General features: G+C 42.6%; 2 protein-coding genes and 5 long non-coding RNA genes across 16 annotated transcripts; 3 read left to right on the forward strand and 4 right to left on the reverse strand.

Annotated features, from left to right (window-relative positions):
• The first annotated feature begins 3,497 nt into the window (after positions 1–3,497).
• On the forward strand, positions 3,498–38,226 carry LOC113010401 (uncharacterized). 3 transcript variants are annotated; one of them, XR_013906555.1, is made up of 4 exons: positions 3,498–3,875; positions 3,985–5,224; positions 16,690–16,799; positions 17,498–20,406. It is a non-coding gene; the product is annotated as an uncharacterized LOC113010401 (long non-coding RNA). The 3 variants fall into 3 exon arrangements; XR_013906556.1 differs by lacking the exons at positions 16,690–16,799; positions 17,498–20,406 and adding an exon at positions 37,717–38,226 and having other exon boundaries at positions 3,499–3,875; XR_013906557.1 differs by lacking the exons at positions 16,690–16,799; positions 17,498–20,406 and adding an exon at positions 24,993–25,924 and having other exon boundaries at positions 3,499–3,875.
• LOC145425814 (uncharacterized) lies at positions 38,224–40,048 on the reverse strand. 4 transcript variants are annotated; one of them, XR_013906567.1, is made up of 3 exons: positions 39,890–40,048; positions 38,699–38,816; positions 38,224–38,533 (listed from the first exon to the last, which is right to left on the reverse strand). It is a non-coding gene; the product is annotated as an uncharacterized LOC145425814 (long non-coding RNA). The 4 variants fall into 4 exon arrangements; XR_013906565.1 differs by having other exon boundaries at positions 38,699–38,819; XR_013906566.1 differs by having other exon boundaries at positions 38,224–38,816.
• A 424-nt stretch (positions 40,049–40,472) lies between these two features.
• Positions 40,473–82,114, forward strand: LOC145419392 (uncharacterized). 4 transcript variants are annotated; one of them, XM_080299143.1, is made up of 6 exons: positions 40,473–41,450; positions 71,897–71,935; positions 72,057–72,095; positions 72,927–73,094; positions 78,070–78,179; positions 78,877–82,114. In XM_080299143.1, exons 5-6 carry the CDS (start codon positions 78,162–78,164, stop codon positions 80,293–80,295), a joined length of 1,437 nt encoding a protein of 478 aa, XP_080155269.1. In that variant the 5' UTR covers positions 40,473–41,450; positions 71,897–71,935; positions 72,057–72,095; positions 72,927–73,094; positions 78,070–78,161; the 3' UTR covers positions 80,296–82,114. The 4 variants fall into 4 exon arrangements, with proteins under 4 accessions (XP_080155269.1, XP_080155270.1, XP_080155271.1 ...); XM_080299144.1 differs by having other exon boundaries at positions 72,934–73,094; XM_080299145.1 differs by lacking the exons at positions 71,897–71,935; positions 72,057–72,095 and having other exon boundaries at positions 72,934–73,094.
• On the reverse strand, positions 47,849–50,247 carry LOC145425787 (uncharacterized). The gene is made up of 2 exons (XM_080299162.1): positions 48,652–50,247; positions 47,849–48,192 (listed from the first exon to the last, which is right to left on the reverse strand). Exon 1 carries the CDS (start codon positions 50,147–50,149, stop codon positions 48,824–48,826), a length of 1,326 nt encoding a protein of 441 aa, XP_080155288.1. The 5' UTR covers positions 50,150–50,247; the 3' UTR covers positions 47,849–48,192; positions 48,652–48,823.
• Positions 55,275–57,590, reverse strand: LOC145425839 (uncharacterized). Its single transcript, XR_013906600.1, has 2 exons — positions 56,078–57,590; positions 55,275–55,618 (listed from the first exon to the last, which is right to left on the reverse strand). It is a non-coding gene; the product is annotated as an uncharacterized LOC145425839 (long non-coding RNA).
• Positions 82,115–103,656: 21,542 nt separating the features above from the next.
• On the forward strand, positions 103,657–107,399 carry LOC145425819 (uncharacterized). 2 transcript variants are annotated; one of them, XR_013906575.1, is made up of 3 exons: positions 103,657–103,926; positions 105,853–106,008; positions 106,423–107,399. It is a non-coding gene; the product is annotated as an uncharacterized LOC145425819 (long non-coding RNA). The 2 variants fall into 2 exon arrangements; XR_013906574.1 differs by lacking the exon at positions 103,657–103,926 and having other exon boundaries at positions 105,129–106,008.
• A 5,782-nt stretch (positions 107,400–113,181) lies between these two features.
• Positions 113,182–114,981, reverse strand: LOC113014979 (uncharacterized). Its single transcript, XR_013906598.1, has 2 exons — positions 113,677–114,981; positions 113,182–113,441 (listed from the first exon to the last, which is right to left on the reverse strand). It is a non-coding gene; the product is annotated as an uncharacterized LOC113014979 (long non-coding RNA).
• Positions 114,982–116,421: the final 1,440 nt, after the last annotated feature.

Consider the following 116,421-nt stretch of genomic DNA (forward strand, 5'->3'; position numbering starts at 1 on the left):
CACCGGAGAGCCGCCAGGGTTTGCCGCTGCCATCTTGGCGCTCCTAAATTCAAAACTGCCTCTGCAGACAGGCATGGGAGGCGTGGAAATTGTCATTGAGTTAGTCAAACGTTTTCCTTAGTTCGAGTAGATGATAAAATAAAATAAAAATAACTGGGATTTTAAATAGGACTAGGCGTTCTGTAATGATCTCTATTTAGGAGAAAAACTTAATCACTCGCCTTTAAACAGCTCTCTTTTAGGAAACACACTGCTGGCTAACGGTGTCATGTGATCAAACAGCGTAATTTAATTGGCTGAGAGCCACTCGACTCGATCTGGTGCTGATTGCTCTGGCTTGGGTCATTAAAGTTCATCACTTTTGCAGTTGAATTTTTGCAGGTGAATTTTTGCAGGTGAATATTTTTGCAGGGAAATTTGGAGGATAAAAAATCAGTGTCATAAATTCAATGTCTAAAAATACTTGAATTCTGATGATACTATATTTCTTCCATACATTTGCAGTTTGGACGCACAGGTGTGAACATCTCCCACAGCAGGGGGAGGACTATCCTCCGCCCGTAATGCTGTAAATAATGGTCGGCAAAGTTATGTGATATTAGTGATGTTTGTACTAACTTGGTTTAAAAGTCTTTACTTTAAAATATATGCTGTTCAGTAGTCGACCTTAATCTTACAGAGAATGTGATCATTTTATTGATAATTAAAGTCAGTCATATATCCACAAACACAACAAGATGAAAGTCAGTGATGCTGCTCGGTTTGCAGTCCTGAATATCACGGCACAAGCAGGATTCACTGCACTGTTAATGTTAGCTGTGTTATATTGCTGTCTCTGTTCGGTGGTGTCGAGCCAAACGGACTTTAACGTGTGTTTGAACGAGCTGACGGTTCACTCGCTAAGCTGAAAGAAAGATGCTTTAATCACAGCAGTCACACATGTGTCCACTGTATCATCTGGAAACTCTTCTTGTTTTGTAATAACACAAACTAAATCCTCCTTCTTTTGTGCTGTTTTGTAGCAGTGTATACACCTGAGACTGCCACCCGTCTGTCTGTCCTGCACTCTCTCTCTGTTTCTTTCTCTCTGATTGTGGAATAAAAGTATGAACATGTGTTTATAAGTTACACTTGTGTTTGAATCCTGCAGCTTATCACACATTTGATTTCCATGTGTGATGACTGCAAGTGTCCAGAGTGAGGACAGACTGAGGGACCCACTGCTGCACATCATCTGTGAGGCTTTGCACCCCTGATGATCCACCAGGACAAACTCGACAGTGTGAGGAAGAGGAGGAGGAGCAGCTGACAGATGGAGAGAATAGACAGACTGTTCCCTGTTTGTGAAGGACTGCTAGATAAGTTTAAAATAATTAATTGTCTGTCCTGAATCAGTCTTATTAGGTAATGTTCAAATAATTTGATCATTCCAGTGTTTTCAGTGTGGGAGAAAGTACTCAGGGCCTTCAGGTTACACACTATGAAAGGCAGCAACAAGTTTAATGTTCAGAAACCTAAAGTATGTATCAGCAGCAGAATGGAGCTAAAAATAAATGTTTGTTTCAGTTATATGAAGCTTTGAGTATTTTGGATCAGTAGCACTGCTGTGTTTGTTGTATCATATTGCTGTGATTGTTTATATGCTTTAAATATTCTGAGGTAAGTTGATCTATAATGTTACATCATATTCTATAAGGATGTTATGTGTTTGTAGACTTTCTGCACAGTTTGACCCATTTAGTAGAAGTCAGCCTGTTTAAGGCTCTGATATCTATTCTGTATGACTTGTAACTGTCCCTGAGACAGTTAAAATAAAGTTGGTTATTTCATGTTTCTGTGATAGATTCATGCTTAATTTAGTTCATTTATTTATAAGATAAGATGATAAAAGTTTAACATTAAATAAAAAAACATGTCTCAAATATGTGATTACAAAATATGGGTTTGTTAAATATGTAAAGTGCTGTAAAGTTTGTTTGAGGTGAAGTTTGTAATTGTCACATGACCAGAGTTTGGTTGAGAGCACAACCATGGCATTGTGGAGCTAGCATGGATACATGGCTACCGATGCATCTACAGCCTCAGCGTTAATGTTATTCTGCATGTGGTCCAAGAGGCGCAAACGGTATGGTTTCGTGTATATTGTTTGTATAATGTTGCATACGTGTTCTACAGTGGTAATGAGAGGACATTTTTGTGATATCCATTATTGTGCATTTTCTCTGTTCTGCTTGCACAAAACTGTTTATGGACACTGATATGAGAGACTGATAAGCTCAAAACATTTATGTTGTAAACTTTGTGTTTCTTCAGTTTTCACGGTGTCTGAAGACAATAAGAGTGAGAGAGAGAGAGAAATAAATTTCCGAAGACATCAGTATGATGCGTGGCCATTCTTTGTTGGACCCCTGTAGTTACATGACTTAAAGCAGTTATGACATGGTCTGATTTTCTCACCCAATAAAGGAATATTTAATATATCAGTCTACTCTTCATTCTATCAGAAACAGTTATCACAGCTCGTACATTTTCATTTTGCACATATATGTAAGCATTGAGCCAAATTTAGTAATGCCAACAAATTAAATGAACAATATTTGTCTCTTACATATGATACATCTATACGTATTTATACACTGTAAAAGATTCTTGTCTTTGAGTGAAGATTTATGGTGATGGGAAATATAAATAACTGAAACTTGAATCTTTACTGAAGCTCAGTGTTTGACACAGAGTTCACTCACATGTGCTGTACCAGTGTACCTGGGGTGGCTGTAGCTCAGGTGGCAGAGCAGGTCAGCCACTAATCAGAAGGTCGGTGGTTCGATCCCAGGCTGCACCCTGGCTGCATGCCAAATATCCTTGGGCAAGATACTAACCCCTACTGGTGGTGGTCAGAGGGCCCGGTGGCGCCTGTGTCCGGCAGCCTCGCCTCTGTCAGTGCGCCCCAGGGCAGCTGTGGCTACAATGTAGCTTGCTATCGCCAGTGTGTGAATGTGTGTGTGAATGGGTGAATGACTGAATGTAGTGTAAAGCGCTTTGGACTAGAAAAGCGCTATACAAATGCAGGCCATTTACCTGCACATGTGACAATAAAAGTGAATTGTTCAAGTTCACTGCTGTAATAACTAATAATGATTAATATAATAACTATAATATTGGCCATATTATATTTACACTGACTTTAGTCTCATGAACAACATAATTGTTATTTACTAGCTAATCTTAAAATGACTGTTCAGTACAGAAATGAAGCCCAACAATCATGTTTTACAGTCATGTGGTCTCAGCCTCAGATACTTATTAAATTTAAAGCTCGTGTAGAAACAAACGAACAAATGAACAAAATATGTTCTCCTTCATTTCTCTCAAACAAAGCTGTATGAAACGTTTCCAGCGGTTAGTATCATGGTTGCTAGGCAACCTGGGCAGCGCGACGGAGATCGACCGGTATTTCACAAGCCTCGCACTTCCGGCCTTAGCGGTCTTTGAGTACGCGGCCCTTGTGGACCGTTAAGGCTGCGTACTTTAGGGCTGCCGAACCTGAATAGCTAGGTTTCATTTGACGTAGACGTGACGTCGACGTAAAGCGCGAAATTTGACTGGCGGTCGGAAGTGAAAAAGATAAGTGCAAAATCACAGACAGACAGTACGCAAAATGCCTATGTCCTGTTGTGTTTACGGATGCTCCAGTAGGTCGACCAGAGAAACTGATAAACGGTATTTTAGGGTACCAAAAATAGCCCAACGAAGAGGAGAAAAATGGAAAATTCTAACCGAAAAACGTAGGAAAAAATGGATTTTAAATTTACGTTTACAGTCGGGAGGAGCAGAGTCTGCCAATGCCCGTGTCTGCAGCGACCACTTCGTCAGAGGTAATGTTATGTTTGCAAACGAACTTATTAGCATTAGGTTGTCGTTAAATTCTCGTTTACTTAGTGCTTTTAAGTTAGTAGTCTAATATTGACTTGATTGGGACTATAGGCTGCCCAAGTGCTTTGGATGACGAAGAGTCGGAGGACTGGGCTCCGACGGTCAATCTCGGCTACGAACGAAAACCCAGATCGGAATCAGTTCTCAAACGAGAGAAAAGAATGAAGCTTAAGGCAGAACAGCATCGATGTGCAGAGGCGATTTTGGATATGCAACAGACGGCTGAGAGCCCGAGACACCCTTCAGAGGTGTCTCGTTAGACCGCTGAGAATGGTTTACCTTGAAACAAACAACTGTCACTCTAACGAAGTCCTAAGGATGTGGCATGTTTGTTGACGTTAAAGCCGCTACCGCTAACTGTTAGCGTGTTTAAGATAAAGCAATATAAGAACAAACACTCACCCTTGCAAACACCAAACTGTATCCATCACGGAGACGTTTTGTTCCAAGGTTGTGGACCCACCCGCTGACAAAAAAATTGTACGCCTCCAGACTCTTGAAAGCTTTCATTTGCTGCCTAGTGTAGTAAGAAGTCTGGAGGACCAAGTAGTTGGTGATATCCACAGCCTCGATAGTAGGCAAATCCTTTACTTCTGTGGTGTATTCGGACATTTTCAAAGAATACGGATCACGTCCGATATATTTTTTTAACTATCTGTTTATATCTCTCCCGAGAAACGGGGTCTAAAGTTGCACAATAGCTGCTCTCCTGACTCTCCACAGTGTCCTCCATGTTTACTTCCGCCCTCCACTCAAAAATCGCGCTGCCTCCGCACGTCATCAGAACCACGTGACCGCAACCCAACAAGTGGGATACAGCCTAAAGCTGTTCCAATTCTCAGCACCGGTCCTCTCTTTCCCTGAGTCCTTAGCAAATCTCCTTCCCACGATGACGTTTCCATCGAGGGCAAGAAAAAGAGTTAAGGAAAAGGAGATAGGCGCTACTTTTGAAATAACACCCCACATGGCTACGTTGGTCTGCTTAGTCACGTGACCGCACAGCAACAAATCACAGCAGAGCCGGAAAAGGAGGCGGAGCAAAGTGTGTGTGCAGGAGAGGAGTCGAGCAGAGAGAGCTACTTTTTCATGAAACGGGAGTAAAGTAGTAAACTTACAGGAACATATACCACTACCAACGTTGGGATTAATTTCTGCATCGATCTGCACACCCTTGTGTCCTGGATCGTAGCCGAGATCAGCGTGAACCACGTGGGTCTCTGCTCCCTGATCTGTTTCTTAAGACTTCCAGCTTCATCACGGAGTTTCTCTCGGTTTGTGGGCTCATATAAAGGTAAGCACCGAGCCAACTTTAATGTGGGTTCAGTTTATGTTGTTGCTGTTAAGAATAATAGATTGCTTGGTATACACTGGAGTTAGACAGTCTGTAGAGCAGAGGCGGAGCCAGACATTTGAAACACCCGGGGCTTAGCCCTAAAGGGTAGTATGCATGTGGGATTTTTTTTATTTATTTATTTATTTATTTTTTTTGGGGGGGGGGTAGAAATGACTGAAAGATTAATAGGCTCTGTTTTGAGTTTTGTTCAGAAAAGAATGACTTCATATAGCGAAAAATATATATCTCATATGCAGAACACCTTAAACTAGTTTTTTAATTGAGCAGCAAGGCAGAACAAAGTCGGAGTTGTATCAAGACACGAGGACTAAACCCCAATTCAACCAGACCCAGAACTGATCCGGAATTAAAACTGGACTACAACAGTTCAAAATCAGGACTATATAGGATTTAACCAAGACAGAACAAGAATCAGAACTAGATGATAGTAGCACTAAAAAATCATCATAGACCTGCACTACACTTGTTTTTTTAATTCTACCAAAGTCCACTATTTAGATTGAGAAAAGTTTATATAATTATTTAGCCTTGTTGTGCAAACAAGCCTGCATAACTTAATAAATGTAGAATTTGAAAAATAGCAAACCTAAAAAGAAACACTAGGTACGAGATACATGAGTACCTATGATACGGTGATACTTTTGGTAAACAACCATTTGACTAACATGTGTGTCTCACCTGCTCTTGTTCATCTCTGTTCTGTCCTCATTCTCCTCTCTGTTCCTCTCTCTCTCTCTTTGTGCTGACAATCATCAAATATACAGTTGAAACCAGATATTTACAAACTCTTCAGATCAAAACAAACACTTTTTTAATTGTAACATCAAATCAGACTAAATGTTTATTTTTTTAGATTGATAAATAAAAAAACATATTTGTTAACTTTAAGAGGAAAGAGAGAAATTGTCTGTATTTCTTAATTGCAAATGGCACCAAATTGTATTCAAAATTGAGCCACACTTATGGAGCTCCACAGTTCTTTTTCTGGTTTGGTTGACATCTGTTGATTTTACCCATTTCCACCAATTTACTCACATGGACTCTACTAACCTATCAGAAGCTTCTTCAGCTCAGAATGGAATCGTCTGGAGTTTTCTTATTAATTAACAATAAACTTAGTGTATATGTACTCCTAAATTTGATCAAAGTGATAAAAAATAGACAGCTGTCTCTCTTTATTCTGACATTTAACTAATTCAAAATATATTTCAATATTTATCTAAAACAAAAGTTTAATCTAAATTGATGTTGTACAGTAAAAATGTTTTATGTTTTCTCCCTAAAGTGTATGTAAATATCTGGTTACAAATGTGAATATCCTGCTGTGTACTGAAATCCCTCTTGTTTTGCATAGAAATATACTGAACAACATACAAAACATAACATATAAAATAACATTTACCTGAGTTTTTTCTTTGAAAGATCCCTCTATTTTCCATTCTTATATTTCAGTACATAACTGAAACCGATTTAGTCGGGGAGGGTAAGAACTGAAAATATGAAATAAACACACATAAGCTAAGACTCTCTAAAAAAAATAGCATTTGTTCGACTTTTCATTTCGCCGTTTGTTGATTCACTTGAACAGCAAGTAACGTAATATTGGTCAAGTGATCAGTTTGATATCAATCTTTCGTGATGCACCGTCATATTTACATTATTTGGTCATATTTGGTTATCTTGGTTATCTTGGTCATATTACCCAGCAAAACCCAGTATGCAGGTTCATCTGTAACAGTCCTTGTGCCACAGATCAACACTGCTGCTTCTACATTAAACAGAAGAGCAGCGACATGGCTGCAGGTCTCTGCGACTCCGGCCATACAGGTGCAGTGGGCGACTTCAACCTTCCCTGTGATGCTCACAGTGACCCATGGCTGCGATGCTGGTTCATTCAGTCTTTGAGAGTGCAGTACCTGAAACACACACAGACAAAGTTCATTTAAAGACAAGAACTAATGAGCCAAGGCCGACGTAAATGTGTTTAATCTACTTTATCATAAATGTAACAAAGTGTTTAGAAAGTTAGCAAAAACATGTAATTTTTCATTTCTTTATGTGTCCATCTATAGAACGCTGCATGTTATAGTGTAAATCTGTTCTCTGTCAGAAACCTGCCTGCAGAAAATGAACCTAAAGTATGTAATGCAAGGATGTCATCACTTTAGAGATGGAGAAAGCATAAAGTGACAATTATGAATCACTTAATATGATAAGGAGATTCTGCAGGTCATTAATCAATGTATAAAACTAAAATAAAATGTATTTTTAGTGACACAGAATACAAACATGGAAGCAAGATGTGTAATTAGGATTATTTATAATAAATATGAATAGTGCAATTTCTTTAACCATAAAGAATAACAATCCTTCAGGACAATGTCACATCAATGCACTGAACTCGCTATGTTATCCATCTAACAGCCTCCACATGTTCTCACTGTAATTTCCTCTCATGAATGAATTTATGCTGCACTAATCTGAATGTTTGCAGGTAGGGCTGCTCAATTAATCGAATTTTAATCACGATTACGATCTGGGCTTTCAACGATCATTAAAAATGACTGAGCCGATTATTAGCCCCTCCCTCATTTATCCGCGACACCTTAAAGGCCGGTCCGTGAAAATATTGTCGGGCATAAACCGGTCCGTGGCGCAAAAAAGGTTGGAGACCGCTGATTAAGAGGTCCCGAGGGAAGCTCGGAAAGCTAAGCAGAAGTTATTTGGAGAGGAGAGTGACTGCCGTTGGTTGAAAAGAGAGGTAAAAAAAACTTCAGTGGTGTTGCACACTATTTTATATTATTTTTTAAAGTCATTATTCAATACATGGTTATTGTTAACCCTTTAAAGCCGGTCAGAGCAGCACACTCTGTTTTGTGTAACTATTTTTAAATCCCTGTAGAACCTGAACCGTGTAAGCTAGCGCAATAATTTGTTTTGCATATGAAACTTACATCTTATGCCATCAGCTTGTCCTCGGTCACGGTTTCCTTCCACATAAATTGCATAAAAAGCGCTTGCAGGAACAAAAACATAATATTCCAGAAACACGCTTTGCCGATCCGATCAGCTGTTCGTAACACTTGGCACATTGAAACAGACGTCACCGCTAACTATCACATGTCCGCCATTTCCTGCCCGAAACCGGAAGTGATGTCATTTTCGCGGAAAATGTAGTTTTTTTACTTGTAGGCCTTAAAAGCCTATACTGGTCATGTTTGACTTTTCTGAATAGTTTCTGGGATGCTTAGAACTCGAATTGCACTGCTGGAAATAGTTTATTTTGATGCACCTGCTGTTTTCTTTGCAAATTTGCATCATAGGATTGTTTTTGTTTTTCCTGCAGTATATAAAAATTGCTGTATCTCCAAAATAAAACTATGAAGACACATAGACGCGAACTAGACAAGGGGATGCAGGTGATAGGGGAGACAGAGCAACTAAAGAAGACAGAGACATAAGCCATAAGACAGAACTCAAAGAAACCAAAAACTAGAAAGTATAAATAATATCACAAACTCCAAAAACCCTGGGTCAACGACCCAGGCATCCTAACAGTACCCCCCCCCCCCCCCTTAAGGGCTGGCTTCCAGACAGCCCTAACCAAAACATCAAAAAACAAAAAAAAACAAAAACAACCCAACCAGGGTGGGCGGCGGGGGAAACAGGACGGAGGGCTCGAAACAAACCAAACAAGGAGCCAGAAACAACAAAACAAAACAAAAAAGTGCAAACACTGGAGCCCGGAAAGCAACAGAACAAAACACAGAAACAAAGTCCAAAACAACAGCACCAAGGCCCAGGCAAAGTCCAAAAGCAAACAAACAAAAGAGCCCACGAAAGGCGCAGAGGCCCAGGCAATAGTCTCAAAAAAGTTCAGGGGGGCCGGCCCGGAGGCTGAGAGCACGATAGTCCAATCCCGGGCAGTTCAGGGGGGCGGCCCGGAGGCTGATGGTCCAAGAGCCCAGAAAACAGTTCAGGAGGCCGGCCAGGCAGAAGGCACCGATGGCGACGGAGCAGATCAGGAGGCCGGCCGGGCGGGAAGCAGCGACGGCGACCGAGCAGGTCAGGAGGCCGGCCGGGCGGGAGGCACTGGTGGCGGAGTAGTTCAGGGGGCCGTCCATGATGGCGGCGTAGTTCAGAGGGCTGTCCATGACGGCAACGATGTCCAGTCATCGGCCGGACAGAACGTGCAGGATGTGCAGGCCGGACAGGATGTGCAGGCCGGACAGGACGTGCAGGCCGGACAGGACGTGCAGGCCGTGCAGGACGAGCAGGATGAGCAGGACGTGCAGGCCGTGCAGGATGTGCAGGCCGGACAGGATGTGCAGGCCGGGCAGGACGGGCAGGACGAGCAGGCCGGGCAGGACGAGCAGGCCGTGCGGGACGTGCAGGAACAGACAGATTGGAGACCTCAGGGGCAGACAAAGCTGAACCCTCGGAGACTGGACCAGGCGGAGCTGCAGAGGCCGAAGCCGGACCAGGCGAAGCACAGGCTGAGGCCGAAGCTGGACCAGGCGGAGGCGAAACAAGAACAGAGGCTGAGGCTGAAGCCGGACCAGGCGAAGCTGCAGAAGCTGGGGCCGGACCAGGCGGAGCTGCAGAGGCTGGGGCCGGACCAGGCGGAGCTGCAGAGGCTGGGGCCGGACCAGGCAGAGCTGCAGAGGCTGGGGCCGGACCAGGCGGAGCTGCAGAAGCTGAGGCCGAAGCTGGACCAGGCATAGCCGAGGCAGAGGCTAATGGCGGCTGGACGGGCTCCTCGGGCCCTCCAGCTGACGTGGCAGAAGGCTGAACGGGCTCCTCGGGCCCTCCAGCTGACGAGGCGTGAGGCTGAACGGACTCCTCGGGCCCTCCAGCAGGAAGAGACGGCTGAAGCGGCTCCTCGGGCCCTCCAGCAGGAAGAGACGGCTGAAGCGGCTCCTCGGGCCCTCCAGCAGGAAGAGACGGCTGAAGCGATTCCTCGGACCCTGCAGCGGAGACAGGTGGCTGAAGCGGTTCCTCGGACCCTCCAGCGGAGACAGGTGGCTGAAGGAGTTCCTCGGACCCTCCAGCGGAGACAGGTGGCTGAAGCGGTTCCTCAGACCCCCCAGCGGAGACAGGTGGCTGAAGCGGTTCCTCGGACCCTCCAGTAGAGACAGGTGGCTGAACGGACCCCTCGGACCCTCCAGCGGAGACAGGAAGCTGAACGGATGACCGAGGAGAGGAGCGACGGTGGCGTCGCTTCCTTTTAGACGAGGGAACAGGAACCGGTGGAGAAACGGAGACCTCCTCCTCATCCTCCGACCACACAGCCGCCAGGAAAAAGGCAGGCGAACGGACAGGCGAACAAGGTCCCAGCTGGCGTGAGGAAGGGGAGGAAACCTGCAGTGGCGATGAAGCAGAGTGTGCGTTGTCCTGCGGCAGCGGTGGGGAAGACGTAGTGAGGGAGAGAGCAAGCTCACTAGTCTGTGGTGGCCAGTGCGATCCTCTATGCTGTTGCATGCTGGGGGAGCAGGCTGAGGGTCGCAGATGCCAACAGACTTAATAAACTGATCCGTAAGGCCAGCAATGTTGTGGGGATGGAGTTGGACTCCCTCAAGGTGGTGTCAGAGAGGCGGATGCTGTCCAAGATAAAGACAATGTTGGATAACACCTCCCACCCACTCCATGACATGTTGGTCAGTCACAGGAGCTCGTTCAGTGAGAGACTGAGATTACCGAAAAGCACCACTGAACGACACAGGAAATCATTCCTGCCTGTGGCCATCTCCCTGTACAACGCATCCACTTAACACACTGTTTGCTGCTACAACTACACATGTTTCTTTTCCAAATATTTATTTATAAGTGACTTATGTATGTATGTATGTATATATATGTATATATTGTACTATTCTTAGTTAGCGTATTGTCTGTCTTGTCTTAATGTTGGTTTAAAATGGAGCACTGTAACAAAAAATAATTTCCCCCAGGGATCAATAAAGTATTCTGATTCTGATTCTGATAGCCCTGACCTGCTCTCTCCAGGCAGTTCTGGTGTTCCCCAACTCAGTGTCCTTAGCGAACTGGCTAAGCTGGGGATTATGCCGAATGATGGCCTCCACCGCGCTCAGCCCCACTGCCATGGTCCTTAAATCCGGGGACTGGGCGATGCGGTCGAGCAGCCTCACCATCCGCTCCATCTCACCGTAGAACTCAGAAGAAAAAGAGTCTGCAGGGTCCATGTTCTGGTCGCGATCTTCTGTTAGGTGAGGCTGTGTGCAGGCAGGAATAGGACCCAAGGTGCAGACTCCGGAGACAGAACTTAAACCAAAACAGCTTTAATGCTGAACGCAAACATAACATAACTGGAAAAACTCAAAAATAAACTAACACCGGCAGATTGACAAAACACACAGCAAAGTAAACGGTAGATCGCGACACAGACACAGAGAAACACTTGGCTAAAATACACAGAGGGAGCAATCAGGGAATGGGTAACAGGAGGGAAACACAGCTGGGACAAATCAGAACTGACGAGACCAAAGAAGCGTAAACTGAACACACTGAGAAAAGACAGAGACCTTCAAAGTAAAACAGGAAACACATAACACAGACACAGGCTCATAAGCAGGCACTACAAAGGGAACAGAGACGTGGGAACAGGGCACACACAAACACTGACTGAACACGGGGATATAGGAACTTAAGATACACATAGACGCGAACTAGACAAGGGGATGCAGGTGATAGGGGAGACAGAGCAACTAAAGAAGACAGTCTCTGTCTTCTTTAGTTGCTCTAAGCCATAAGACAGAACTCAAAGAAACCAAAAACTAGAAAGTATAAATAATATCATAAACTCCAAAAACTCCAAAAACCCTGGGTCGACGACCCAGGCATCCTAACAGTACCCCCCCCCCCCCCCCCCCCTTAGGGGCTGGCTTCCAGACAGCCCAAACCAAAACATCAAAAACAAAAAAACAACAAAAACAACCCAACCAGGGTGGGCGGCGGGGGAAACAGGACGGAGGGCTCGAAACAAACCAAACAAGGAGCCAGAAACAACAAAACAAAACAAAAAAGTGCAAACAGAACAAAACACAGAAACAAAGTCCAAAACAACAGTATAAATAATATCATAAACTCCAAAAACCCTGGGTCGACGACCCAGGCATCCTAACAAGTAAAGCTGTGGGTTGTGGGAATGAACCATAATGTTTTATCTAGGGGTCTAGATTTATGCCTGTAGTGCACTGCCATGTAAATAATTTGCATTTACTGAATATATACTGACTGAGTCCCACTGTTCAAAAGTTGAATAAAGAAACAAACTAATTTTTGCCTCTTTTTTTTAATTTTATTGAAACCACCTTATAGAACATCACATCAGTTACAATGTAGAATCCATGTCATTTATCAGAATCAGAATCAGAATACTTTATTCATCCCGAGGGAAATTAGGGGTTACAGCAGGCAGCACGCTAATGGCGCATGCGCACTCACAAAGGAACCTTCTGACCAACTTTACACAAACATCACATTGGGCAGACATGTCAGAAGGTAGGCTGATAGGAAAAAACAACGAAAATACACTACATGAGGTAAGAGGAGGAGAAAAAAAACTCCACTCAGACTGAGCTCCTAGTGGGAGAACAGTTTGAGAACAGAAAAAACACCTCAGCACAAAAGCACATGACTATCAATACACCATAGAAACACGAGACAAGCAACAGGGGCGGGTAAAGGGTAAGAGAGAGCCGGTGTAGACAGCGCATCCGGTCCTGCAGCATCTGTGCTGGTCCAGTTGACTGCTATCTTCCCCGGTAGGGCACAAGCATCGAAGGCGTTGGAAAGGGAGGGGGGATGAGTGAGTGCTTATCAGTGTAAGTGTGTGTGTGTGCGTGTCCATAGTTTAGCTGAGACAGTGTCCTTCGGCCTATCAGGCTAAGTAAATAGTCTTCCAGCCAATCCAGGTGTCCTTGCATGGGATGGGAAGAATAGCCGTAACACAGTCGTTATCAGGGAGTGATTGTTCGGCTCCAGTCTCTGGCCTGCAGCTGGTGCCGTTATGGGGGTCCGCAATCTCAATGTTGATTTTGTAAATTTCCATGCGAGCAGCCCAGGAGAATTTTTGGCTGCCCTAACACTCCGACACTGGCCTCTCGATCTCCCGTTGGAGAGCCACGATCCTCCCCATGATGATATCAAACTTCTGTTCCATGGTGTTGCCATTCTTTTGATTCTGAGACCTCAAAGCTGCAGTGATCTGTTCCGTGATGTCGTCCAACTGTCGCTCAAGGGTCTCATTTTGAGCAGGCCTCTCTCTGATGTTTCCCCCCATACGCTTGAGCCTTCACAGCAGCTGTAAGCATCTCCAAGGTGTTGACCATATTACGTTCGTTGTGAGAGGTCGCGCCTCATCTCATCTCTTCAATTCCAGCGGGCAGCCTTAGGGGGGTTTGAACAGCCGGTTCCGCTCTCTTATTTCTCCGATAAACCAGGGCCAAGCCAACTCCGATCAGCACGAACCCTGTTATCATGGTTCCGAATAGATAGATATCTTCAGCGTCCTCGATCGACAGTCCCGCCAGACACATGACTCTCCAGTTCTGCCACCCGTCCATCGTGTATCCGGCAGGGAAAGTCCCTCCAGGGCACTCGGGCTCTCCCGAGCCCAGACTTCTCGTTGAGAAAAGGGTGTCAATAGCATTCAGAGACCAGTTAATCAAATCCATAATTCTCTTTTAGGTTTTAGAGAATGACCGTGTGAGTCTATTCCAGGGAAAGTAATGCACACGAAACAGACAAGGACATAGAGGCTAAGCAGGGAAGATAAGGGTGAGGAGGAGAGGAGAAAAGGACGACCGCCTTCGCTGAGAGCCAAAGAAGAAAAATGATTTTATAGTTTACAAATGACAAAATGTTTACACAAAATCACGAGTGTTTACATGATATCACTCACTACTAACATTACTTTATTTACTGTATCTTTTGAAAAAATACAGCAATTTTAACAGCACAAGACTTAAGAGTATTTAACAGGAGCAGGTTTCATTTTTCCCTGGTTTTATTATCACACTGTTCACCAAAACGCAGCAAACCTTCACCATCTTATCCAGAAGGGTCACCTCTTCACCCTCACAAGGAAGAAGTAATCTGATTGGCATGGTGGTATGTTTGAAGCAGGTCCCTTGTGTAGCACTGGAACCCAGTCACGATGTGATTCATCCATTTAATAGGCTGGTTTGCTGCAATAATGCCAAATAATTAGCAACTCTATAAATAGAAGGTAGTTCTGCAAAATCACTCAGTAGAATGTTTGTTGTCATTTGCTATGAGCTCAGAGCGCATAGAAAATAAAACTAATAGGCTATAAAGAGTGATATGAACATATTTAGAACTTACCGGAATGAAAATGTCTGGAGCACCAACAGATATTTGGAGATGGAATAGAACTGCACGTCAGCTCGTCTCACAGCTGCTCTCCAGGCTAGACGCCTTTGTTTGGTAACATCGATACATGAGCTGCCTCGTGTTGCTTCCAGGTTGGGAAAGAATGAAAAGATAAACCATTTTCAAGCTTATTTTCTTGCTGGTCGTGCGATCGAACATTGCAGCCGACCACACAGCAAATACGAACCATGGCTGTTGTCTGTGCCTTCGCTCCCTTTTCACTTGCGCTAGACCCACAAAATGGCGGATCGGGCCAAAATCCTTTCCACGCCCACCCCCGTGACATCACGCTCCAAAGCCCTATTCCATTACAGAATACATGCCCCAAAATGTATTCTGTAACGTATTCCGTTACGTTACTCAATGACATTAACGTATTCTGAATACTTTGGATTACTTAATATATTATCATGCTTTTTACAACAACGTGAATGTACTATTGCTGGGTGATTCATTACTATTACTGAAGGTCCGCGACTCCGAACTGTAGTAAAGGGACCTCTGACTAATACGGCGGGGTCCCTGTCGGCTCGTAGCCGAAAAATAGCTTTACTTTGTTGTGTGGGTCAACTTTTCTTGCGAGAGACAGAGAGAGGCGTTGAAAGACTGCTCCAACAGAACTTATTGTTTTCGGAGGAAAACACGAACACGGTGTACAGTCGAGTCTTAATAGCTTACTTACAACTGGGCTCGTCAGGCACTCTTCTTGGCTGAAGTGGTTATTATTATATTTACATGCTTCCAGCTCCCATTTTTCCTCGATGACAGCTCGTACTTTTCCACTCCCCCTTTTCTCCCTCCTCGCGCTCACAGACCCATAATGTGTATGGCAGTCCATTCTCCCTGCAACACGGACTACACTGCCCATGATGCTACATTCTTTAGAGCTATGCTTGTAGCATTCTGCCTGTTAGCTTAGCACAACAACAACAACAACGAAAAGGCGCTCTCTCACCCAGGAAACACACAGTCGCAGAGAGCAAGAGAGCGTCGCCCTGTAACCATGGCAACCGTAATGCTGCCGCCTGGAACAACAGAACGTAGCTGTCAAACAAAACCCAAACAGTCCTGACCCGCGACAAAATGAAACAGGAAAGTACCGCAGTGTAATCCATTTATTTCAACAAAGTAACTGTATTCTGAATACCACCTTTATAAACGGTAACTGTAACGGAATACAGTTACTCATATTTTGTATTTTAAGTACGTAACGGCGGTACATGTATTCCGTTACTCCCCAACACTAAAGGAAGAGGAGCTCGTGAACTGGAACCACCACAGCAAAAGAGAGTGAAGCCATATGTGCAGAAGAATGCAGTGACATATGATGTTCCTTCTTCCTGATATTGCTGTCATTCGGAACCGCTACGTTGATCACTACGGCCGTCTTCTTCTGTTTGTCTACCACCACTATGTCCGGTTGGTTAGCCACCACCATTTTGTCCGTCTGTATCTGGAAGTCCCACAGGATCTTAGCTCGGTCATTCTCCACCACCCTTGGGGGCATCTCCCATTTTGACCTCGGGACTTCCAGGTTATACTCGGCACAGATGTTCCTGTACACTATGCCGGCCACCTGGTTATGGCGTTCCATGTATGCCTTGCCTGCTAGCATCTTGCACCCTGCTGTTATGTGCTGGATTGTCTCTGGGGCATCTTTACACAGCCTACACCTGGGGTCTTGCCTGGTGTGATAGACCCCAGCCTCTATGGATCTGCACATATATATATATATATATATATATATATATATATATATATATATATATGCTCCCAGGCCTCTGGTAGAGGACCCAAGCTTGAAGGATAAACCGCCCGCAGGGGCGTGCTGGGTGTTATTATTTATATATGTGTATATATATATATAGACATATATATGTATATGTATATAGACATGTATATATGTATATGTACATGACAGCATTGCTGTCCAGCATTGTGTTTATCAAAACTCTTTTTACAAATCCTGCTGCGTGTGTGTCCCCCAGGTGATTAACAGGAGGAGAAGAGTCTGGTGGTGCAACGGAGGAACAATTTCATCCATTTGGACTCAGCTCAGCCACTACAGAGGAAACAATCAATGACTTCAACACAAAAGGTGAGAAAAATATCACAGTTACAATTAGGGATGCACCGATACCGTTGCTGGTATCGGGTATTGGGGCCGATACTGTAAAATGTGTGTGTACTCATATTCGTAAAAGTTAAGCGATACCATGAACCGATAATAATGTAGCCCGGATGGGAATTTGGGAGTAGATACTCATAATTCCCATGGACTTAAACGCCACGGTAACATAAGGTGTTCACAGTTGATGTTTTGTGATGTAACTGTACCCAGAATGTACTTTGCCCTGTAATATGTCACAAGGTAAATACAGGTAATTAGAGCAATCAAACTGTTATGTTAATCATAAAGTATTATTTTATGGTATGTAACTCTGAATGGAGTTTAAATATTGTTCAGAGTTCTAATTTCTTGTAACAGAAGTTACAAGAAAATACAAAGATCATATTTTATAAGCACACATTGAAACAACAATATCATCAGTTGAACTTGAAATTTCTTATGCGTAAAAGATTTTCTCTGCTGATCAATATTTCTTCAATAATGTCATTTTCATTACAACTCTCATTGTAGCACATCATTGTAATGTGATACTGCCACCAGAAGGTGGTGGAAACACACCAACAATGTGTTTGTTGACATGTTTGATTCCACCAATGAAGGGAGTTTCAGTTTGTTCCACGACTGCATTTCACTCACTGCCTCTGTTTGTATCTCTGTCACTGCAGGACCAACATGGAGCGAGAAGTCAGCGCTCTCAGGAGGCCGAGAAACCTCACAGAAGAAAGGGAGAGAAAACCTACAGCTGTGATGAGTGTGGAAAGTCTTTTACCCTGGCTGGGAACTTGAAAAAACACCAACTCATCCACAGTGGAGTTAAACCTTACAGCTGTGACTTGTGTGGAAAGTCTTTTACCCAGGCTGGACACTTGAAAAAACACCAACTCATCCACAGTGGAGTTAAACCTTACAGCTGTGACTTGTGTGGAAAGTCTTTTACCGAGGCTGGAACCTTGAAAAAACACCAACTCATCCACAGTGGATTTAAACCTTACAGCTGTGACTTGTGTGGAAAGTCTTTTACCCAGGCTGGACACTTGAAAAAACACCAACTCATCCACAGTGGATTTAAACCTTACAGTTGTGACTTGTGTGGAAAGTCTTTTACCGAGGCTGGACACTTGAAAAAACACCAACTCATCCACAGTGGAGTTAAACCTTACAGCTGTGACTTGTGTGGAAAGTCTTTTACCCAGGCTGGACACTTGAAAAAACACCAACTCATCCACAGTGGAGTTAAACTTTACAGCTGTGACTTGTGTGGAAAGTCTTTTACCCAGGCTGGAACCTTAAAAAAACACCAACTCATCCACAGTGGACTTAAAGCACACAACTGTGAGTTGTGTGGTAAGGCTTTTGCTCTAAATAGCGACTTACACAGGCATCTAGTTACCCACTCTGGAATTAAGGCGTAGAGCTGCGACTTTTGTGGAAAAAGTTTCAGTGACAAACGGTACCGAAATATTCACCTACGAATTCAGACTGGAATTGATGTTTCCTGCTGTGATCAGTGTGGGAAACTGTTTACAACAGATGCACAGTTACAACAACACACTGAGGAGAGACCTTATAAATGTTACCTGTGTGAGAAGACTTTTAAAGCTCCAAATCAGCTGAAAAAACACCAACAGATCCACTCCAGAAAGTAACTCTAGAAGTGCAGTTACTGTGAGGATGTATTGATTTTTTATCTTGTAATTTTAACCTGATTGTTTGGAAAAAGTCTGATCAGTAAACTTATGGAGTTATACTGAATGAACTGTTTGGAAAAATGAAGAAGTAACCTGAGTTTTATAGTGTAAACAGTAAAATGTAATTGGACGTTGGCAGAGATGCTTTTTATTTCAGGCGACGTTCAGGATAAAAACGTTGAAGGAATTCCCTGACTTACAATGTCTTTGTTTAGGAGTGGAGCAAAGCACACTGATCCATTTCTCAACCCTGTCGTCACTGTGGTGGTGGGCAAGCGTTTCTCTTTAACCTTTGTGGAAAAACCTCCAATCACGAACGGGACCTAAAACCACATCAACGTAGCCACACTGGAGACAAAATGAACTACTGCAAAGAATGTGGGAGAGGCTTCCACACACCAAGTACATTAAAAAACATGAACTCTTCCACAGTGTGGTCAAAAAGCACATCTGTGACCAGTGTGGGTCATCCTTCACCACTGCAGGAGGGACACCATACAAGTGCAGACACTGTGACAAAAGCTTCTCACAATCAGGTCATCGTAACAAACATGAACGTACACACATGGAAGTGAACTTCAGCTGTGACCAGTGTGACAAGAGTTTCAGGAATCTCAGTTCATACTCCGAACACAAACGATCCCACGCTGTAAATAAACTGTTTCACTGTTACCAATGTGCAAAAACCTTCACTTCATTATCTGCTCTGTGCAAACATCAGCCTGATCATGCAGGACTGAAATCACTGGATCACAATGAATCTGAAGAGAGAGAAAGATCCTCTTCTGGTTTCAGGGTCAGACTTAAAAACCTTGAGATCAGGCTCCACAGAGTTCAGATGGAATCTCCTGTAAAGAGTGTCAGCTGATGCTACACTTGGATCTGATGAGGTAGCTCTGATTTCTGGAGCTGCAGTGAATAATTCTGAATGTTACATTTAGGAAGCTGCATGTATAGATATGCATAGATATGCATATCAAGTTTTTTTTTCCTTTGGGGGATTTTAATTCTCTAAAATTATCTCTGTTACATTTTAATCTTTGTTCCCTTAGGACACAGTAGTGTTTAGTAGTTGTACTTGTTACTGTATTATTAAAGTTTTAGGAATGTCTTTTTTACCAAACCAATAATGTATCAGAATTGCAGATATGGATATATATTTCAATTTCTTTTATTTGAACTTTCTTAGTGTTTCCAAAATTAACTTAATGTGGGGTAATGTATTCATTTAATGTGTTACCTCTGTTAAATTTCAATCCTTCATTCATATTTAACCTTTTGCTGTTGTAAAATCTTCTCTTAAATCCTTTTCTCCCAAAACTACAAATATTTTCACAGCAGTTGCTCTTAAAACCTCCAAAATGAACTAAATCTGTCCACCAGCTTTGAAACAACACCTGCTGTGACTTTATGTCCAGAAAAAAAGAAACTCAAGCTGAACTGGTTTTGGGCTGTACTTCCATGTAATGCCAGTTAGTACCAGAAGATGGAGCAGTGAGTCAGTGTAACCTTTATTCAATTAGGCAAAGAGCACAATCTTATTCACAGTGGCAGCAAAGAAATGTTGAAAGTTAAAAACAGCAGCACACATCAGAACCATTTTAAAGATCACAGGTGACTACTTTTACGTAATTCAAATTCTGTTAAACCTCTATTTTTTTGCTCCTCCTTTCACTTTAGTGTATTTAGTCATTGAAGTCCACATGTTGTTTTTTAATGAATTTTGATCCACATGTTCTGCAGCTGTTTTCTTGTTGATTTGAAGTTTGTATTATGAAATCCTGATAATGTTAAAGTGTTAGTTATATTTGATGAAGTCTGTGTAGAGTTTATCTTATTATCTTATTAAACAGTTTGGTGTGAAAAATAAAGAAATGGTCTCAGAACAAGTAGTTTGACCCATTATTTCTGATTCAAACTAATTTAACTGTTTTCAGTGGTACATGTGGAGGTTTATCACAGGAGGCGACTTGGCTGTTCTCCACTCACACTGAAGAAGGATCCTGCAGCTCATTAAAAACTCTAAAATGATCTTGAAAGAACATATGTTTGATTTTTCTTAAAAACATGCTGTTGGCATGAAGCTTTGAGACAGTGTTTTTAAGAGTCATTGTGGTTAACATCTCACACATTCCAATAAAGCAGATGTTCCTGCATTGCAACAGCGGTTTGCAGTTGCAATGCAGGATTGTGCTGCTGCTCGTCTACAGGACTCTCATGGAGCACCACTTTGAAACTTTGTAACTCTCTCTGCAAAATACAATATATAAAGACCAATGCTGGGCAATTAATTATATAGTTACTTCTTCAAAAAAGTTACTGAGTATTGCAAACAACAAAGATTTTTGCAGCTGTTTACCTAAAAATGCTGCTAAGGGATTTTTTTTAAACAAACATTTCAAACTATTTACAGAACAATCAGGTGTTCTGCATCAAATCTGATGCCACACAAATTATTTGTGCCTCTCCAAAAAATAATTTCTGTCCACTATGAGATAAAGGAGAACATCAAAAGCCTGATACCTGCAGGCCTGACAACAGGAGATGTATCACTCCTGTAACATTTAGCAGCCGCCTCATTGTTCTGACACACACAACAAAACTATTGACTACACTACACACTAACTATACAAGATTTGCGCTAAACGTTGCAAATCTCTCACATCTCAAAACACTGCCGTCACTCCTAAATTTTCCTCTTCTTAACAACTTCCGTTTCTTAACAACCAAATGCCATGTTTTGATTGGTCGGCATGGTACATTTTTTGACCAATGGGAAAGGGTGGGGTGTTTTGGTTTTGTCTTTGCTCACAGGCGGAGAGTGCTTTATAACGTTTTCTTTATAAAATGACGTTTTTACCATTTCTTCCCCCAGTAAATGTAAACAACAATATTCTGGAAGAAAACCAAACACTGGATTTTTTTTTAATCACAACTCTGTTTTTTATGTGGCCTATCAACACAATTTGAAACCTGGTATAATGTCCACTCTTTTTACGTCACTTGTTCCATCTGTCCTGCTCACATCTCCAATGGTTGTACACGTTGTCATTAACGTGGCTTCACTCCACATTAGCCACGCCACTTTGCTAGCTAAAACACCGGTTTCGGCACATAAGGACGCTGTCATAGCCTGTCAACGACGTTGATTAGCTGCGCATATACGAATTTGAATCACGTGATTGGCTGGACTATGGGATGAGGTGCCATTGTTCTAATCCCATACTGGAGCAGCCAGTCACTTACTGACTAACACTGCAAAACAGAATTGTTAACGTATTCACTTTAATTTCAATTCCGGTTAGAATTTTACTTTATGTGCAACACGGATTTTTTCTGCACAGAGACCGTGCCAGCAGTGCGCAATTGAGCACACGCGCAGTTTAGAGGGAACATTGGTGATGATTATCAGAAAGTGAACAAGGTCTCATGGTTTGATGCTTGTCCAATGCCTGAGTTGACCTGGACTGGTTAAGCACTGCTTGTCTTATTTTATGATGCTGGATTTAACCAACGCTTACTGGCAGATTCCCTTATCTGCAGAGTCCAAAGACAAAAACGGCCTTCTCCACTCTGTATGGTTCGTACCAATTCGTCACACTTCCGTTTGGCTTATTTGAAGCCTCGGCCATTTTTCAGCACCTCATGGAGCGGTACCTGCTTCCTCAAATTGCATATGCTGTTTTCTACCTGGATGATGTTGTTGTGGTACCCCTGTGAGGTACCACACAGTTAAACGGTTAAAGGAAACCTCAGAAGAACGGCAGCTAATTCCCTTTTTGCAGCATGCAGCCAACGAGGTATTTATTGATTTATCGTTGATGAGAGATTTTTTAGTTTTGTGATTATGCTTAGTTGTAGCTTCATTTAAAGGAAGAAGAGCTTGTGAATTGGAACCAACACAGGAAGAGAGATTGAAGCCATATGTGTAGAGGAATGCGGTGACATACGATACCATACCTCCTGTTTTAACAGACAAGCTGGCTCTCTCTCTCTCTCTCTCTCTCTCTCTCTCTCTCTCTCCTTTTATGGGAATGTCTGAATTTCTATACATACAAAGGTACCTCCTTTTTCAGCAGATAAGCGAAAGGTTTTCTCCTTCTAAGGAAAAATTATCAGTTCCATACATGCCACTCCTACTGCTGTGGAAACTTGATTTAAGTATACATGTAAATAAAGGATGTTCTGAATGCCCTGGGCGGTTTTTCTGTGTCACATCGGTTGAGCAGTGACCGCCCATGCGCATGTAAAAAATAGATATCTGAGTTGTAAGTTTCTTTGCCTTCCAACAACTTTCTCCTCACAATCGTGTTTGTTGTACAGTGTTATCTTTAGTGCTGTGTCTTACGCCGAGTTTTATTTTGTTAATGCTGTATAGTTTTCACGGTAGCTTTGGAGAGAAGTCTTCAAATAAACCAGTGACAGAAAACCACTTGCGTCTGCCTGTGCTTCCAGGGAATTATACTCATGTAGCTATGATGATGTTTGCTAGTTCACCTTACATGCATTAATGTAATAACATGGATAGCGTACTCAACGTGAATTACACATGAACAACATTAAGCTACTCACGCAGAGAAGAACGGCTGCTGCTGCCATCTTCGTCCGTCATCATTTCTGCTACACTGGCAGGGCTAGGGGCCAGGACTCTACTCTTCGTGTTTTGGGGGGATGTTGCTAATTCCGGGTCCGATAACAGGCACCACACCTGCAGTAGATGTACACGGTGTGAGGTCTCAGCAAGCTATCAAATACGGCGCATTTCTCGGCTTTTAAAAAAACGCTATGCGTCACCAGGCGTTTCATCAGATTTGAGGTGTTACCTCCTTTGACAGTATTGCAGTATCTGATTAAAGCACTTGTAGCAGGCTGCTGAGTTTGCATCTTTTGCTGTGAAGTACAGCCAGACTTTTGACCGCTTCGCCTTGGGCATTTTTAATCTGTAGCTCTGATCTAAAAGAAGGTACGTACCTGGACCCGCCTACTATCCTCGGAAACGTAAAATGATTGGCTAGAATCTAAAGTGAATCACAGCTCAGGAAAAAAAGCACTGAAATAAAGCACCGAAATGTGCGCTGCTTTTCTGTCTGGTTACTGTCAGAACCGGTGACGGTTTTGCTGTTTTTAATGGAGACCAGGGGTTCCATTATCTGGTTGGTATTGTTAGTGATTAATTGTTGGATTGGGAATTTAAAATAGTGTAATAAAGAAAAAACACTTTAGTTCTTATGGAGTCTTTTATTGGGTTTATGTGACATACAACTAAAATGACAGCTTGTAAAGGTGAAGAGACAGTGGGACTGGCCATCCTACCTGTGTCAGAGAAGAGCCAAGGTTAAAGCTGTTTACAGTTAATCATTTGTGAGTAACCTAAATAAGGTACTCACCTGTCCTGGTTGCTTCTTGCAGGATGTGGAGCATAAGAGTGAAAGCAGCTTAATCACCTGTTTAAGGGCTCTTGGAGTAGACCAGTGTGCCAGGTTAGGGAGTATGGATAAAGAGGGTTTTAATTTATATAGTAATGGGTGAAGCTCATGTTATTGGTTTGTTTATAGTACGTGTTGGAAATATGTATATGTTTGTGATGTGCTTTAATGTAATTGCATGTTTGTGTGTGTGGAGGGTTATGTTTTCATTTTGATTAGTTAACCCCCATACTTGGGCTATTCCGGAAGAGTATAAAAGTGGTAAATGGCCTGCATTTGTATAGCGCTTTTCTAGTCCATAGGACCCCAAAGCGCTTTACACTACATTCAGTCATTCACCCATTCACACACACATTGGCGATGGCAAGCTACATTGTAGCCACAGCTGCCCTGGGGCGCACTGACAGAGGCGAGGCTGCCAGACACAGGCACCACCGGGCCCTCTGACCACCACCAGTAGGCAAACATGGGGTTAGTATCTTGCCCAAGGATATTTGGCATGCAGCCTGGGATCGAACCACCAACCTTCTGATTACTGGCTGACCTCCTCTGCCACCTGAGCTACAGCCACCCCAAAAGGAAGCCATTTTGTTTAGTTATAGTTAGTGTTCTTGTGCTCCTATCATGTTCCTTCATTAATAAAGTGCCAATCCATGGATGTCTTTTACTCCAGTCTTGCGTCATATTATTGGACAGAACCTATGACCGCTGGCCAAAACTGACACTGTTATTGAACTGTTTAGCCAGTAAGACACTGTAGAAGACAATGTGATGTGTTTATTGATATGAGTAAGGAAAGTAACTGTTATGAAAGAAGATGTTAATTAGAGAAAATGAACCAGTAAAGAGAGTATATTTCACTGAGGATGTGAAATAAGTAAATGTAATTGATGTGAATGAGGAACCTGCTGAATTATATATTGAAAGCTCATGGTAGTGTTTATATAGCATTTGTTTGTGTGAAATAAATCAGACTCAGACACAATCTGGAGGAATACAGAGACACATGCTGTCTTCCTTACTCTGCTCTTCACCTGCTTTTACAGGTAACATATTTGTCATCATGGTCTTCATCCTTGGGACCCGTAACAAATCTTGGGGGCTCGTCCAGGATTGTCGACACCTTGCAGTTGAGACTGATCCAAAAATGACATCTGGGACCAGGACGGGAGCTGATGCGAGCTGAAAGTTGGAGCCGAGACTGATCCATGGTTGCTAAGACGGTGGGTCCAGCGGGCCTGGGTCAGCAAGAGGTCGACGCAGAGAAGGCTTCCCTGATGCAGAGATAGTTCGTGGAGTGCTCAGGATATTAAGGCCTGGAACTTTTAAAGATATGTTAATCAATAAAGACGATTTGACTGTACTTGAACTGAAGGGGTTTCTCCATGCCCACCTGAGAGAGAAAAATAGTACAGAACTCTTTCAAGAATTAATGTGTGCCAGAAAAGATGAAAGTGAGACACCACAGCAGTTTCTCTACCGGGTGACAGGGTTGAAGCAGTGGGTCCTCTTCATATGGGACCCAACCTAACCTTAACAGTAGCAAACCAAGTCTCCCCTCGCCAGTCACATCAGAAGTAGTTAACCAGCAGCAGGGTGAGGCACTCGCTACATCTGGTGTTATGGCACCCCACACTAAACGTGGGGCAGTTGCTAAGCTAATCAGTAAGAAAGCTCTCATACATTGCAATTTGAATGGCTTAGTAGTGAAAGCAGTACTTGACACATGAGCTCAAGTTTGCATCATAAGTAAACATTGGAAAGACTGATACTTGCCTGACTTAGTCATGCAACCTCTATCTGAAATCATCAAGGAAATTGATGAGTTGAAAGTTTGCGCAGTCAACGGGGAAACCATATCATTTGATGGCTGGGTACCCATCATGATCAACTTACCGGGGAGTGAAGACCCCAGCCTCTCCGTCAGTATTCCGGTCCTCGTCAGTACCTTGCCTGTGGACAAACCATTGATCGGTTTCAATGTCTTGGAACAGATCATTGAGGAGCAACTAGAGCAGTTGATACCTACTCTTGTTACCTTGCTGTGTAATGCCATCTGTCTTCCCCCTGAGAATGGTGAGGTGGTCTGAAGCTTCATTCAGACAGTAGAGCCAAACATTACACAAGGGTACTTGAGAACAGTTGAAAGGGATGTGATTATCCCTCCTGAACAGGTCACCTGGTTAAAGTGCCCCGTTCCATCAACCATGAATCCACTTGATTGTTTAGTGCTGTTTGAGGATGATTTGGGCAACCAGGCCCTAAAGCGGTTCTATGTCTTGACGGGGTTAGTTGAAATACAGAATCCAGCTAACCCATACATCACCATTGCTCTAAGTCAGGGTGCCCAATCCCGGTCCTCGAGAGCTACCGCCCTGCAGCTTTTAGATGCATCCTTGTTCCCACACACCTGAATCAAATGAATGGCTTGTTATCAGGCCTTTGCCAAACATGATGGCATGCTGAAGAGATCAAACCATTTGATTCAGGTGTGTGGGAACAAGGATGCATCTAAAAGCTGCAGGACGGTAGCTCTCGAGGACCGGGATTGGGCACCCCTGCTCTAAGTAATGACACCAAACATGATATGACCTTGACAAGCAAGATGGCCCTGGGCACCTTACAGCCAGTTGAACGTATTGTGGAGGTTGAGGCCTCAAACGAGTGCCCACCTGCAATAACAGTTCGCAAGATAATGGTGGAGTCAGCCGGACCTCTCCCAATGTCGTGGTATCCGCCAGTGAATCTTGATCATTTGGAAGAGGAACAAAAAGAGATTGTCCAGAGAATGTTGTTTGATGAGTGCAGGGTCTTTGAGTGGGATGGGACCAATATTGGTTGTAATCCTGATCTGAAAATGGTGATAAACCTAAAGGATGACATACCAGTGCAGAGAGCATATACCTCCTTTGTGCGGTCTTGTAGATGTGGATACAACTTCCTCCCATGGATTCCTATCGTATTCCTGTCTAAACGGCCCATCTGTGTCTCCTAAAGGATGACATACCAGTGCAGAGAGCATATACCTCCTTTGCGTGGTCTTGTAGATGGGGATACTACTTCCTCCCACAGATTCCTATTCTATTCCTGTCTAAACGGTCCATCTGTGTCTCTGTTCCTGTCCGTGATGTGGCCTCCCATGATTTACGCACCGTCTGTGTGGGCCTGGATCCTTGTGTCATCGATTCACAGAGAGTTGGGGAATGTCTTTCAACTCTCTGTGAATGGTACTCATGGCCATTGATCAGTGTGCTTTGGTCAGTGGTTGTTCTAAATGGTCATGAGAATTTGTATATTAATGATCAAGGAACTGACCTCCCAGATCATTGTTACTTCAGTGGGCTGGTTTCAGTCATTATGCAAATGTACTGTTTAATAAATAAATACTGTTTAAATAAATAAATAAAACTTTCAGATCTTGGTACATCACAAAAACAGACATAAAAAAGGCCATTCATTTGGTTTACATGTAAATATTTATTTAGCCGCAGCTATTTTATTTATCTGGAGATGCCCGGGGAAGAGGTTCATCACGTTGTGGGAAAGTGGCTTTGTGGTTTCCCCTTGGGTATTACACATTTCTTAATTAATTCCACCTCCTCCCTCCAATCAAGGCTGCTCACCGGCCCAGACAGCCGGTAAATTCACAGCCTGGTACGCCGGTCCCGTTGTCTACACCACCATTACCATCTGTTCAATTGTCTGCAGCTGCAATGACGCCGGAGGGACCTGCTCTGCCCGAGCAGGAAGTCAGCACAACGGAGGGTCCTGCATGTCGATGTACGGCACAGCGTCCAGCATGCAGGGTACTGTCAGGGACCTGGGCTCGAGCAAACCTGGTTCCCTGTGCACTTATTGAATTGAATGAATGCTTTATTGGCCATATGCAGGTTGCCCCGCAGAGGAATAGGACCCCCCCCCCCCCCCCCCCGACTTACACACACAACAAAGACATCACATGGGAATACAGTCGGAGATCGGCAGCGTTACAGAGAAAACACTGAAAAAATTACACAACAATGGGAAAAGTACAAGAGGAAAAAAAGAGACCTCTTCTCACGCTGGGCACCTATGGGAGGACAGCATGAGAACAGGAATAAAAAAACTCCTCTGCACAGAGAGCACATTAATGTCCACATCACAACATTAGAGCACGTGACAAGCCACAGGGGTTGGATAGAGGGGTGGGGGGTAATCCGAAGGAACACAGCAGTCGTCCTACACAGCGCTACCATTTCAGCGTGGCACGCAGACCCGCCGTCTTCCCCCACAGGAAACAAGCATCGAAGGCGTTTGGAAAGGGAGGGGGATGAGTGCGTGCTTATCAGTGTAAGTGTATGTGTGTGCGTGTCCAGAGTCCAGCTGAGACAGTGTCCTTCGCTCTATCAGGCTAAGTAAACAGTCTGCCAGCCAACCCAGGTGGCCTTGCATGGGATGGGAAGAATAGTCATCACACAGTCGTTATCAGGGAGCTGTTTTGGTGGGCTCCAGCCTTGGGCCTGAGCAGCTGGCGCCGTGGTGTCCATATGTTGAATATTGTTGATTTCTCCTTTATGCGAGCAGCTCCGAATTTAGCACTCTGACACTGGTCTCTCGATCTCCCGTTGGAGAGCCGCGAGCCTCCCCATGATGGTATCAAACTTCTGTTCCGTGGTGTTGTCATTCTTTTGATTCTGAGACCCCACGACTGCAGCGATCCGTTCTGCGATGTGATCCAACTTTCACTCAAGGGTGTCATTGTGAGCAGGCCCCTCTCTGATGTATCCCATCATATGCTCAATGGTGTTAGTTTGAGTCTTCACAGCAGCTGTAAGCATCTCCAAGGTGTTGACCATGCTGCGTTCGGTGTGAGAGGTCGCGCCTTGTCCCATCGCTTCAATTCCAGTGGTCAGCCTTGGGGGGGTTTGAACAGCTGGTTCCGCTCTCTTATTTCTCCGATAAGTCAGGGCCAAATAAACTATGGCCTGCTGCAAATCATATCAAAAGAACAGCAATTATCCATCCATCCATCCATCCATTCGCTTCCGCTTATCCTTTTCAGGGTCGCGGGGGGCGCTGGAGCCTATCCCAGCTGTCATAGGGCGAAAGGCGGGGTACAACCTGGACAGGTCGCCAGCCTGTCGCAGGGCTAACACACAGGGACAGACAACCATTCACGCTCACTGGCACATTCACACCTAGTGGTAATTTGAATTATCGAATTAACCTATCCCCACAATGTGGGGATAGGTTAGCAATTGTGGTTGTGGGGATAGAACAGCAATTATTACAAAACAAATGTCCCCTGACAAACAAAAAAGTGTTGATGAGGGGGATTTTTTTTTTGTCTAGGCTTTAAACCACATGTCTGTTCTTCTGAGCACTAATATACACACAAGAAATAGACTTTTATGAAAACACTAAATCAAACACTGCTAACAGTGGGAATAAAGGAATTATTTTAGTACATTAATAATATAACTTTGTCATTAAATTGCATTAAACTGTTTATCACAGCTACTGGCATCAGATTAACATTTTTATTGCATGTGCAGCCATAATCATTGTATAAACACATTTGCATGTTGTGCCTAGTGATGGGCAGATGAAGCTTCATTTGCTCTAGTAGGACATCTACTGGACGTAAAAATATTAGTTGGCATGAATTTGAAGAGTGTGGCCTTTTGCACACAGCCTGTAAATGTCAACAACAAAAGGAGTGTGTAAAACATCTATATTGTAGTGATGGCAGTATACTGTGTATATTTATACTGGCAGTATGGAAAATGATTATTTGGAAATGCTTAAAATGGAAATGATCATTTACTGTGAGGTGAGGTGTGGTTGGGGTGTGGACAGTAGTTGTGCTTTTGTAACGTTGAGGTATGGACAGCTACACACTGAGGCTTTGAGCCTCAGTCCTGCCTGTTCACATTTTATTCTGTAAAAACTAAATTTTCACTGCTTTTATAACCTTTAGTGGGGAGAACGTAGATAGGATTTAATGATTTAACAAATCTTTTGAATCCTTTGTCCTCCACAATGCTAAATGGCTGGGAGTCCTCAATCACCATGCTAACCAGGTCTTCATCTATTTGAGATTGTTCTCCTGAGGAAAGACAATAAAGATAAAGCACAAATATAAATATCAAACACGTAAATTATAACAGCTGTATAATATTGTTATATCATTTAGTAACATTGCTGCATGCTATATTATCATGGCATTTGATGGCTCACCTGGTCTTGCTCCACAATCGGTGTTCCCCTTATTCTCATGCAAAGCTCTGTAGTGCCTAAGCATGGATGAGGTGTTGTTGTTATATCCCAGCTCCCTGGCACATAGCAAACACTTCACCTTGTACAAAAGTACAGACAGCTTAACATAAATTGTATTGCACCATCAGTATTATGAAAATACATCTTCTGTAGAAATTTACATACCTTGTTGGGAGGAATAAGATCAAAATGTTCCCACACAGGGGAGGACATCCTCCTCTTCTTAGCTGGCTCCATTCTCTCCAGGCTGTCTCTCCTCACTCTCATAAACCTCCAAACGGTCTCCAAACTCTCACTAACTGCAACTCTCCATCAAACACCTACATTTTGAATGAAGTCTGAGGGGTTTATATCGCTGTCATATCTCACGGCAAAGTTCGAACCACTTCATGAACCAGTCACGTGGTACAGCCGGGCAGCGAGGCTTTGGACGTCATCATTTTCAGCCCCTCCCATAAATGAAGCAAGCCTCGATACGCGCATCACGGAAACGCCCCCTCCATTACTCGACACAAGCTTCAAAGCCTCGATACAGAACGTCACATCAGTAGTTGTGCTCATAAGAGTTGATTCTCAGTCTATTGAAGGTTTCAAGCTTTGTGAAGCGCGATGTCTTCACAATCTATTGTGTAAGGTGATTTGGAGCAATGGAAGGTTAAAACAGCATTCACGCTTACAGACAAATATGATTTAAATGTAGACCTTTGTAAGCAAAGGCCTTGAATTCATTTAGCTTCTACCTGCAGTTGAGCTTGCCTAGTAAAAAGTGACAGAAGAAGAGTGAAGAAAGTGTAAAGTCCCCAGGGGCTATTCGGAGAATGAATTTAATTTCCATGTATGGAAGAAAGTACTGGAAAGAGTAACATCTCTGTCTATTTTAGCTATTTTTAAGTGATGTGTGACACACGCTAGGCACAGATACACCCACACACAGGTCGTTATCATCAGATGCATGTTTATTGTGAGTGTCCACAGAATTACAGCAGAACACCGTTTGACAGTGGTCGGTTTCCCCAGCTTCCTTTCCCTCCGCTCCTCTCCGCCTCACTATATAAAGGGAAGGAAAACCACCATCAGTCCAAACCGCCATCAGCTGTTCTTACCAGCACCGCCCCGTTGAGCCCACTGCACCACTCCTCCCCTGCAGCCGCGCGCCGGACCACACCTCCGCCACATGATGATTTACTGTAACTTACCGTATTTTCACGACCATAAGACGCACTGTGCTAAAAGGCGCAGTCTCAGTTATGTGTGCCATTACTGTATTTAACACACACATAAGGCGCACTGGATCATAGGGCGCATACAAGTACCGTATGCGTATTTAAAAAATAAAGCGGGAGCAAACCTGAGTTCGGTACCTCACTCACATTTTTATTACCAGTAATCGTCATCATCAACAACACACAAGCATACAAGTGTGCGTATTTAAAAATAAAGCAGGAGCAAAACAAAGTTTGGTACTCACATTTTTATCATCAATCAAACCCATCGAAGTCCTCATCCTCTGTGTCTGAATTGAACAGCTGCGCTAAATCTCCATCAAACATGCCAGGTTCACTTTCTTCACTGTCAGAGTCACTTTCCGTGCCGTGCGGCTCCTCGGAAATGATGCCGGCTTTTGCGAAAGCTCGAACAACAGTGCCAGCAGCCATGTTAGCACAAGCATCTACAATCCATTGGCAAATTGTGGCGTAACTCGCCCGGCGCTGCCTTCCACTCTTGGTGAAACTGTGGTCTCCATCGGTCATCCATCGCTGGATGTGTTTGTCGCCGATGTGTTTGCTGCAGTAGGAGCGGAAGATGGCCAGCTTTTCCTTATAATCCGGTGGAAGTTGCTGCGCTACCGTAGTCCTGGTCCGGATGGAAAAATGGCACCGTTTCATAAAAAGTGAAAGTGAAACTGCTTTTAGCCAAATGGTGACCGTCGAAACGCTTCTCCCGCTCGTTCTTTGCTCGATGATCGCCTTATGTCAGCTGCGTCTTCTTGACCTGTCGGAGCTTGTTTTCCAGCTTCCTCCACTTGCGAACCATCGATTCATTATTCTTAAATTCTCTCGCCGCTGCTCGATTTCCATGTTCCTCCGCGTAGCTGATGGCCTTCAGTTTAAACTGTGCTTCGTAAGCGTGTCTCTTTGCCATTTTCAGGGTTGTTAAAACAACGATGTCCTGCATAACGCACATACCTGTTCTTTTATACAGGTATGTGCAATAAAGTCAACGCACACACTTCACCCTTTAGCATTCTCATGGTGTTCTCTACTACGTCCTCCTTACAAGACACAGGGCGCACTGCGCTATAGGGCGCGCCGTACTTTTTGAAGAAAATCTAAGACTTTTAAGTGCGCCTTATGGTTGTGAAAATACGGTAAGCATAATTATGTACATTGCAGATGCAGAAGGGGCTGAACCCTGAGATGAATAAAACTATTCTGAATTGAGTTGTTTGGAGAAGATCTATGCTGATGAGTTGCAGTGTACATCTTCCCACACGTGTATTCAATAAATCATCATTTGACTGAACTCTTCTGGGCCAGTGTTGGTTTGTTCCTTGCCTCAATATTTCGAATCGGGACACTACCAATACAGATCATTCACAGCTAGGCTAAAATAGAAGGATCTCAGTGATCGTGAAAACAGAGCTATTTAGGAGCAATAAGGCAGCGCAGCTAAAAGAGCCGAAGATCTCAAACACACTGAACACTCCTCACTCACTTAGAGAACCAACTTTCAGACTGATGACGCTGATGAGCTTCAAAGGTTTTCCAGCTCTCTTGATGACATGACACTCGTATGTTCCAGCATCATCTTGTCTCACATTCTTCAGAATCAAAGACACGTCTCCATCAGCTATCTGTCTGTCCTTCAGATCCACCTGGTTCTCAAAAGATGGATGCTGGTAATCTGGAACAAGTCATCCATGCTGATATAAAAGGACAAGTTCTTCATCTTCCAGTTCTGTTCTTCAGTTCTGCTCCACTCTACAACTATGACGATGTGAGCTTGAGCTTGACATGTCAGAGTGACGTCCTGTCCAGACTCAGCTGTGATGATTTTGTGATCTGAAAAAGAGGAAACAACACAGCGCAGCGAGGTTAAAGGTCAAAGTAACACTGTTCACTTCTACAGCAGTCAATCAGAGTGATGATCAGACAGCACTAAACTGTACTTACACACAGAGAATTTTCAATAATATCACTTATCACAAAATTAATGTGTGCAGGCTCATGTTGCCTGCGCAAAAGAAGACGTCACACACAATCAAGGCTGGACTGGGACAAAAAATTGGCCCGGGCATTTTGACTAGAGACCGGCCCACCAGGATAAAGATTGAAAATTTGACGTCATTCAGTGTTAAACCGCAAAGGATTCTGGGAACTTGTGGCAAGAGGTACTAGCGCACGCAGGCTTTCAATTGAACTCAGTTACACAGCAATAAAAAGAAACACAAAAAATGGCAAGAAGCTGTTGTATTATTAACTTCAATAGTCGGTCGCATGACAGCCACGGGAAGCCGACGGGTAGAGAGATCGTTTTTTTTATCGGATTACATCGTTGAAGAGACATTTTTAAGCCATGTTTCCGAAGTAAGAGCCGACGGATGGTCTGGATATACCAAATATAACGTCCCAGAACACTCCAGCTCACATGTTAGTCTGCTCCAAGCATTCCCACAAAGGTCAGAGTTTTGTTGTAGTTAATGCGTCATTTTTCTTAACATAATTGGTGATATAGGTTACAAGCAAGTCTGGCGCTGAACAGAAATTGTGGCGCTATGCTCCTTTGTTTATTGTGCATAAATAGTGAATTTTCCTGACACAATATTACGTTTCGCTTCTGTTATTACCATGGTAAATTGACAAAAACATATACTTTTATTCACAGGAGAAAACAGTTGTTTTGTATCACTAATTGTCCAGTGCGATTACAACATACAATATTATTGTCACTGCTACATTTCTGTAATGCTACCAGAAATTATTTCCACTACTAATTAATTACCGTTGAGCTCAAAGGTTATATTAATAAACGGTTAACGAATGTGTATTTATGACGACGATTTGTGAGACTGGTAAACTTACCTTTGTTCGTACGATGGTCTTTCGTTCTACACGGTGCATTTCAAGGTCCTGCACCCATCCGTCGGTAAACTGTACCTGGGCTTGTTGCAGTGACCTGACGTTACTAAACTTCATGAGTGTATGCACTCACTCCAAGAACCGTGTAATTATAAATCTGAGCGTGGTGAAAGTTGGGCAGCACGCTAATGTCTTTTGTCCCTCTGTGTGCTCGTAAGGGTCTGACACTTTCACTCCTTTGATTTTTTCCTCGTATCTTTTCTTTGTCTTTTCGTCGAGTCTGTCTTTGTACGGACCGGCATTGTTCTCCTTTTGTTTTGTACATTCCTTTTTTGTGCGGCAAAGAAAAAACAAGAAGGTATTGGAACCGGAGAATGAACATTTTGCGGCGCTGCAAACGCTTGCATTTGATGCGGTACTTGGATTGTTTTGCCACGAGTTCCTGGCATGCAATGCGCGAAAATCACGTGATTGCTAAACAAGGGGGAGGGTGCATCCGGCCTCCTCGGCTGTAATTGGTCCAGCCAAGAGTCGATCATGACCAATTGACCAATCCAACACCTTTCATTATCTATACCCTTCCTAAAAAAAAAAAAAAAAATCCATCGGCCCATAAAAACAAAATATCGCCAGCGGCCAGCAAATGCCCGGTATGCCCGATGGCCAATCCAGCTATGCACTCAATGCACTCTGTTTAGACCCAGACCAAACAATATTCCGTCTTGATGCATTCTCAATCATCCAGCAAAGTAAATCTCCAAAAGTTGAATCTGTTCATCTGGACGTAGCGTTTTGTGGGTTTTCTATAATGTTACATCATATTCTATAAGGATGTTATGTGTTTGTAGACTTTCTGCCCAGTTTGACCCATTTAGCAGAAGTCAGCATGTTTAAGGCTCTGATATCTATTCTGTATGACTTAAAGCAGTTATGACATGGTCTGATTTCCTCATCCAATAAAGGAATATTTAATATATCAGTCTACTCTTCATTCTATCAGAAACAGTTATCACAGCTCGTACATTTTCATTTTGCACATATATGTAAGCATTGAGCCAAATTTAGTAATGCCAACAAATTAAATGAACATTATTTGTCTCTTACATATAATACATCTATACGTATTTATACACTGTAAAAGATTCTTGTCTTTGAGTGAAGATTTATGGTGATGGGAAATATAAATAACTGAAACTTGAATCTTTACTGAAGCTCAGTGTTTGACACAGAGTTCACTCACATGTGCTGTACTATGGAAGAAATATAGTATCATCAGAATTCAAGTATTTTTAGACATTGAATTTATGACACTGAAATTTTATCCTCCAAATTTCCCTGCAAAAATATTCACCTGCAAAAATTCACCTGCAAAAAATTCACCTGCAAAAATTCACCTGCAAAAAATTCACCTGCAAAAATTCGCCTGCAAAAATTCAACTGAAAAAGTGATGAACTTTAATGACCCAAGCCAGAGCAATCAGCACCAGATCGAGTCGAGTGGCTCTCAGCCAATTAAATTACGCTGTTTGATCACATGACACCGTTAGCCAGCAGTGTGTCTCCTAAAAGAGAGCTGTTTAAAGGTGAGTGATTAAGTTTTTCTCCTAAATAGAGATCATTACAGAATGCCTAGTCCTACTTAAAATCCCATTTATTTATTTTTGTATTTTTTTATCATCTACTCGAACTAAGGAAAACGTTTGACTAACTCAAAGACAATTTCCACGCCTCCCCTGCCTGTCTGCAGAGGCAGTTTTGAATTTAGGAGCAGCAAGATGGCAGCGGCAAACCCTGGCGATTCTCCGGTAAGTATATTGTTATTTATCTTCAAGTTTGTCTTTTGAAACGTTAATGTTATTTAAATCCGTTGCTCACGTATAAAGTACACAGACGGGGTCTTTGCTCAACTCGTCTGAGGCGTGTCTCACTAAGCGCTACATGCTAGCATCCTGCTAACCGAGCTACCATTTACATGCTGTGCTTTAGAAAATAGGATACTCGTTAAAAAAATACTCCGCAGATATTGATAGATAGACGAACACTGCAAATATAATGTTGGAAACGAGAACGGCCTTTGGTGAAGGGGTAAAATACACCATGAATAAAGCCATATAGTGAATTGGCTGCCATGGTTGCAGAACAGCCTGATTTAATGACAAGAATGGGGAAGAGTGAGGTGAAGTGAACCAAAGCCACAAAACACAGTCAGAAGAGGCGGCAAAAGGGCAGTGATCTGTCCGTCAGTATGAAGTTGGTGTGTGCTTTGGTGAACAAAAACTCCAGACCGGTAGCAGGAAGATGGGAGACTCGTGTTTCACTGGAATAGTGGTGAATTAAAACATCCTTTGTTGGGGACATTTCGGTGTAAATGCATCCATACAGGTGAGACAGAGGCAGACCAGACAGTGAAGAAAACAAGGCAAACATTAGAAATATTAAAACGGAAATATAGGATTAATATAACATACAATTTGGGAAAATGTAAGGAACGCAATGTAAATGATATTGTAAAGTCATTAAAACAGCATACTCTGATTAAAAGAAACATGTAATTGGGTAGGATAATAATGTTAAAAAAAACATGTACAAGATGGGTATGTATACTTGTAGCCAGAATTTAACAACTATAAAGTTGTAGCATGTCAGTACCTTACCCCATCCATTATATCCACACTTTCAGAAAAGGATATGGTCAATATCTTTACAAATACTATCTAAACTTAAACGGGATATTCCCTCTGCTTCTTCTGCTTCTCGTATACACCCTCAGGGTTTGTGATCAGCCAGCGGCTGATATGATCATTAATCCTGTAAAATAATATTCTTTCGGTTTATGAATCTGTTTGCATGGATTTCTTAATCCGTTTCCACTGTTAGCAGAAGTTGTGCATGCAGTTTTGGTGTGCTGCTCTCCAAGACTACAAGCTGTGTTAAAGTTGGAAGTAACTGGCCGATGTTCCACTGTTGAAGATCAGCTGTGCCCATTTGTTGCACATTGTGGGTATGGAGAAGTTGAGGCCCTTGCAGGCTACCCACAATTTCCCCAAACTGAGCGATTATACATCTTGCTTCCATATTTGTATCTTGTGTCACTAAAAATACATTTTATTTTAGTTTTATACATTGATTAATGACCTGCAGAATCTCCTTATCATATAAGGTGATTCATAATTGTCACTTTATGCTTTCTCCATTTTGAAAGTGATTACATCCTTGCATTACATACTTTAGGTTCATTTTCTGCAGGCAGGTTTCTGACAGAACAGGCAGATTTACACTATAACCTGCAGCAATGGACACATAAAGAAATGAAAAATTACATGTATGTGCTAACTTTCTAAACACTGTTACATTTATGATTAAGTAGATAAAACATTTATGTCAGCCTTGGCTCATAGTTCATTTAAAGACAAGAACTTTGTGTGTGTTTCAGGTCCTGCACTCTCAAAGACTGAATGAACCTGCATTGCAGCCATGGGTCACTGTGAGCATCACAGGGAAGGTTGAAGCCGCCCGCTGCAGCTGTAAGGCCGGAGTCACGGAGACCTGCACCCACGTCACTGCTCTTCTGTTTAATGTAGAAGCAACAGTGTTGATCCGTGGCACAAGGACTGTTACAGATGAACCTGCATACTGGGTTTTGCTGGGTAATATGACCAAGATACAGCCAGAGGTTGGCCATAAGATGGACTTCTCCTCTTCAGCTGCCCAAAAAAAGGCTCTCAATCAAAACATAAACAGACCATCTGTAGTGACAGGTAAAAGGAGCCGTCCTCAAAACAGAAAAATCCCACCTGCTACTGTGGAGGAGTTGTCACTGCTATAATGCCATCATGTTTTATCTAGGGGTCTAGATTTATGCCTATAGTGTACTGCCGTGTAAATAATTTGCATTTACTGAATGAGTATCGCTGTTCAAAAATTGAATAAAGAAACAAACTAATTTTTGCCTTTTTTTTATTAAAACCACTTTATAGAACATCACATCAGTTACAGTGTAGAATCCATGTCACTGGAGCATTTTGATTCAATAAACAGTAAAAAGGTGAGCTGTGAAGACCAAGGACAAGTGCAGTTCACAGGTTTTCTATCCAAGGAATCCCAGAAGATTGCATGGTGTCATTGCCCAGCAGTTGTTCGCAGGACATATGGACTCAACCGCAACAATCCCTCACACTGAGCAGCATGAAGTGACAGTGCAGAGGAAAAACTCCAGCAGAACCAGAACCCGGTTCAGTACCAGCAGCCATCTGGGTTTGGAGGAGAGAGACAGAGACACAGAACTACCAAAAGTATAATTTGTTATGTGATTGACTGTTGTTGTAATTCAAGCCCTGAGTGTAGAGCAGGTAAGATATAAAGTTGCATCCTAAATTCCATGCTCATGCAGAGTGTTTAGTTTATGACTTTTTCACCTGGTCATTTCTTGATGAACAGATGGTCTTTTAACAGTGGAACATCGGCCAGTTACTTCCAACTTTAACGCAGCTTGTAGTCTTGGAGAGCAGCACACCAAAACTGCATGCACAACTTCTGCTAACAGTGGAAACGGATTAAGAAATCCATGCAAACAGATTCATAAACCGAAAGAATATTATTTTACAGGATTAATGATCATATCAGCCGCTGGCTGATCACAAACCCTGAGGGTGTATACGAGAAGCAGAAGAAGCAGAGGGAATATCCCGTTTAAGTTTAGATAGTATTTGTAAAGATATTGACCATATCCTTTTCTGAAAGTGTGGATATAATGGATGGGGTAAGGTACTGACATGCTACAACTTTATAGTTGTTAAATTCTGGCTACAAGTATACATACCCATCTTGTACATGTTTTTTTAACATTATTATCCTACCCAATTACATGTTTCTTTTAATCAGAGTATGCTGTTTTAATGACTTTACAATATCATTTACATTGCGTTCCTTACATTTTCCCAAATTGTATGTTATATTAATCCTATATTTCCGTTTTAATATTTCTAATGTTTGCCTTGTTTTCTTCACTGTCTGGTCTGCCTCTGTCTCACCTGTATGGATGCATTTACACCGAAATGTCCCCAACAAAGGATGTTTTAATTCACCACTATTCCAGTGAAACACGAGTCTCCCATCTTCCTGCTACCGGTCTGGAGTTTTTGTTTACCAAAGCACACACCAACTTCATACTGACGGACAGATCACTGCCCTTTTGCCGCCTCTTCTGACTGTGTTTTGTGGCTTTGGTTCACTTCACCTCACTCTTCCCCATTCTTGTCATTAAATCAGGCTGTTCTGCAACCATGGCAGCCAATTCACTATATGGCTTTATTCATGGTGTATTTTACCCCTTCACCAAAGGCCGTTCTCGTTTCCAACATTATATTTGCAGTGTTCGTCTATCTATCAATATCTGCGGAGTATTTTTTAACGAGTATCCTATTTTCTAAAGCACAGCATGTAAATGGTAGCTCGGTTAGCAGGATGCTAGCATGTAGCGCTTAGTGAGACACGCCTCAGACGAGTTGAGCAAAGACCCCGTCTGTGTACTTTATACGTGAGCAACGGATTTAAATAACATTAACGTTTCAAAAGACAAACTTGAAGATAAATAACAATATACTTACCGGAGAATCGCCAGGGTTTGCCGCTTCCATCTTGCTGCTCCTAAATTCAAAACTGCCTCTGCAGACAGGCAGGGGAGGCGTGGAAATTGTCTTTGAGTTAGTCAAACGTTTTCCTTAGTTCGAGTAGATGATAAAAAAAATAATAAAAATAAATGGGATTTTAAGTAGGACTAGGCGTTCTGTAATGATCTCTATTTAGGAGAAAAACTTAATCACTCACCTTTAAACAGCTCTCTTTTAGGAGACACACTGCTGGCTAACGGTGTCATGTGATCAAACAGCGTAATTTAATTGGCTGAGAGCCACTCGACTCGATCTGGTGCTGATTGCTCTGGCTTGGGTCATTAAAGTTCATCACTTTTGCAGTTGAATTTTTGCAGGCGAATTTTTTCAGGTGAATTTTTTTCAGGTGAATTTTTGCAGATGAATTTTTTGCAGGTGAATTTTTTTCAGGTGAATTTTTGCAGGTGAATTTTTGCAGGTGAATATTTTTGCAGGGAAATTTGGAGGATAAAAAATCAGTGTCATAAATTCAATGTCTAAAAATACTTGAATTCTGATGATACTATATTTCTTCCATACTGTACCAGTGTACCTGCACATGTGATGTGACAATAAAAGTGAATTGTTTACGTGAATTGTTCAAGTTCACTGCTGTAATAACTAATAATGATTAATATAATAACTATAATATTGGCCATATTATATTTACACTGACTTTAGTCTCATGAACAACATAATTGTTATTTACTAGCTAATCTTAAAATGACTGTTCAGTACAGAAATGAAGCCCAACAATCATGTTTTACAGTCATGTGGTCTCAGCCTCAGATACTTATTAAATCACACAAAGTAGAAACAAACGAACAAATGAACAAAATATGTTCTCCTTCATTTCTCTCAAACAAAGCTGTATGAAACGTTTCCAGCGGTTAGTATCATGGTTGCTAGGCAACCTGGGCAGCGCGACGGAGATCGACCGGCATTTCACAAGCCTCGCACTTCCGGCCTTAGCGGTCTTTGAGTACGCGGCCCTTGTGGACCGTTAAGGCTGCGTACTTTAGGGCTGCAGAACCTGAATTGGGATACAGCCTAAGGCTGTTCCAATTCTCAGCACCGGTCCTCTCTTTCCCTGAGTCCTTAGCAAATCTCCTTCCCACGATGACGTTTCCAACGAGGGCAAGAAAAAGAGTTTAGGAAAAGGAGATAGGCGCTACTTTTGAAATAACACCCCACATGGTTACGTTGGTCTGCTTAGTCACGTGACCGCACAGCAACAAATCACAGCAGAGCCGGAAAAGGAGGCGGAGCAAAGTGTGTGTGCAGGAGAGGAGTCGAGCAGAGAGCTGCTTTTTCATGAAACGGGAGTAAAGTAGTAAACTTACAGGAACATATACCACTGCCAACGTTGGGATTAATTTCTGCATCGATCTGCACACCCTTGTGTCCTGGATCGTAGCCGAGATCAGCGTGAACCACGTGGGTCTCTGCTCCCTGATCTGTTTCTTAAGACTTCCAGCTTCATCACGGAGTTTCTCTCGGTTTGTGGGCTCATATAAAGGTAAGCACCGAGCCAACTTTAATGTGGGTTCAGTTTATGTTGTTGCTGTTAAGAATAATAGATTGCTTGGTATACACTGGAGTTAGACAGACTGTAGAGTTTGTGATTGTCTGCAACATTATAATCTGGCGGTTGCTATGGGGTAAGAATACATACAGAAAAATAGTCTTTGAATATGAACAAAGGGTGCAGGGCAGGAGAAGAGCCAACCCCCAGGACAGGAAGCCACGGGTACAAGCGTGGGGGAGGGCTGTCACTACCGAGAAGGGTCTGGCTGCAGGCACTGTGGAGCTCCACAGTAACCGGAAACACGTGACCTCCACAGTAACCGGAAACACGTAACTTCGGTTAAATCGACTTTGACATCGAAAACTAAATTGCGTTTTTGTCCCTATTGATGCTGCTGAGAAATAAAAATGGTTTTAAGTGGGGGGTTTTAACACTCTGGGTTTGTTCAAAAAAATTCACCATCCCCTAAATTGTTCGTGGCCAAAAGTGACACTTGCTGTTTCGCTGATTTCTTTATTTTTTTACAGTACATCGCGTTGTGCGTTCTGATTGCTGTAGACCATTGTCAATCAATCTAGTCCAGTGTCTCCTGTACAGGAGCGGTCCCTAATAGGCCCACGGACCGGTCCCGGTCCGTGAGTCTTTTGGTACCGTTCCGCGAGAGTTGATCCTCCGGTGTGAAATGTATGGTTGTAGTTGTGTGTCTTATTTTGAAAGAACTATTTACGCGTTACCATAGCGACCAGATAGCGTTAAGAAGCAGAGAGGAGGATGTCACTGTCATTGTTATTGGCACACAGCTCAAGTCATGTTTATTATTACATTTACAAAATACCACAGTTTCTTTTTTTTATTCTTTTGTTGTATTTATCCGCGACACCTTAAGGGTGAAAATATTGTCTGACATTAAAGTGGTCTGTGGCGCAAAAAGGTTGGGGACTCCTGCTGTACAGTACAGAATGCGTTTAGCTTGTCGAATTTACATAAATCTTCGATCGCTAGCAGTGTAACTCTGAAGTGCTGTACTGTATGTTTGGAAGTTTTCTCCCAAACAAACACAACAATGCCGACGAAACGTTTTGCACCCTCAAATGCACCTTTAGGTTTCATTCCATAATACTGGACTTATGTTTCTACGAAGGTTTGAACTCTAAGAGTGTTTAAACAAAAGAGAAAAGTGTGAAAATGTTCATGCCTGTCTGAGAAAAGTGTATAAAGCATGTAGTGAGGGGTTTTACAGTCTTAACATCTGTAATAATTGTAAAAAATAAAGTTGGCTACTTCATGGATTTCACCTAACGCGGGTTATTTTTAGAACGTAACACCAGCGATAAACGAGGGGCTGCTGTATTATTAATAGTAGAGTCTGGGACATCTAATTGATTAACATCAACATTGATTATTATGCACTATTATTTTTGTTCAAGGAGAGCCAAAAATATAAAACTCTCTCAGCTTGTTTGTTGCCAAAAATGGCCACTTTTTGTGTATGTTCACAAAATGCTATAAAATGTTTCTTAAAACATTTATCCACTTTTACCGACGTGACTCTTTAAAATAGCACCAGTCCTTTTCATCAAAATCAAAATTGTATCTAAATTTTTTACTCTTTATAGCCAATTAGGTTATATATTACCATTAACTTTTCAGATAAAACGGTGATAAAGTCCTAATGTTTTCATGAAACTTCCTTTTATTCCCCATCTGAGCATCGGGGAAAAGGCTGTCTTGCAATTGTTGAGGTCACTAGTGTGTGCCCCAGTTCTTCCAGGATCACTCTCTTTATAGGTTTTAGTGGACTCATAGTACTGCGAAGTGGTTTCATGGTACAAAGGGATTGTATTCCAAGATCTGGGAGACTGTAGAAATGAGCAGTGATGCCTTTCCTACCATCTTTCCAGAAAAATAAGTGATCTGTAAGCTGTTAGGCTTACTTACAGCAGCAGCACTTTCTGCACCTGCATAAACTCCAGGACACATTTACTAACGATGTTTGTTGCTGTATGTGCTGCAGCTTTGAATTTTTTAATAATATATATTTTGTTAATATTTTGGCTATGGTGTCTTGTTATGAAATGTAAAAGAGTAAAAGTGTTGTTAGCAGGTGCGTCAAAGCTAAGTTTGACTGGGAAACTTAAAGCTCAATAGGCTGCATCCACAGAAATTCACTGCAGCCTATGTAATATTTCATGCGTCATAATTTATTCTACTCTATCTTGCAAATACATATTTGTGTGGCAATGTCATGCACAACACACACAACTATTAGATCCTTAAGATCAAACCCGTGTCATTGTTTTGGTCCACTGCAGTGCAGGGCCCTGTTTCAGGAAGCCGGTTTAGTGGAAAAACTGAGTAAGTATACCCTGAGTTAACGAAAACTCTGGGTTTTCGGTTTCACAAAGCGAGTTCAGCTGAAGCCTGAGTGAGTCACTATGACGACACACGCCGTGAAGCTAACCTGCCCCCTAGCAGGTTTACTTCAACTAACCCTGACTGTCTCCGCCCCTTTGTCGGAAACCTGACAGTAGGAAGTGTCAGACATGGCGTGTCCCTTCCTTGAAGAGCCAGTAGATCGTGAAGCCCAAATCCTCCGCAGAGCTCTCCGCCGGGAGAGAGTGATTAGAGCGCGTTTGGACATTTTATCATTTCCTGATGATTTTCTGTGCAAACGTTACCGTTTCTCAGCACAATCTATAAGTTATTTGAATAACATCCTCAGGCCATATATTACGCATGTGACACATCGCGGACATTCTCTCAGTTCTGTACATATTATTTGTATTGCACTTCGGTTTTTTGCAAACGGGAGCTTTCTGTATAATATTGGTGACGCTGAGCACGTTTCCAAGGCTACCGTCTGTCGGGCAGTCAGGAATGTTACAGTTGCACTGAAACGTCTCCTGCACTCATCTGTGGTGTTCCCCGGTCACAGACCCACAAGATTCATCAAAGAGGGATTCCACAAAATTGCAGGTATCAGGATGACCAAAACTTAATTTATGATGTGGTGATATTTGAACTACTACTTAAATTTTACATTTATTTTCACGGTTCCCAGGCGTGATTGGCTGTACAGATGGCACTCACATTCCAATCATTGCTCCTTTAGTAAATGAAGGAGACTATGTGAACAGGAAGTCTTTCCACAGCATTAATGTACAGGTACATAGTTCCCTGTAGCATTTCAAACTAACAAATTATTTCATCATGGTGATGGATGCTAATTTGTGTTCTCTGCACTGTGAAGATCATATGTGATGCTGCCAACATTATCACAAATGTGGAAGCCAAGTGGCCAGGCTCTGTCCATGACTCACAAATATTCCGTGAATGTACACTGAGCACAAAATTTGGACATGGTGAGTTGAGAATACTTTAAAATATATAAAGACCAATTGCTTCAGGGACAGTTGAACTGAAGTGTATCCTTCTGTCTTAGGAGAGTTCACTGGCTACTTGCTTGGTGATAGGGGGTATCCATGTTTACCCTATTAGCTTACCCCTTACCCTGACCCTGAACCGGGCCCACAGCAGCGATATAATCTGGCTAATTGCAGGACAAGAGCCAGAATTGAAATGACTATCGGAATGCTTAAGGCCCGGTTCCAGTGCCTGCAAAGACTCAGGGTCACCCCAGAAAGGGCATGTGACATTATTGTTGCATGTGTGATTCTTCACAACATTGCCACAATTAGAGGAGAACACTGTCCTTCTGAACCAAACATCAGCAGTGATCCAAAACATGAACATCCTGACCCTCCCACGGACATACAAGATGGAAGCACAGTCAGAGACACCATATGTCACAATCATTTCTTTTGACCCATCACCTCAACATGTTGAAAGACGGAAAAACAGATTTTTTGTTCAACTGGCTTTATTGGTCGCCTGTGTTTCCTGTACACAAAGTATTAAAAGATGTAAACCTCATAAAGTGTCTCTGTTGCTTCCTCCTCTGTAACAGCTGTCAATGTTTCTTCATTATTTTCCTGTAGTAAGGAAATTAACAACATTGCTGTTCTACTGTAAACTCATATAATCTGTGGAGTATTACTCACAACTGCATGTTGGTCTGGCTCAACAGGAGGCTGCACCAGATGCAGTACACCACCACCATCAACTGATAGAATATGAGGTTTATACAGGTCACTTATAACTTACAAGGGACCAAATGGCAATTAACAAACATACCAATCACCTTACACTTCATTGTCATTATGCTCTCAAAGACAACCAAGACTGAGGGAAGGCAAAATCAGTAGGAAAATAACTTCACTACAAAATAATTCATTATGGTAAAGAGTTTATCAAATGAATGAGCAGCACTGCAAAGGTGACTGTGAAGAAAGGATGTATGCACATCATGTATTATTTTGAATTTACCTCTTATGTAGGCACTTGTGTCTTGCGGGGTTATTGACTCAGAGGATGTCCCCGCAGAGATGCCTTCGGCCACAGGGCGCCCACTGTTTTGGCTGAGGGCCAACTGCTCAGCCTCTGTGAGTGGTGGTGGTGGAGGACCCCCACCTGTTTTTCGGGCCTCCGCTTTTTTTCTGTTGGCTATAACGGGCCACATTTGAGCATACAGAGTAAGCAAATGTGTACTTGTAATGTGCTCAGATAATTTCAAAAAGTGCTTACAGAAAGAAAATTAATGTAGCCTCTAACTGCAATTGATTTACGTGGGACAAACAGACCAAGCACTATGGCTCATAATACAATTACACCTTACCTGTTTGGACTATATTTTTATATTTCATTTTTACTTGCTGCCAGGCACGTTTGGGGCCTGTTGGGTTGCACCTGCGCTCACATCACATCACAACATAAAATGTATAAAATAACAAATAAAATAACATATGATAAAATAACGTGTTAAATGGGTGGAAATCCCTAGATCAATGTTTATATTAACACTCACGCATTGACTCTGTCGGCTATGTTTTGCCATGCATGCTCCCTTTCTTTTGCAGCTGTGGCTGTGTTACTTTTTTCCGCGGAATTTGCATGTTATCGGCATATGCTGCCATCAGAATTTTGGCCTCAAGCGCTGTGAAATACATTGACCGCGCCTTCTTTCCCTCCGTCTCCATGGTGACTCGCTTAATCTGTGCTCCGCTTATCAGGGCTTTATGTATCCTCGTCCGCGCGCTTCACTTGGGGTTAAAGCAACTCCGCGTTGATTGAACTACTTGTTATCAGCCTTTCTGAAACCGAATATTCCGAGTTGGACAGTTCGGGGTTACTCAACCCTGCGTATCGTTTTTCACTCTGAGTTTTCTAAACCGGCTTCCTGAAATAGGGCCCAGTAGTCAAAAAAAAGAATAAGTGAAGTGTCCACAATTGGCCAGGATAGAGCCCAGTGTTAATGTTTAAAATGTATAAAAATATTATTGATTACAATTCTTTACTGTTAATATCAACAATAAGCTTTTTATTTTGAAATTACAACTTCAAAAAAAAATGCTGTTACATTTAATGCTGTTACACTGTAATCCTTTATTATAAGTATGGACACAGAATAAAGTGAACAACATTTTGAAATAAGTTTAATTTGAATTTTGTACTACGTAAAAAACAAAACAAAAAAACAACAACATATTAAACAAACAAACAAACACAGCCAGTGCCTTCATTTGTCCATTACATGTCATAGCACTGACCCTTAGCCCCTGCTCATCAGCACATGCTTTCAAAAAGAGCTCCATGTCCTCTGCAAACTGAAAAACAACGAGGAACAAGTCCCTTGCTCCAGTGTCTTCTTCCTCTGACATGTCTCTTAAGACCCTCTGCTGGTCCCCTTGATTTAAGGACAGATATTTTGGCATTGTTACATGTCCACGGAAAAGTGCCTTATTTTGGACAACCCACTGCACAGCAGGACACAGATCTTCAACAACTGCTGGCTCCTGTGTCAGGCAAATGGGGATGAAAACAGTTATTTCTCTGTTGCAGAACAGTTTTTTAACAGTTGTAGGAGCCATAATTGAATGTATTGAATTTTGATGATCACTGGGTTTTTATTTGTTTGGTTGTTATGGGAGTCACGTGGGTGCTAGCGGTGACATAAATGGGCGTTGTCAGTCTGTCATTCATGGGTTTTGATTTTGACAGAGAGGAGGGCTCGGTAGCCGTAGTTTTTGTTGACCGCTGCACTACATGTTTCGCTTCGTTTATTAGAGCCTGTGACGTTGTAAGAGTCTGAATCAGGAGCTGATGATATTACTCTGTAAACTCTCAAAGCACTTTAATAAACAAGCAAATGTAACGCTAAGTTACTTAAGGACTAGTTTATGTCAATGGATGAATTTACTGACTGACGCGCAGAAGAAATAGTTCTTTATGGAGCCCAGATGGTGTGAATGATGAGACCAAAAACTGCAATGTCTTGTACCAAAAATATATTGAAAAAATAGGGGAAAGGGGAAATGGAACAAAATAATTAATACAACACACAACGTAAATGTCCACAATTAAATAATAAATCAGTGCTGTGATTTTTCTGTGCAAGAGTCCTTTTGCTAAGAGTCCTTTTTTTTTTTGGTCCTTTTCTTTTTAAAGTTCACTTTTAAGGTATTCCTCCTTAGGGTCCAGCTTCATACAAGGGGGAAATATGTCCGTAATCCAAAGACGGCTAAGTGGGGGAAAAGAGGGGAAAACAAAGAATGGTCCTACCGGCTCGCCACTTCAATATGAAGAAGATCAATTCAAAGGGGAAAAAAAACCTGACCTGTAGGTCAGAAAAATGTCCATTAGCACATCAAGTTCGATTCAGTTTACCGGTAAAAAAATATGCTCTTCTGCAAGTCTAGGTAACAATGCAAACCATAAATCATCATCAATCCATGTACAACAGTTAAATCATTAATCATCTTGGCTACGTAGCTTAATCTATACATTCCAGTAGCGTTCGCTACAAACAATACAAAAACAACAATAAAGAAAAACAACTGTCTAACAGACAGCATAGCCGAATTCAAGGCAACACATAACAATAATCTTTCAATCGCACTTTGTTTCAAAGTAAGCCCATTAACATGCTTAAGTAAATAAAAGTGTTCAAAAACAGCGGTTTTTGAACCGGAGTTCTGCTTGCGGTGGGAGCGCTGCCGCAAAGTCATTTTTTAATCGCGAAAACGATCGGCTGGTTACTTACAACCAAAGGTTGAAAGATATTAAGGACACTTACCGCTGAGTTTAAAGTTTAAAGATGAATTGAGGGGAGAAAACGCTTTGTTTTCCAATACCGTTCTAAATGCCATAAGCTCACAGCCACAGCAGGAGTCGAACCCGGAAGTATCCCTCCACAGCCGGTTTTCAGAGTTGCCGCGACATGGAAGGAGCCAATCAGAAGAGGGACCTCAAATCAGCTGACGTGGGTCATGTGACAGGGAGTAGTTGATATGGGTTACAGGTTCCCCCCTCGATCTCATGTACGTCCCTGTACATGGTGGTTGGGTCCGGATGACAGGTTGTTCAGTGGCAGTAAGCAGATGGTCCTCTTCATCCTCCAGTGCATGAGTAAAGGCAGAGGTTAAGCCATGGACTAGTGCCTGAATACTCTTCAAGATGGGCTGACCAAGCGTAGAGTATTGTAACCGGTCCGGAGGTTTCCTGGTCCGAGTTGATGTTCTCAGAGGTTCTAGTTCAGAGCTGGAGGTGTCAGAGTTAGATGGTAGATCAGCAGCAGAGGACATACTGGACTCAGTCCGCAATTCAACATTGGTAGGTTCAGCAGAGGACAGACTGTCCTCTGATTCCACAGTATCAGGAGCTTCCTCCTTGACGGGGGTTTTTGAGTCAGGGGTTTCGCTCTCTGCTGGCTCAAGAGGAGGCAAAGGGAGCGTAGCAGGTTCACAGACTGGTGTATCAGATGGTAAAGGTTCAGTGGCTGGAACGGCGGATGACGGTTCTGGCAGATTGTGGACAGTGGTGAATTGCAGAGGCTCTGATACAGGATCATACCATTGATGCGGTATCATTTCATCCTCATCGTCTGACTGAGGTTGTGCACAGTCCTCATCAGAAGGGTTGAATGACTGCTTCCTGGTTGGTTTTACAGTTGTTCGGTTGGTTCGAGTGGAATGCGGCAAAAATCCACATGGTAATAGGAGATCTCTGTGTAGAGTACGAATCGGTTTGGATTTGTTCTCCGGTCGGACAGTGTACACTGGAAGATTTTCTGCTCTTTTTACCACCACATAGATGTCTGGTTCCCATTTGTCTGCGATTTTGTGTTTGCCTCGGAGTTTCACATTACGTACCAGCACCCTGTCACCAACGTCCAGTTCAGAGGGGGTGATATGTTGGTCGAAACGGCTCTTGTTTCTTTCCATGAGCTTCTCCGCATTGCCAATGGCAATTTTGTAGCTCTTTTCTAGATTTGACTTCAGGTTCTGGACATATTGCGAATGAGTCAGTTGATTGCCGTCCACAGGCAGTCCAAAGACCAGGTCAATCGGGAGGCGAGGTTGTCGACCAAACATGAGCTCATAGGGTGAGTAGCCAGTAACATCACTCCGGGTGCAGTTGTATGCGTGGACCAAGGGCTTAACAAAATCTTTCCAGTGAGTTTTCTCTTCTGTGGTGAGTGTTCCGAGCATATTCAGGAGTGTTCTGTTAAAGCGCTCGACTGGATTTCCTCGTGGATGGTATGGTGTAGTTCTTATTTTGTGAATTCCAGCCATTTTGCAGAGTTCTTTTATTGTGCGTGACTCAAAGTCTGGTCCTTGATCACTATGGAGCTTTTCTGGGATACCATAATGAACCAGAAAACTGTCCCAGAGACATTTGGCGACAGTCTTTGCTTTTTGGTTTGGAGTGGGGACAGCAACAGCGTACTTGGTAAAGTGATCTGTTATTACCAGGATGTCTTTGGTTCTGCTCCTGTCGGGTTCCAGTGATAAAAAGTCCATGCAAACCAGTTCCAGAGGTCGATAACTTCGAATGTTCACCAGGGGTGCCGCTCTTTCAGGTAAGGCTTTTCGTTTGGTGCATCTCTCACATGTCTTCACTTTATTCCACACATCATTGGCCATTTTTGGCCAGTAGAATCTTCGACGTACGAGGTCAAGAGTACGTTCGATGCCCAAATGACCCATCTGGTCATGCAGTTCTGACAGTACTTCAGCCCGAAATTTCTGAGGTAACACTAACTGGTGATAGAGCTGGTCCCCAACTTGCCTCCTCCTCACGAGAATGGCGTTTTGGAGCTCCAGGCGATGTTGGTCTCGGAGTAGAAGGGGCAGTTCTGGGAGTTCATCCCGCAAGACGGGAGGTGGGCTTTCCCCAGTCTCTAGCAGCAATATGACATGCCTCAGGGTCTGGTCTTCCCTCTGTCTCTCAGCGATTTCAGCATTCGTCAGCTGAGGAACAACAGGAGGTGCAAACTGAGTGTCGTTGACGAAGCTGTCAGGCAAACTGTTGGCATGGGCAGTTAGTGACTGGATGAGTGCGGTGGTGGACATCTTTTCAGCCGTACTATAAACGAGCTGCCGGTCACAAAGGGCCTTGACTGTGTGTTGATCGATGGAAATTGAGGAAGACTGATCCAGATGATGTTGGGCAAATCGGAGAATTCTCTCCCTCTCCTTTTGGGACATCTGGTCATTGGAGAGTTCTCCATGTGGCCTGCGAGAGAGAGCATCAGCATCTGGATTTTGCCTACCAGATCTGTACATGATTTTGAATGAAAATGTAGAAAGAGCAGAGAGCCAACGGTAACTGGTGGCATCTAATTTAGCAGAGGTAAGTAGATAGGTGAGTGGGTTGCTGTCAGTAATGACAGTGAAGTTGGTGCCGTAGAGATAGTCATGAAACTTCTCCGTAACAGCCCACTTGAGAGCCAGAAATTCCAGTTTGTGAGCTGGATATTTGGACTCACACCTCGACAGACCCCGACTCGCATAAGCAATCACCTGGTTTTGTCCTTGTTGCTCCTGGTACAGAATAGCTCCTAGCCCAGTAGAACTAGCATCTGTATGGAGAAGGTAAGGCTTCTGGGGATCGGCGAAAGCAAGTACTGGTGCTGTCGTGAGTTTTTTGATAATTGTGTCAAAGGCTTGTTGACATGCAGGAGTCCAGCGACTGGCAAGTGGTTCCTTAGGATCCAAATATTGCTCTCGCTTGAAGGTGGCTCTGAGTTTCCGCTGTGATGGAGGATATCCAGCAGTAAGGTCATGCAAAGGTTTAACGATGTTAGAGTAGCCTTGGATGAACCTACGGTAATATCCTGCGAAACCCAGGAAAGAGCGAAGTTCTTTAAGATTCTTTGGAATCGGCCAGGACTTAAGTGTCTCGATTTTATCTGGATCTGTCTGCACACCATCCTTTGACACAACATGCCCCAGGTATTTAACGGATTTCTGGAAAAACATGCACTTTTCAACTGAGAGCTTGAGTCCAAATTCCTTCAGACGGTGAAGGACTTTCAGTAGTCTCCTCTCATGCTCTTCAAGCGTTGGTGCAAAAATAATCAAGTCGTCAATGAAGACCAAGACTTCTTTCAAGTTCATTTCTCCCATGCACTTTTCCATTAGTCGTTGGAAGGTACTGGGTGCATTTGTGACTCCCTGGGGCATTCTGTTGAACTCATAGAATCCAAGTGGACATACAAATGCTGTTTTGCTCTTGTCTTCCTCCTCCATTTCAATCTGATAATAACCAGATTTAAGGTCAAGGACTGAAAACCATTCTGATCCAGAGAGAGCTGTAAAAGTATCCTCCAACTTTGGCAATGCATATGCATCTTTGATGGTCTGCAGATTTAGTTTCCGGTAATCAATGCAGAGCCGCACACTCCCATTCTTCTTTCGCACCACGACAATGGGTGATGCAAAAGGTGACTCTGACTCTCTGATGACCCCAGAGTCAACCAGCTCCTTCAGGTGTTGGCGCACCGCATCCAGATCTTGAGGATGGATTGGTCTTGGGCGCTGTTTGAAGGGAGTAGGGTCAGAGAGCTTGATCTGATGTTTCACTTTGTTGGTTTTCCCAAAGTCAAGGTCGTGTTTTGCAAAGACATCATGGAGGGCGTTTAACATCTCAGTAATACGACTCTTCCATTCCGGTGTTAAGGGGGAGTTACCAAAGTTGAAGTTGAACCCAGAGGTCACAGGGTTAGGAGGCATACTGTCATGACTCCTTTCCTGACACTGAATAGACTGAATGGCACTGATCTCCGCAATGATGGCTTTGGCTGGGAGGGTTACATCATGATCAGACTGGTTGCAGATTACCACAGGTAAGTGGTATGGCTGGTGAGAAGGGAAATCCATGACACAAGACGGGACCATTAAGCCACCTGGCAGAGGTGACGAAGTCGGATGTTCCACCAACACAGCCTTCTCGGCCTGGAGGCAGCGTCCGCAAATTAACCCCTCCAAGGCAACAGTTTTTCCAGCTGGGATGGTCTGTGGTCCGTCAGTGTGCAGCTTGATGATTCCGTGATGGTTACTGTTTGCCAGTCTGTATCGTTGCTCAAGGATTTTCAGCACCGCTCTGTATCCATGTGGCGCTGGAATGGAGGGTTGTTGGTCTGAGAATGCTTTCTCATATGCCAAGTCCAGAGTGTTCGTACCAATCAGTATTGACGGCTGTTGAGCTGATTGGACATCAGGAACTACCAGGGCAAGTGTGTCAACAGCTGTGGTGGAACCCAAGAAGTCGGGAGGGAAAGTGACGTTCAGCTCCACATAACCAAGGTATGGAACAGCTTGGCCATTTGCTCCTTCTATCTCCAGGAGATTTTTCAGAGGTTGTATTTCATGGTCAGAAAGATAATCATGGTGGAAGGAGTGAGAGATGGTGGTTACCTGAGACCCAGTGTCTAACAGGCAGTTGAATACAGTTCCTCCAATCGTGACCTGTGCTGTGCTTCTGGTTCCAATGAGTCCTTTAGGCAATGTGATGGAATGTCCATCCTGCTTGTAACTGGGACATGGGTCGACTGCAGCCTCCGTCTGTCCCTCCACAGAGACTGCCTCTAGTTTGACGATTTGTGATTGCTGTCCCAAGCCTGCTGTCTTTTTTCAAGTTGTTTCTTCTTTTTCAGAACCAGTGTCGGGTTCGGAGGGTTGGCGCATCCTGCTGACATGTGCCCATCCTCTCCACATTTAAAGCAGTAGCCTGCTCTAGGCCGGGAACTGGTTGCACTGCTGCAGGGTCTTGATTGTGCTGATCTGAGTTGAGGTGGTGCTGGCTTGGAGAATTGAGATTTCTGTGAGAGAAGAGCAGCCATTTGACTCTGCAGTTTCTGCATCTGTTGCTTCAGCTCATTAATAGCCTTGGTGTCTGAATGGCTACAAGCACATGTGCTCTGTGAATGAACAGCGGCACGAGACTTGGATGCAGTTAGGTGCTTCTTCATGAGATTCTCCTTGGCCAGCTGTCTACCCTCCTCAGTTCGAAGCAGTAGGAGGAGCTCTGCAAAATATGGGGGATCGCTCCTCAAGTTCTCCAACTGTAGTTGGTTTAGGATATCGCTATCCCAGCATCTTCGACAAAACTGCTTGAATAAATGTTTGTTGAAGTCTGAAGACAAGATACCACCTCTTTTCATCACAGTGTTCAATGTGAGTTGTAAGCGTTGCAAAAAAGCAGAGGGTTTCTCACCCGGGTCCTGTAACGTATTCAGGAATTGAGCAAACAACTCTTCACCATCTTGTACTAAAGCAAAAGCAGAATCCAACACTTTTAAATAGATGGATGGAATTGTGTTTGAGCCCAGCCCTTTCACAACATCTGCTGCTGGAGGTAGCAAACTTTCAAGGATGCGACGAGTGATCTGTAGAGGTGCCAAATTTGGATCTGCTAACAGCAGTTCAATGTGAGATCTCCAGGTCTCATAATCTGTTTCGTTGGCTGGTTTGGGGATCTTCCCAGAGAAAGGACGAAGTCTGAATGCAGGTACGGTGTCTGTTTTTACAACATGCTCCACCACTACTTTTTGTATTTCTGGGGGGTTCATTTCAGTCTGTGACAGTGAAAATCTTTGTGGATGTGGCAGTGACCCTTGTTGGTCAGGTGAGGGATTGCTGGTAGCTGTCTCAGGGATTGTGGAGTGTCCAGACAACGACCCCTGCTGGCCAGGCAGAGATGATGCAGGCTCCACAATTTGGACTGAGGCTCCCTCTAAGTCACTGTCTTGTTCGATTCCTTCCAGATGCTCACTAATTTGTCCCATCATTTCCCGCAGAATATCTGGAAAATCCCTGCCGCTGCGGCGTGCAAGTTGCTTGAGCTCGCCGAGGTAATCTGCAGGGGTCCTGACTCCTCCTGTGGCTGTGCATTCTGCGGCAAGCGATCTTACACAAAAAGTCAAAGCCGAGTGATTCTTTGACTGATGAGTATATGGGAAAACCGTATTAAGAGCAGTTAACGCAGAACTATCACAATATTCAACGATCAGGTTTTTGTAAAAAACACTATTTGCGTCATCCACGAAAATAACCGTTTTTATACGACCGTATTGTTTCAAATAATCAAGAATTTCCTCATCTTTCTCAGTGTTCGTGGCACCAGAAACAATGACAGAATGTGCAACATTGACCCCACTTTCCTGAATAAACTTCATTTTTTCTTGTCGCGGACCTTATCAAAACCACAGAAAATACTGAATATCAAATTACATCAAATAACACAAAAAAAGCCCACTCATTCACCCATCAGGCTCCTGGTTGGCTCGCCACGTGTAACGCTAAGTTACTTAAGGACTAGTTTATGTCAATGGATGAATTTACTGACTGACGCGCAGAAGAAATAGTTCTTTATGGAGCCCAGATGGTGTGAATGATGAGACCAAAAACTGCAATGTCTTGTACCAAAAATATATTGAAAAAATAGGGGAAAGGGGAAATGGAACAAAATAATTAATACAACACACAACGTAAATGTCCACAATTAAATAATAAATCAGTGCTGTGATTTTTCTGTGCAAGAGTCCTTTTGCTAAGAGTCCTTTTTTTTTTTGGTCCTTTTCTTTTTAAAGTTCACTTTTAAGGTATTCCTCCTTAGGGTCCAGCTTCATACAAGGGGGAAATATGTCCGTAATCCAAAGACGGCTAAGTGGGGGAAAAGAGGGGAAAACAAAGAATGGTCCTACCGGCTCGCCACTTCAATATGAAGAAGATCAATTCAAAGGGGAAAAAAAACCTGACCTGTAGGTCAGAAAAATGTCCATTAGCACATCAAGTTCGATTCAGTTTACCGGTAAAAAAATATGCTCTTCTGCAAGTCTAGGTAACAATGCAAACCATAAATCATCATCAATCCATGTACAACAGTTAAATCATTAATCATCTTGGCTACGTAGCTTAATCTATACATTCCAGTAGCGTTCGCTACAAACAATACAAAAACAACAATAAAGAAAAACAACTGTCTAACAGACAGCATAGCCGAATTCAAGGCAACACATAACAATAATCTTTCAATCGCACTTTGTTTCAAAGTAAGCCCATTAACATGCTTAAGTAAATAAAAGTGTTCAAAAACAGCGGTTTTTGAACCGGAGTTCTGCTTGCGGTGGGAGCGCTGCCGCAAAGTCATTTTTTAATCGCGAAAACGATCGGCTGGTTACTTACAACCAAAGGTTGAAAGATATTAAGGACACTTACCGCTGAGTTTAAAGTTTAAAGATGAATTGAGGGGAGAAAACGCTTTGTTTTCCAATACCGTTCTAAATGCCATAAGCTCACAGCCACAGCAGGAGTCGAACCCGGAAGTATCCCTCCACAGCCGGTTTTCAGAGTTGCCGCGACATGGAAGGAGCCAATCAGAAGAGGGACCTCAAATCAGCTGACGTGGGTCATGTGACAGGGAGTAGTTGATATGGGTTACACAAACAATTCCATCTCTCGCATTATTGCGTAAAGTTGACAGCGCGTCAGGCAAATAGGCAGGCTCCAGCCCCGGCCTGTAGCGACTGTGGAAGTCGCTACAACAGTTATTCAAATGTCACTAACCATGTAATTACACTACTGTTTAAAGTGAATACTGACCTGACTGACTTCCTGGAACTTGCGCTTTTTCAGTCTGAAAATTGGCACGTGTTGTCCTTCAAGCACAGCTTTGGCTTCCTCTCTCCAGTGTGCAAATAGCTTGCCAGAGCTACGAAGAGTAAGGCCACAGTGAGGGCATGTCATTTTCATGGACTTTCCATCAGCTGCAGTTTTATTGAACACAGAGGGTGGAGCATATGAATGTTCTAACAAAGACTCAGAAAATGGTTCAGATACCGAAGACAAAACCTTGGGGGGGGAGATGGGGCTCCTCGAAGAGTACTGCCGGAGGAATATGGGTCTCCTCGGAGAGTTCAGCGGGGAGCAGTCCTGATAATGGTGGCTGACTTGGCATTGAAGAATGCTGACAAGACAATATATGCCTTGCCATATCCCCACGCCGTATGATTGTAATCTTACAGACAGGGCGGTGAAAGTGTCCTGTTGTCCTGCAAGCCAGCCTGCACCGGCATATCATTTTATCTGTAAGAGAACAAACAAACAAACAGATGTAATTTAAATGTAGTTGTATAGAATGCAATCAATTTGTCTAACAATCAGATTGTACATGTTAACAAAAACATCCAAGCCAACCTCAATAATGAAAGCAAAATGGTATGGATCACAAAAGTTATGTCAAGAAAAGTGGTGAAAAGTAAATAAAAATATATTTTATAAAAACACTATTTTTGTTGCAGATGAATGCACTGAACTGTACAATATCAACAGCAACTTTTATGTCAACAAAGATACTGCAGAAGTGCTTAAAAAAAGTGCATATTTATAACTATAAAGTATATTTAATACAAACATACCTTTGAAAGGCAAAGCATTTTTTTATATGCACACTTAGATGCTCCTCAATCTTTGCCCTGACAGTAGGGCTGAAAGTGGGGCACAGAGGGCAGTGAAAGAGTCCTCTGCAACACGTGTTGCATTCCTGCAATTCTGGCTTTAAGCCCGAATTCCGGATTGATATGTGCATCTAAAACAGAGAGAGAAACAGATAAACACCATATATACATTTAAGTTAAGGTTTTAGCAGAAATAACAATTTACAGTTGGCATGTAATAGATTTGGGAAGAAAATTCTTGAAAAAAACCCACAAATATTTTACAAGACACTTTAATTTGTGAGACATGTTTCTATTGACATATAACAGTCAATTGAACAGGGGCTAACTAAAATCTGGGCAATAAAAAAGCTGTACAGAAAAGAATGACGAATAGAAGTATTGATAAATATATAAATCTGTTTGTGATGAAATTTACAGTGTTGACGCTAACAGTTTAGATACCTCTGTTTAAAAAGCACTGACTCGACTTTTTAGTCAAGTCGAAGTAAGAAGTACAGGGTCTAAAATATAATTTATGTACAAAATATTGAAGTAATCTTGCGTCCAAAGCACGCGTGCGGGGGGCTGATTTACAAATGTACGCATTACAAAGTACAGATACGCGTGCTAAAATGTGAGAAGTAGAAGTATAAAGAAGTATACAGTAGGCACAAAAAAGTACAGCAGTAAAGTAAAGATACCAGAAAATTCTACTTAAGTACAGTATTGAAGTATTCGTTATTTTGCATCTCTGACGCCAACAATAAATCATACTCTAATGCAAAATGTGTTTTTTGCTTCTTCTCGCCCACAGAAGCCGTTAATCCAGCTCTCTTACTTAAACCAGGCCCAGGATAAAGCATATCTGTGTGTTTCTCTGCCATGGAGCACGATGAAAAAACATTAAAATAAGGAGGAATGTTTTTGTAACGCAAAAAAAGTAAAAGAAAGACTTAACCAACCTTTGCGATCAACTTGCATGACTTCCACGGTATCCATGCGTGTTTACGGCTAGTGTGGAGGTCACGTGTTTCCGGTTAGTGTGGAGGTCACGTGTATCCGGTTACTGTGGAGCTCCACAGTGGCTGCAGCCAGGTGCTCTTGTCACTACCCGATCCGTACCGGAAACCCGATCGGTACCCCGCATGTGCGAAAGGTGTCTACTTCCGGTCGAAGCATTTTACGATAGTTACAGGTCAGAGTATCTGTTAAGATGTTAAAAATAACAAGTATCTCTTAACATGTTTCCGATAATGAAACATTTAATATAATGTAGACAAAAATAAAAAAATTAAAAGATAGTGACAGATCGGGACTCCCGATCCTTACTGCGCATGTGCAAAGTCAGACCGTACAAATCGGGTCTACCCGATCCGTACCGCGCATGTGCAGGGGTTTTCTTCTTCTTCTGTTCGTTTAATGGCAGTGTACTCCCCAGTGTACGAGGACACCGCCACCTGCTGACTGAGCGAATGAACCCTATTGTAAACTGAATTAGCGTCATTACAAACGTGTGTTAAATTTGATTTAGTGATAATCGAGTGTGTTTATGCTTGTCGGTGTGGAGAGGATTGTTGGAAAAGTGATGATAATGTCCGCTATCACTGTCAATTGCCAGTAAACACTTCATCTGGCTGCTGAATCTTCACGTGACATATTATAAAGTCTGTATTATTAACTCTGTCATTAGGCACCATTCTTCTTATTTTACGGCGCTGTTGTTCAATCGGGGAACGCTTTCTGTTGAGGAGAAAAGCAAAAATTTGTTGCGGATACGGATTATTCATTGTTTAAATGTCCTGGTAGTCGAAAAGGAGGCAGAGCTGCTGAGAAATGCTAGGAGCTAACTGGGCGCTAACCATATCATTCAAACATATTGAATGTCGCAATGTTGGCAAAGAGAGGAAGTGACGTAAGATTTGCGCATGCGGGGTACCGATCGGGTTTCCGGTACGGATCGGGTAGTGACAAGGGCAATCAGCCTGTAGAATAGGACTTCATAGGGCTTTGGAGTTGACGTCACGCCACAAAGCATTGTGGGAGCGCAGCGTCGTTTTTGGGGTCTACGAATCAAAACAAACACACTGTGTTGGAATGACGACTACAAGAAAGATGCTTAAAAGCAGCTCAAAAGAGAATGAACTGTATAGAGACCGATTGCGTCCAGAGGCGAAGCAGCGGTACTTGCAGAAAATAGCGTGCATTGGAAATGTGGACCCGTATGAAATACGGCCGTGGAGTAGAAACCCTGAAGACCAACCGCTACTGACGTAGCCTGACATATTTTCGGACCTTGTCTGTGGAATCAGCGCGTACAAGTCGTCATTCAAACAAAGGTAAGTCAGCTCGAGTACTGCGAGTGAAACGCGTTTGATTTCCCTGCAAACATTCACATTAGTGCAGCATAAATTCATTCATGAGGGGAAATTACAGTGAGAACATGTGGAGGCTGTTAGATGGATAACATAGTGAGTTCAGTGCATTGATGTGACATTGTCCTGAAGGATTGTTATTCTTTATGGTTAAAGAAATTGCACTATTCATATTTATTATAAATAATCCTAATTACACATCTTGCTTCCATGTTTGTATCCTGTGTCACTAAAAATACATTTTATTTTAGTTTTATACTTTGATCAATGACCTGCAGAATCTCCTTATTATATTAAGTGATTCATAATTGTCACTTTATGCTTTCTCCATCTCTAAAGTGATGACATCCTTGCATTACATACTTTAGGTTCATTTTCTGCAGGCAGGTTTCTGACAGAGAACAGGCAGATTTACACTATAACATGCAGCGTTCTATAGATGGACACATAAAGAAATGAAAAATTACATGTATGTGCTAACTTTCTAAACACTTTGTTACATTTATGATAAAGTAGATAAAACACATTTGTGTCGGCCTTGGCTCATAGTTCTTGTCTTTAAATGAACTTTGTCTGTGTGTGTTTCAGGTCCTGCACTCTCAAAGACTGAATGAACCAGCATCGCAGCCATGGGTCACTGTGAGCATCACAGGGAAGGTTGAAGTCGCCCACTGCAGCTGTATGGCCGGAGTCGCAGAGACCTGCAGCCATGTCGCTGCTCTTTTGTTTAATGTAGAAGCAACAATGTTGATCTGTGGCATAAGGACTGTTACAGATGAACCTGCATCTTCAGCTGCCCAAAAAAAGGCTCTTGTTCAAAACATAAACAGAACATCTGTATTGAAAGGTAAAAGGAGCTGTCCTCAAAAAAGAAAAATCCCACCTGCTACTTTGGAGGAGTTGTCACCGCTATTGGATACTGTGCTGGTACACAGTAAAGCTGTGGGTTGTGGGAATGACCCATAATGTTTTATCTAGGGGTCTAGATTTATGCCTGTAGTGCACTGCCGTGTAAATAATTTGCATTTACTGAATATATACTGACTGAGTCCCACTGTTCAAAAGTTGAATAAAGAAACAAACTAATTTTTGCCTCTTTTTTTTATTTTATTGAAACCACCTTATAGAACATCACATCAGTTACAGTGTAGAATCCATGGCATTTATCAGAATCAGAATACTTTATTCATCCCGAGGGAAATTAGGGGTTACAGCAGGCAGCACGCTAATGGCGCATGCACACTCACAAAGGAACCTTCTGACCAACTTTACACAAACATCACATTGGGCAGACATGTCAGAAAGGTAGGCTGATAGGAAAAAACAACGAAAATACACTACATGAGGTAAGAGGAGGAGAAAAAAAACTCCACTCAGACTGAGCTCCTAGTGGGAGAACAGTTTGATAACAGAAAAAACACCTCAGCACAAAAGCACATGACTATCAATACACCATAGAAACACGAGACAAGCAACAGGGGCGGGTAAAGGGTAAGAGAGAGCCGGTGTAGACAGCGCATCCGGTCCTGCAGCATCTGTGCTGGTCCAGTTGACTGCTATCTTCCCCGGTAGGGCACAAGCATCGAAGGCGTTGGAAAGGGAGGGGGGATGAGTGAGTGCTTATCAGTGTAAGTGTGTGTGTGTGCGTGTCCATAGTTTAGCTGAGACAGTGTCCTTCGGCCTATCAGGCTAAGTAAATAGTCTTCCAGCCAATCCAGGTGTCCTTGCATGGGATGGGAAGAATAGCCGTAACACAGTCGTTATCAGGGAGTGATTGTTCGGCTCCAGCCTTGGGCCTGCAGGTGGCGCCGTTATGGGGGTCCGCAATCTCAATGTTGATTTTGTAAATTTCCATGCGAGCAGCCCAGGAGAATTTTTGGCTGCCCTAACACTCCGACACTGGCCTCTCGATCTCCCGTTGGAGAACCACGATCCTCCCCATGATGGTATCAAACTTCTGTTCCATGGTGTTGCCATTCTTTTGATTCTGAGACCTCAAAGCTGCAGTGATCCGTTCCATGATGTCGTCCAACTGTCGCTCAAGGGTCTCATTTTGAGCAGGCCTCTCTCTGATGTTTCCCCCCCATACGCTCAATGTTGTTGCTTTGAGCCTTCACAGCAGCTGTAAGCATCTCCAAGGTGTTGACCATATTATGTTCGTTGTGAGAGGTCGCGCCTCATCTCATCTCTTCAATTCCAGCGGGCAGCCTTAGGGGGGTTTGAACAGCCGGTTTCGCTCTGTTATTTCTCCGATAAACCAGGGCCAAGCCAACTCCGATCAGCACGAACCCTGTTATCATGGTTCCGAATAGATAGATATCTTCAGCGTCCTCGATCGACAGTCCCGCCAGACACATGACTCTCCAGTTCTGCCACCCGTCCATCGTATATCCGGCAGGGAAAGTCCCTCCAGGGCACTCGGGCTCTCCCGAGCCCAGACTTCTCGTTGAGAAAAGGGTGTCAATAGCATTCAGAGACCAGTTAATCAAATCCATAATTCTCTTTTAGGTTTTAGAGAACGACCGTGTGAGTCTATTCCAGGGAAAGTAATGCACACGAAACAGACAAGGACATAGAGGCTAAGCAGGGAAGATAAGGGTGAGGAGGAGAGGAGAAAAGTGCGACCGCCTTCGCTGAGAGCCAAAGAAGAAAAATGATTTTATAGTTTACAAATGACAAAATGTTTACACAAAATCACGTGTTTACATGATATCACTCACTACTAACATTACTTTATTTACTGTATCTTTTGAAAAAATACAGCAATTTTAACAGCACAAGACTTAAGAGTATTTAACAGGAGCAGGTTTCATTTTTCCCTGGTTTTATTATCACACTGTTCACCAAAACGCAGCAAACCTTCACCATCTTATTCAGAAGGGTCACCTCTTCACCCTCACATGGAAGAAGTAATCTGATTGGCATGGTGGTATGTTTGAAGCAGGTCCCTTGTGTAGCACTGGAACCCAGTCACGATGTGATTCATCCATTTAATAGGCTGGTTTGCTGCAATAATGCCAAATAATTAGCAACTCTATAAATAGAAGGTAGTTCTGCAAAATCACTCAGTAGAATGTTTGTTGTAATTTGCTATGAGCTCAGAGCGCATAGAACAGGGGTGCTCAATACGTCGATCGCGATCGACCAGCCGATCGCAAAGGTAGTATTGGTAGATCGCATGGCATTAAAAAAATAGATGCCAGCCTATCATCCATCCCGTCACTTGATTGATACAGGGAAGCCAGTCAGATGACATCGGATTTTTTTCTGACGCTTAGGTCGCTGCGCATGTGCAAACAGCGGCGCGAAGTGTAGTAAAACTGACAAGCTAGTCAGCGAGTTAACTCCAATTTTTAGCTCTCGGTTTTTTCTAAACCTAAGAAAGGGTTAAAAATGAGTGAGGGAGCTGGACCAAGTAAGAAGACAAAAACGTATCACTTTCATACGGAATGGGAGGAAGACTTTTTTTTCACGATGTCATTTTCGAAGTGCGTTTGCCTCATCTGCCAGGCTGCCATCGCAATGCCAAAGAAGGGAAATGTGGAGCGGCATTTTCGAACTGTTCACGGAAAATACGACACTACATTCCCGCCGAAAAGCGAGCTAAGAAAGAAAAAGGTGAAGGAACTAAAATCCCAGTTGTCCGGACAGCAGTCATTTTTCACACAACAAACTTCAAAAGCGAAAGCCGCCACCGAAGCATCGTTCTGGGTGAGTCACATCATCATTAAAAACAAGAAGTCTTTTCAAGATGGAGAGATGGTAAAAGAGGCATTCGTTGAAGCAGCTGACTCATTGTTCCGAGACTTTAAAAATAAGGCAGAAATAACATCTTCGATCAAAGCTCTCCAGCTGTGAAGAAGTACAGTTACACGGCGCTGTGAAGCCATGGCGGAGGATTTAACCCAGCAACTTTGGAAGGACATCGGAGATTGCCAGTGTTTCTCACTGCAGTTGGACGAATCTACGGACGTGAGTGACACAGTTGCAACGAAGATCGCCTGTTCTATTCGCGCCAGATCTCTTCAAAGACGGTTATTTCGTGCACATCTGGAGAAGGCTGACTGCGACCACTCTGAGTTGTTGCTACACACTGACGTGAGGTGGCTTAGTCGAGGGAAATTCCTGCAAAGATTTCGAGAGCTCTGTCCGGAGATTAAGGAGTTTTTCCGTGTAGCTGGACAAGCAGAATACATGCAACTTAATGACGGTCAGTGGCTGTTAGACTTGGCATTTTTAACCGATCTGACAAACATGTTGAATGACCTTAATCTACAGCTGCAAGGAAAAGACAAAACAGTGATCAACATGATCAGCTCAGTTAATGCTTTCAAACGAAAGATGCAACATCTCTCTTTAAAGCTGCAGCGCCATGATTTGATAAACTTTCAAAACCTGGCGTCAGAGCTGGAGATGCAGGGGATGGCCTGTTTGCAACTTGACAGTGCACGCTACACAGAGCAGATTGACAATTGTCTGTCAGAGTTTGACAAACGCTTTCAAGACTTTTCTTTCAAGCCAGTCGCTACCTTCATGTGCTATCCTTTTCGGGAAGATGCTGATGTCGATTCACTCGCATCAAAAATTGCAAAACTATTTCACCTGAACTCTTCTGGAGTGGAAGATGAGATTTTGACACTACAAGCCGACATTGAGCTGAAGTCCAGAGATCATGGACAGTTCTGGAACTTACTCACAGAAGTAAAGTACCCCAACATGAGGAAATGTGCTGCCTCTTTGACTGCATTATTCGGCTCCACTTATTTATGTGAGTCATCATTTTCCCACATGAACATCATTAAGTCCAAGTACCGTTCCACCATGACTGATGAACATTTGGAAGTGTGTTTGAGGCTGGCCGTCAGCAGCTACTGTCCGGACTATGCATCCCTGGCTGATTCAATTCAGTGCAAGTCATCAGAGTAAACTCAGGTAATGACAAAAAATTTACATTGTTAATTGTGTTGTGAAATATTGGATATTGCGGTTATGCATGTATATACATTGTAGATATAAAGAATCCTCAATATATTTATAAATAAGTATATGTTTTGGATTTTTGTAGTGGGTAGATCATGTTGACTTGGTCATTTTGTAAGTAGCTCACATGCGGAAAAAGTGTGAGCACCCCTGGCATAGAAAATAAAACTAATAGGCTATAAAGATTATATGAACATATTTAGAACTTACCGGAATGAAAATGTCTGGAGCACCAACAGATATTTGGAGATGGAAGAGAACTGCACGTCAGCTCGTCTCACAGCTGCTCTCCAGGCTAGACACCTTCATTTGGTAACATCGATACACGAGCTGCCTCGTGTTGCTTCCAGGTTGGGAAAGAATGAAAAGATAAACCATTTTCAAGCTTATTCTCTTGCCGGTTGTGTGATCGAACATTGCAGCCGACCACACAGCAAATACGAACCATGGCTGTTGTGTGTGACTTCGCTCCCTTTTCACTTGCGCTAGACTCCAAAATGGCGGATCGGGCCAAAATCCTTTCCACGCCCACCCACATGACATCACGCTCCAAAGCCCTATAGGATGATCTCCAGATGCACCTGTATTTTATTTTCTTCCAGCGCAAATACAGACGTCCGATTCTTCACCTGGAAGTAAAAGTCTCCAAAAGGTCGCTACCATAAAAATCTGTGAAATCGGCGAAGTGTGTTCACAGTTTACAGAGTGAGAGACTGTTTGCAGAAAAACACCAACTAATCATTGGCTCAGCATGCTGAGAGAAGCTGAGCGCTCGCTTGCTTGTTCAATTATTTCCATCTCGCTTTGACTGCAGCTGTAACCTGACGTATTCCAGCAGGATTTGTAAAAAGAGTTTTGATATATATATTATTTATAGATATAGATCACAGCCAATCACAGCCGCAGCGTCACGTCCCGTGACTTGTTACGTACAGCACAAGTGCCAAGCCAACATGTGTATTTGTTTGGGAAGCAGCCAGCCACCGTACCGCTCGCTCGGGTAATGGAGAAAATGAGTGTGCCGACTAGAAAAATCAACCGAGCGTGACCGAAGAGAAAACAGATGATGGTTCCAATGCCGGAGAGATTGTCGAATGGAAGAGCCATAGAAGTTCTGTAGTGTGAAGGTATTTCGGCTATTTCAAGTCTGACAAAAACAGAGTAGCGTGCACTGTAAATTGTGCCGAAAGCAAGTCTGGAAATACAATAAACTGGTGCATGCTCAGGCTACGTCCACACGTACCCGGGTATTTTTGAAAACGCAGATTTTTCTATGCGTTTGCACCTTTCGTCCACACGTAAACGGCGTTTTTGGTCACTGAAAACAAAGATTTTTGAAAACTCCATTTTTGCATTTACGTGTGGACTAGAAAAGCGGAGAAAACGCAGCGTCAAAGGTGTGCGCATTTTTTGACGTCACACTGTGCGCCACGTTATTGTTCTGGTGAAATGAATTTCTACAATACTGTTAATTGTACTCTCTGCAGTGTTTAAATGCTTACATATACACACAGTTACCGTCCCTCCACACATACGACTCGGTTCTGCTTCTATGCCCCAGCTTTGTTTACTTTTTCCCACCGAGGCTTCTAGACTTCTGATTGGCCAACATTTCTGCACGGTTAGGAATCTAGCTCCACCTGCTGCTTTGGCATGTTCATAGCAGCGTTTTCCTTCATTTCTGCCTTTATGTGTGGACGGGATTATTTTTTAAAACGAAAACGGAAAATCTCAGTTTTCTTTTTTTTTTTTTTTTTTTTTTTCTTAAGTGACATCAGAAACAGCAGCATGTGACATCACGTGATGGCGGAGCTTCAGTTCATCCTTTGTCATCTTTTTTTTATTTTTTATTTATTTTTTTATAGGACAGGGGGAAAGAATGAAAGAAAGAGGGGGAGAGAAAGAAAGAAAACCAAAGGGGAGAAGAGATGGTGAGAGGGGGGGGAAGAGAGAAAAAAAAACAAACAACAAAAAAAACTCCTGGGTCACCTGTATGGAGAAAAACAAACAAACAGAGGAGACAGCAAACAACAAAGAGCAACATAATAATAGAAAAAAAAAGCACCATCACAATAAACTAGCTAGTCATAGATATCAATAGTTACTAAATAATAGACGATATTGTTCAGCACGCAAGATAGACAGCGCACAGTGTGCTTTGAGGCAGCAGCCAAGAAAGCTTTAGTCCGCGTCTGTGAATACCCATGTGTACACCTGTGTGCATACCTGTGTGGATCAGCATGCTTGCATTCCAAAGGTTTCTCCTTGTAATGATCTGCTAGGGAGTGTGGGGAGCCACAGCCCTGTCCTTTATGGTATCAAGCGGGTATGGAGGAGATCAAAACTCCAGACATCCAGAGGCCCCCAGAACACAAGAGACCAAGGAAGACCCACAGAGGGGCCGCTGCGCCACTGTCCCAGTAAGAGCTAAGGAGAGTCCCAGATGAGGGCTCATTCAGCAGCCGCGGAGCAGAAGCCAGGGGGAGTTGCAGTGATGCGCCCGTGGGCTCCGCCGGCAGCCAGCTGTGCCTGAGTGACCGAGCCCCAGGCCGAGAGGCCGGGGGCACGCCACCTCCGAAATGGCCCGAGCGAGCCCCAATAAGCGGCCGCCAAGGAGTGAGCTGGTGTGTACCCGGACGCCCACCCCCAGATACAAAGAACCACCAACGCACCGACACCTGAGGGAGTCCGCCACCGGCAGGGGAAGTGGTGGTGGGTGGAGATAGGCCTCCAAACCTTGGAAGGCCCGAGATGTCCCCAGAGAGGTGGCGTCTGATACCCAACCTGACATATAAATACAAACATACAGGCACACACAGACACAAACATCCATTCCCACCCTCATGCTCTCATGTGCACTTCACACTCAACCGACGTGGAGACAAATATAAAGAGACACTGTATACGCGATCACACTCCCCAAGCGTACTCTACAAACCGGGTCTAGGTACCCCTGCCCCTGGAGGGGGGAACTGCACCCAGACCCAGGTGGTGTTACCCTTTTCCCTGCGATGTGAAAGGGGCAGACCGCCCCGACTCCGCAGCAGCAAGGAGGCCCCACACCCCAGACCGCAGCCGGACGGCCAACTCCTCCTAGCCCCCCCGCTCCAGCAGGCCGCAGAGAACGGGGGTGAGAGAAGACTCCAAACCTCCCTCCACCCGCTCATAGTAGTGTTGACGCATGTGTGTTCTAAGGTGCAATTAAAACCCAGGAGGGCATAGAGCTACCTGCCAGAGAGCAGCAGGTAAGCGCATAGTCCCTCCTGTTAGCCCTCAATGTCTACATGTATTTAAAATTGAGAGGTGGGCAACGATGCCAGGGGTGAGGTGTACACCCTGATGGTAACTTGGACTCCGTGTATTGTGCCCACCCCCAAGATCCTATATGTATGTGTAATGAGGGTGTGAGTAATGTGAATGTCTAAGTTGTGGGATAAAATTGAGGCAGAGGCAGCCAGAAGGGGACGGGGGGGGGGGGGGGGGGGGGGTAGCCTCCTCTGCATCCTGGTGACATACCCCTACTCCAAGGCCCTGCATGTGTGGGTGGTTGTGGTGGAGCGGGAGGAGGGAGGCAGCTGGAGATGGGGAGGGAAGGAAGGGAGGGGCAGTGACCCCTCCCTGGGGCCAGCTCCCCCGCTGACCCCAGTAGGCACTCCCACACTCCGCGACCCGCCAGGGAAAAGGGGGCCCAGGCCCATCCAGACCGGGGCCCAGTGCAGCAGCGCCCCCCGGCCCCACAGAGCCCGGGACAGTCCACCCAACCCCACCACAGAGAAAACTGCACCCACCCCACCATCCACTCATCATCCAGACTACATGAGACAATAGACGCCCAGGCTGAGATCTTCCTCCACCTCTCCTGTATCTCCCCCTCCTGCAGAGAGTTCCTGAGGGGAGGAAAGCTCCTGCAAGGTGTAACAATCTCCCCCACCGGTTGAAGAGCCCCACAGGCGACTCGACACACCGGCGGCACCCTGCGCCAGGGATGGGCTCCCATGCACCCACCCGCCCACAACCCCGGCAACACACAAACCAGGACCCAAGGCCCCGAGGCCCAGCCAGGGCCCCGGCCCAGAGATGGAGCGCCCCCAGACCCTCACGCCCATCCCGGACCCACCCAGGGGCAGACAGGCTACCAGGTCAGTAACCCACGTCCATCATCACAGACCCTCCCCTAGCCCCGCTGCACGCAGCCACGAGGAAATGGTCAGAAAAGAGCCCCCAACCGGACATGACCGCTACCCCAGGTTGAGCCCCCCAAGGAAGATGCCTCCGGGGAACCCCCCGACGCCCTAAGTCTGTCCCTGCCCCCACACCAATCACAACATTGAAGGCGGGACCAAACTATGACCCCCCCACCCCCACTAGGTGATGGAGCCGATCAAAGGAGCCCAGAGCAATTGATCTGATGTGGTGGCCGAGGCTGTATCAAAACTAATGTAATCTAATAGATAATTTCTATATTGGTTAGAATTAAGATTGTTTTTATTTTTCCAGTTCATGAGGACAGTTTTCTTGGCTATGCATAGGGCAGTGAAAACCATATGGGCTATATTGTTTTCTGAAGTGACATTATCTAAGCTGCCCAACAAACACACTAAGGGGGAAGTTGGAATGTTACATTTCAGACACTTTGATAAGTCTTCACATATCTCGTGCCAAAACTTCTGCACTGGTGGACAGAACCAAAGAGCGTGAATGTCATTGTCTGGTGTATTGTTTTGACAGTGTGAGCAGTTGTTGGAAGATGTAAAGCCCATCTTGAACATCCGATGACCTGTATAGTGTACTCTATGTAGTATTTTGTATTGTATTAATTGCAGACTGGGATTTTTAATCAATTTAAAAGTTTTTAAGCATACCTGAGACCAGAAGTTTTGGTCTAAACTGACTAATAAAGCTGCTTCCCACTTTGCAATAGGAAGGGATATTGATTCATCTAATTTAGAAAGTGTTCTATATATTTTAGATAATAATTTGGGGGATTTAAGAGTAAGGAAATGTGCCACACTTGGTGGTGTTTGTAATTCAACTTCACTGAGTTTAAATTTCTTTTTTATAATGGATTTAATTTGTTGATATTCTAAAAAAAATTTCTTGTTGATCCCATATTGTGCAACTAGTCTGTCAAATGGGATCAATTCTGTTCCCTCCAATATATGTTCTAAGTATTTAATTCCTTTACAACTCCATTCTGGGAAGTTAATCATATTATTGTTTTGTAATATGTCAGGGTTATACCAGATAGGAGTACGTTTGCATGGGATTAGTGAAGACTCCGATATTTTTAGAAACTCCCACCATGCTGTCAGAGAGGAGCTGATGTTGATACTTTTAAAGCATTCATGTCTTTTGATGTTTGAGCTAATAAATGGTAGGTCTGAAATCTCTAGATCCTTGCATAGTGCCTGTTCAACATCTAGCCAGGGCTCATCTAGGAAGGTATGTTTTGACCATTCTGAGATGAACTGAAGCCTGTTGGCTAAGAAGTATTGGTGAAAATTAGGCAGATCTAATCCTCCTCTATCCTTGGTTCTTTGTAGCGTTTTTAAGCTGATACGCGAGGGTTTATCTTTCCAAAGGAATTTGGAAATATATGAATCCAGAGATCTGAACCAATCTTGTGATGGTTTGTTAGGGATCATCAAAAATAAGTAATTTATTTTTGGCAAGATCATCATTTTTATAGTGGCGACCCTTCCCATGAGTGATATGGGTAAAGATTTCCATCTAGTCAGATCGCCTTCTACTTTCTTTAGAAGTGGGATGTGATTTAATTTAGTTAAGTCTGAAAGCTTAGGAGAAACATTAATACCTAAATATTTAATATTTCCTGATTGCAGTGGGGCAGAGGAAGAATTATGGAAGGAGCAGTTAATGGGGAGAACTGTAGATTTTGGCCAGTTAATTGAATAATCTGAAACTCTTGAAAACCAGTTTATTAGAGTAATTACCTCAGAGAGGTTGGTTTGTGTGTTTTGCAGAAAAAGCAACACATCATCCGCATAGAGACTGATTTTATGTTCTATGTTCTTACATTTTATGCCCTTAATTGTTGTAGCCTGTCTAAATGCTGCTGCTAGAGGTTCGATAAAAATTGCAAAAAGTGAAGGGGAGAGTGGGCATCCCTGCCTGGTGCCCCTCAGGAGACAGAAGCTGGAGGATGTCTGGTCATTTGTTCTGATACGAGCTGTTGGGGAATTGTATAATATTCTTATCCAGTTTATAAAAGAGTTTCCGAAACCAAATTTGTGTAAAGTTGCGAATAAAAATTTCCAGTTAACTCTGTCAAATGCTTTTTCTGCATCTAGAGATAATATTATGGTTTCAATGTTTTTATTGTATGAGTAGTCTATTAAATTAAGTAATCTATGAGTGTTTGTTGAGGAGTGCCGACCTTTTATGAAACCAGTTTGGTCAGGGTGAATTAAGAGGGGGGTTATTTTCTCTAATCTCTTTGAGAGAGCTTTGCAGATTATTTTAAGGTCTACATTTAAAAGAGAAATTGGACGATAGCTTGAGGGAAATAAAGGGTCTTTGCCTGGTTTTAGCAGGAGACTAATGTTGGCAGAGTTCATATTTGGTGGTAGTCTGCCATTTTCCTCGATTTCCTGCAACATTCCGTGGAATACTGGTGCCAGAATTGTCCAGAATTCTTTGTAGAATTCTGCAGGGAAGCCGTCTGGACCTGGAGCCTTATTATTGGGCATTCTTATCAGGGCTTCCTGGAATTCACTTGGCGTCAGTGGCGAATCCAGTTCCATTGCTTGACTGTCTAGTAATTTTGGGAGATTTACATTGTCAAGAAACCGATCAATTTCATTTTTAGATGGGTTTATTTGTGGTAAGTATAAAGTTTCATAGAAATCCCTAAAAATGTTGTTTATTCTTCCAGGGTCATATATTGTGTTCCCCGATAAATCTTTAGCAGCACATATAGTTGTTTTTTCTTTATTTATTTTTAACTGGTTAGCTAGAAATCGACCTGATTTGTTACTGTGTTCAAAATTCTGCAAGCGAAGTCTTTGTATAAGGAATTGTGTTTTTTTATTAATAGTTTCATTTAATTCTAGTTTTGTCTTGCATATTTTGTTCAATGTTTCCTGATCTTGGTTGCACGCGTAGGCTTCTTCTAGTGATTTGATGGTTTTTTCTAATTCCTGAATGTTTTTGTTTTCTTCTTTCTTTTTGTGTGATGAGAAAGAAATTATTTTACCTCTCATCACAGCTTTTCCTGCTTCCCATAGAACAGACGCAGATATTCCGGGGGTGTCATTAAAGTCTAAGTATGAAGTCCATTCCTTTTTAAAATATTTAATAAAGTCTTCATCTTTAAGCAGTGATGTATTAAATCTCCAGTTTAGAAATTATTTTACCTCTCATCACAGCTTTTCCTGCTTCCCATAGAACAGACGCAGATATTCCGGGGGTGTCATTAAAGTCTAAGTATGAAGTCCATTCCTTTTTAAAATATTTAATAAAGTCTTCATCTTTAAGCAGTGATGTATTAAATCTCCAGTTTTTACTTGGCGTAGTATTATTCTTGTGCATTAGTTTTAAAGATACAGGAGCATGATCACTGATAGCTATAGGATGAATCTCAGTGTCTGAAATGTCACTCAGCAGTGAGCTGCTGACCAAAAAATAATCCAGACGAGAGTAAGAGTGATGAACATGCGAGAAAAAAGTATATTCCTTACTGTTGGGGTGAAGGGAGCGCCATGCATCGCGAAGGCCAAAGTCGCTCATATACTGTTTGATTATATTTGTGGATTGCCAATTGCGCTGAGTTCCTGTTGTGTTGAGCCTATCCATTTCTTCATTTAGTCCAAGGTTGAGGTCACCGCCAAGAATGAGTGCGCAATCGAGGTGTTCATAGAGTGCACTAAAAAATCCGTGGAAGAATGAGGGTTCATCAACATTTGGACCATATATACTTACAATACATAGTTTTTTGTTCAATATTGATAGTTTAATAATTAGAAATCTACCCTCTGGATCTATAACTGTATCGAGTACTGTAAAATTAACATTTTTATGTATTAAAATTGCTACTCCCCGTTGTCTAGAATTATAACAGGCTGCAAACACGTTAGGAAACTCAGGTGTTTTAAGCTCGTTTAAACCTGTGACAGGTCTGTGAGTTTCTTGTAATAAAACAACATCTGCCTGTAGTTTTTTAAGCTGGTTAAATATCTTTAACCTCTTTCCTCTGGTGCCAGCTCCATTTACATTCCATGTGTTATGACTGTGACCGTAATTGTGTGTGGATTTGAGTGTCCAGGTGCTCCTCCAGGATTGGTGCATCCAGGGTGGATGGCTCACACCGATTGGCTGAGGACTGGGAGGCAGCGGATAAGAAGAGACCGCCAGGGACTGCCCAGTCATTCATCCTCGGCCCAACCCAGCCGGCAGACCGGTCACTGTGTCAAACTCTTATGTAATGTAAGAGCATGTAAGGGTGGACCGCCTTTTTGGTTGATCAGTTTTCTCCTGTTTTTGTTAGGTAGGGAGGAAAGTGATTGTCGTTTTGTTTAGTTCCTTTGAGTAGGTAAGTTTCGTTTATTCCTGAGATAGGCTACTTTTGTTTGTTGTTTTGGCCTTGGGTTCACCCTGAAGTTATGATATGCTCCCTTCCTTTGTTTAACTGCACTTATTGTAAATAAATCACTGTCACTAAAAATTAAGTGTGTGACGTGCTGCTTGGGGTTGGACGGGGATGGATCACCCTTTATGTTGTGGTCTGGCTGCGCCTAGACGGGCCATAACATAATTGGGGGCTCGTCCGGGAATGCCTCAGAATGCCCATAATTGTGTGTGTATGTCTAATGATGTACGCTGGGTGTTTCGTTTAGATAGGTGGAGAGAGTGTGGAAACATCCCTTGTTTGCAAATAGAAAGAGAGGGAGAGGGAAAAAAAGTGTGGTGAGAGGCTCCATAAGTCTGACTATGTGTGAATATTCACTAATATGAACAAGCGTGGCTTGCTTATGTGTCCTGCAAGTCTGTGCGTGCTGTGAGGCTGTTGTGAATGTGCTGGCGTTGAGCGGATGTGTTTGCGTGATCGTGGTGTGAAAATATGGAGAAATAGAGGGTGTTTGTTTGTAGGTGAGTGGGGAAGTAGGTGATCACAGCAGTGAAAGACAAGAAAAAGAAAGAAACCACATGAACTGTGAGCAACAACAAAAAAAAAAGAAACGAAACGGAAACATTCCAATTAAAGTAATGACGGAGGGTGACGGTGTTATATCTGCTATGATATCATATTGATATTACTAGGTTAAACAAATGTTAAAGGAAAAAGTGTGAGTGAATAAGAAAAGAGTGTAGCGGTTTCTTATCTGGAGTGCAGTCAGTATAACCACGGTGTGGTGCCGGGGTCGCAGTACAGCTGTCCGTCCACAGCGATGACAGCACGGGAGCCTTTCTGGATAAAGCTACGTCGAACTGGGAACAGGACCTTGCGTCGTTCCAGGATCTCTTTGGGGAACTGGTCGTTCACGCTGAAGTCCGTTCCTTTCAGCTCTCTGCCGCGACTCTTCACCTGTTCCTTTTGCTTGAATTGCCCGAATTTGGCCACGATAGGCCGTGGTCTCCCAGTCCGCGACCGAACGCCCCCCAAGCGATGTACTCTATCGAAGTCGATGTTCTTTACGGTGTCCTCCGGCAGCTTCAGGTGGATTTTGATGAAGCTTTTCACCGTTGCCTCCGCGTCCTCTCCGGTAGATTCTGGAATACCAGAAAACACAAGATTATCTCTCATGCTACGGGCTTGTAGATCGATAACGGACTCTTTTATTTTTTTATTTTCAATGTTTAGCTGGGTCACGTTATCGGTGAGAGATTTGACCGACTCCCGTAGCGTGGCATTTTCAGCGGCAAGCGTTTCCACCTGCTGCTGGCTGAATTCCAGGGATTCTCTCAGAGATTTAAATTCCCGGTGTAAAATCTCCACCAGGGCCAGCCTCGCATCGAAACTGGACAATCGCTTGTCGATTGACTCCAGGATGTCTGCGATGTCTTTGCCGGCAGGCGATGTTGTACCGGGGGATTCTGCCGGGCGACATCTCTTCGATGACGGCGTCTCAATTTTGGTCGGGGAGGATGTACTCTGGGCCTTCCTCATTACTAAATCTTGAAAACAGCGGTCGATGTAATCTTGGAGAGCGTCTAAACTCTCCCCGTTGTCCTCCAGGGTGTTAGAGATGACAGAACAGATGTTGTTAGTTATATGACAATCGATTAGTATATTTGGTAATATTGAAGCTTGAAAAACCTTTGTTAAAGTCTAAGCTACCATTTGCTTTTGCTTTTTTTTAAATTCCGCCAACTCTCCGGCGTCTGACGTCACCTACAACATGGGTCGCTTACCTTACTCGTCACTTCCGTCACTTACCTCCTCTCCCTCGTTTTTTTTGAAAATCTCCGTTTTCAAAAACACCCGTGTACGTGTTGACGTAGCCTCAGTCTCTGACTGGAAGCGCTAATTCGTCATTCGGCTTTTGTCAGACTAAAGTAACTGTTAAAACTGTTTGAAAAGCTAAGCTATACAACAAGGAGAGATTGAGAATTTCCTTTTAGCTCTCAGTTTATTTGATATTGACAAAAGTTAGTCAATTTTGTCTGTTCTTCTGTAAAACAAACTAAGATTTATTTTTAGAATTAATATTTTGTTTCTAAGTGGAATTGACAGTTTAGTAGTCTGTTTCGTTTGTTCTATTTTGAAACTTAAATGCTTTAGCGGCTGCCTTTTGTGTAGTTTGCAATATTTGCCTTTATTTATCTGAGAAAGTCTCATGTTCCTTAAGTACATCTACCCTGTTGAACTTATTGTGGGAAATAAATATTTAAATCAAAACAAGCTGCTGATTATTTCACATTTTACTTGTGAGCAAAGGCACATTTAAAACACTTAAACCCCCGGAGAGCAGCCATTTGGCTTTTCTACCTTTAAAACCCGGAGAGCAGCCAAATGGCTTTTAGCTAGGCTTTAGCTTCAGCCAAGTGGAAGCTAAATTGGCTAGTCATCCATATGTATATTAGGTTGTTACCTGGGAATTCTGGAGGGAGGGGAGTGGGTGTGTGTGAATGAGGGGGTGGGGGAGCTGCTAAAAGCTGTGAACTTCCTTTTGTGTTTCATCGTCCTTTGTTGCTGAGATTTATTGATAAAAACAGTACAAAAAACCAACCATTTGTACACATATTTACAAATAATAATAAAAAGTGAGTGAGTACATTTCAACATTTTCAGCAATCACTCACAATCTTGGCACTGCCATGGTATCTGTAGTCTGCATTTACCACATGTGTATCTGTTGCAGTGAACACATCGCACAGTGGCATGATTGTTCTTGCATTTGTGTTTGACCTGACATATGACTCTTTTTCCAGGGCTAGGTGTGGAGGGTTGTGTCCAAAGCAACTGTTCTTTTCTTGCCTTCTTCGCAGCTACATGAGAGTGAGCCAACTCTCTTGCAAGCTCCACCAGGAAGTCCACCCGTCTTTCCTTCATCCCGGTGCATGCTTGATACAGCACATGTGCATTCAGTGCTGCCATGTCAATCATGTTATAAAACACGGCAACTGGCAACAACCTAATATACATATGGATGACTAGCCAATTTAGCTTCCACTTGGCTGAAGCTAAAGCCTAGCTAAAAGCCATTTGGCTGCTCTCCGGGTTTTAAAGGTAGAAAGGTAGAAGCCTGGGACTCCAATTAAATCTTACAAATATAGTTATTTGGCTTATATCGTGATATATATCGTTATTGCCTAAAATGAAAAAAACATATCGTGATGTGAAAAAATCTCATATCGCCCAGCTCTAACTTCAACTGTGAGAGACAGAATGTGAAAAAAAAAATCCATGAATTCACATGGTAGGATTTGTAAAGAATTTATTCGTAAATCAGGGTGGAAAGTATTTGGTCAATAACAAAACTACAACTCAATACTTTGTAACATAACCTTTGTTGGCAATAACAGAGGTCAAACGTTTACTATAGGTCTTTACCAGGTTTGCACACACAGTAGCTGGTATTTTGGCCCATTCCTCCATGCAGATCTTCTCGAGAGCAGTGATGTTTTGGGGCTGTCGCCGAGCAACACGGACTTTCAACTCCCGCCACAGATTTTCTATGGGGTTGAGGTCTGGAGACTGGCTAGGCCACTCCAGGACTTTCAAATGCTTCTTACGGAGCCACTCCTTTGTTGCCCGGGCGGTGTGTTTTGGATCATTGTCATGTTGGAAGACCCAGCCTTGTTTCATCTTCAAAGTTCTCACTGATGGAAGGAGGTTTTGGCTCAAAATCTCACGATACATGGCCCCATTCATTCTGTCCTTAACACGGATCAGTCGTCCTGTCCCCTTGGCAGAAAAACAGCCCCATAGCATGATGTTTCCACTCCCATGCTTCACAGTAGGTATGGTGTTCTTGGGATGCAACTCAGTATTCTTTGTCCTCCAAACACGACGAGTTGAGTTTATACCAAAAAGTTCTACTTTGGTTCCATCTGACCACATGACATTCTCCCAATCCTCTGCTGTATCATCCATGTGCTCTCTGGCAAACTTCAGACAGGCCTGGACATGCACTGGCTTCAGCAGCGGAACACGTCTGGCACTGCGGGATTTGATTCCCTGCCGTTGTAGTGTGTTACTGATGGTGACCTTTGTTACTTTGGTCCCAGCTCTCTGCAGGTCATTCACCAGGTCCCCCCGTGTGGTTCTGGGATCTTTGCTCACCGTTCTCATGATCATTTTGACCCCACGGGATGAGATCTTGCGTGGAGCCCCAGATCGTGGGAGATTATCAGTGGTCTTGTATGTCTTCCATTTTCTGATGATTGCTCCCACAGTTGATTTTTTCACACCAAGCTGCTTGCCTATTGTAGATTCACTCTTCCCAGTCTGGTGCAGGTCTACAATACTTTTCCTGGTGTCCTTCGAAAGCTCTTTGGTCTTGGCCATGGCGGAGTTTGGAGTCTGACTGTTTGAGGCTGTGGACAGGTGTCTTTTATACAGATGATGAGTTCAAACAGGTGCCATTCATACAGGTAACGAGTGGGGGACAGAAAAGCGTCTTACAGAAGACGTTACAGGTCTGTGAGAGCCAGAGATTTTCCATGTTTGAGGTGACCAAATACTTATTTTCCACCCTGATTTACGAATAAATTCTTTACAAATCCTACCATGTGAATTCATGGATTTATTTTTCACATTCTGTCTCTCACAGTTGAAGTGTACCTCTGGTGAAAATTACTGACCTCTGCCATCATTTTAAGTGGGGGAACTTGCACAATCGGTGGCTGACTAAATACTTTTTTGCCCCACTGTATTTGTGTACATGACAGCATTGCTGTCCAGCATTGTGTTTATCAAATCTCTTTTTACAAATCCTGCTGTGTGTGTGTCCCCCAGGTGATTAACAGGAGGAGAAGAGTCTGGTGGTGCAACGGAGGAACAATTTCATCCATTTGGACTCAGCTCAGCCACTACAGAGGAAACAATCAATGACTTCAACACAAAAGGTGAGAAAAATATCACAGTTACAATTAGGGATGCACCGATACCGATACTGGTATCGGGTATCGGGCCGATACTGTAAAATGTGTGTGTACTCATACTCGTAAAAGTTAAGCGATACCATGAACCGATAATAATGTAGCCCGGATGGGAATTTGGGAGTAGATACTCATAATTCCCATGGACTTAAACGCCACGGTAACATAAGATGTTCACAGTTGATGTTATGTGATGTAACTGTACCCAGAATGTAATTTGCCCTGTAATATGTCACAAGGTAAATACAGGTAATTAGAGCAATCAAACATTTATGTTAATCATAAAGTATTATTTTATGGTATGTAACTCAGAATGGAGTTTAAATATTGTTCAGAGTTCTAATTTCTTGTAACAGAAGTTACAAGAAAATACAAAGATCATATTTTATAAGCACACATTGAAACAACAATATCATCAGTTGAACTTGAAATTTCTTATGCGTAAAAGATTTTCTCTGCTGATCAATATTTCTTCAATAATGTCATTTTCATTACAACTCTCATTGTAGCACATCATTGTAATGTGATACTGCCACCAGAAGGTGGTGGAAACACACCAACAATGTGTTTGTTGACATGTTTGATTCAACCAATGGAGGGAGTTTCAGTTTGTTCCACGACTGCATTTCACTCATTGCCTCTGTTTGTATCTCTGTCACTGCAGGACCAACATGGAGCGAAAAGTCAGCGCTCTCAGGAGGCCGACAAACCTCACAGAAGAAAAGGAGAGAAAACCTACAGCTGTGATGAGTGTGGAAAGTCTTTTACCTGGGCTGGATACTTAAAAAGACACCAAGTCATCCACAGTGGAGTTAAACCTTACAGCTGTGACTTGTGTGGAAAGTCTTTTACCCAGGCTGGACACCTAAAAACACACCAAGTCATCCACAGTGGAGTTAAACCTTACAGCTGTGACTTGTGTGGAAAGTCTTTTACCCTGGCTGGAAGCCTAAAAACACACCAACTCATCCACAGTGGAGTTAAACCTTACAGCTGTGACTTGTGTGGAAAGTCTTTTACCCTGGCTGGAAGCCTAAAAACACACCAACTCATCCACAGTGGATTTAAACCTTACAGCTGTGACTTGTGTGGAAAGTCTTTTACCCTGGCTGGAAACCTAAAAACACACCAACTCATCCACAGTGGAGTTAAACCTTACAGCTGTGACTTGTGTGGAAAGTCTTTTACCGAGGCTGGAAGCTTGAAAAAACACCAACTCATCCACAGTGGAGTTAAACCTTACAGCTGTGACTTGTGTGGAAAGTCTTTTACCGAGGCTCGAGACTTGAAAAAACACCAAGTCATCCACAGTGGAGTTAAACCTTACAGCTGTGACTTGTGTGGAAAGTCTTTTACCCAGGCTGGAGACTTGAAAAAACACCAACTCATCCACAGTGGAGTTAAACCTTACAGCTGTGACTTGTGTGGAAAGTCTTTTACCCAGGCTGGACACTTGAAAAAACACCAACTCATCCACAGTGGAGTTAAACCTTACAGCTGTAACTTGTGTGGAAAGTCTTTTACCCAGGCTGGAACCTTAAAAAGACACCAACTCATCCACAGTGGATTTAAACCTTACAGCTGTGACTTGTGTGGAAAGTCTTTTACCCTGGCTGGACACTTGAAAAAACACCAACTCATCCACAGTGGATTTAAACCTTACAGCTGTGACTTGTGTGGAAAGTCTTTTACCCAGGCTGGACACTTGAAAAAACACCAACTCATCCACAGTGGAGTTAAACCTTACAGCTGTGACTTGTGTGGAAAGTCTTTTACCCAGGCTGGACACTTGAAAAAACACCAACTCATCCACAGTGGAGTTAAACCTTACAGCTGTGACTTGTGTGGAAAGTCTTTTACCCAGTCTGGAACCTTAAAAAAACACCAACTCATCCACAGTGGAGTTAAACCTTACAGCTGTGACTTGTGTGGAAAGTCTTTTACCCAGGCTGGAACCTTAAAAAAACACCAACTCATCCACAGTGGACTTAAAGCACACAACTGTGAGTTGTGTGGTAAGGCTTTTGCTCTAAATAGCGACTTACACAGGCATCTAGTTTCCCACTCTGGAATTAAGGCGTAGAGCTGCGTTTTTTTTGGAAAAGGTTTCAGTGACAAACGGTATCGAAATATTCACCTACGGATTCACACTGGAATTGATGTTTCCTGCTGTGATCAGTGTGGGAAACTGTTTGCAACAGATGCACAGTTACAACAACACACTGAGGAGAGACCTTATAAATGTTACCTGTGTGAGAAGACTTTTAAAGCTCCAAATCAGCTGAAAAAACACCAACAGATCCACTCCAGAAAGTAACTCTAGAAGTGCAGTTACTGTGAGGATGTATTGATTTTTTATCTTGTAATTTTAACCTGATTGTTTGGAAAAAGTCTGATCAGTAAACTTATGGAGTTATACTGAATGAACTGTTTGGAAAAATGAAGAATTAACCTGAGTTTTATAGTGTAAACAGTAAAATGTAATTGGACGTTGGCAGAGATGCTTTTTATTTCAGGCGACGTTCAGCATAAAAACATTGAAGGAATTCCCTGACATACAATGTCAGGAGTGGAGTGAAGCACACTGATCCATTTCTCAACCCTGTCGTCACTGTGGTGGTGGGAAAGCGTTTCTCTTTAACCTTTGTGGAAAAACCTCCAATCACGAACGGGACCTAAAACCACATCAACGTAGCCACACTGGAGACAAAATGAACTACTGCAAAGAATGTGGGAGAGGCTTCCACACACCAAGTACATTAAAAATACATGACCTCTTCCACAGTGTGGTCAAAAAGCACATCTGTGACCAGTGTGGGTCATCCTTCACCACTGCAGGAGGGACACCATACAAGTGCAGACACTGTGACAACAGCTTCTCACAATCAGGTCATCGTAACAAACATGAACGTACACACATGGAAGTGAACTTCAGCTGTGACCAGTGTGACAAGAGCTTCAGGAATCTCAGTTCATACTCCGAACACAAACGATCCCACACTGTAAATAAACTGTTTCACTGTTACCAACATCAGCCTGATCATGCAGGACTGAAATCACTGGATCACAATGAATCTGAAGAGAGAGAAAGATCCTCTTCTGGTTTCAGGGTCAGACTTAAAAACCTTGAGATCAGGCTCCACAGAGTTCAGATGGAATCTCCTGTAAAGAGTGTCAGCTGATGCCACACTTGGATCTGATGAGGTAGCTCTGATTTCTGGAGCTGCAGTGAATAATCCTGAATGTTACATTTAGGAAGCTGCATATCTAGATATGCATATCAAGTTCCTTTTTTTTCCTTTGAGGGATTTTAATTCTCTAAAATGTTATCTCTGTTACATTTTAATCTTTGTTCCCTTAGGACACAGTAGTGTTTAGTAGTTGTACTTGTTACTGTATTATTAAAGTTATAGGAATGTCTTTTTTACCAAACTAATAATGTATCAGAATTGCAGATATGGATATATATTTCAATTTCTTTCATTTGAACTTTCTTAGTGTTTCCAAAATTAACTTTTTTTTAATGTATTCATTTAATGTGTTACCTCTGTTAAATTTCAATTCTTCATTCATATTTAACCTTTTGCTGTTGTAAAATCTTCTCTTAAATCATTTTCTCCCAAAACTACAAATATTTTCACAGCAGTTGCTCTTAAAACCTCCAAAATGAACTAAATCTGTCCACCAGCTTTGAAACAACACCTGCTGTGACTTTATGTCCAGAAAAAAAGAAACTCAAGCTGAACTGGTTTCCACATGTTCTGCAGCTGTTTTCTTGTTGATTTTAAGTTTGTATTATGAAATCCTGTTAATGTTAAAGTGTTAGTTATATTTGATGAAGTCTGTGTAGAGTTTATCTTATTAAACAGTTTGGTGTGAAAAATAAAGAAATGGTCTCAGAACAAGTAGTTTGACCCATTATTTCCGATTCAAACTAATTTAACTGTTTTCAGTGGTACATGTGGAGGTTTATCACAGGAGGCGACTTGGCTGTTCTCAACTCACACTGAAGAAGGATCCTGCAGCTCATTAAAAACTCTAAAATGATCTTGAAAGAAAATATGTTTGATTTTTCTTAAAAACATGCTGTTGGCATGAAGCTTTGAGACAGTGTTTTTAAGAGTCATTGTGGTTAACATCTCACACATTCCAATAAAGCAGATGTTCCTGCATTGCAACAGCGGTTTGCAGTTGCAATGCAGGATCGTGCTGCTGCTCGTCTACAGGACTCTCATGGAGCACCACTTTGAAACTTTGTAACTCTCTCTGCAAAATACAATATATAAAGACCAATGCTGGGCAATTAATTATATAGTTACTTCTTCAAAAAAGTTACTGAGTATTGCAAACAACAAAGATTTTTGCAGCTGTTTACCTAAAAATGCTGCTAAGGGATTTTTTTTAAACAAACATTTCAAACTATTTACAGAACAATCAGGTGTTCTGCATCAAATCTGATGCCACACAAATTATTTGTGCCTCTCCAAAAAATAATTTCTGTCCACTATGAGATAAAGGAGAACATCAAAAGCCTGATACCTGCAGGCCTGACAACAGGAGATGTATCACTCCTGTAACATTTAGCAGCCGCCTCATTGTTCTGACACACACAACAAAACTATTGACTACACTACACACTAACTATACAAGATTTGCGCTAAACGTTGCAAATCTCTCACATCTCAAAACACTGCCGTCACTCCTAAATTTTCCTCTTCTTAACAACTTCCGTTTCTTAACAACCAAATGCCATGTTTTGATTGGTCGGCATGGTACATTTTTTGACCAATGGGAAAGGGTGGGGTGTTTTGGTTTTGTCTTTGCTCACAGGCGGAGAGTGCTTTATAACGTTTTCTTTATAAAATGACGTTTTTACCATTTCTTCCCCCTGTTCTGTAAAATCTCAGCCCACACAAATATATCAACAACAGTGATCACAAAACGGTGTATAACTGAACACAGTAGTGCAATTTTTAACCAGGTCTTCCCATTAACACCTGACCTGCCCAGAGGGTCAGTCAATGAGCTCGTCAATAGCTTCAATGCTAACATGTTAAATGTAATGGACACTATTGCTCCCATTAAGGTGAAGGTTATCTCTGGAAGGAAAAAGTCTCCATGGAGAAACTCCACACTGGTGAAAAAAGAAAAAAGAGAGTGTAGGAAAGCTGAGCGCAGATGGAGAAAAACAAACCTCCAGGTTCATTATGACATTTATAAAGAGAAACTTCACAATTATAATTTACAACTGAGGAATGCAAGGAGGTCCTACTTCTCTGACATCATCACTAAAAACAGCCATAATGCTCGGGTCTTATTTTCTACAGTTGACAGGCTAACAAACCCTCCTGTGTCAGTGGCAGCTGAACTTCATTCAACCATGGCCTGCAATGACTTTGCCAAATTCTTCACTGAAAAAATCCAAAAAATTAGACAAGCAATTGGTACATCAACAGCAGATCCAGGATATGTACTGTGTCCACCAAAAAACTGTTTAAACACCATGAAACAGTTTCAACCTATTAACAGCAAAGACCTGGAGGACATCTTAGGTAAACTGAACTCCTCCTCCTGCTGTTTAGATGTCCTGCCAACAAGTTTTTTCAAAAAGGTCTCAAAGACTTTAGAGTCAGACCTGTTACAGATCGTCAACTTTTCTTTATTATCAGGTGTGTTTCCAGAATCACTAAAAACTGCTGTAATCAAACCTATACTGAAAAAGGACAATCTTGACAAGACACAAATGAACAACTACAGGCCGATCTCAAATCTCCCGTTTTTAAGTAAGATCATTGAAAAAGCAGTTTCTCAACAGCTCAGTTACTTCTTAAAACAGAATAATTGCTACGATGCCTTCCAGTCAGGTTTTAGACAGAACCACAGCACTGAAACCGCTCTGACCAAAGTGTTTAATGACATATGTCTGAATACAGACAGTGGAAAAATGTCAGTCCTAGTTTTACTGGATCTCAGTGCAGCATTTGATACAGTTGACCACAACATATTACTCAAACGACTGGAGAACTGGACAGGTCTTTCAGGAACTGTACTAAACTGGTTCAAAACATACGTAGAAAACAGGAAATACTTTGTATCAATAGGTAACTTCACATCTGAGCAGACAAGTATCACATGTGGAGTTCCCCAAGGTTCCATCTTGGGACCCCTTCTGTTTAACATCTACATGCTCCCACTGGCACAGATTATAAACAACAACAAAATAAACTATCACAGCTATGCAGATGACACACAAATATATATCACAATGTCACCAGGAGACCGAGGCCCTGTACAGGCTCTTGGTAAATGCATTGAGGAAATCAATGACTGGTTGTGCCACAATTTTCTCCAGCTAAACAAAAACAAAACTGAGGTAATAGTCTTTGGCGCCAAAGAAAAACGATTACAGGTCACCAGAGAACTTCAATCTATACATCTAAAAACCACAAACCAGGCGAGAAATTTGGGTGTAGTGATGGATGCAGACCTAAACTTAGAAAAACACATTAAGACAATAACAAAGTCAGCTTACTATCACCTCAAGAATATATCAAGGATAAAAGATCTGATGTCTCAACAGGACCTGGAAAAACTAGTCCATGCATTCATCTTTAGTAGGCTTGATTACTGTAACAGCATCTTTACAGGTCTACCTAAAAAATCAGTCAGACAACTACAGCTCATTCAGAACTCTGCTGCTCGAGTCCTCACTAAGACCAAAAAAGTGGACCACATCAGTCCAGCTCTGAGGTCCTTACACTGGCTGCCTGTCCGTCAGAGGATAGACTTTGAAGTTCTGATGCTGGCCTTTAAAGCTCTGAATGGTTTAGGACCAAAATACATCAATGACCTCCTGACCCAGTATGAACCATCCAGATCCCTCAGGTCATCTGGATCCGGTCTTTTATCAGTTCCCAGAGTCAGAACCAGACACGGAGAAGCTGCATTCAGCTTTTATGCTCCTTATATCTGGAACAAACTCCCAGAAAGCCTCAGATCAGCTGAAACACTCAGTTTATTTAAATCCAGGTTGAAGACTCACCTGTTCTCAGCTGCATTTGAATAAAGCACCAAATCCACACTTTAAGCTTAAATTTCAAAACTTACATTTAACTACTGATTTTATCTACTGTTCTGATTTTATCTGTTTTGATTTTATATACTGTTTTGTTTGTTTGTTAATTAGTTAGTTTATTTGCTTGTTTTAATCAATTTTAAATCATGCTTTTTATTTGTTCTTGTTTCTAATGTCTCTGTAAAGCACTTTGAATCACCTTGTTGTTGAATTGTGCTATACAAATAAACTTGCCTTGCCTTGCCTTGCTTGCCCCAGTAAATATAAACAACAATATTCTGGAAGAAAACCAAACATTGGATTTTTTTTTAATCACAACTCTGTTTTTTATGTGGCCTATCAACACAATTTGAAAACTGGTATAAAGTCCACTCTTTTTACGTCACTTGTTCCATCTGTCCTGCTCACATCTCCAATGGTTGTACACGTTGTCATTAACGTGGCTTCACTCCACATTAGTCACACCACTTTGCTCGCTAAAACACCGGTTTCGGCACATAAGGACGCTGTCATAGCCTGTCAACGACGTTGATTAGCTGCGCATATACGAATTTGAATCACGTGATTGGCTGGACTATGGGATGAGGTGCCATTGTTCTAATCCCATACTGGAGCAGCCAGTCACTTACTGACTAACACTGCAAAACAGAATTGTTAACGTATTTACTTTAATTTTATTATTTACTAGAATTTTATTTTATGTGCAACACGGATTTTTTCTGCACAGAGACCGGGCCAGCAGTGCGCAATTGAGCACACGCGCAGTTTAGAGGGAACATTGGTGATGATTATCAGAAAGTGAACAAGGTCTCATGGTTTGATGCTTGTCCAATGCCTGAGTTGACCTGGACTGGTTAAGCACTGCTTGTCTTATTTTATGATGCTGGATTTAACCAACGCTTACTGGCAGATTCCCTTGTCTGCAGAGTCCAAAGACAAAAACGGCCTTCTCCACTCTGTATGGTTCGTACCAATTCGTCACACTTCCATTTGGCTTATTTGAAGCCTCTGCCATTTTTTAGCACCTCATGGAGCGGTAGCTGCTTCCTCAAATTGCATATGCTGTTTTCTACCTGGATGATGTTGTTGTGGTACCCCTGTGAGGTACCACACAGTTAAACGGTTAAAGGAAACCTCAGAAGAATGGCAGCTAATTCCCTTTTTGCAGCATGCAGCCAACGAGGTATTTATTGATTTATCGTTGATGAGAGATTTTTTAGTTTTGTGATTATGCTTAGTTGTAGCTTCATTTAAAGGAAGAAGAGCTTGTGAATTGGAACCAACACAGGAAGAGAGATTGAAGCCATATGTGTAGAGGAATGCGGTGACATACGATACCATACCTCCTGTTTTAACAGACAAGCTGGCTCTCTCTCTCTCTCTCCCCCTCCTTTTATGGGAATGTCTGAATTTCTATACATACAAAGTTACCTCCTTTTTCAGCAGATAAGCGAAAGGTTTTCTCCTTCTAAGGAAAAATTATCAGTTCCATACATGCCACTCCTACTGCTGTGGAAACTTGCTTTAAGTGTAAATAAAGGATGTTCTGAATGCCCTGGGCGGTTTTTCTGTGTCACATCGGTTGAGCAGTGACCGCCCATGCGCATGTAAAAAATAGATATCTGAGTTGTAAGTTTCTTTGCCTTCCAACAACTTTCTCCTCACAATCGTGTTTGTTGTACAGTGTTATTTTTAGTGCTGTGTCTTATGCCGAGTTTTATTTTGTTTATGATGTATAGTTTTCACGGTAGCTTTGGAGAGAAGTCTTCAAATAAACCAGTGACAGAAAACCACTTGCGTCTGCCTGTGCTTCGAGGGAATTATACTCATGATGATGATGATGTTTGCTAGTTCACCTTACATGCATTAATGTAATAACATGGATAGCGTACTCAACGTGAATTACACACGAACAACATTAAGCTACTCACGCAGAGAAGAACGGCTGCTGCTGCCATCTTCGTCCGTCATCATTTCTGCTACACTGGCAGGGCTAGGGGCCAGGACTCTACTCTTCGTGTTTTGGGGGGATGTTGCTAATTCCGGGTCCGATAACAGGCACCAAACCTGCAGTAGATGTACACGGTGTGAGGTCTCAGCAAGCTATCAAATACGGCGCATTTCTCGGCTTTTAAAAAAACGCTATGCGTCACCAGGCGTTTCATCAGATTTGAGGTGTTACCTCCTTTGACAGTATTGCAGTATCTGATTAAAGCACTTGTAGCAGGCTGCTGAGTTTGCATCTTTTGCTGTGAAGTACAGCCAGACTTTTGACCACTTCGCCTTGGGCATTTTTAATCTGTAGCTCTGATCTAAAAGAACGTACGTACCTGGACCCGCCTACTATCCTCGGAAACATAAAATGATTGGCTAGAATCTAAAGTGTATCACAGCTCAGGAAAAAAAAGCACCGAAATAAAGCACCGAAATGTGCGCTGCTTTTCGGTCTGGTTACTACCGTTTATGTCAGAACCGGTGCCATCATGGCACCGGATACCGGTATCCATCCCTAGTCATATATTTACTGTTTTGCTGCTTTTAATGGAGACCAGGGGTTCCATTATCTGGTTGGTATTGTTAGTGATTAATTGTTGGATTGGGAATTTAAAATAGTGTAATAAAGAAAAACACTTGAGTTCTTATGGAGTCTTTTATTGGGTTTATGTGACATACAACTAAAATGACAGCTTGTAAAGGTGAAGAGACAGTGGGACTGGCCATCCTACCTGTGTCAGAGAAGAGCCAAGGTTAAAGCTGTTTACAGTTAATCATTTGTGAGTAACCTAAATAAGGTACTCACCTGTCCTGGTTGCTTCTTGCAGGATGTGGAGCATAAGAGTGAAAGCAGCTTAATCACCTGTTTAAGGGCTCTTGGAGCAGACCAGTGTGCCAGGTTAGGGAGTATGGATAAAGAGGGTTTTAATTTATATAGTAATGGGTGAAGCTTATGTTATTGGTTTGTTTATAGTACGTGTTGGAAATATGAATATGTTTGTGATGTGCTTTAATGTTATTGCATGTTTGTGTGTGTGGAGGGTTATGTTTTCATTTTGATTAGTTAACCCCCATACTTGGGCTATTCCGGAAGAGTACAAAAGTGGTAAATGGCCTGCATTTATATAGCGCTTTTCTAGTCCATAGGACCCCAAAGCGCTTTACACTACATTCAGTCATTCACCCATTCACACACACATTCACACACTGGCGATGGCAAGCTACATTGTAGCCACAGCTGCCCTGGGGCGCACTGACAGAGGCGAGGCTGCCGGACACAGGCGCCACCGGGCCCTCTGACCACCACCAGTAGGCAAACATGGAGTTAGTATCTTGCCCAAGGATATTTGGCTGATGCGAGCTGAAAGTTGGAGCCGAGACTGATCCATGGTTGCTAAGACGGTGGGTCCAGCGGGCCTGGGTCAGCAAGAGGTCGACGCAGAGAAGGCTTCCCTGATGCAGAGATAGTTCGTGGAGTGCTCAGGATATTAAGGCCTGGAACTTTTAAAGATATGTTAATCAATAAAGATGATTTGACTGTACTTGAACTGAAGGGGTTTCTCCATGCCCACCTGAGAGAGAAAAATAGTACAGAACTCTTTCAAGAATTAATGTGTGCCAGAAAAGATGAAAGTGAGACACCACAGCAGTTTCTCTACCGGGTGACAGGGTTGAAGCAGTGGGTCCTCTTCATATGGGACCCAACCTAACCTTAACAGTAGCAAACCAAGTCTCCCCTTGCCAGTCACATCAGAAGTAGTTAACCAGCAGCAGGGTGAGGCACTCGCTACGTCTGGTGTTATGGCACCCCACACTAAATGTGGGGCAGTTGCTAAGCTAATCAGTAAGAAAGCTCTCATACATTGCAATTTGAATGGCTTAGCAGTGAAAGCAGTACTTGACACATGTGCTCAAGTTTGCATCATAAGTAAACATTGGAAAGACTGATACTTGCCTGACTTAGTCATGCAACCTCTATCTGAAATCATCAAGGAAATTGATGAGTTGAAAGTTTGCGCAGTCAACGGGGAAACCATATAATTTGATGGCTGGGTACCCATCATGATCAACTTACCGGGGAGTGAAGACCCCAGCCTCTCTGTCAGTATTCCGGTCCTCGTCAGTACCTTGCCTGTGGACAAACCATTGATCGGTTTCAATGTCTTGGAACAGATCGTTGAGGAGCAACTAGAGCAGTTGATACCTGCTCTTGTTACCTTGCTGTGTAATGCCATCTGTCTTCCCCCTGAGAATGGTGAGGTGGTCAGAAGCTTCATTCAGACAGTAGAGCCAAACATTACACAAGGGTACTTGAGAACAGTTGAAAGGGATGTGATTATCCCTCCTGAACAGGTCACCTGGTTAATGTGCCCCGTTCCATCAACCATGAATCCGCTTGATTGTTTAGTGCTGTTTGAGGATGATGAGGGCAACCAGGCCCTAAAGCGGTTCTATGTCTTGACGGGGTTAGTTGAAATACAGAATCCAGCTAACCCATACATCACCATTGCTCTAAGTAATGACACCAAACATGATATGACCTTGACAAGCAAGATGGCCCTGGGCACCTTACAGCCAGTTGAACGTATTGTGGAAGTTGAGGCCTCAAGCGAGTGCCCACCTGCAATAACAGTTCGCAAGATAATGGTGGAGTCAGCTGGACCTGTCCCAATGTCGTGGTATCCGCCAGTGAATCTTGATCATTTGGAAGAGGAACAAAAAGAGATTGTCCAGAGAATGTTGTTTGATGAGTGCAGGGTCTTTGAGTGGGATGGGAACAATATTGGTTGTAATTCTGATCTGAAAATGGTGATAAACCTAAAGGATGACATACCAGTGCAGAGAGCATATACCTCCTTTGCGCTGTCTTGTAGACGGGGATACAACGTCCTCCCACGGATTCCTATCCTATTCCTGTCTAAAAAGCCCATCTGTGTCTCCTAAAGGATGACATACCAGTGCAGAGAGCATATACCTCCTTTGTGCGGTCTTGTAGATGGGGATACAACTTCCTCCCACGGATTCCTATCCTATTCCTGTCTAAACCGCCCATCTGTGTCTCTGTTCCTGTCCGTGATGTGGCCTCCCATGATTTACGCACCGTCTGTGTGGGCCTGGATCCTTGTGTCATCGATTCACAGAGAGTTGGGGAATGTCTTTCAACTCTCTGTGAATGGTACTCATGGCCATTGATCAGTGTGCTTTGGTCAGTGGGCTTTGGTCAGTGGTTGTTCTCAATGGTCATGAGAATTTGTATATTAATGATCAAGGAACTGACCTCCCAGATCATTGTTACTTCAGTGGGCTGGTTTCAGTCATTATGCAAATGTACTGTTTATAAGATTGGGGAATCCTGCAGTCAACTGAGACTGAAGAAGTCACATGGATGAGTGACAAAATGTTTCTCCCACTGAAAACGTTACATCCAGATGAACAGAATCAGCTTTTAGAGATTTACTTAACTGCTTGATTGAGCATGTATTAAGACACTTTAAAATTTAGTTTTTACTATTACTAGGATATTACCAGGAGAAGCTCACAAATTTTTCTGCTATACTTCAGTTTCTCATTAAAATAAATAAATAAAACTTTCAGATCTTGGTACATCACAAAAACAGACATAAAAAAGGCCATTCATTTGGTTTACATGTAAATATTTATTTAGCCGCAGCTATTTTATTTATCTGGAGATGCCCGGGGAAGAGGTTCATCACGTTGTGGGAAAGTGGCTTTGTGGTTTCCCCTTGGGTATTACACATTTCTTAATTAACTCCACCTCCTCCCTCCAATCAAGGCTGCTCACCGGCCCGGACAGCTGGTAAATTCACAGCCTGGTACGCCGGTCCCGTCGTCTACACCACCATTACCATCTGTTCAATCGTCTGCAGCTGCAATGACGCCGGAGGGACCCGCTCTGCCCGAGCAGGAAGTCAGCACAACGGAGGGTCCTGCATGTCGATGTACGGCACAGCGTCCAGCATGCAGGGTACTGTCAGGGACCTGGGCTCAAGCAAACCTGGTTCCCTGTGCACTTATTGAATTGAATTGAATGAATGCTTTATTGGCCATATGCAGGTTTCCCCACAGAGGAATAGGACCCCCCCCCCCCTCCCCCCGACTTACACACACAACAAAGACATCACATGGGAATACAGTCGGAGATCGGCAGCGTTACAGAGAAAACACTGAAAAAATTACACAACAATGGGAAAAGTACAAGAGGAAAAAAAGAGACCTCTTCTCATGCTGGGCACCTATGGGAGGACAGCATGAGAACAGGAATAAAAAAAAACCCTCCTCTGCACAGAGAGCACATTAATGTCCACATCACAACATTAGAGCATGTGACAAGCCACAGGGGTTGGATAGAGGGGTGGGGGGTAACACAGCAGTCGTCCTACACAGCGCTACCATTTCAGCGCGGCACACAGACCCGCCGTCTTCCCCCACAGGAAACAAGCATCGAAGGCGTTTGGAAAGGGAGGGGGATGAGTGCGTGCTTATCAGTGTAAGTGTATGTGTGTGCGTGTCCAGAGTCCAGCTGAGACAGTGTCCTTCGCTCTATCAGGCTAAGTAAACAGTCTGCCAGCCAACCCAGGTGGCCTTGCATGGGATGGGAAGAATAGTCATCGCACAGTCGTTATCAGGGAGCTGTTTTGATGGGCTCCAGCCTTGGGCCTGAGCAGCTGGCGCCGTGGTGTTGTTACGGCTGTGGCCATAAGAACACTGTGTGGGCTGTTTGTTCTGTGTCTCTTTACTGTGTTTAAGACTCTTTACAGGTCCCTCCCCTAATGAAGAGTAGTGAGCAGCTGATTGGACCATGGAACAGGTGACCACATTCAAAAAGCCGCTCTGACAGCTCCAGGGGAAGAGAGAGAGAGAGTGTGGAACGAGCGAGTAGCCTGACAGCCGTCGCATTCCTGACCCTGGTTTTCCCAGCCTGTGCTTATCTTGTGTATTTGTGGGAGTGTGAATTGTGAAAGCCGCTCCTAGTGCATTAGTTGAGAGCTTAGGCACTCGTGGGCTGAAGCGGAAGGGGTGAGCTGCCTTTTCTTTTGGAATCGTTTTCTCCTGTTTTTCTTGGTCAGGGAGCGAGGGATAGCTCTGTCATTTGTTTGTTCTTTTTCTTTCCTAGGGTTTAGTTAGTCTTTTCTGGTGGGACTTAGTTGGTTTTGTTTATTATTTTGGCCTGGGCTCACCCTGGAGCTATGCTTCTTGTCCTTAAATAAAATCACCTTTCTTTACTCACAACTGGTTTGGATGTTTGGCTTGGGAAACAGGGCGGGGATTTGTCTCTCTCTCCTCCAACCTTATGTCTGTCCCTACACGCCTAGACTAGGGGCGTAACATAAATGGGGGCTTGTCCCTTTTCGTTCGTGTGATTGGTTCATTTCCTTTTTGCGTTTGTGGTGGGGGGAAACATTGTGCGCGAGTTTTGCGGCTCTGGAGTGCGCGGATGCGGTTGGGTGTCTGCGGAGTTGTATTTTCCTTTTTTGCTTTGCTCGTGATGTCGTTTGACATGGATGATTTTGCACAACATCCCTCCATTGAAAAGTTGGAGCGGTGCACAAAAGCAGATTTGTTGGTAGTGGCTAATTTATTCAGGGTGGATGTTCCGTTGAATGCTAAGAAGGCAGATATTAAACAATGTTTGGTGGAGAGACTGGTGGACAGGGGAGTGTTTGGGGGGCAGAAAACCTCGCCAAGTGGGTCTGGGAGTTTGGAGACGGCAGTGGGGGCGGAAGCTGCTGGGGCCGTCCCGAAGCCTTCCAAGGGGCGGATGCCGTCGGGGGCGGAAGCTCCTGTCGCCGTTCAGTCTCCTGAATTTGACCCGGCTGGCCAGGTTGGGGCGGGTTTGGTGACGGAGGATCTCAGGCTTGCCCTTCGCTTGAAGGAGGTGGAGCTGGCGGCTAAGGCTAAGGAAGTCGAGCTCATGCATCTCCGCATTCGAGCTATGGAGCTTGATCGTTCTCGAGCGAGTGACGCTGCTCCCGTTCCTGTAAGTACACTCCCCGACACTCCAACCATAGACCAGTTTAACGTTAGCAAACAGATTGTTTTGGTACCTCCTTTTAGGGAAGGAGAGGTTGACTCATATTTCACTGCTTTTGAGCGCATCACAACCACTTTAAAATGGCCAAAGGACGTCTGGAGTCTGTTGCTGCAATGCAAATTAATAGGAAGAGCGCAGGAGGTCATTGCGAGTCTTTCTATTGCTGACAGCTTGGATTATGAGGTTGTCAAATCCACTATTTTGCGGGCTTATGAACTAGTCCCGGAGGCCGTGCCTGTCGCAAGTTTGATAGTCAGACGTTTGTGGAATTTGCACGTGAGAAAACTGTCTTATTTGACAAGTGGTTGGCTGCCAGTCATGCGGAGGACTTTACTCAGCTAAAGGAGTTGATCCTGCTGGAAGAGTTCAAGACATGTCTCCCTGAAAACATTGTGGTGTATCTTAATGAGCAGAAGGTGGGGTTACTATCTAAAGCCGCGGTCCTTGCCGACGAGTTTGTGTTAACTCATCGTGCTGCACTTTCGACAGAGCGCCGTGAGTACACTTCCTCAACTCGTCCTGTCAGAAGTTATAGGGTTTCCCCTAAGCGCCAGACACGTTCTGCTGCTATTCCTATGTCAGATCGCAAATGTTTTTATTGTCATGAAATCGGGCACCTCGTTGCTGCTTGCCCATCACTACAGCGCAGGGAGCAGGCCAACACGGTGAGGAAGCCGAAAAGTGTGGGTTTCGTTCGTTCTATGTCAGCTTCCACTTCACCTAGCAATGGAGTGGGAAGTGAAGGCTTTGATGAGAGCTACCGCCCTTTTGTGTCGGAGGGGTTTGTTTCGTTGAATGAAAAAGAGTTGAATATTGTTGATTTCTCCTTTATGCGAGCAGCTCCGAATTTAGCACTCTGACACTGGTCTCTCGATCTCGCGTTGGAGAGCCGCGAGCCTCCCCATGATGGTATCAAACTTCTGTTCCGTGGTGTTGTCATTCTTTTGATTCTGAGACCCCACGACTGCAGCGATCCGTTCTGCGATGTGATCCAACTTTCGCTCAAGGGTGTCATTGTGAGCAGGCCCCTCTCTGATGTATTCCATCATACGCTCAATGGTGTTAGTTTGAGTCTTCACAGCAGCTGTAAGCATCTCCAAGGTGTTAACCATGCTGCGTTCGGTGTGAGAGGTCGCGCCTCGTCCCATCGCTTCAATTCCAGCGGTCAGCCTTGGTGGGGTTTGAACAGCTTTCACAGGGCGGAAGCTGTGAAGAGAGTGACTGTGGTGGTACAGGCCAGGTACATGGAGCGACACAGAGACAAGGATCTGGAATTAATTGCAGGTACATTGGGAAAAGTGATAGAAAAGATCAAAAATGGATCAGGAAATTGAATTTCTAAAATGTTAATATTTGTCAGAGCAAAATCAAAAAATTCATCTAAGTGCTGCTCATATCTACCTGTAGCTGGAGGAGAGGTGACATTCACTGGCCCTGAAAGAGTGTCCTGTTTTGAGTCAGGTATCTCTGCTGCACCATCCACTGTGTTAAATAAACTATGGCCTGCTTCAAATCATATCAAAAGAACAACAATTATTACAAAACAAATGTCCCCTGACAAAAAAAAAAAGTGTTGATGAGGAGGATTTTTTTTGTCTAGGCTTTAAACCACATGTCTGTTCTTCTGAGCACTAATATACACACAAGAAATAGGCTTTTATGAAAACACTAAATCAAACACTGCTAACAGTGGGAATAAAGGAATTATTTTAGTACATTAACAATATGCCTATCGCTCTGTGCCCCGGGCAGCTTTGGGACATTCTGATCATTGCATGGTCCATCTTATTCCAGTTTATAGGCAAAAACTCAAACGTCCCAAGCCTGTAGTCAAAACTGTGAAGAAGTGGACTAACGCAGCAAAGCAGGAACACCACCACCCTCTCCAATCCAGACTCAACGACCTCCACCACACCTCTCACCCCCCTTTCCTCCTCCCTGAAACTCAGAATACACACTCAGGATGTGAGCCGACTATTCCAGAAACAGAAGCCCAGGAAAGCCCCCGGACCAGACGGCGTCTCACCCTCCTGCTTCAAAACCTGTGCTGAACAGCTGGCTCCCATCTTTACTCGCATCTTCAACAGATCCCTGGAGCTGTGTGAAGTTCCCTCCTGCTTCAAACGCTCCACCATCATCCCTGTTCCCAAGAAACCCACCATCACAGGACTGAATGACTACAGACCTGTCGTCTTGACGTCTGTGGTCATGAAATCCTTCGAACGACTGGTGTTAGCCCATCTGAAAGACATTACAGGCCACCAGCTGGACCCTCTGCAGTTTGCCTACCGGGCAAACAGGTCGGTGGATGATGCAGTGAACATGGGGCTGCATTACATCCTGCAACACCTTGACCGTCCGGGAACTTATGCCAGGGTCCTGTTTGTGGACTTTAGTTCGGCTTTTAACACCATTGTGCCTGAACTTCTTTCCTCCAAACTCTCCCAGCTCAGCGTGTCACCAGCTACCTGTCAGTGGATCACCAGCTTCCCGACAGACAGAAAGAAAGATCACCTCTGAAACCTGGTCCCTCAGTATTGGTGCCCCTCAAGGATGTGTGCTCTCAACACTACTGTTCTCCCTCTACACTAACGACTGCACCTCCAAGAACTCGGCTGTCAAACTCCTAAAGTTTGCAGATGACACCACTGTCATTGGCCTCATTCAAGATGGTGATGAGTCTGCATACCGGCAGGAAGTTGAGCGGCTGGTACTCTGGTGCAGTCAGCACAATCTGGAGCTGAACACTCTTAAGACTGTAGAGATGACAGTGGACTTCAGGAGACATCCCTCAACTCTGCTCCCCCTCACCATATCAGACAGCCCTGTGTACTGTGAAGACCTTCAAGTTCCTGGGTACAACCATCTCCCAGGACCTGAAGTGGGAGACCAACATCAACTCCATCCTCAAAAAGACCCAGCAGAGGATGTACTTCCTGAGACAACTGGGGAAGTACAGTCTTCCACAGGAGCTGCTGATCCAGTTCTACACTGTGGTCATTGAGTCTGTCCTGTGCTCCTCCATCACAGTCTGGTATGGAGCAGCCACTAAACAGGACAGGAGCAGACTGCAGCGGACTGTACGGGCAGCAGAAAGGATCATCAGCGCCCCCCTGCCCTCCATCCAGGATCTGTACCTCTCAAGAACCAGGAAACGGGCAGGGAAAATTATCACAGACTCCTCACACCCTGCACACAGACTTTTTGATCTGCTGCCCTCTGGCAGACGGTACAGAAGCCTGCAGACCAGGACCACCCGACACAGGAACAGTTTCTTTCCCCTCGCCATCTCCCTTCTTAACAGTTGACCTGTCACACTGCTCCCACTGCCAGACTGCAGCTGCACCTTATGTACATTTTGTAGTATTCATTCCACCTCATTCATTTCTGTATTTTATGTATATAAGTTTAGATTCGTTATTTATAGTTGGTTTACACAGCTTTGTGTATGTATGTGTAATGTGTATATATAGACACGTGTGTGTGTGTGTGTGTGTGTGTGTGTGTGTGTGTGTGTGTGTGTGTGTGTGTGTGTGTGTGTGTGTGTGTGTGTGTGTGTGAGATTTACATTGCTGTGCTTGAGAGCCACCATCTACCGGAACCAAATTCACTGTATGTGTCTGCACATATACTTGGCCAATAAACACGATTATGATTCTGATTCTGATTCTGATATAACTTTATCATTAAATTGCATTAAACTGTTTATCACAGCTACTGGCATCAGATTAACATTTTTATTGCATGTGCAGCCATAATCATTGTATACACACATTTGCATATTGTGCTTAGTGATCGGCAGATGAAGCTTCATGAAGCACTGAAGCGTTTCATCCAATTGGTTCATCCCAGCGCAAAGCTTCTTAAAGCTTCATTTGCTCTAGTAGGACATCTACTGGACATAAAAATATTAGTTGGCATGAATTTGAAGAGTGTGGCCTTTTGCACACAGCCTGTAAATGTCAACAACAAAAGGAGTGTGTAAAACATGTATATTGTAGTGATGGCAGTACACTGTGTATATTTATACTTGCAGTATGGAAAATGATTATTTGGAAATGCTTAAAATGGAAATGATCATTTACTGTGAGGTGAGGTGTGGTTGGGGTGTGGACAGTAGTTGTGCTTTTGTAACGTTGAGGTATGGACAGCTACACACTGAGGCTTTGAGCCTCAGTCCTGCCTGTTCACATTTTATTCTGTAAAAACTAAATTTTCACTGCTTTTATAACCTTTATTGGGGAGAACGTAGCTAGGATTTAATGATTTAACAAATCTTTTGACTCCTTTGTCCTCCACAATGCTAAATGGCTGGGAGTCCTCAATCACCATGCTAACCAGGTCTTCATCTATTTGAGATTGTTCTCCTGAGGAAAGACAATAAAGATAAAGCACAAATATAAATATCACACACGTAACTTATAATAGCTGTATAATATTGTTATATCATTTAGTAACATTACTGCATCCTATATTATCATTGCATTTGATGGCTCACCTGGTCTTGCTCCACAATCTGTGTTCTCCTTATTCTCATGCAAAGCTCTGTAGTGCCTAAGCATGGATGAGGTGTTGTTGTTATATCCCAGCTCCCTGGCACATAGCAAACACTTCACCTTGTACAAAAGTAAAGCCGCTTAACATAAATTGTATTGCACCATCAGTATTATGAAAATACATCTTCTGTAGAAATTTACATACCTTGTTGGGAGGAATAAGATCAAAATGTTCCCACACAGGGGAGGACATCCTCCTCTTCTTAGCTGGCTCCATTCTCTCCAGACTTTCTCTCCTCACTCTCATAAACCTCCAAACGGTCTCCAAACTCTCACTAACCGCAACTCTCCATCAAACACCTACATTTTGAATGAAGTCTGAGGGGTTTATATCGCTGTCATATCTCACGGCAAAGTTCGAACCACTTCATGAACCAGTCACGTGGTACAGCCGGGCAGCGAGGCTTCGGACGTCATCATTTTCAGCTCCTCCCATAAGTGAAGCAAGCCTCGATACGCGCATCGCGGAAACGCCCCCTCCATTACTCGACACAAGCTTCGAAGCCTCGATACAGAACGTCACATCAGTAGTTGTGCTCATAAGAGTTGATTCTCAGTCTATTGAAGGTTTCAAGCTTTGTGAAGCGCGATGTCTTCACAATCTATTGTGTAAGGTGATTTGGAGCAATGGAAGGTTAAAACAGCATTCACGCTTACAGACAAATATGATTTAAATGTAGACCTTTGTAAGCAAAGGCCTTGAATTCATTTAGCTTCTACCTGCAGTTGAGCTTGCCTAGTAAAAAGTGACAGAAGAAGAGTGAAGAAAGTGTAAAGTCCCCAGGGGCTATTCGGAGAATGAATTTAATTTCCATGTATGGAAGAAAGTACTGGAAAGAGTAACATCTCTGTCTATTTTAGCTATTTTTAAGTGATGTGTGACACACGCTAGGCACAGATACACCCACACACAGGTCGTTATCATCATGATCGTTGAGCCCACTGCACCACTCCTCCCCTGCAGCCACGCACCGGACCACACCTCCGCCACATGATGATTTACTGTAACTTAAGCATAATTATGTACATTTGTGACGCAGGAGGTGCTGAACCCTGAGATGAATAAAACTATTCTGAATTGAGTTGTTTGGAGAAGATCTATGCTGATGAGTTGCAGTGTACATCTTCCCACACATGTACTCATTAAATCATCATTTGACTGAACTCTTCTGGGCCAGTGTTGGTTTGTTCTTTGCCTCAATATTTCGAATCGGGACACTACCAATACAGATCATTCACAGCTGGGCTAAAATAGAAGGATCTCAGTGATTGTGAAAACAGAGCTATTTAGGAGCAATAAGGCAGCGCAGCTAAAAGAGCCGAAGATCTCAAACACACTGAACACTCCTCACTCACTTGGAGAACCAACTTTCAGATTGATGAGCTTCAAAGGTTTTCCAGCTCTCTTGATGACATGACACTCGTATGTTCCAGCATCATCTTGTCTCACATTCTTCACTTCAGAATCAAAGACACATCTCCATCAGCTATCTGTCTGTCCTTCAGATCCACCTGGTTCTCAAAAGATGGATGCTGGTAATCTGGAACAAGTCATCCATGCTGATATAAAAGGACAAGTTCTTCATCTTCCAGGTCAGTTCTGCTCCACTCTACAACTATGACGATGTGGGCTTGAGCTTGACATGTCAGAGTGACGTCCTGTCCAGACTCAGCTGTGATGATTTTGTGATCTGAAAAAGAGGAAACAACACAGCGCAGCGAGGTTAAAGGTCAAAGTAACACTGTTCACTTCTACAGCAGTCAATCAGAGTGATGATCAGACAGCACTAAACTGTACTTACACACAGAGAATTTTCAATAAACTTATCACAAAATTAATGTGTGCAGGCTCATGTTGCCTGCACACACACAGACAAACGGAATGAATATGAAATAATCCTACTCAATTTCTTTGTCTTTATCTATCATTGAAATGGCATTTATCTCCTGACAGGTAAAACTCACCTGCAGAGGTAAACATGCAGAGGCTGAATAACAACAAAGCTGAGCAGAGTGATGCAGTCACAGCAGACATTTCCTCTACCACAGATGGTCTTAGTTTGTTCTAAATGTCTGTATTTTCAGTGAATAACAGAACGTGAGTTTAAACCTGATTGCATCAGATTAAATTTAACGTTTACATAAAATTCAGTTTCCATAGAAATGATTCCAGGTTCAGATACTAATGCTGGATAATAATCACTAAGGCTTTTGAAATCTGTGAGTGAACTGGGTCCTCAGCAGTTCTGAGTGATTAGTAAGTATGTGTCTTTTAGCTTTCTAGTCCAACTGGTCCTGTAATGATTTTTGCTGCGTGCGCATGTGTGTGTGTGTGTGTGTGTGTTTGTCTGAAACCATTTTTTTTCCTCTCTCTGTTCTTGTTTTTGCATGATCTGTTTGGTTGATAAGTGATTTCAAAGTTTCATGTGAGAGATAAAATAGCTGCGGTTAAATTAAGCTGTCTAAAACTGTCAAGGTTCAGCCCAGAGAGAAGAGCAGTTTTATTTTAAACAAGTTCCTCACACCAAGGGGTTTCAGAGGGGAATATTTCTGAAGCTGACACTGGACTCAGCGCCCACAGAGAGAGGGGAGAAAATAATTAGGCTACGTTCACACTGCAGGTCTTAATGCTTAATTCCGGTTTTTTGATCAAATCTGATTTTTTTGTCTGCTTGTTCACACTATAAATAAAATGCAACAGCAAACGCGCTCTAGTGTGAACCCTCAAAGCGGCCCGCATGCGCAAAAGAAGACGTCACACACAATCAAGGCTGGACTGGGACAAAAAATTGGCCCGGGCATTTTGACTATAGACCGGCCTACCAGGATAAAGATTGAAAATTTGACGTCATTCAGGGTTAAACCGCAAATGATTCTGGGAACTTGTGGCAAGAGGTACTAGCGCACGCAGGCTTTCAATTGAACTCAGTTACACAGCAATAAAAAGAAACACAAAAAATGGCAAGAAGCTGCTGTATTATTAACTTCAATAGTCGGTCGCATGACAGCCACGGGAAGCCGACGGGTAGAGAGATCGTTTCTTTTTATCGGATTACATCGTTGAAGAGACATTTTTAAGCCATGTTTCCGAAGTAAGAGCTGACGGATGGTCTGGATATACCAAATATAACGTCCCCGAACACTCCAGCTCACATGTTAGTCTGCTCCAAGCATTCCCACAAAGGTCAGAGTTTTGTTGTAGTTAATGCGTCATTTTTCTTAACATAACTGGTGATATAGGTTACAAGCAAGTCTGGCGCTGAACAGAAATTGTGGCGCTATGCTCCTTTGTTTATTGTGCATAAATAGTGAATTTTCCTGACACAATATTACGTTTCGCTTCTGTTATTACCATGGTACATTGACAAAAACATATACTTTTATTCACAGGAGAAAACAGTTGTTTTGTATCACTAATTGTCCAGTGCGATTACAACATACCAACCCGTTCTCACTCCCGACGCGTAAAATAATGACGATTTGTCACGTCCCTTAACTTCTCATGCTGACGCCTAAGGTACCCTTCCACGTTTTTATGTGACGCTGTGGGTTGTCAATTCATTCCAATATGAACCCGCTCACGGCGATCAGAGACGCTTCGAGCAGAGGCGCCAGCCATCCATTTACTCCAATAATAACCCCGTCACGGCGAAACATGACGCTGTGAAGCACAATCTAACTGGAGAACCGGGGACCCTCTCCGCCAACGGGTTTTTCTCCCTTATTTAATGCTTTCTTGTAATGACATCGTTAACATTTCTCAACAAAAACACGTGAAAGTATCACTGATAATTCAACAATAAAATCGCTTCATGTTGTGGCCATCACACAGTGTTTTCCAAACTGATTCACGATCTGAAAGTGCGCAGATTTAACGTACATAATCCTTTGTTAGGTTTATTATTTTCATTTCACACGTAAAACACATTTATAGATTCATTCACCACTCCTGTTAGTTTTGGATGCTCCAACCAATCAGACCAATTTACGCAGACGCACTAATCCCGTAACTGCACACTACCCATAATCCTCAACCGCCGTCGCTATGGAAATGAAGATAACAACAGCTTGGTGCTACCCGTTATTCCTTTATTTACTCTAAAATAATAACCAGCGATAATACGAAATTAAACTGGCCCAGTGTTTAATTATGTAATTAAAAATTGCAAATTTTAATATTTTATTTTTTACAAATTGCAATATTTATCTACAGCGCGCCTTTAGCGACACGTCAACAGATCTTAAGCAAGGCGATTGGATGGTTTTTACTGCAATGCATCTTGGGAGTCGTAGTAAATGTATCTTTCAACTCACGGTCCTGCATTGAAGTTTTCGACTGGACACGAGGCAGATCCTAGCTAAGTAAGTTGTGATAAACTGTGGGTAATTTGCATGTTCACTGAAATATTAATTTCAGTGATACTTTTTTTTTTTTTTTCCTTTTTAAGTCACTTAAAAATTTCAGTGATATTAAACTGATATTAAACTTGAAATGTTTTCACAGAGCAGTCTGTGTACCAAGAGAACTACTTCTGCAAAAGTTTATTTAATTTTTTTTGTGATCTATTCTCATGTGTAAGACACTTGCTTGGCCACCCAGCTAATGTTAGTACTGCTCTATTTTAGCAATGTATCTTTTCTGTAATCAATTCAGGTTTTTTTAACCCTATTCACGTAATTAACTCAATATTAACGACTTTAATCTCGTAATTGATTTTTTTTCTAAATATGGTGTAATACTGCCTCGTAATATAAGTTATTTCTTTGGTCATAAATTATTTTTGTAATCGTTTCACCAAAACAGACCTGAAATAATCCCTACATGTTCCATTTTCATTTGCAGAAATGACAAAGCCGAAAACCAAACCATGCCCTTCCTGTCAGGCCCCAAACACCTGCAACAGGAAGACATGCAGTGGATGCCTGGGCAGCCTGAACCTAAAGGAGGGATTGAAAAAAAAACAAGAACAGTTTAAAAACAGTAACTGGGCTGCCTCTGTTAAAAAAAACAGAAATGCGAGCAGGGTGGTTAATTCAGCCCAGTTGTCAGTAAGTTTAAATGTTCTGATCTAATAAGTGGTTGGTCTGGTAGACAATTCTTTATTAATCACAGTTGTCAATGTTTTCTTGTATATCATGAAGTAAGAAACTAACAAGACATGTATATACACATAAAATATTAATTTATAAAAGAGCATAAATAAAAAAGTTATTCACATCAGAATAACATCATCACACTAAAGACATCCAACTAGAAAAAACTTGTTAAAACTATTTTTATTTAAGCTACTTCTGATTTTTAATTTAATCGGCTATTAACTGAGAGACAAAACATTTCAAGATGGATTTTATCATACATTTACAGGTTTGGTCACCATAAATACTTTTTAACTATCGACAACAATAAAACAACAAAGATGTGAAACTTAAAGGTTTGTTATACATCAATTTGCTTACATGAAAGACTGGCTGCATGTTTTTCTTTGTTGTTTTTGCAGGTTTCAAAACTACATGCCCTGGGCTACCAGCCAATTCTGTTTCTTGGACAGTTTGACCGTAAGGGCCGTATAGTAGGGGACGTGATCACTCACATCGAACCAGCGGAAGGTGCTGCACGTGACATCCTCATGAAGATGAGGAAGCTTTATGAACACCTTCTGAGAAGTAAGATATGCTTTGTCCATTATCTGTAACCAGGTGTCCTTATCAGGTAGCCTATCCTAGCTGTCTTTGGGTGATACTCATGGTACACTGAAAAAAATGCAATAGGGTGGTTGTTGAATTTGCATAGAATTACTTCATATATCCAGCATGACTAATTTAAATTTCACATCTAAACATATTTTTGTCTTTTAATTTTCACATATTCTTTAAGAATATTGATTCTTTTAGAACAAATCATGTTGAAAAGAAACAAGTTAGTCGTGTTTTATCCTCAAGCTCCGCCCCCTGGAAAGGAAAAATCGGCTGCGCTGTCCGCCATTTTTGTCTCTCGCTTTGGGAAATCTACTACCATCTGGAGTTTTACACTTGAAGGTAAATAAGATTTTAAAGCTAACACACCAGTGAGAACGAGTGTAGACCCTTTATATATGTGGACTTTTACTGGGTGTTGTTATTTTACAGGTATGTGGGCTGTTTATCGAAAACCATGAGAGGCCAATGTTAGCTAGCTCCAGTTAGCTAATGGTAACCGAAATTATGCGATAAGCAAATTAGTAATTAACATATATAATGTGAGTTAATATTGTTTCTATATTCTTTCAGTCTAAATTAACAGACTATTACAAACTTGCATCGGTGTCTGTAGTAAGTGGTGGTACCTGCAGTGTCTTAACCATTAAACAAGCTAATGTAGGGCCGGGATATGACTAGTTTGTTGAAACATGTCTGCTGCCAATGTGACTGCTCACACACGGTAACATTACCAGCACATAGCCACAGCCGCTATAAACATGCTGAAAGGTCAATCTAGCTTCTGTAGTCAGCAGCTGGAAGACTCAACACAGACCCAAGATTCAGTGTAACGGTTATCTAAATGTTGTGTGTCCTGTTTGTAAGCCCAGAAAAAGAAATTAAATAAAATGACGACCTTGAGCTTCAAGCTAATGTAAGCGTAATGCTATAGCATAAAGCGACTAATGCAATGATGAGGTTGTTAAATTAGTAAAAATACAGTAAATATATCCAACATGAATCATTTATATTTTTGGTCTAAACATAATTAAGTCTCACGCCTTTCACTTGTTTTAGAAAGATGTTCAGTCTTTTAAAATCAGTCATATCAAAATAACAGAAAATAGTTATGTTTTCTGTTGAAACTCCACCCCCCAGGGTGTGTTTTGCGAGGGAAAATTCACTGTGGCGGTCCGCCATTTTTTGTCTTCGCTTCGTTTACGTTTGGTGCTGAGCTTTACTTTGTCAAGGTAAACTGAAAACTACATGTTTGAGAGGAAACGAAGAGAACATCCATTAGATGGGGAAGTTTTTCTCATGAATTGCTGTTGAGCAACATAATGTAAAAAACAAGTCATTCCTTAAGTTAACTAACGATAATGCTAGCTTAAGCTGCGGGACAATATTATGTGCATTAGCTTTTTTTCAGTGTGTGCCCAGTCACATCCGCTTGTTTTTTCTCAGTGAATACAGACTAACAAACTTGTGTCCATTTAGTTAACTGGTTGTACCTAAAATGTTTTAGTTAAACAGTTAAATAAGCTAGTTTGCCATGGGGTGGGCTCTGTGTGTGTTGGGGGGGGGGGTGTCTTCACTAAAGTCGGTTTATTTAGGGCATGACACCTATGCAGTACTCATTAGGAGAGGAAGTGCATGACGTGGGGCTTTATTTCATGTTCTGGGGCAGTGAATGTAATCTACTGATAACATGTTAAAGACACACAAAAACCCAACAAATTATTTTAACTGATTTATAGAGAGACTGAGAGGAGGGCTTAAAGAGATAAAAATAATGACAGTATAAATATGTTAAATTTATTTTTTCTGTATCGATATATGGTGCTTATCCCTGCTGAAGGGCAGATTGGTGTTGCTTCAGAACAATTCTCTAGCGCTGTTATGTAGAGGTGTTACTGTTAAGGTTTTAATAACATTATTTTATTTACTAGTGAAGATTTGCATATGTTATCTCACATTCTGTAAGGTAAATTTTCTGGAAAGGTCAAATTAACTAATTTAACTAAGTATTAATGAAAGACCTTGATGTGTATATGACAATAATAGATGTAGTTTCTGGGTCATTTGGCAGAACTGCAAAATGGCCAGAAGGAGGCAACTGCTGTGGTTGCAAACAGGCTTTGGGTGGTTTGGAAGTAAGGGCAACTATGGAACTGCTCAGCAACATGGGACCCATAGCTAATAAATAGTAATATAACTTTGTGTGGATGTAACCTTGTGAGATTTGAGATTTTGACAGCATTTTTATGTGACAACTTCTCTTTTTAGATAAATGCAGAGTTTAAGCGCATTACCACCATGCCACTGCAGTCCAGATTACTCTCGCAGATAGATGTGCTATCTGACAAACTAATAAAGGTCTTCAAAAGGCGAGGAGGACAAATAGGAAGAAGACTTCAGAACATTCTGGAGCCCACGGCCCAGGTAAGAAAAAAATAATTTGTGTATACACTTTAGGGAAAATAATAATTTTAACAAAATGCTGCTTGTCACTCTATGCCAGGAGTATGTTGAAAATCACCTGGGATTTTCACAATTTACCATGGGTGCGTTTTTTTTTTTTTCTTTTACCTGCATTTTTCTATGTGTGGAGTTGATAGTTGAACACCTCTCTGTGCTCTGACAGTATTCTGCTTCTTTGCATGGAGATTTCACTTCATTACCTTTTTAAGCATTCTGAGGACTCAAATCACATGCTGTAATGAATCCATTTTTGTTCACCTAATGTGTTAATGTTAACATTTTTTGGAATAGTGACACAGATTAAAATAAGATTTGGTATAATGTTCTTTGACCAGTGTTCTGTTTAATTAAATTTTGGAATTCTGCATTTTCTAGGCCAAAGATGAAGCCATTATCCAACGATCTAATAAGGAAACAACCATGGGAATTTACATCATAAAGTCAAGAGATGCCAATGGCAGCCCTGAGGACATCGGGATAGTCCTTGAAGGCCAGAGAGTCTGGCAGGATTTGGATAACTATACCCTAGCAGCTGCAATGCTGTTTGGACTAATGTACACTTTGAACCTCACCTACCCACTGGAAAAGTATACCTTTGAGGTATTATAGAAACTGGTTATGGAGCTCAAAAGAAACAGCCTTTCAAAGAAGGCCCAGGTTTTCAGGACCAGACTGTACAATTGAACAGTTTTCCAGTTATGATGTGGGAACAACATGTTTACCTCTTCAAATATGTACCATCCTTTCTTTTAAGCCAGCACTGGTAAAGTTGCAGGACATAGTGAAACTTATTTTTCTGGCACTTTTCAACTTGGGGCCTTTATTACTGCAGTTTTCACTTTTCAAGCCATGACTCTTTTTAAAAAAAAATTCAAACTTTGAATGTCCATTTTTCTCAATGGAAATGGTGCCTTGCACCAATTTCACCAGTTTGCAATTTTTTCCCCAAGGTGCACCACTACAAACAGATTGCATTGTCTAGTATTAGTGATTGTGATGTTTAGTGATAGAAGCAAGCCAATACTAATCAGTTTAGGTCTCTTGGTTTTGTGCCTGTGGGTTATAATGTTATTTTAAGTCTCTTCTTTGTGTCATTTTAATATTTACACCCCTGTTGCCATATTACCTTATGGCTCTTACATTTAAAAAACTATTTTTTACATAAGCGCGATGTCATAAGGCCCCACAATGTTGAATTCAGGTTACAGCAGATAACTTTGAGGAATGTTGTGGAATGTTTTTCAAGAGATGCATTGTACAAATATGACTCATGTATATTTTGGAAGCCTGAATTGAAAGTCCATTGTTACAACTGTGTAGTATTTTCAAAAATACAGGTCATTGTTCAAAAATGTTTTGCTTATTTCTTTGATTGAAGAGAAAGTGTACAGTACATACAATAGGATCAGCCTTAATTTAGTTTTATTTATTGAACACTCAATTATATACTATATTATATTATATATTATATATTAGAAATTTGTTATAAAATAAAATAAGCTTACCATAAAATAATCTTGTCAATATAACACATAGTAGTCCAATACAATTAACACAAAAAGTTCATGTCTGATAAACAAGTGGTTTCTATAAATATTTGACCGGAATGAAAAACATAACAACAACATAAAAAAGTCATGTTTGTGTTACCAGAAAAATGTGTGCAGGTATAACATAAAAAACTAAGGTTAACCAAACATAACTTAATTTCGTGCAACCGATTACAATAATTTTTTTACGTTTATACCACTGATTATTTTTTTCAGTGTACACCCTAGATAAGAAGGCAGATCATCACAGGGTACATAGAGACAAACAAGATGGTGAGGATGAGGATAGTTAACAGTCACCAGCTATTCTATTCTACTCTACTCTATTCTGTTCTATTCTATTATTCAGCCAAGGTTCAGACCAGTAACCTTCTTGCTGTGAGGTGACAGCTGCCCTACATGTCCTGTTGCTAACATGAAAATAGTGTTATATCTGCCTTATTACCTCCCCATGTGTCGGTCACATCACCAAAGCTAGCCATACTGAACCTCTGGTGTTACCCACCTGAACAATTTTGTATGTGTGTGTGTGTGTATAGTATGGTCTTTCACACTCATGTATATACAAATGTAATTTTAAAAATCTTCACAAAAACCAGACCTCATAATTCTCTTCGAGACTTTCTAGTATAACAAATGTTATAATGTTACCAATATGAACACCAAGATTCTTAAATAACTTATATACTTCTTAAGAGGTTACCTGATTACCTCCCTGAGGTAGTTAGCATCACCATTGTACAAAACTCCTAAGTCACAGTACTAGCTTGAAGTGTCAAATGTTATTCACTACAAAGTCAGGAAAGTAGTGTCATCAGAGAAAAAAGTCATTATCTATCTGGATTTATAGTCACACTCATTAATTTATTAATGTACAATGTAGAAAAGCACTACAGATGTCACACTACCCTAGAGGGCACTTGTACTGAATGATTTGGGTCAGTGAGTGTGTGAGATGACTTATTTGATGCCAATATTTACCAGTTGTATCTTTAGTAAAAACTTAACTGAAAACATGCAAATCACTACTTATTATGTGTTTATGTGTACTGTACATTTTTTCAACCCATTTTAATGAATGTTTAATATTTAAAATTTTTCAGAATTACAAGCTTCACCTCCTGCTAAAAGTTCTCCACCAGCAGCTGGACCATCCTCTGCTGACAGTGTCGATGCTAGACCAGTCCCAGACCCAGAGGCTCTAAACCAGGAATTTATTCTTCATTTAGAGCCTGTACCAACATCTTCCCTCTGTCAGCCTCCTGCATCCTCCTCTTCATCTCTGCTTCCTCCTGCATCCTCCTCTCCATCTCTGCTTCCTCCTGCATCCTCCTCTTCATCTCTGCTTCCTCCTGCATCCTCCTCTCCATCTCTGCTTCCTCCTGCATCCTCCTCTCCATCTCTGCTTCCTCCTGCATCCTCCTCTCCATCTCTGCTTCCTCCTGCATCCTCCTCTTCATCTCTGCTTCCTCCTGCATCCTCCTCTTCATCTCTGCTTCCTCCTGCATATTCCTCTCTGTCTCTGCTTCCTCCTGCATCCTCCTCTTCATCTCTGCTTCCTCCTGCATCCTCCTCTCCATCTCTGCTTCCTCCTGCATCCTCCTTTTCATCTCTGCTTCCTCCTGCACATTCCTCTCTGTCTCTGCTTCCTCCTGCATCCTCCTCTTCATCTCTGCTTTCTCCTGCATCCTCCTCTCCATCTCCACATCCTGCATCTCCCTCAATTTCTATGGTGTACACCTCGGATGTCCCAAACACAAAAATGACAAGGAAAGGTTAGACGTTATGGTATTGTAAATGTACGAAACACATGACAGGTTCGTTAAGTTTGTTAAGATTTCTTTTTCTTAATTTTTGCATTTTTTCCAGTTTTACAGAACTCATGTAAATATTTCATTTGTTATTTTTCAGAATGCCGAAAACACCGCACACAGAAGATTTTCAAATATGAAGAGATAGTAGACAGGAGAGTTGTAAATGTAAGTAATTTAGCCTGCTGTTGTGCAGATTTGTTTGCATCTTTGGACTTCCCGGATTTGAACTGTGCCTGACTGAATATCCATAAGCTTTTGTATTTGATGAATCTACACTAATTCAGCCACTGAGTCAGGATTTCACTCCAAATAGGACATTAAATAAGAACAGACCACCTGATACGACCTGGTCGTGCTGCCTTCCTGATGTTTACGTTCTTTAAAGTCCTCCTGACATCATGCTCAGAAGGAGTGATTGATGTGGAGGTGCTCCTTCCCATTCAGTAACATCTGCTTCAGTTAGTTTTGCTTGTGAGCCACAATGTAAGCAGTGTTGCTTTGCTGACATGCACTCGATGCTGGCAGTACAAGCATTGTAGTGGTTCTTATGTTTTTGTAAACTAATTGTATAATATATTGAGCCATTCAATAGTACACAAATGTTTATAAGCTCCTTTTTGTATGCAACTTGCATGTCTTTCTTAATTAATTGTTTGTTTATATCATGTTTTTCAGGAAAAAGAAGAAGTTAAAGTCAAGTGGAAGCCTTGCTCAACATGGTATGTAGTAACAACTTTGTTGGACGGGAACAGACATTCATATTGTTGATAAATAGTTATCAACTCAATTTGAATTCATGTATTTGGACTAAAGTAAATTGTCTTCTTCTGTGAGGAGCTTGATAGCTGTCCACCTCCAAAGTCCATTATGAGTTTTGGAGGTGGACATGGTCAACACTTTTAAGAGTAGGCATAAGACTTTACTTATTTATAGAGCTTATAGTTAGGGCTGGTTCAGCTCAGCCCTTAGTTATGCTGTAATAGGACCAGACTGCTGGGGGTTAGTGTCCCCCCCCCCCCCCCCTCTTTCTCTGTCTCTTTCAGGGTTATGCAGGCTCAGTATTGGTTGAAGATGCAGTCACGTCTCCTTTTACTGAAAACTCTCCCCCTCTCCCTCACCACCATCTGTAAACATACATGTCTCAGTAATGCAGTTCATGCATGTTACTAACTAAACTTCTTCCCTGGAGTTTCTGTGCTCTCTCATCCAGCAGGTTCCAATGGATCGTGGCTGCTGCTGTGGTCCTGCTTGACATCTACTACATATATTAATACTCTCTGACTTGATTTGATTAATTTATATTACAATGAAGGCGTATAAAGCATGACATGAATATAGAAGATATTTCATCCTAAAAAATTGTCATATGTCACAACCTAAATTGTCCTATTTTGTGTGTGGTTGTCGTTGTTGTTTGTTATGTTTTTCTCCTGACAGTGGCAAAGTGTGGGATGACACATGGGAACCTGCGCAGTTTTACACACAGTAAACCAGGCACCACAGGTCGCAGAGATCGCACAGTTCACAGCTTGTAGTTCAGCATAAAAGTTCAAAATAAAATATTTACTATACATTTCAACCAGTGTCAGTCTCTGTTTCACTCTCTAATTGTGGCTTAAGTACCTAACACATACATGAATCTGATCGATCAATAATATCTTCCCTGCACTCGACATCTCATAGTTTTACAGCAAATGCTGATTTTCAAAACATTCTAGAGGAAAACAGAGATAAAATAATCTGAACAGTAACAGTGATCTTGGATGAGGATGGAGGCTTCAATGGATTATTCTGTTTCAATCAATAGGTTCGTATCTATGACAATAATTTGATAAGTTTAACAGGTTGGTTTAGGCCTGGCAAAAAAGCAAATATTCACAAACTTTTGTTTTTGAAGAATGTCTATCTTTTTTGGGATGAAGCTATCTGGCAAAACGAGACAACCCTTTTAACCTCATCTTTATGTCTATCATGTGGCTATGATACTGGATTTTGGTTTGATGCATATGCAGGTTACAGCTGGGGAATGGCAGTATGTTGTGGATTGATTTGGCATGTTCAACCACTGTTACACCAAACTCTCTCACTTATAACATGATAAAGGCCTCTTACTCAGTGTCATGGATTTTCTATACTTTTGGGGACACAGGGCCAAAGTCTGAGGCAATAAGTCAGATCAAAGAAGGCAATGATTCTAAAATGGGAGTTTACTTATGTCATTATATATATCCAGGAATATGTGCCTGAGGATAGTTGTCATGAAATCAATATTAAATCAAAGTATTCCTTAATTACCACAGCTGACACGAGTTCTCCATAGCTGCCTGCTGTCTCAGGATCTGTCTCCAAAAAGGACCAGGGAGCGCTAACATGTTATGTTCTAGACTGATGAAGAAAATGCACATTAAACATAGTATAAACTTACTGAGTGAAGTAATGTCAAGAGGATTCCTTTAGCTCCTATTGGGTTGGTTCCTTGATCAATGCAATACAGAATCATTAATCTGGTTTTATGTAATGTCCTCAAAACATGTCAAAATGAGGCTCACTAGTCTGTGTGGCCTCCACATGCCTGTATGACCTCCCTACAACACCTGGGCATGCTCCTGATGAAGTGGCAGATGCTCTCCTGATGGATCTCCTCCCAGACTCCAGGACTAAAGCATCTGCCCACTCCTGGACATTTTGTGGTGCAGTTGGTGGATGGAGCGAGACATGATGTCCCAGATGTCCTCAATTGGATTCAGGTCTGGGGAATGGGCGGGCCAGTCCACAGCATCAATGCCTTCGTCTTGCAGGAACTGCTGACACACTCCAGCGACATGAGGTCTAGGATTGTCTTGCATTAGGAGGAACCCGGGGCCAACCGCACCAGCATATGGTCTCACAAGGGGTCTGAGGATCTCATCTCAGTACCTAATGGCAGTCAGGCTACCTCTGCCGAACACATGGAGGGCTGTGCAGCTCCCCAAAGAAATGCCACCCCACACCAAAACTGACCCACTGCCAAACTCATGCTGGAGGATGTTGCAGGAAGCAGAAGGTTCTCCACGGCATCTCCAGACTGTCACAAGTGCTCAGTGTGAACCTGCTTTCATCTGTGAGGAGCACAGGGCTCCAGTGGCAAAGTTGCCAATCTTTGTGTTGTCTGGCAAATGCCAAACATCTGGCACGGTGTTGGGCTGTAAGCACAACCCCACCTGTGGACGTCGGGCCCTCATACCACCCTCATGGAGTCCATTTCTGACCGTTTGAGCAGACGTGCACATTTGTGGCCTGCTGGAGGTCATTTTGCACAGCTCTGGCCTTTCTTTCCTACCCCACAGTACCTTCCCTTACCATTTGTTTCCTACTCTTTTACTTCTTCTTTGATGACGGTTGTCTTTCTAGATAAGCAATTTCATTTGCTCTGGGGTGAGTCAATGGCTCGGGTGCATTCTGGGACTGTCAGTTCACCAGTGTGCTGGCATGCTTCTTAACAAACACATCACTACAGCAAACATCTCAATTGTACTTGTTGATTTCTTCGACAAAACACTGAACAAAAAATTTACTTGTGAGTGTGCTGCCTGGTGCTTTTAAATTTTGTGATAATTTGAGCAGCCCAGAAAGCATCCCATGAATTAAATTATGTTATCGTATCTGAACATGTACACTAGTCATTAAATTAGATGGGAAATAATGATTCAGGGTAAACAACTGCACCAAGGAAATTCCATTTTTCTTCTCAAAATGTAAAATGTCTGTTGAAAAATCACATTGAACAGAGATGTGATTAACTTTTTATTTTACCAAACATAACATCAATGATGACACAATCAGTCTTCATCAGAAGTGCTCAAATCACTCTCAGTGGCATCGTCTGGAATGTCCTCCTCCTCCGAGTCCATTTCCAGGAGTGGTTGGTGGCTGAGGATTCTCTTGTACACGTCCTTTACTTTGAGCATTTCAGCTTTCAGTTCACTTTGTTTTTTTAAAACCAGGCTACAGAGTCCCTTCTGTGCATCCTCTGACATGCCAACAAAGGAGGCTGTAAAAAGAACAAAACAAATAAATATGAGAAAAGTAAAAAAAAACAAAAAAAAAAAAAAACCTCACCTCATAAACACAAGGAATTAGGATGCTGTAATTAAACATTTTTTAAAAGGGGGAAGGCAGTGTTAGCTAGCAATCTAGATATAGGTAAAAGATCCAGTAAGACTTTAGCATCTGCTCTTATTTTCAATCGATTCATCAAAAAATTAATAAATAAATAAAGTGCTTACAGTCTGAGGAGATTGTCCCCAACACCACAGAACGCATTCGCAACACTGTCCAGCGATGCCGCATCTCCCTGCAAAGGATCATCTCCTCCTCTCTCAGGCGCCTCACAGCCATCACCTTCTCAAAGACCTTTCTCTTTGTCCGGAGGTCAGCAGCAGCTACAGTTTAACAACATCAGATGGGAAAACATAGCAGCATATTATGATTCAAGAACAAAACATTCAACTACTGCTCAGATACTGGGAGCTTGTTTAAAAAGGATATTTATAAATCAAGAGCTTACGTTCACTTGTGCTCTGCCAGGGCCAAATATCGGTCTGCATGAGGGCATCACTGGATACGATTTGCTTTGTTGGTTCAGCGAGCTTGTTGTAGTCGTCAACAGCAGCCGCCAAGCGTTTCTTCTCAACTAAGATGACCTTGCGAATTCTGTGTCGCCTCTTGTTGCTATCTGTAAATAATCATAAAAAATTCACACCTTCACATAATGTATATTATGTGAAGGAAGGAAGTACATCCTCAGCCCAGCAGAGGATGTACTTCCTGAGGCAGCTGAAGAAATTCAACCTGCCAACACGGACGATGATGCAGTTCTACACTGCAATCATCGAGCCATCCTCACCTCCTCCATCACCGTGTGGTACGCTGGAGCCACTATCAGGGACAAACAGAGACTGCAGTGTGTTGTGCACTCTGCTGAGAAGGTGATTGGCTGCAGACTCCCATCTCTGCAGGACCTGTACACCTCCAGGACACTGCGGCGTGCAGCTCGGATCTCAGCTGACCCTTCTCACCCTGGACACAGTCTGTTTGACCTGCTCCCCTCAGGCAGGAGGCTCCGGTCCATTCGCACCAGAACCTCTCGCCATAAGAACAGTTTCTTCCCCTCTGCTGTCGGACTCATGAACAATAACCATATGACTGTCCCCGCCACTAACACATGACCCTACGCTGTGTCACTGCATCATTCCATGTTTGGCACTGATCACCACCTGCACTCATGTATATATCTTTCTACGCAGCACTTTTAATTCTTATTCTCATGTATATATCTCATGTATATCTCATGCATATATCCTTCTACGGAGCACTCTTAATTCTTATCTCATGTATATATCTCATGTATATCTCATGCATATATCTTTCTACGTAGCACTTTTAATTCTTATTCCTACTTTTATTTTTTCATGTCCATTTAATCGCAATTTATGACAGTATGTTTGCACTGAAGCACCGCAGCAATTTCCTAATGTTGTAAACCTGCTCAACATTTGGCAATAAACCCCTTTCTGATTCTGATTCTGATATAGTTACATTTTAATCTACACTCATCAATTTGTTTGCTAGAACAAATCACATCCAGCTTAAACAAACCTGGATCTGATTTTATTCTGTTTACAAAGTAGCTGCACAAGCTGTACAAACTAAGTATCAAACGGTCCGTTTCAAAGAAACTGTGACACCATTTTGTCTGTAAAGACTTTGTGTTCGCACTCTGATGATGACGACAAGCTCCTCTATTCGTGCCTGCAACGCTCCAAGGCTGCCATCAGTTTGATCACTTTCTAAGTGAGAGGAATATTAATCAGAATACAGGATGAGTAACAGTCACCAAACTACAGTGGACTCTGTGATCACTGACTTGATGACATTCATTATAAGACATCTGGAGCCTTCATGTGCTGCTATCTCATGATAATCATGAGATAACAAGTATGTTGGTGTTAAGGTTTATAAAACCAACTAGTACGATATCATTTCAACCCAGGTTCTATCCAATTTGATGAAACGCAACAACTCTGCCATAAATTTGCTTTTACAAGGCTTATTTTTCATTGTTTGTTGACACTGTCAGAAAGATCTTAACTCTAAGTTCTTTAATGAGGCCATGGTGGGTCCTGTTGTTATATACGAGTGCATTATATTAAGACTCACCTTCAGCCCATTTCTGCACATCGGCCACCCATTGCTGCAGCGTGTCGTCATCCACACCCAGCTCATTTCTGGTCGCATTCAGGCTCTCCACTTGTTCTCTAAGGATCCTTATGATCTAAGAATGCATTCATAAATGTCATTCATGTTGACATTAAAAGAGTACTGGTGTTTCCCCCCCATTACCACACACATTAAAATGGGTGTTGAAAAAAATGACCTTTAGATATCGCTGGCTCAAAGTGCGGCCCAGTTGTTCCACTTTCCTTTTGTTCCACCCCAAAGCCAGGAGGGTCAGCATGTCTGTTCGCCCTGCATTTCAGTTAGTATACAAATAAGAATTAATGAGCAGGAGACTGAGTGGAATCTCAGACATGGACACATACCTGCTTTAGACATGTACTTCGTTGTGATGGCCGCCCTAGACAGGAAACTGTTTACTTGTTCCACCTCTTCTCCAACTGTTGAACCGGCCCCATCCTGAAATGCACCTCCCCATTTGATCTATAGAAAGGAGGTCACAATACATGACTGCTGAATTCATTCAACCTTATAACAAAATGTCTCAAACTAATCCAAAACTACAAGCTGCAGTATACCTCGCATTTCCAAGTGTGAGCCTTTGCATGCATGACGGAGAGAAAAGGACGCATTGACAAGAGGTTCCTCAGCTCAGGGCACTGCTGAGCCACCTTGGTTAAATAGGGGAAATATTTACAGGCCACATCGGAGCAAAGGAACGTAATATGTCCTGGGACGCTAGCTGCCAACTTCCTCTGGAGAAAAAGGGGGTAAGCAAAGATCTCCCCTCGAAA

Source organism: Astatotilapia calliptera, chromosome 3 (assembly GCF_964374335.1).
Source record: "Astatotilapia calliptera chromosome 3, fAstCal68.1, whole genome shotgun sequence".
Taxonomy (NCBI): domain Eukaryota; kingdom Metazoa; phylum Chordata; class Actinopteri; order Cichliformes; family Cichlidae; genus Astatotilapia; species Astatotilapia calliptera.

Coding starts and splice junctions, on each gene's coding strand:
- LOC145425787 (XM_080299162.1), bottom strand. CDS start 50,149: ATGGCTGGAATTCACAAAATAAGAACTACACCATACCATCCACGAGGA.